A 144,179-nucleotide genomic window follows, 5' to 3' on the forward strand; every position below is an offset into this window, starting at 1 on the left:
GCTGCCGGTGAGCAAATTGTCGGAGAGATCGAGGAGCGTCAGCGGCGAATTCGTTCCCAAGTCGGGAGGAAGCGAGCCACTGAGGCGGTTGGCGAAAAGCCGGACCTCGACCAGGCTAGTGGACCGGGCGATTCCGGCGGGGATTCCGCCGGAGAGCCGGTTCGAGTAGATGTGGGCGCTCTCCAGCCGCGGGCCGTCGAAGATGTCGTCCGGAAGCGGCCCGTCGAGCTTGTTCATCGACGCATCGAACCGAACCAGAGAACGGAGCTTACCAAATCCTAGCGGAATGGAGCCTCTGAGCGAGTTGTTGTAGAGTTCGATCTGGACGGCGCTGGAGAGGTTAGCGAAGGTGGCAGGGATGCAGCCGGAGAGCGCGTTGCCGGAGAGATCGAGGTCGGTGAGGTTGGAGAGCAGGCCGAGAGAGGGCGGGATTTTGCCGACGAGACCGCAGCCGGCGAGCCAGAGCACCTCCAGCGACGCGAGATCGCCTAGCGCCGGCGGGATACGGCCGGCGGCGAAGGGGTTATACGAGAGGTTAAGCTGGCGGAGAGTGGTCAGGTGGCCGAGGAAGGCGGGGATGTTGTCGGTCAGCAGGTTGGCGACGAGGGACAGCGCTTGGATTCGCGGGAACCGGCCGAAAGACGGCGGAATTGGTCCGGAGAAATTGTTGCCGGAGAGGTCGAGGTAGGTGAGGTAAGGCAGCGCGGCGAGCGCGTCAGGGAGGCGGCCGACGAGCAGGTTCTGCGAGAGGTCGAGATGAGTGAGGACGGCGCAGGGGGCGAGGGCGGAGTCGGAGAGGGAGGAGTTGATGTAGTTGAAGGAGAGGGAGAGGAACGCGAGGTTGGGGAGGCGGCAGAGGGCGGCAGGAAAGGGTCCGGTGAGGCCCAAGTTGGTGAGGTCGACGGCGGTGACGGTGTCGCCGGAGCAGGTGACGCCGGTCCAGCTGCATGCAATGGCGTCGGTGGCGGCGTCCCAATCGGAGAGGGTATGGGAGGGGTCTTCCAATCCTGCTTTGGCATCTAACAGCAAGTCGCCTTCATGATTCAAGCAGAAGCAGAAGCAGAAGCAGAAACAGAGGTGCAACCAAACAACAACAACAATGGCAACTCCAAAATCTGCCATGGTCGCGAATCAAACAGGTTGAGTCCTCTACTGTAAGAAGACTACTGATGTATCTTTCATTTGAAGAATGATCAGTGACCGGAAGAACGAAGAATGTACGAGCGGTTCGTTCGTGCCATGATCTCTGTTTTTAAGGGCGCCGTCGCGGAGACAGGAAACATCACGCAACTCTTTAGACGCCGCCGCCGCCGCCGCCTCCGTTGCTGACGCCGCCAATATCGTTAGTAATCGTCCACGTGATCCATAAGATGATATTGTATACACAAAATAGTAGTCTATGCTGCTGCAATTTATTTTCATTTGAAAAATATAAATAGTTGATATTATAGTAAGAGGTTAGCTTTGCATGTAATCATGTCAAAAAAAAATTTGTTTCTATTCTCTACATACAAAATATTACTTGTTTCAATTTCCTTATGTAAATATTGTTACCTAAATTGCTCTTCAAATTTTTTAAGTACAAAAAGTCTAAAATTGAATACAAAAAGTCCAAAAATAAGTATAATTTTTCTTAAAGTCAGCACTTTATATTAAAATCAAGTATATTTTCTAGCAAAATTGTCCCTCTTATTTTTTTAGGTATAAAAAATCTAAAAACAAGTATAATTCCTGTTAAATTCAGCACTCTATACTAGGATCAAGTATATTTTCTATCAAAATTAACCCTCATAGTTTTCGGTACAAATAGTCTAAAAATGAGTATAATTCCTATTAAATTCAGCACATTAAACTAAAATCGAGTATATTTTGAGGTGAAAAAAGAATCATACTTAATTTGATAGAAAATATACTACATTCTAAGTTAATATACTCAATTTAAGAGGATTTATATTGATTTTTAAACTTTTTTTACCTAAAAATATCATGGGTAATTAGGTAAATATGTTTGACTGGGGAGTGAAAACAAAGATTTTCATGAATGAAAACTGCATGTAAAGATTTGTTTATCAATAGGGACTCCATGAAAAATTACCCTTATAGTAAATATAATAGTTATAATATTTTAACTACTATATAATTATAATAATTTAATTATTAGTTATACCATTGTAATAATTAATATTCTTTAATAAGTACATTATTATATTGATGATCATTATGATCAAAAAATTATTTATATTACTATAAATAAAATTTGGGTTCGAGTTCGATTTGAATAATTTTATAATTCGAACGTTTCCGAGTTTGGTTTGAATTAATCGGTTAAATTAAAATTATATAAAAATAATTTCGATTCGAGTTTAGTTCAAGTTGCAACGACCCGAACAATTAAATAAAATAGTTTGGGTTTGAATTTAGCTAAAAAAAGTTATCGAGCATGTTTAAGTTTGATTCAAATTTGATAATTTTAAATACGAATTAACTATTTTTCGAGTGCGACTTGAAAAATTTAGGAACCTACTCGATTCATTTGTACCTCTAATTGTTATGATTTCATAGTTATTATGATATAATATCAATCAATATTGACAAAAATAAACAGTTTATATTATAACAATGAATTATAATTACTATAATATAACATTATTAATATTGATCCGAATCAAAATGTCCATATTATTAATTATGATGATATAAGAACGTTTAAAAAAAATAACTTAAGCACATTTAAAAGTTGATTTTTAGAATATTCGTTTCTTCTGCTTCTCTTAATTATTTTCTCATGCACCACGCTCTGAGAAAAATTACTATCTCATTTTAGCTCATAATTGCCAACTCATTAACTAGCAGATCTAAGGTGGAACGGAAATATGTCACTGGATTTCTTGCATGGAATGCCAAACTCTTTCAGATCTGGAAAAGTTTGGAACAGTAAAATTTATTGTCAAACTCTAAATTTAAAATATAATTTAAATTATTTTTTCCTTCATCATTGATGCTACTTTGATTCCTCTGTGATCATAGTTGTACTGTCTCCCATATAGATTATTGAGCTGCAGAAGATTTGCTTAACAAACCTTACCAAAACCTGAAACATGTGGGGTACATCAAACTGTCTGGATTAGGGTTAGTATGTATTAGGTGTACTCATCAGAATTCAGATTCATAACTTTGTTTGTCTGTAAGCTCATCATTTCAAATCAGTAGAGTCGCAAGATAAACTTGCATGTTCCCCAGACCTGAGCAATCTCAGACACACAACTGTAAACACACTGAATCTAACCCATCTAGGTCAATACATTTCCTTTTTCAGTCAGTGCTACTCTTCCATGGCATTGTTTGACTGATATTTTTTGATAATACGTATCTAAATTTTTGAAAATTTCAAAAGGTGTATGATACTGACCCTCAAAACTTTCATCATCGTAAGGTGTCAGAGAATATCTAATATTTGGTCCTAGAATATGTCGAATAATAGAATATGTATAATCAAAATATATCAAATAACATCAGGCAATGGAAGTTGTACGACCATCCTCGGAGGAAGGTTTTGTTTTATGTATATGCTTTAGTGGAGGAATATTCCCTGATAAGTAGTTATTATTCATTAACTTATGATCTACTGATAATGTTGTCTTCGAATCAGTATATGGTGGGTGAATTTATGACTCGTCTCATTCTACCACTTGTTATAGTGCGATGTTTCGTGTGTTATAAGCTAGAATCATCGGAGGCATGAGTCTCTAGCTCTACCTACACATCATCTTTCTCTATGATGTTTCCTTTTCTTCTTCTTGAGTACGTTGTAGCATAACCTTCTCGTTAAACACCACAACTCTATTGATCATCATCTAATTTGCCTTAGAATCCCAAAGCGTGAAGCCTTTAACTCCTTTTTGATACCCTCGAAAAATGCACTGCTTTGACTTTACTTCTAGCTTTGATATTTCCTCACTAGATATATACACATAAGTTGGACATCTAAAAACTCGAAGATAAGAGTAATTAATCTACTTGATTTCTTGTCCATGCTTCATCGGGTATTTTGCCTTATAGTGTTGCCCTTAGTAATCTATTAATGAGATAACATGTCATATTAACTACTTTCGTCTAGAAATTCTTTACTAACCCTGTATTCAGCTTAAGACATCTTGCCTTCTCAATGATTGTTCTGTTTAACCTTTCCATTATCATGTTCTGCTAAGGTGTCTTGCGAACCGAGAAATATCTCATTATCCCATGCTGCTTACAAAATTCTTGAAACTTTGAATCTGTGTACTCAGTCCCATTGTCTGATCTAAGATATTTGATCTTCCTTCTGGTTTGGTTCTCCACTTCAGCTTTCCACAATTTAAACTTTGTAAAAATTTCTAACTTGTGACGCATAAAGTATACCCAGATATTTCATGAGTAATTATCAGTAAAACTCACAAAATACAAGTGTCCTCTACGTGATACTACACTGGTTGGTCCCCAGAAATCCATATGTACATAGTTCAGAATCTCGTTCGTCTTGTTTGTTGTCATCTTGAATTGCACTTTGCTCTGTTTCTCAAGAACACGGGATTTGCAGAATTCAAGCTTGTACTTCTTGACACCCTTCAACAAATCTTTTGGTGAAGCTCTAGCATCCCACGTTCACTCATATGCCCTAGCCACATATGCCACAAGATAGTATTGTCTGATTCAGACTCCATCGAGGTAATTCTACCTACTACTATAGTCCATATCAACTTATAGATGTTTCCTGCTAACTTTTATCCTTTCATTACCGTCAAAGCTCCCTTACTGACTTTTATCACCCCGCTTACTGATTTGTAACTACAACTAATACCATCTAGTGTGCCAGCGAGATCAAGTTCTTTCGTAACTCTGATATGTGTCTGACATCCCATAGGGTTTTGATCACACCATCAAACATCTTGATTTTGATGTTCCTTATGCCGATAACTTTGTATGACGTATCGTTTCCTATCAACACTGAATCAGAATCCACTGTCCTATAGGTGTCAAACCAATTCTTGTTTAGAGTCATGTGATATGAACATGTAGAGTCTAAAATCTATGTATCTGTCACCTGCTCCGAACTCGACATAATTGATAGCATATCTCCATCACCGCTTTCTGAATTTTCCTCTTCAACTATGTTTGCAGACTTTGTCGAACTACCTTTATCCTCTGCAGCATGTTTTTTTATCTCTGGACAATCTCTCTTGATATGACCTTTACTTCCACATTTGTAGCACGTGATCACCTTCTTCCTTCTCGACTTAGAACGAGTCTTGTCGTTGTTACTCGATCCATGCTGAGATTTGTTCTTACCACATTCTTGGTTGCTATTTACCATAAATCCTTTTCCATGAGAAACTTTATCGCTTGTTTTCTTCCTTTGGTGAATATCTAGCAACGCACCTGTGATCTCCTTCAATTTAAGAGTTTTCTTACCCAACATTAAAGTAGTAACCAAATTCTCATACGTATGAGACGAAGGTAGAGAATTCAACAACTTCAGTGCCTTGTCTTCATTTTCAATCTTCGCATCAACCCGCTTCAGATCACTCACAATATGGTTGAATACGTTGATGTACTGCTCAGATCGATTCCTTCTGTCATCTTCAGTCCGAACAATTTATGTTTGAGATACAACTTGTTTGTCAATGACTTTGACATATATCAGCTTTCTAACTTTTACCAAACTACCACCGGTGACTTCTCGTCCATGATATGGTACAGCACATCATTCGTAAGACAAAGTCCGATTGTTGTCACTGTCTTCGCCTGAAGTTCTTCCCAATATGATCTCTCTATGCTTGTCGGTTTCCTTTCTCATAGCTCCTTTATCATGTCTTGTTGTACTAGCAAGTCATTGACCCTTCTTTACCATAATCCTAAGTTCCTTGTTCCATCAAATTTCATCATATCAAACTTCGTAGGAGTCGTCCCGACATATTGAAGTCAAAACCTATAGTTCTGATATCAATTGTTGCGCAAAGAGGGGCCAACACCTCTCAACCTTTAATGCGGAAGAAGAGGAAGAGAGAGAAAGAGATAACGCGGAACAATGAGACAAAGACACACAAAAGGAGCAAATACGAGGAAGGAGAAGAAGAAGAGGAGGAGGAGGATGAAGAGTTACCATGATTCGGCCATGTGCCCACTCCAAAAAAATGGTCGAAGCTTTATTAGAATTCTCTCTATATAAGAGAATCATATTCCATGATTTTTGTCACTGTACAATAGGTTTACAATGATCCTTATAAATAGTGCATAAACCTTAGATATGATAAAATAATAACAGAATTTTGTTATAAGAAATCTTAACAGATTTTTTTTCTTCCATAACTCTCGCATCAGCTTCATCTAAATATAAGCCACCGATCAATACCTGCACTAGAAGTGCGTAGAGGTGAACATATGAAAGATCCAACTTAACCTGATTCCTTCATAGTAGGCCCTCGATGGGGTTGTTCGGGCCAAAGCTGGTCGTGCTCCCGCGGTTAGTTGGGTTTACTCGGGTAGCATCAAGTACTAAATATATTAAATACTGAGAGCCTTTCAAAATTTAAAATCAATTCAAAATCAAAGACACTCGATATTTTGTTGAAGGATGTTGGTAAAAATTTGCAGTTTCATTGGATCTCACTGACGATGCTTTCTGCATAAATTAATATTCGTTTTCCTTTTCGTAGTGATCTTTTATAAAGAATCAAGTTCTGAAACCTTAATAAGTTACTATACTAGCAAATTATGATTTGCGGCTTACTAATCGTGCACTGGAGAAATATTATTATCGGATGGTATCAAATGAGAAGAAATGCTTCATTCAGATTTTCTTTATGTTCGAGTGAAGTATGACAACGCATGCATAATGAAATGTCATGGAAGCGATGTGCCACCAAATCCACATGTCCATCCCATGCTAAGGTGGTAAAAAACGAATACATTCGTTCAATGTCTCAGTCAATCAATGTCAGGATCAACACGAAGAAAGTAAATCATGTTCATACTTAAGACAAAACTTTAGGTGTAGAGTGGTTTGGGGCTGGTAGCAATAGCACCAGCTCAGTGATCTGAAATCTGAATCTTTTGAGTTGGTTTCAGCTTTAACTTTCATGTTTGTTTTTTCTCTTAAACTTCTAATTAATGGTAGAGTGAAGATCAATTTAATTTAGTTAATTTAGAATTTTATTTTTTTTATTTTAAAAAAAAAATCTTAGTGTTTTTGATTTATTCGATTCCATCTCGATCTTAAATTGTGACCAACATTAATGAACATTAATTAGACGTAATTTGAATGCCGCTACATACCTGAAGCCTGAACCATGAAGGTGAGTGTCTTAATTGTCTCTTGGCGTATTGAAAGTTTTCTTGTTCTCTTAACAATATAATATATGCGTTGATTTCATCAAAATAAAAAAAATAAAAATATATGCATTGATGGATAGATAAATGGTTTGATTGAGAAAGTTATGAGATTAATAAATGAAGAATTCATGGCACGTCACTGTTAGTAAAATCAATTTCTTTTCTAATATCTCAAATTTATAATTAAATATATAGTTATAAAATCTTTGTTTTCTTTTATAATATCTGAATAAAAAAAAAGTAAAAATCCAGAAGGCCTTTTTATTTTTCTAAATAACATTCAATTTTTTTTTAATTAAAAGGACGTCCCACTCTACTATTCAATTGTGTATAAATATCTAACTACATTTTAGTATTATATTGTTAAGTACGGTTACGTCATGTCTAATTTTTTACCTAATTCTAAATTGATCGGGTGTATTATCGTAGCAACTATAAAATTGTAACTACTATAAATATGAATATTATGTGAAAAGTCGAATTTGCATAGTAAGGGGCTAGGTTTCTTAGCAGCTATGAAATCGTAACTTCTACCATATGAATTCATATAAATATTGAATAAATTAAGTATATGTATTGTAGCAATTACAAAATTATAACTATTACAATATGAGTTTCTACCAACGTTGAATAAATTATGCATTGTAATAATTATGAATTTCTACCAACGTTGAATAAATTATGCATTGTAATAGTTATAAAATCATAATTGCTACAACATGCCTCTCAAGATTTAGGTTGGAGATAATAATACTGAATACTATCAGAAGATAATTAGATAATTATACATCACTAAATAGTAGGATGAGATACTCTTTTGATAAAAAATTTAAGTGAGACGCACCTTTACTGATTTGTAAAAAAAAAATTGCCCTTTTGACTTGTGTTTAAAAACTCATTATAAGAATTAGGATACAAATGGTTATGCAAACCAAGATTTAGTTTTATAAACATTATGGCAAAATGTGGTTATTAGTTTTAGGTATAGTTCAATAACATATGGGAAAGAGCATGTCACACCTAGCTATTAGTATGGATTTAATTCTCAGATCTCATAATGACATTACCCTCATGTACTAACCAACTGTCGATCCAGAGGACTAATTTATAAAACATGAATTTAGAAGATATTGAAAAAAATATATATTATAGGATTTATGTATTTAGAATGTCCTTTCAGGCTTCACAGGAAAAATGTAGGTTGAATTATGGGCCTAGGCCAATGTAGAAACAATTCATTCAACATCAAGTAGGAGAACTATTACAATTAATTTCTTTGTAATCCTAATATTATCATTCAGAGCATCCACAATAAATACGTTATTGGGATGTTATAATACCCCTTTGGTGTTAACATCATTGTAAACGCTCTCAATCAACGTGGGGTGGGCCAGCCCCTGTGTTTGTATTTTTTTATATTTTTTTAAATTTTATTTATTAAAAGATTATAAATTTTAATATTTTAAAATATATTTATATAATTTTAAGATAATTGAGTGGATTGTGGGAGCTATAAATATGAATGTTAATGTTAAAAAGAATATGAATAAAAAAGATATGTTATTATAATGAGTATGTCACAATAAACTTCATGCTTTTTGATAAGATGGTAGGTATTATAATGGAAGTGGATGGTTGATATCTTCACAAATCATAAAGAATTAGATGCATAAAATAACTCTAGAACCCATATAAAACTCAACAAAAAATTATTTATTTGTAAAAAAATTACTTTTCTCCTCTTCCTAATCCAGTCGACATGTGGGCTCTAATGTCATTCGATAGCTCAAACAATTTTTTTACGATAATCAATGACTCTAGTGATAAAATTTCTCCACATCTAATGACAAAACTTTTATTTAAATTTATAACAAAATGTGATTGTACTAATCCAAGACATCTCTCACAGTCTGTCCTCAAATTATGTGAAGTAAAATAAAATATGAAGTTAATTTATATCCGACCGCTAAATAACCTAGAGATAGAAGGAGTAAACTTCTATATAAAAAAACTTCGTGTTAAAAAACATCTATAATATATTATCATAGATGGGTGGTCAAATTATAAAGTTTTCGATATTAGACATGATTCGACTTACTTAAAACTATGATTAATAGACACAAAATTTGCAAGTGAGATGGCAAACAAATAAATGGATTGACATTAAATAACTTATTTATAAAAAATAATTTATTTTAAAATATTATTAATTTTTAGATAATATAATTAGTTATTTTTAAACATTCTTTTTAAAAGCTAGCCGAAGATATGATTGTTGCCTTGGCTAATGACATTTATTAGAATTGATTACAATAGGTTTTTCAGCCGACTAAATAATCAGTCGTTAGCAAATAAGGTTTTAAGAAATATTATTATAATCCCCAGAAGAAAAAGAAGTGAGGATTGCTCTCAATCTTCTTCCTACCTGGTGAAGAGCTAAGGTCATGAAGTGAAGATAGTTGCAGTTCGTCCTAGTTCCTGGAGAAACATGGCGCAAGGATGTCAAAACTCCATAATGTTATAGGACATAACAAAATGTGTTCTAGCTAGGTTCTTAGTTATGGATTTTATTTCTTGAGTTTCTAGTTTTTGGTCTGTCGGTTATGGGTAATTTCACATTTGGGATTCCATCTTTCGGCTTCTAGATTTTGTGTTTCCGATTCTAGTAGTTTCTAGTTTGGATTTTCGATTCTTGAGTTTTTGATTTATGGTCTCTAGGTTCTGATTTGGAACATGGAACAAAAATTATAGTCTATGTTCTCACACCGATTGAATAAGAATTAAAAAATTATAAAAAAATTAATAGTCTAAAATTTAGAACATGTAATGTAGCTAGGAATCCTCATTGATAAAATAATAGAAATTGTAGATATAATGATTAGGAGAAAAATTAATATTTTATATGTACAACACACAAAATGGGTAGGCGAGAAGATAAATATAATAGAAAACTCGGGGTTTAAGTTATAGTATATAAAAAAGAGTAAAACAATAAATGAAGTGAGTATTTTTGTACATAGTTTGTTAAAAAAAATGAAAGTATACATAGAAGTAGTTAGAAAGGCAACAAAATTATCGTTCTCAAGATAGTAGTGGTGAAAGAAACTAGAAATGTAATTAGCATATATGTACCTCACGTAGTATTAGATGGAAATACCAAATTAAAATTTTGGGACAACCTAGATAAAGTATTATAAAATATTTCATCAAATTAAATGATTTTAATAGGAGGTGATCTAAATGTGCATGTTAGAGTAAAAAATGAATAATATGATAGGGTACATAGGGATTATGAGTTTAAAATAAGAAATGAAAAAAGAAAAATTATATTAAATTTTGTAATAACATGTGAACTTATATTAGCTAATATATTTTTTAAGAAAAAAGAACACTTGATCACATTCAAAAGTGAGAATTATAAATTACAATAGATTTTCTTATGGTTAGGAAGAGTGATAAAAATATTTATAAAGATTGCAAGGTCATCCTTACAGAAAGCTTAACTACCCAACATAAGTTAATAGTGTTGGATATATGTCTCAATCATAGTATCAATAGAAGAAAAATATACACGACTCTTAAAATTAAGTAGTGGAAGTTAAAGGATGGGAAACAAAATATACTTAAAGAGAAGATAGTAATACAAGATTAGATGAAATATACAGTGACTCTAATATGAAATAGGATAAGATGATATCAAAGTTAAAAATAGTAACCAAAAGTGTACTCGGTGAGTCAAAGGGTATGCACCACTAAGTAAAGAATCTTGATAGTGCAATGAAAAAAGTATAAAAAAAAGTGAAGGAAAAACGAACATCCTATAAGGAATTATATATTTATAAAACTAAGGAAAAACTTAAAAAAATATATATAAAAGCTAAAAAAGTGGTTAAAAAGCAATAATGAAACTTTTGAACGGTTATATTAAAAATTAGATACAAAAGAAGGGGAAAGAGACATTTATAGAATAACTAAAATGGGAGATAGGAAGATAAAAGATCTTATCCAATCAACTTAATTTAGGTAATTTAAGTAGGTCAAATGAGTATAAAAATTTAAATTTTTATTATAGAATTTAAATTTCAGAAGTAGAACAAGTATTAATGGGATGCAAAATAGAAAAGTTGTTAGATCAGATGATATTCTGATAGAAGTATGGAAATGCCTAGGGAAAAAGGTATTAAATGACTTACAAAATTATTTAATATGATATTAAAAATAAAAAAAAGGATCAATAGAGGCTAAGTATTTTAGTTCCCTTATATAAGAATAAGGGAGACATATAAAATTGTGTAAACTATAAAGGTATTAAACTAATGAGTCATACCATTAAACTTTGAAAAAGAGTAATAGAAAAAAAATTAAGAAATGAGACCACGATGATCGAAAATCAATTTGGGTTCATAATTGGAAGATCGATAATAGAAGTTATACATCTTAAGAAACTAATTGAAAAGTATTGGAAGCAAAAATAAGATCCACACATGATATTCATTGAATTAGAAAAGACTTATGGTAGAGCCCAAGAGAAATTGTATGAAGAATTCTAAAAAAGAGAGGTGTTGGCGTAACATTATTGACCTAATTAAGGATATGTATTAGCATGTAACGACTAGAGTGAAAACCTCAAGCAGATTAACTGAAACATTTCTAATACAGATAGAGTTAGCTTAAGGATCAACTCTAAGTCTTTATCTTCTTATACTAATCATGAATGAAATCATTGGACATATTCAAAGCATAGTATTGTGGTGCATGCTATTTGCAGATGATATTATTTTAGTAGATAAGACGCATAAACGAATAAATACTAAACTAGAAGTTTGGTGAGAAATACTAGAAGTGAAAGCTTTTAGGCTTAGTAGAGTAAAAATGGAATATATGAAATTTAAGTTTAGTAATATTAGACGTAATGAGATAATTATTAAGATAGGAGATGATGAGTTGTATGAAATTGAGTGCTTTAAATATTTAGGATTATTTTTTTTTTTAAATGATGAAGGAATTAAGAGAGATGTCTTATATAGAATACAAGCAGGATAGTTGAAATGGAAAAGAACGTCAAGTATTTTATGTGATTGTAAAGTACCTCTAAAACTTAAACGAAAGTTTTACAAAATGATGGTTAGACCTGTTATGTTATATGACACTGAATGTTGAGCTATAACTCATGCACATGAGCATAATATGAGAGTTACAGAGATGAGATGCTAAGGTGGATGTGTAGATATATAATGATGAACAAAAAAAAGATATGAGAGTATTAGAAAAAAAGTTAGAGTTGCATCTATTGAGGAAAACTCTGATAAATATGTTTAAGATGATACAGGCATATACTTTAGTAGCCAATAAATGCTTTGATTAAGAGATGCGAAACTATGATAAATATGCGCATCAAACGAGAAAGAAGAAGATAAAAAAAAAGACTTAGTTAACAATAATAAAATAAGATAAAATTTATTTTAGTATAGATGATAATATAATATATAGGGGATAGAGTCTAATGATATAGAATGATTCATATAGTCGATCTTACCTAATAAAATAAAATTTAATTATTGTTGGTCCCTAGATTCTGATTTCTATATTTTTATTTTTAGATTCTAATTCCGCTTTGGATTTTGGTTCTAGTTCTTTTCTAGATTATATTTTTATTCTATTCTATTCGATTATATTCTATTCTATTTTGGGTTTGGAGTTTTAATTTTGTTTTAGGTTTTGATTTTATTTTGAGTTCTGATTATGTTTAAGATTTTGCATATATTCTGGGATATAGTTCTATTTTTTTATGGTAAAAGGAAATAGGGGGAAAAAATTAAATGGAATGATTGATAATAAAAAATTAATGATAGTGTTTACTTTGGGCATGAAGAGTCATCATTCCACTTAATAGATGATTGTGTTTACTTTAGACCTAATAAATTTTATAAATTCTAATATTTTTATGTATTAATGATTTTTTAAAAAATAAATTTACAATTAAATTTTATATAAAATAAATTTATTTTGTTTATAGATTTTATTTAATTTATTTTTTTTCACTATTAAATGAATATAAATATGATGTATCAAATATATTGCATTCAAATGTTTTATTATTATATTATTTGTATAATCTTTTTAAATTTTAAATGATATAAATATCCTAAAGATGTTTTATGAAGACCGTAAAATATTGAAATCTGTTTCTAGTTTTGGGTCTCTCGATCGGTTATGGTTTATTTTGAATTTTGGATTCCATCTCTCGGCTTCTAGATTCTGTGTTTCGCTTTCTAGTTTCTAGTTTCTAGTTCGGATTTTCGATTCTTGTGTTTTTGATTTATGGTCTCTAGGTTCTGATTTCTATATTTTTATTTCTAGGTTCTAGTTCTGCTTTGGATTTTGGTTCTAGTTCTTTTCTAGGTTATATTTCTATTCTATTCTAGGTTCTGACTTCTAATTTCATTTTAGGTTTTGATTTTATTTTGAGTTCTGATTGTGTTTTAGATTTTGCCGTTATAGTTTTTTTTTCATGGAGAAAGGAAATAGTAAAAAATATGGAATGGGTGATAATAAAATATTAATGATAGTAGTGGAACAAACAAGATATATTTGGTTGAAGGTTATCTTTGATAATCTTAATTATCCATCTAAGATTATCAATGAAAATAATAAATTTTTATTATATTATTTAGGTTGAAAAAAAAATATTAGATTATATTTTATTTTTCATAGTCTTTGGTTATGTAATTATCTGATAATTATATAACTAAAGTTATACGTAATAATTTTAACCAAATATATCCTAAGCGGTGGAGAAGATAATTGATGTGCAAAATATATAATGGAGGAAATAATTTGTGATGATAAAACAAAAAAGGAGAAACAAAATATATTATAATGATAAAGCTAATTATTCCAATTTGGATAGTGATAGATTTCAACCAAACAAAGATAAACAATAATTTTTGTGTCTATAACAAATATGATAGAGGAATGCAAAATAAAAGAAAGGTGAATATAATTTTATTGCAGAAGAAGATAATCAATACTATGCCTAGAAATATCTACTTGGTAGAAGGTGAAATAGTAAAAAAAGATATGAAAAAAAGAACAAACTCTATAATTGGTGACATAAAAGATTATAGAGTAGAGAAAAAGAAATATTTGACAAGAATAAAAGTAGGGCAAGCAACTTTGAAGGCATTAATGACCATGATCTAGGGTTTATAAAGTAGTATGTCTATATACTAATTAATAGTCAAAATTCCTTTATTAATTTTTAAAATTTTGATATCTTAATACATGCCTTTATGTATCAATAATGGTATTTTCTTGTATATATGTTCACCTATCTAATTTTATAGGTGATGCATTTGAATGCAAATGCAAGTCTTAAGAGCATGAGATGATGCTCACGAGCAACGTAACCTTCTCCTTATTAACCACCCTCTCAAATCTAGCTTCTCTAAAGTTGTCGCTTCATATCCATCCCTAACTATGCACGCCTTTGTTAATCAGGCCCTTTCTCTAGCATAACTAAGTCACAAAAACCTAAGTAGGGCCTCCAAACAAAGATGCCTACACGTGCTATGATCGCGTATCCTATCATTTTTAAAAATATACTTTATTATTCAAATGCAATTATTACAATTATATTCTTCCTTAAAATCTTTTAGGATCAATATTAGCTTTTTCCTCATAAACCATGGGTTGTCCTTATCACTTGTCACTTCTTAGCATCTAGCTCCATTGAAGTAAAGGTGAAATCGTCACTTTAGTGGTAACATTTATCTTAGGGAGCATCTAGTTCCATTGAAGTAACATGTTGTTGTCCTGATATGGAGATGTTATTTTAGAAGTTTACTATAAGTAGGATCATTAATTTTATCAATTACTAGTAAAAGTAGTGATTAAATCTCAACTAGTATTTTTTTTCCAACACTTACCTTCAAGATGTATTTTAATGGAAGTTCATCCACCTAAAAGCAATTTTGCTAAGTAGTGCTCCATTCTCAAGAGCAAAAAAAACATGATAAGCTAAAGTCTCTCTTTATGTTGGATCATGACTTTTATGTCACATCATCTAACCTGGGTGTCTCTAGACATTTGAATCACACGTGATACGTAGAGGGTGTAAATCCAGGATCTGAATTAGACTGAATCAAGTTGACTCGTATGCAAGTACTACATATGTGTGTTGAATGTTGGATCAGTTGGAACAAAATTTACTCAAGTGGAACAATCAATATTTTATCACATAGATCTTTTTGTTGCTTATTTAAGGGGGTAACGGATGCATTAATTAGAAATTAATGCAGTTGAGTGAAACTTAATATTGTGCATTGGTCGGAGCTCCTATATAAGGAGACTACGACTACAAGTAAAATATACACACACGGAAAAGTATAAGCTCTCCATCTACGTTCCCCTCTTCCTCTGTTGTGCAACTCTTGCTCGGCGAAGTGCCCGTGATATTAGTTTGGTATCACTCAATTCGTCATGCCCATCAGTGCTGGGTGGGAATCACGGTTAACCGTTATATCCTGAGAAACAGACAACTCGAGTATACCTCAAAGCACAGCCGGAGGTGGGGCGAATCTGTTTCAAGAAAACTGCGTCTAGCACAGGCCTCGGTACGCTCACTCGGTTGGTCTCTCTGTCCTCCCGATCGACCTCTTGCACGACTGCTCATTCAGTCTGCTCGGCTGAACACTCGCTCGCTCGGCCTCTTTGCCCGCTTAGCTGCAAGTCTGTCTGGCTGCTCGCTTGGTCACTTGCTTAGCCGCTTGCTCGGTCCGCTCGACCGCTTGGCCCTCTGCCCGGTCGAACATTTGGCCGATCTGCTCACTTAGCTGCTTCGCTCGTTTGGCCGTATGCTCACTTGGTCGCCCGGCTCGCCCGCTTGACCACTCGGCTGCTCTGCCTCTCTGTTTGCCCAGTCGACCTCTCTGTCTGTCCAGTCGACCTCTCTGCCTGCCCGATCAGCCTCTTTCCCAACCAAACACTTGTCTGACCGGTCGCTCGACTCGAACAACTACTCTACCCACTGAGCTGATCTTCCTTCTTGGCCGATCTACCCGCTCGGCCTCTCTGTCCATTCGGTTGTCACTGTGCAGTCTGCCTTCAGCACTTGACAGAAAACCAACCTCTGCTGGCAGCCTGAGATTATCTGCTCAGATCATGTTGATAGATAAATAAATTTAATTATGTGTATTTAAATTCAATTAATTTTCTAATATCTCCAACAATAGATTATTGCGTCCAACATATATTTGGTATTCTATGTCCATTTTTACATGAACCAATATGCTCATTAATTTCTGCATGAATTGTGTATTATAATCTTGGGTTAAATTGTATTGATTTATAATTAATGGATTTGGCTATAATTTGATTATCTAAAATTAATTTACGTTCTAATTAGGTTCCCTTGTGGACTTGTATTGTAAATATATACTTTCAAGAATCGGCTAATGGAATAGTTGAGTGTTAATTAGTTCGACTTGAAAGAATTTCAGAGTGATGTTCCAAAAATTATGGCAACTTTCAAGCCTTGCAAATTGACTAAGGAAATTTGACTAGCATAAATTAGGGCGTTCAACGGATTAATCTAAGAATACAATGTTACTTCGGGATGTAAAGTCTGATCAAGAGTTCTGAAAATTGTGTTTACCGTAAGCATCACTTCTTTCTCAACCACTTGTTTGACATTCAGAAGCTGCTTATTGATCTTATTCCACCGTTCCATTCAATGCACCCAGAGGACAAAGATAAGTACTCTTTACTTTATTTATTTGGAGGTGCGGATAAAACAACCTTGTATAAAGATTATTCTTATTAGTTTATATTCGTCCAAAGTGGAACGGAACGATTTTTTTACTCTTTTCAACCGGTGGCCTCGCTAGAATTCCTTTGTTAAAATAATAATAATAATAATAATGTCAGTTAATTTTATTAACTATCTCTCTTTGTAACGATGCCGTAGGATTAATGCTCATAGCCACGAGCTGCCTCATTTACTCATGGCCTCGCTTATGGCCGGGAACAACCTTGCTTGTGATCACGGCTGTGAGGTTCTGGGCTCTTATATAGATTGATATAGTTACTATATGTATGAGTATTGTTCTGATAGATTTTAAAATTAATTATCAATCGGTATAAAATGATGTCTAACTTTTTTAATATTCCACGTAATTTATCCTCTCTCAACAAGTGTAAGACTCTTAAGGACCGCAACTTCATCTTTTATTCTACCGATTGAGATTCAGTGAGACGGCTACCAGCTCCCATCAAAATTTGTCAATTTTTTCCTTTTGTTTTTTCCTTTTCTTTTCTTTTGCATTTTCCATCCTTTTTCTTCTTTTTTTTCATTTACTTTTTCTCCCTGCATATTTTTTTTTCATAAGAATTTTTCCTACTTCAGTTCACACCTCGTCTTACAAGAGCATTCTTAGTTATTATTGTGCCCTACACTATAATATAGTGACTATTCATGTATTCATAGTTCAATTTCTAATTATGATATATTTAATTTATAAAAATGTTTCCTTCAAATGGGACGTACAATTAAAAGATGTTAGACTTCTTGGTTATTCATAGCGAACGCTTCTTGATTTACCCTGGTGACCGGTGGAAAAATTCCGTGGGGTCGGGCCAGTCATCCTCAAGGCTAGTCAATGAGACTAACTAGATTTATCATTTTTTTTCTTAGTTATTATTGTGCCCCGGGGCTATGGTGCAATGGTAATGGTAGTCAGTTGTCTCTCAAATATTCATGATTTGATTCCTAACTATAGCAAATTTATAAGATTTCTTTTTTCAAATGCGACTTGCAACTATAGGATGATAAACTTCTAGGTTAGTCACCACATGTTCGATATTACATATCCTGGTTAATCATTTTTTTTTGTTCTTAGTTATTATTGTACTTTTGCCCTCAGGCGCGGTTATGGTGCAGCGGTAAGGGTGCTCGGTTGTCTCTCAGTCACCCATGGTTCGAACAATTCAATTACCAGCTATGACGTATTTATAGTGATTTTCCTCTAAATGGAACTTGCAACTAAAAAATGCTAGACTTCTAGTCCTCCCGCCGCAAATATTTCCTAATTTACCATGATGATCAGTAGGAAATTTTTATATGGTCGGATTAATTATAGTTAGACTGGACGAAGGCCGAGCACCAATGTGCTTATATGCGCTCGGCCGGACAGAGCTCAACCGAGCTTAAAGGAACTTAGCCTTATACAACTTTTAGTATATTACCGGTCGAATGAAGCCCGAGTGAACAACAGTGTGCTTATATACACTCAGTCGGACAGTGCTCGACTGTGCTTAAAGACACTTAGCCTTATACAACTTTTAGTATATTACCGACCGAATGAAGACCAAGCGAGCACCAGTGTGCTTATATGCGCTCGGCCGGACAAAGCCCGAATGAGCTTAAAGACACTTAGCCTTATATAACTTTTAGTATATTACCGGTCGAAACATACTTAATAGAAGATATTCTCAATATATACACGATCGACTTGAATGACCAGACGAAACATGCTTAACAAAAGGTATTCTCAATATATACATGATCGACTTGAATGACATGCAGAAACATGCTTAACAGAAAGTATTCTCAATATATACACGAAATCTAAAGTGATACTTAATCTTCTAACAAATTTTAACAAATCGGGGATCACCTCAAAACTACGGAGGTTATATGAAGTAGCATAAAAGGGAGATCCTCTCCGTTGACAAGGTACACAACTCTGGCATCCAAAACTCTACTTATGAGTACTTTAATTATTGTACTTCTGCTTCTTCTTCCACCTTCGAGAGAGAAAAAATTGACTTGAGCGTCGGAGAGTCTAGCTAGGGATCCCCACCCCGATCTTAGATCACTAACGCTTTGTTGGCTCGTGTCACTGTGCATAGGATCGTTGAGGAGCTCTTCCGAATCTCTAGAAGTTCATCTTCCTTGAAATCATCATTCATTAAGACCATCACACATTCTCGTAGATTTCAGACAGGATCACCAGACTCGACGTTATTTGACATAATTAATTGTTTTTTTATTCTTAGTTATTATTGTATGGTGCAGTAATAAACTATTTTAAAGATTAAATAAAATAAGACTTTTGAATCCAATGAAATTTGAAGATCAATTTCTCCACATATGTATAAACAGTTAGTTTTATCCACAGCAATAAAAAGCTGACTCAATTTATCAGATATTTCAAAAACAGAGAACCCAACGAGTCGCTATCTAAAAAAGAGACCAAAACCTAAACCCCAAACCCACCCACCACGCATCTTATTCCTTCCTTCCTTCCTTCCTTCCTTCCCTTCCCTTCCCTTTCTCCTCAAGTCAGACTATAAATATTTCGAGATCTGAGGTTTTCTTCTCCGTCCCCAAACTCCCTTTTTGCCCCCATTAAATGCTCTCAAATCTCTCCCGTGGCGCACCGAGTCAGCGGAGGAGGCGCCTCCTTCTCTACGATCCTCCCCCAAATCCTTCCTCGTTTCTTTCCGATCTCCGCCGCATTAATTGCCCCTTTCCTCGCGATCATCGACTCCGCTAGCAATGATGCTGCGCTTGCCCTCTTCCGACAGTGTGATCTCCGCCCGATTCCCCCGCACTTCTCCTCGGCATCACGTCGGCGCCTGCCTTTTGCGAACGGAGAGGTCGCGGTTTTCGCTCTGGTTGATCATGCTCTGAAGGCTCGTCGTGAATCTGGAGCCGTTGGTCCAGATGGAGCACGACAACGGAGGCGTAGTAGATGGTGAGCAGACGCAAGATGAGGAGGTACTACTGTCTTCGGAGGGCAAAAAGCAGCGGAAGAACCCGTCTCAAGTCCAGATCCTTGAGAATGCGTATGTAGGTGGGTTGTTCTCTCGCTTGTCATGCTGTTTTCAGCTTCAAAATCTGTTTTCTTTCTTTTTAGTTTCCCTTTCAATTGGTGAAAAAGAAAGTCTGTTAATTCAGTCGAATTTTCTCTTCTTCTGATGCGTACTTTTTTGATCTGTTTAGTGGCTCAGAATCCACCTGCGACCGTGAAGGAAGAGTTGGCTAAGTTGACTGGGTTGGATTACAAGCAAGTCCAATATTGGTTCGGGAATCGGAGGTACATGGATAGACATGGCCCTCGGAGGTACAGATCTAGAAACGAGGGTGACGTGAGAGGGGTCAATATGGATGGTTTTTGCAGTCCCAGCTTCAGTTACAATTCAGTGTCGGTTGCTGACTCAATGGTTGGAACTGAATCTTCCACTTGTAGGAAATCTGAGATGATGCAACCGTTGGTGGCCACAGGTGCAATGTTGGTGCCTGTTGATTTTGGCATGCATTTGCCACAAGAGTTACAAAAGATAGTTCTTCATGTTGAGAAAAAGCTCGGACATCCTGTGAGAGCTGACGGACCAATTCTTGGCGTTGACTTTAAGCCTTTGCCACCTGGTGCTTTTGAGGCTCCGTCAGGTATCAATATTGTTCATGATCCTTTGTACTTGTTAATGGTTGTTTGACTCGTTCAAAAGTAACTAGGACCAAGGACTATAAAGCCCACGTTGATCATTATACTCTTGCCAATTCTTTTCATATTAATGATTCATATTTTATTTTACATGCTACTAGTTTAATTATCCTATTTGATACTCAAATAGATAATTTTGGCATATGCTAAGTATGCATGATAAGCCCTTAGAAGAGTGCATGCAATCCTTCTATGAACAGTTTGGAGTATATCTCACTTGTCTTTTGAGTTTCAAATGCCTACAAAGTACAAATGTAACTTATATTTCTGATTGGTTACACTGGTGGTTGGGTTTGATTGCATTATTAAAACTATATCCCTGACATAGGGTGGTTATAAAAAAGTGCAATCCACATTGTTTGTGGTTAATTGACTATAATGGCTTTTGAACAGGTTCTGAATTTGAAGTTTAATTCCTTCACGGAGTATATTGTGTAATTAACTTGGACTCTTGCTTGTGGTTCATTGTTTCCCATTTTGAAGTTAACACAAGCAAGGTATCATATGCACATTTAAACCCAAGTATACGTTATTAATTTGAAGTTTATATACGGAGGATCTAGTCACACTATATTACATACTGTAGATATGCCAACACTTAATAATGTTGATTTCTAACTTAGTAATCCTTTTAGTCTTTTTAGGCATAACCTTTATGGCATTACCTGATACATTTACACACATCATTTATTAAGTTACTTGCTAATTTCATTAATTGGTAACTGCAGCACAGCATAGGGCACAACTGCAGTCTTGTGATGGAAAAGTAACCGAAAGGCAAACTTTGAAATCGGTCAAGGTCTCTTGTCTCTCCATCAGTTTCATAGATTGCATTTGCAACTTAAATGTTATTTCCTGCCTTAAATTTGTTGATTGAGACTAAATAGATTATTCAGTCTGATATTAGCTACTAGAACTAGGTGGCAACATCCAAAATGCTTTTGCATCCAAAATGATTGTACAAGAAATTAATGGCAAAGCATTTAACTTTTTTCATTTTGCAGCCGTACACTTCCTTGCCCACTTCGGATTGTTGTTTAGTGACAAACTTGTCTAATGGTGCAACGCTGGTCAGTCAAGACGATGATGCACTTAATCCTGATGGTTCTCCCAAGGCTGTCCAGGAATATCAGTTTTTCCCAATGCAACCAAGCTGGTTAAATAGTTATGGAAGGTCCAAGAAGGATTGTCTGTTATCGTCAGTTAATGATTCATTCTGTGAGGTGCCACCACCATCTTCTGGAGGACAGAATTTCACTGAATATGGAAATGCTTCTTCAGCATCTCCTTGTCAAGGTCAGCAATTGAATGCCATCAACCAATGTCCAAAAGACAAGAGAACAAGTTTTTCTTCAGATTTAAGTGGCAAGCAGAAAGCCCCTAATTTGCTATATCCAAATACTGCTTCTGATCCCCTGTCCAGGAATCATCATTCTATGCAGGTGGACAATCAATTTCTATCATCTGACAAGATGATTCCCTACCACCTCAATTTGTGCACAAGTGAGAAGGTAACTTGGACCATAAATAAGGTTATTGGGGTAACTTGCCATATATCATAATTTTGATGGCGTATACCAGTAAACAGAGATCGTTTAAGAAAGTTGAACATGATACATTTAATAATTAGATGCCATTTAGTACAATAAAGATATATAGTTTAGCTCGAGCTTCTAATTTTCCTATGTATCCATTAGGCATCTGGCATTCTAGTATCTTTTGTTTTGGAAGCTATCATCATCATAAAGACATGTTAGTACCAACCATTTGGGTGGGTTACATAAATCTTATCCCTCCATTATACTCTATTTAAGGTTATATCACTAGTTTTTTGCTAAAATAATTAAATTGGTTTTTATTACCTAAAACTTATGTTTGTTTGTCTTCCCTTTACCTCGTACAATTTTCACTTTAATAGATTTTACTTGTTCAACTGTAGAATCTATTGCTCATTTTTGAACAATATCTATTCCTATAAAAACAACCAAAGCTTACTAGGCATTACTTACAAAGCATGACTCAGGCATATATTTAAACTTTTGCAAGTCATTGAAGTCTAAAATTTTGTGGTAGAATTTCCTAGGATTCACAAAATGAATTTTAGAGTATTTTCCGCAGTTCATTTGATGGTTGTGATGTTTCCTTCACATTGTCTCGCTTTTCTTTTAAATTGTTTATACTTGTTCTTAAATGTTTTCTGTAATTGCAGATACAAATGTCAGTGTCTACTGGCAGCAATGATAACCTGCAGCATGATTGTCCAGAAACTCATTCAATGATTTATGCTAAAGGCAGGCATTCAGGTCTTGCTGATGTTGGACATACCAATTTAAGACAAGCGGATCATGGTCAGAATGGAGATGCTACCAGTGACCTTCAGAAGGGATCAAGAAAGTATGAAAACTCCATGATAGTTTTCAAGGAAACTGACAACAAGAAACGTAAAAAGAGTATACAGGTTAATTGCAAACATGTATATGACCGTTATTTTGTGAGGCCGCGAGCAACACCAAAAAGTAGTTTAGTAATTGAAGGAGGCTCAGAGATTAGTTATTTCAGCAACATAGATAATTCTGTCAGAACTCTAATTGCTGAGTGGAATGAAAGAGAAAAAAAAGCAGTTTATATTGAACATGACAATGAGAGTGCTCTATCATGGTCCACTGGATCTGATTCAACTTGTGCTGGATTTGATGAACGGGTAACTGAAATTGGGAACAGTGATGCCCTGATTAAATCAGATGATCAATTTGTCATGTATACTAAAGGGGACGATGTACACAAGGATCAGAATGGACTGGAAGTCATGGATATTGATCATGATACTGAGGATGATGAGGATGACACTGATTATGAAGGCTATAATGAAATGAAAGAAGATACTGGGTTCAAGAATATTAACAGTGATATAGAGAGATTGACTTCACCCCTCTCTTCAGAGCAGACTGTCTAATATGCACATGGAAGTCTGTAAATATGGAAAAATCATGTTGCATCGGATTGCTATTCCTTTGGTCTTTTAATATATTCTTGTTGCTTGACAGTTATTGTGCTGTCTGCTTGGTTGAGCTGTTATATTTAAAGGAAGGAAACATAATTTGATCCAAGAGACATTTAGCAATTGCTTTGCTCTTGCAGCGGGATGGTATCTATTCTATTTGGAAGCTATTTCTGGCCCAAGTGTAAAGTGTCCAAATATATCATAGGATGTACAGATTCAGGTTCCATCGTGTGAAATTAGTCCACTATGTTGTTGAATAGCTTTCTTTATGGTGCTTATGGCAACAAGCACTAATAACTGCTGATATGTTGTCCGGTTCCTGAAGTTAAGGGACCACTAGAATAGAATATGGTAGCACAATAATTGAGCATATGCATTACCTTCTTTGGTCAAGGAAGACAGCAGCGTGTACACAAGAAAATGTATCATTATGCGTGGGGGAGGCATTATGACTGTATCAGACTGGCATTAAGAGCAAGGGAATTTTGACTAAGCAATCTCATAACTATTCATCAGCTAACTTTTGATATCAAGGAATTACTTCCCATGGTATTATGATTTAATTGTTTGGGAAGTGATATTCCATCCTTATGAAAGTTGAATTGATCCTGCAACTTGGATTCTAGCGAAGAAGCAATTCACTTCCTCCTCAAGATCTGTAAGCTCACTAAGAAGATGAGATTCCTCACGTTCTCCTTGAGACATGTAAGCCTAAAAGAAGATGAGATTCCAAAATGATATAGTGGTTCCACGAGATTGCTCAATATGTGGGTATGAAAGATTTTAGACATGATTAACTTTCACAAATGGCATGTCAACAATGTGTAATTAATTGGTTGATATGTGGTACTTATTATTTATGGTTGCTAACTTGACTTAGTCTCTTGACCACTTATTTCCATGTTTGTAACATCTTGGAGTTGACCATTTTACTTTTTTTTTTTATACTAATTAACCTGCTGCCCTAAGTTCAGGAAGGAGAAAGATAAAGAGCTTTGCATCTTGATATATTCAAAGAAACACAAATGGGGATTTGTTTATCCTACATTACAAACAATGATTAAGAATAAATTCTCTTATTATTTATTTTTCTCTTTCTTATATCCATGAACTTGTTCTTATTTCTTGTGACAATTATGCAATACTTGCTCTTTGAAATATTTCTTCTTCATATATATGAATTTTTTAAGTTTTTGCCACCATTTTAATCTGATTAGATTTAATTGCCTTGGTACGCGCCATATGAATTTGATTGTCACTTTCAAATATCAACTAGTATGTTTCCTTGACATTGCTTTTACCTCTTATATTTTCTGATATCTGCAAATTTCCTTCAAGTCGAACCACTTGTATAGTTAGATGTTTACCAGTGACAACCATGCAGTCTGTTGACTTAGAACATACACGTACCCAATTTTAAATAGTTGGAACAAACACCACTTATTATTATGATGCTTTTTCTTCTTCCTTTATATAATTTAGAGCAGTTCAATTGTGTCCTTACAAAGTTTGGAGCTAGACAAGCAGATGGCATCATGCTTTGATTAGCATAAATTTTAGTCCTATCTCACGTTTTGTTTTCCTCTTAGAGATAACTTATTGTCTGATTAATCTGGCTCTCTATTTATTCCATTCTTTAAAAAGTTCCCCGCTGAGATTTCATCAGCATTGAAGAGCTTTAATTTCAGTTATATTCAGAAAAAGGGTAGGAAAGAGATCAAGTGAAATAAAAATTTCAAGTTGCAAGCAAGTTCATCATGATTAGGAGATATTGTGCATCTTGGATATGTTCGAGTTCCGGTAAATTAAGGATGCTGAGCAACTTTACTGAGAATTCATGTTTGTTGGCCAAAGCTTAGCTGCATAGTTCATTTCAAATTTGGAGCTTTCAGTGACAACCCAGCTTCAGTAAAGAAGATTGTCCACTCTCTTGGAAAGAGAGGCAGTTACACTGGAGTCAGGTAGTTTCATCCAACTTACATTACAAGCTCAAATACTGATGAATGACCATTGATCTCAATCAACTTGTATAATTGATTGGCAAAGAAATGAACATGAATTTCTTGCATAGTAGCTAAACATATTGATGTAAATTTTTTCTATAGGTTATAAGGATCATGGAAGCAGCTTAGGACTCAACAACATGTGAACATCGTAGAGCACAATGAGAAGGTAGGTAACAACACCAACCAAGGCACATATCATAGCTCCCATTGCATGATCACAAAAGTTGGGAACTTGGTCACATACAGGCAGCCATCCTGCATGAGTGTTGCCGTTCTTCCCAAGCTGTGCCATGGCTCCGGCAGCAGCTATGGCAGCTGTCAGCAGCATTGCTATAATCTACATACAGATGTAGATGGTTTGGTAACAAAGAGTTTAAGGCAGTCGGTGCATAAAATAAAATAGTTAGATCAGTATGGAAATCATTGTGCTTACCACATCAAACATAATGACCAATCTTGATAGCAAACTTGATGGTATAAAGAGTGCTATTAAGCTGTAGCAAAACCCGATACCATTTGCAATGACAAGGAACCTACACAAATGAAGGTTGTGGAGTTAGGGGTAGATTGCGTTAATCGAAACTGGAACTTGTTTATAAATTTGAAGAATGAAGGAAAACACTGTTGCTTACTCGAAGGCAGGATTGTACTGGAACTTGGCTTCCAAGGTTATGCCTAACAAGGTGGTCGAGTCATGGCTTGTCGCCATGACGATGGCCGCAGAAAGAGCAGCTGCTGCAGCTAATAGCCTGAGAAGAAGATACAACACTCTGAAACTCTTCACCATTTTGGTGATACTGCAAGGTGCTGCTATGGGAACTCGGCATTTAAATAAGCGCATTTGGTGGTGGTAGCTTGGGGGGTTTAACTAGAGAAAGGGTTTAACTAAGCTGCTGTTCTTTAGATTGGTTGAATTATCTCACCTACCGACATCTTTCAGCACTTTGTTCTGTGGATATAAATTCTCTAGTTATCTAGGTAGCAAAATGGGATTATGAATCAAGGTTTCGAGGGAAGTCTAATGTCCTTTGGCATGTGGCTGGACAATGAATGCTATACCGAAGTGAGCAAGAATCGGTGACGAGAAGCAGATGGCCAAAATAGTTGCATGTGCCTAAACCGTGGTGAAAGGAAATCTGTTAGAGACTTAACTTTCTTCTCTGTTCTAGTGTTTCTGAAAAATCAGATCATTTAATGATGCCTTCAAATTTCTAAGTTTGCTAGACCGCTAAGGTCCAGGTGCGGTAATGTGACATTGTCCTGGAAGAATAGTCATTGCCGGCATCATTCAGTTGATTGTTTAACCAAAGCACCACGCTGATAGGCCATCCCGTTGAGCATCGTTATCTGCTGATGTCAACTGCAAGAGATAGGCCTAAGACACCCCTTGGGTCACGGTGTAATGGTAAAACGATAAGTAGTTTCTTAAACACTCATACTTCGAATTTTAACTAACTCTACTATGGTGTATTGTAAAATATTTTTCTCCAGTGAAATAAAAAATTTGAAAGGTTGGCTAGATTTCTGAATTTGAGAGAGATAGCCTAACTCAGTTCACAATAAGTGAAGTACTATAATATTATCACTCAAAGTTTTGTTTCCCTGCACATGTGGGTGTGTTAATTTACTTTTTTTTTTTTGTTATTTAAACACTAAATTTTAAATTTTAAATTATAAAAATAAAAAATTTAACACTAGTATTCGTGGCTTGTCCATACATGCAGGTAAACAAAACTATTAGAACACAGATATGCGTGTATATATAATTGATACAAAAGAAAAGTGTATAATAAGTGTAAATTGTCTTAAAATTCCTAATCACAATTTAAATTTTATATACCATCTTCACGGCTATTTTTTTTGTTTACTCCTTACATATAAAATTTTATTTACTATATAACTCGTACAAATATCCTTATTTTTTTATAAAAAATTTAAAATGAGATATAATTCTTTCTAACTTTAACAAAAATTGAGTATATTTTTATCAAATTGAGCACGATTTTTTTCCCGCTTAATATAATTTCTCTTAAATTTAGCATTATTTTTAAAAAATTTAGTATATTTTCCCTCTAATTGAGTATCATTTAAAGAGAATCTAGTATATTTCTCATTCAATTAAGGTGAAAAAATAGTTGTGCTCAATTTGATAGAAAATATACAAGATTCTAGTTTAATGTGCTGACTTTAAGATGAATTATACTTATTTTTGTAACTTTTGTATCAAAAAATATGAGGGACAATTAGGTAAATTGGCGTCCATTATGTTTGATTAGGAAGTCGAAACGAAGCTTTTTAGGCATGAGACTGCATATAAAATTTAAGTTGTGATGGGAGATTTTAAGACAGTTTCCCGTATAATAATAAAGTTTTTTTTACTAATTTAGTAATATTAATCTGTTCTTAAAATTAATTTTTTAATTTTTTTTATATAATTTCATCACTTCTCATGTTTTTCTTTATACTCTTTCATGTTTTGCTTATCTTCTTCCTCCTCTTCTCTTGGGCGAACCTCTAAAGGGGCTAACACTACGAAGGTGCTTCTTCTCCGAATATGAGTTCGCACGATGAATAGGAAATGTGTTCATATGGATACCGTAGAGGTTCGACCATTTTGATCGTGTCAAGATCTGTCGAATCAAAGTTGCTACCATGATTGTGTCGATCACACAACAAAGGTAACTATTCTAGGTGATATAGTAGCAAGAACGAGTATACTGTATTCACAAGGATCTTTGGAGGGATCCGATTTTCCGCTGCGTTTATGTATTATTTTATGCATAGGATCCCAACAATATATATGTAGTTATCAAGCTACTGATTGTACGTAACTTCAGCTACCACTACCCTGAGTGGTCAAGTGGACAGTCAAACATATTATGATCGTTGATAACTCTCTCAACCATAAATAGGAGACAATGATCGACATGATATACCAAAGATCGGTAATGACTCTCTCAACCACGAATGAGACACAATGGTCGATAGGATATACCAACGGTCACTGATGACTCTCTCAACCGTGAATGAGACACAATAGTCGACAGGATATACCAACGGTTACTAATGACTCTCTCAACCATGAATGGAAGACAATGGTTGACATGATGTACCAATTGTTGCTGACGACTCTCTTAACCATGAATGAGAGACAATGGTTGACAAGATATATCAACGTCGTTGATGACTCGCTTTATAACAAATGGGAATACTCACCCTATCATATATGGGAGACCGACATGGTCGACAAAATATATACAATTTAATGATAAGTAGAAATAAACAATCACATCCACAAGTATAATCATCTCTATACAACAACATAACATTAAAGTAAATAATTAATTATTATTATTTAAATCAAATCAAATTACAAGAAAAAAAATTAATTATTGCATTAACCATTTCATACAAAAACTATTAATGATTCTAGAAGGCTCATTTAAAAAAAGATTATGTCATTAAATTATGATGATCTCCTAAATTTATTATTTTTAAAAAATTATTTAATAATAAAAATTAAAAAATTTTAAAAATACAAAATATTAATAAACAATTATAAAATTAAAAGATTGTTAATAAAAGTAAAAGGAATAAACATTATTTTTAATTGTTTATTACAATCGAGAAAAAGTGAAACACAACTAAAAAAAGAAAAATAAAAATAATAATAATAAATATTTTGGTGATGTTTTGGTTAAAATATCACCATCTTTGTGTTGATTTTCTCAAAGCATTATCACCTTAGTGTTGATTTTGTCAAAATATCACCACTTTGGTCTTTGATTTCATGAAAGTATCACTATCTTAGTAATCCAAAGATTAAATATCAAGAGATCTAATTTAATAGGTTCCTTTTACTCTTATGAATCTCATCATATAAAAAACTCTTGATTCATAATTTTTATCAATTTGGAGAATATTATTTTAAAAAAATAACTTTTTTTTTTTTACTTTTGATATAGTATCATGTATACTATCATATCTAAATTTAACACATCTAATTTATTCTAGGACAACATTAATAGTTTCCTTGTACGTTTTTTTTGTCTATGGTAAAATTTTAAAATCTCAAAATTTTAAAAGCATTTAAACCATTAATGAGTTTTGATGAAAACTTATTGATGGAGTTATATAAGTCAATTTTAGTCCAAATTTTATTCAATAGGTTTTTTTCTCTCAAATAGGTTTTTTTCGATCTCTCAAATTTTATCGTGCTCAAAAACTCTTAATTCAGGATTCTTATTAGTTTATAAAAATTGTTAAAAAAAATTTAACTTTTTTTACGTTTGGCACAATGTCATAGTTAGATCTAAACATCTCTGATTCACTTTAGCACATCAATAATTTTTTTATAATTTTTTTTTTTATCTTGTTCGTGTTAAAATTTCAAAATTTTAGAAGCATCTAACCTTTGAATAATTTTGATCAAAACTTATGGTTAGACCTAGTTAAGTCAATTTTAATTTAAACTTTATTCAATAGATTCGTTTCACTCTCTTCAGTTTCACTATATAAAAAAACTCTGAATTCATAACCCCTAACCGTTTAGATAAAATTATTTAAAAAATTCAACTATATTTGGACTTAAACGTGTCTTTTTAATTATGTTACATGCATTTTAAAATGCTATTTGTTATTTAATATTTTAATTTATATTCTATATATTTTGTTTTTAAAAATATTTAATTAATAAAAGAAAGCTTAAAAAAACATAATACTCCTTCCATCTAAAATCCAATTTATACTCTATATTGCTAGGACAGTAAACGTGCCCAGGTGGATTGAGTTTTGCAGTATTCAAACTTATTTGATAAGATAATTGAATCAAGTTGAGTTGAGATTAAAATGAACTTAATTTTTAAAATGATTGATGCGGTGATGAGGGACCCACCCAGTGGAGGGTCATTTCCACGATGGAGGTCAAAGGTCAAAGTCAGGACGGTCAACGCCATGAACCAGTGGGCGGTCGGGCGGCCTACTTGCCCGATCGGGATAGAGGAGGTCCGACCCAACATCATCATAGCTCGACCACACACCGAGCTTCTGACGCTCAGAGAAGTGTGTCGGTAAGGCATGTGCCGAGCGGTCAGCCCCGCTCGACCAGAGAACAATAGCGCCCGGACGACTGATGCTTGGCCGAACGGCTCACACGCTCGACCTAGTAACGGACAAAAGGAGGATCTGCGATATCCTTCTGGGGACCTGTGCCATCGACAGACGACATGGTTGGCGGCATAGTCAGACAGTGGATCGTATGATAGAAGCTTCTACTGTCACGTCAGAGATATGCTTGGGTCGTTAAGGTATGATATTAGAGACACTTTTCTGATATGTCTTTTCAGGGGAGCTTTGAGAAGCGTGCCCGCCTCGAGGAGCATGCACGCTCGCCCCCGGAGCCCTATATAAAAGGTCCCCAAGCTTCAACGGAGGTATGCTAATCTTTACTGTAGCCACTGTTACGCTGTTACTCCGCTTCCTTGCTCCCACATCGTCGGTGATTGACTTGAGCGTCGGAGGACCATCGCCGGGGAACCCCTCCCTGGCTCGGCACTGACGTTGCTGTGATTACAGATCTCTCTAGCTCGAAGTCCACACACTGTCAACATGAGCGCCACGCCCCCTAACATCCGTTGCCCCCGCTCTCAAACAGGATCAATGATTATTCAAACTCGTCTTGATTTATTTTTTATAAGTTTGAGCTTGTTTGAAACTTAATTTAAGTTTGGTTCATTTATATATTATTAAATTTTCGATTCAAGTTTAATTTAAGATTAGTTCAAATTTAATTCGAGTTTGGTTTATTTAGACACAGTGGTGGATCTAGGGGGAGCGGGGGTATGCTTAAGCACCCCTTTACTCATGGAAAATTCTACTAGTATATTGTAATCCGAGGGATAACAAAAAAGAAGACAAACTCCAATTCTCTTGTTTGAAGACCTCTCTTTTTTTCCATCTAGAACTTATTCACCGATACTTACACTTAGTTCATCCCTACCTATTACAATTTTAAACACTTTTATATTATATTATTTATTTAAAAAGACCTTCAACTTCCTTTTGTTTTACCTTTCCAGACAGAGCGCAAGTGAAGTTGATGCCTACATCCCACCAAATCCACCTTCCGTTCATCTACCGGTTTTCCCTTTTACTCAATTTCCATTTAATCAAAATTTCAAACTGTGAAACCTCTCCTTTGTTTCCGACGACGACAACAACCAGATCAGCGAACGGAACGGAGGTGCGACGACTCCACCTCGATCTGATCTGATCTCCGATCTGACCTCTGCCGATGCCGGGAATCACAGCCCCGCTACGGGGGCCATCTTCCGGCGGCGGCGCATCCTCCTCCGTGAGCTTCGCGTCGCGAGTCATTCTTCTCCTGACGGTGCTGCCTCTGGCTCTGGCCTTCTTCGCCTTCGTTCTCCAGTGGCGCGGCGGTCTCAACGACCCTGCATCCGCCTGGCCCTCTGACACCCAGAAGTTCCCAGGCATGGAAAACAGCCCACTCGGATCTTCTTCTTCCTCCGTCTCCTCCTCTTTTTCTTCCTCCTCCTCTTCGGACTGCGCAGAGATCCTGAGCAGGAGCTCTTCTCCCTCCTTCCCTTACTACCACGGTTGGAAGTTCGATTTCGACTCCGATCCGCGATCAAAGGTTGGCATTTGCTCGATTGCAGTTTTGGTTCGTACCCTAGTTTGCGATGGGATCTTAATTCCGGCGTTTGAATGTAATTGTATGATTTGTGGATGTTAGCGTGTAGTACGGAATGATTTTTTGGTCCTTTCTTCTCCAACTGTTAATTATAACATGCAATTGGAACTTATCTCAGTTTTCCCAAAACAACTACTGTGCCTACTTTATTCTAATCAGTATCGGAATGTAGTTGTAAATAAGTAAAAAACCTTGTTTATTTTTATTTTGTAAATTTCTATTGAGTTGGATCTAGATCCCTTTTTTTTTTATTGATGGCATTATTTTAAAGAACTGGATTCATGCGAAGATGGGGTTCTACTGTTACAATTGAGAAACTGATTTATATTGAGAGCCAATAACTTCTGTCTATAATAGTGTTTTTTTTTAATGTGCAGATATGTATTACGTCAAGCACATCAGCTAGTCTAGAGCAGATTCTCCCATGGTTATTTTACCATAAAGTAATAGGGGTCACGACCTTCTTTTTGTTTGTAGAAGGGGAAGCTGCAAAGCCAGCTGTCTCTGCAGTCCTCGAGTCTATCCCTGTAAGTTATTTCAATTATTCCCATTTCTTTCCACCCAAATGTGCAAAGAGTTTAACATGACATTGGCATTTGTTTGTTAATTGTATCTCTTCTATTGCCATTTTTTGCACAGTCGTATTTTGTTCTAGGTCTTTTCTTTTCTTCTGTTTGCTGAGACAGTTAGTTTATGCAGGGAGTTAAAGTCATTTACAGGACAAGAGAACTCGAAGAGAAACAAGCTAAAAGGTCACTTATTTAATTTATGGATGTGGTGATTAAATAGTAGAAAAGTTATGTAGAGAATTTGACTATTTATTGAATATACAATGTTAACCGGAGATGATTGTTAAAATGTGTATCATCCCAGAGAACTAATGTCGTATGCTACTTCATAGTCTAGATTGATTGCTGATTGAGTTGGTATGCCGGCTTTTGTACCAAAAATTAGTATGACTATAGTGTCCATATTAATATTATATTTTTCATTGTATGCTAATGTTTGGTTTTCTTCTCCAGTCCCCCTGAAAATTAGTTTTGAGCTTAGTATCTGTATTAATACTATATTTCTTTATGTCCGCTAATGTTTGATTTTCATCTCTACAGCCGTGTTTGGAATGAGACTTGGCTAGCAGGCTTCTTTTACAAGCCATGCAATTATGAGCTTTTTGTGAAACAGTCACTTAATATGGAGATGGCTATTGTTATGGCAAGGGTGTGTATTTCCTCCGATTGTATGTACTTTTTAACTTCACTGTTCCCTCCATGGTGGAAAATTTCTTGATTTTGCTATTATTACCTTAAACTATGAGTCTATGACTGAGAAAGTTAATTTATCTGTTACTTTTTAAGTGTCTTCCATGACTATAACTCCTGTTGTTAGTTTATTTAGTTTGAAGTGTCTTCCATGACTATAACTCCTGTTAGTTTATTTAGTTTGAAGTGCCTTCCATAACTATACTCCTGGAAGCAGCTTCATATGATGTATCTAATAAACTTTTTTTTGTCAAAAGGATGCTGGTGTTGATTGGATTATTCATGTTGATACTGATGAACTGATATACCCAGCCGGTGCTCGAGAGTATTCATTGAGGCAATTGCTGTCAGATGTTTCGAGCAATGTTGACATGGTTATATTTCCAAATTATGTAAGTTGGATGAATGGCACTTTGATACTAACCTAATGAACATGGTCACCATTCACCTTTCTACAATTTCCAGGAAAGTAGCATTGAGCGAGATGACATTAAAGATCCTTTTACAGAGGTAAAGATATGCTTTATATCATCCATTGATGATCAAAAATAAATATGTTGCTTACTTTGTTGATTTGGTGAAGATAAGTTAATGGTTAAAGACAGCCTAGCTGGCCTAGTTATGTGTGAAAAACAAATTACTCATGGCTTTTTCGTCAAATTATAGCGAGGAGTTTGAGTGGAGTTATATACTGTGATCTTTAGTTTGTCAAGAGAAGGACCAAAGGTTGCATACAACAAAACCCAAAACATTCATTAAACTTTTAGTCTCACACCAGAGCATGGGTTCTGTCCAACTCCAAGATAAGGTAGTTGTAATATTTGGAGCTATTTATTTGACCAACAACTTCATCTTTAGAAAACTAAGCACCATAAATTTAGAACTCCAACAAAGAAATCTGATTCTCTTATTTATAAGAAACATGTCAGTTGATTTAGTTTTTTCACCAATTATGCGACAGACAACCATGATTTCAAATATCACGGTGACCTATACTCCTATTTAGCCTATGGTATAAGCATTCAATTAAATATTGTTGGGAAGGAGCGGTTGATATGGATGGCCATAACCAGTTAGGATGGATGGCTAGATAGCTAGAGGGAGAGGGAGGTGAATAGCGATTCTACCTGCAAAACTTTCCACTCTTGTTGATGACTTTAACAAGGCCACACAAATAAGGTTATGCAATGGAAATAAAGACACAAAAAATCAACATATACCATAATATGATTATGTAACATGATTTGTAATCCTCATTCTTCACTCCATGGCCTATGATTCATCGTTGAGTCACTTTAGAAAGTCCACTATCTTTCTTCTTCGCGGTTAACCTTACTCCCCTTTGATCCTCTTTATATAACCTTCAGCGCCTAATCATCCTAATGATTAAGTTTTCGTCTAAGTTGAGATCTACCCTCTCCTAAGGATACATATCTCTCAACTTTCATAGCTCAAGCTAGAGCTTATCTTCTGCAGCTTTACTTCGCCACCAAGGTCATCTCCACTAGGTTCCTCATCCCCCTAATGCACTGAGCTCTTGCTTCGCTCTTTATATAACCTTCAGCGCCTAATCATCCTAATGATTAAGTTTTCGTCTAAGTTGAGATCTACCCTCTCATAAGGATACATATCTCTCAACTTTCATAGCTCAAGCTAGAGCTTATCTTCTGCAGCTTATACTTCGCCACCAAGGTCGTCTCCACTAGGTTCCTCATCCCCCTAATGCACTGAGCACTTGCTTCGCTCCACATGCAATTTTTCATGCGTCACCTTAATAGTTCGTCTTTTTCTAACTATTGTCAACATTGCATGTGAATGCTTTTCCAACGAACCTCGAGCCATCAAACTAACCAACTTGGCTGTGCTAAATCATGCTTAGAGTTGCTTCAACACCACCTTTATGTTTCTTGTCTTGTGTTCCCTCGAATGCCTCATGCATCTTTCTACGAACTCAATCACTCAAGGCACCATTGCACTAACAACTGAAATAATGAAGTAAGACGGTGCTCACAACCATGACTATATACAATGATACAATGCTATAACTAATGCGAGATTCAACGCCATCGATGACATTGCTAGCCAATGTTTTTTTTAGCAAAAAGGTCTCCTTCCTTTCTTGTCCTTAAAAGTATTGTGGAGGATCTCCACTGAGGGGAGTAGAGTAAGGATTAGAGAAAAATGACATATGCACATGGTTATTATGTGTGCACATTCATGGTAATTACATCATAGGGAACCAAAAACTAATTATTATCCTTAGTTTACTGATTTTGATAACTTGTGCTCAAGTGATAAGGTAATTCAGTAGCAACTCCTTGTTTCACAATCTCACTAGATCACATAGTGGTGCTTATCGGGACAATAAGTTAAAGAATTGGCCTAATTGAGTGGAAATATGTTATGGACCATGGTCAAGTCCATGCAACAAAAGAGAATCTGGAGCCTATCAAATACAAGAGATACACACGATTTAGAAAGAAGGGTGCATATCAAGAGAATTGATTCAGCTATAGTAATTTTTTTTATTTAAGTTGAGTATCTTTTATTTTTAGTAGGATTGACTCTAGTATCTTAAGTACCAATAAAACCTTTCTTATTCAGTATTTGTTTCTTCCTTTGTCGGGAAGGAACGCCATTAGTTGTATTTAATGGTTGAAATAATGCAATAAAGATTACGATTGAGTTAAAAAAAATTAATCCCCCTAGATCGAGAAGTTCTCTAATCCCAACGAGCCTCAAATTATCCCAACCATCATAGGCCGTCAAGGTCATAAAATCAAGAAGATAGATTGATTCCACTGATTAGACGGTAAATCATGCCATCACGCTATCTATATCCAAGGGTCATAACAAATTGGTATAAGAGCTCAACAACGCTTTAATGCTTTTCTCAAAATTTACCAGGAGGACAAAGCTGCCAATGAAAAACAGCAACTCATCCACGCTCAACTAGAGGAATTGTCCAAAGGCTTCTCTAAGCTACATTCACACAACAGCCATGCAGGTGAAGAGGAGCAACCATCCTAACCCATAAGGACACCACTTGAAAGGGTACTATGGTCTTGAGGAGGGATCCTCATTTATACAACGATATTCGTTTTATGATGGTCAATCGGATCCTTTGGGATGACTCAATCGATGTGATCATTTTTTTACCATCAACACACTCAGGAGGAACAAAAAGTTGGCCTAGCCTCGTTCCATCTTGAGAGGGATGGCCAATTATGGTTCATCAAATTAGAATGTGATCGACCTCATATTTAATGGGAGGAATTTAAAGATCAGTGTAATTTGAGGTTTGGGCCACCTATTTGCAACAACAAATTGGGCGAGCTTGCCAACTTCAACAATCAGGATCCAAACAATTGGCGGCACGAACAAGTTCCTTAACATCATAACAAGAAGTTTAAATATTCATTAGTGGCCTCTAAGGTCACATCACTGTGAAAGTCGAGCTTTGTCACCCAAAAGATCTAACATCGGCTATGAGTTTTGCCCGTCTTTATGAACACCACTCTAAACGATTTGAATCTACCATCACATTGCGATGCACCCCCATCCAGCCACCGAAGCAACCATTTATCAAATGATTAAATCGGGAGGAAATGGAAGAATGACGTGCCAAAGGCCTTTGTTTTAATTGCGATGAACTTTACACTCTCAGTCACCATTGCAAATATTTTTTCTGGCTTGAGGGATTAGAAGTGTATGATGAACAAGACCACGTCGAGGATGTTGATATTTTCCTCAATGTGATCATAGGCACTCACACTCAAACCATGTGAATTCATAGGAGGATGCAGTAGTTATCATGGAATGTTATCCATCATTTGTGTTTGCCGATAAACACGTTTTTCAAAGGGAAGTAATGTTATGGACCGTGGGCAAGCCCATGTAACAAAAGAGAATCTAGAGCCCATCAAATACAAGAGATACACGCACGATATATTTAGAAAAAAGGGTGCATATCAAGATAATTGATTTAGTTATAGTATTTGATTTTTATTTAAGTCAAGTATCTTTTATATTAAGTAGGATTGAGTCTAGTATTTTTATTTTTAGTAAGAATAAAACCTTTCCTATTAAGTGCTTGTTTTCTTCCTTTGTCAGTAGTTGTATTTAAATGGTTGGAATAATGCAATAAAGATCATGATTGAGTTTACAAAAAAAAATTATACCTCCTAGATCAAGAGGTTCTCTAATCCCAATGAGCCTCAAATTATCCCTACCACCATAAGTCGTCAAGGTCGTAAAACCAAGAAAATAAAGATTGATTCACTGATCAGCTGATAAACCATCTCATTACACGATCCATATCCAAGGGTCATAACAAAAGACAGGATGGAGAGGAGGGGAAAGGAAAGCATCATAATTTTTTATACTAATCATGGATCACATTTATTAGCGTAGCTTTCCCTTCTCATCCCCTTACTCACCTAGTTATCCATCTAAGAAAACTAAACAATAATATTCTGTCCTTGTGACCTTTATCAAGTTGTTGATGGAGGTAACATCCTATATAGAGTACCTTGTGTTTTCTATTGATGATGAGATTATTGGGTCAATTTGTGCACTAAGAAATTCATGCTTCTATCATTTTAGTTTTATCTATTTGCCACGCTTTGTTTAGATTTTTTAATTTACAGTTTTATGTTAGGTATCCATGTTCAAGAAGAATTATGACCATCTCCCAAAAGATACATATTTTGGACTATACAAGGAAGCAACACGTGGTAACCCGAACTATTTCCTTACCTATGGGAATGGGAAATCAGCTGCAAGAGTTCGTGATTTTCTTCGTCCTAATGGTGCACATCGTTGGCACAACTACATGAAGACCCCAAAGTATGATATTTTACTATATCAAATGATGTTTTACTATGGTTTCTATTGAAACTATTTTGTATACCTGGAGAATTTCATGAAATTATTGTTATTTTTAGTGAGATTAAATTGGAGGAGGCTGCAATTCTACACTACACTTATGCAAAGTTCTCAGATTTAACTTCACGACGTGACCGGTGCAGCTGTAAGCCAACAAAGGATGATGTAAAGAGATGCTTTATATTAGACTTTGATAGAGATGTGAGTGTTTCTATCTCTCTTCTTCTCAGCTCTCTGTTCTTTAAGTGCAAATAGGAGGAAGTTAAGTTAAACAATATTAATAAAATTGCAAATCTAAAGCACTTATTAAATATGAACTACTGCTTCGATGTCTAACTCCGAAGATCCTTTGTTTGAGTCTTTCCAATTTAAATACGAGTAGCAAGGCCTTTTTGATCCTTGGTTTGGCTCTTTCCAATTTTCTTTGATATGCAATCAAAGGTGATAATGTTGCAATGAGGAAATTATTACAGTTTGATCCTTTGGTACTCCCCACTATCTTTGTTCATTATTCATCATTTTAAAATTTTAGTAGATCCCAAGTATTATATGATATTTGCATGTAGCTTCCTGGCACACCCCTTATGTTGGCCAAAGCTATTATGAAAACGTAGCTCGATATATATACTCAATTTTAATATACTCAAAAATAATATTTGTTGCATGACTTAGTGAATTAACAAACTGATCTTTGAAGCTAACAGGTGATTTGACAACTTCATTTCAATCTGTGTGTTTTGTCCTCTTGTGAAACATTGGATTGGATTAGAGATTATCTATCAGCAGCTCAATTGCCACTATACAATTTCATCAACTCCTTTAGAGCATGTTTCAACTTAGTTATCAACTCATCAACCCAGCTACGTTCATAGATAAGTAGAGTCATAGCTCTATATGTTGTCTCTGCGATTGATTTAGTTACGATAATTTAATTCTTGCTCTTGTAAGAAATTAGATTACATACTAGGACACAATACCTTAATGTCAATTTCTGTGTTTTGGAACATGCCTAGTCAACATCACTGCACTCTTCTGTATACCGCAATCTATAATTTGCTGAAATGCTAATACAAAAAACCTTACTTTGGAGCATTCTTTAGATACTATAGAATTCTTGAGAGTTAAGACTACCCTATATAATTCTTAAGAGTTAAGACTACCTCTAATCATGGTGTGAAGCCTCAAGAAACTACAGATTACTGTAAATGGTATGCCTAGTCCTAAGATAGCCTAATTTCCTAACTAGATGGATCTTCCACGATCAGTTAATGAATCACTCTATCCAGACATTAAATTCTGACTATCTCGACATCAGTTTGACATTTAGATATAGGGTTTCTACTGACTTTTCTTCTAAGATCACAGTTTTCTCAAGCATATCAAGCATAAATTTTTGTTAGGGATGAAAATAATCATTTAACATTGAGGTGATCACAGTTTTCTCAAGCATATCAAGCATAAATTTTTTGTTAGGGATGAAAATGATCATTTAACATTGAGGTCCCTACATAATAATCAACAAATATAATGTTATCAACCACATAGACAGTAAGGAGAATATATGCTTCACATATAGAGAGGTAAAGTTAAATATTGAGTTTCTGAGATGTTTCAAATCATCCTGAACTAAAAGAGAGAAAATTGCATTCATCAATTCATTCTATACAAGTGTGCTTCGCACAATACAAGCACTTCTTCAATTTACTAATAAGACCACTCTCTCCCTCAAGCAACAAATTTTGGATGAAAGAGCCCAAGAGTAGGGTAATTCAGAGGTTGAGAGGTATTCAAGGAAGTGGACAGTAAGGAGAATATATGCTTCACATATAGAGAGGTAACGTTAAATATTGAGTTTCTGAGATGTTTCAAATCATCCTGAACTAAAAGAGAGAAAATTGCATTCATCAATTCATTCTATTCAAGTGTGCTTCGCACAATACAAGCACTTCTTCAGTTTACTAATAAGACCACTCTCTCCCTCAAGCAACAAATTTTGGATGAAAGAGCCCAAGAGTAGGGTAATTCAGAGGTTGAGAGGTACTCAACGAAGTGGAAAGTTGATTGACTATCCACGTCTTGGAGTAAGGAAGAAAGGGTTATGACATTAGATTTTAGAGAAGCCTCAAATTCTGGGGTTAAAGAAGATGAGCCATCCACCTTTTTAGATCAAGTGGAAGAGGAAGCATCCACCTTTCGATCAAGGGGGGTGGGGGGTTCCTACTTTGAGTATTGGGCCCCACCATATGAATGTATACAAGTTTCAATTATTAAAATAAAAAGATTATGTTATATGCTTTGAGTATAGAAAACAGGGCACTAAAAGATTAAGTGTCCTACCTTGAGGAAGAAGACTTTAGCTTTACTCAAGGTGAAGGAGGTGCCTAAGGGATCCACATTTGTGATACGGAAAGGAAAGGAGTACATAATATGTTTCTTTTGTGTCAAGAAGAAGCACTATCACAATCAATGGTCAAATGAGGGGCAACCTAAGGTGCATAACAGAGGAGGCTCAATTAGAGGAAGAGCTTCTACCATAAATACAAAGGTATCATTTGCATGTAATGTTCCATTTTATAATGATGCATGATAAACAACATGCTAAAATTGATTTAAGTGCTCGACATTAGGAAAATAAGAAAGTTGGTACTCCTAGGTTAATTTTAGAAAATTTTATGTTGACAATAAAAAAATCTAAATTATTTTGTTCAATTGGATAGGAGCTTTAAGAAAATGAAAAATGTGCCTAAGGGATCGAAGTGGTTTAAGAAGCAAAACTCAAATTCAGGAAGGCAAGAGCTATCGAAGAACAAGAAAGGTTTGAGGCAGGGTATTAAATATTGTAAGAAGTTTGAAATATTACAGTTTAAGAAAATTGGCACATAGGATGAGTAGAATGCTTATCATAGCATTTTGGCAAGCAAGAAACATGAAATTGGACTTAAATATATATGACTTAAACAAACTTGTCCGTATAATTTAAGATTTTTGGAGTTTTATATATTTTTTGTTTTTTTAGAAAATGGCATAGCTGAAATTTTTAGAAAAACTGTCTAACTGTTTCACTAACAGTTATATCGTGATTAGTCGACTAATACTATATTTAGTCGACTATGGGATCACACAAAATAGATTGTCTTTGGAGAACAATCAATTATTATAAGGTAGAAAAGTTGAATTGGGATTTTTAGCTTGGAAAACACTCTAAAGGAATTTGTCATTCTAACATGTTAGAGTTCATTGGGAACTTTAAATGCAAGTTAAGGATCATGAAGGATACATAAGACCATAATTGTGACATACTGACATTATTGGTGCATCTTTTGTCTCTAATTATTAGAGTTCAGTAAGTTGTACCAAATTTGAAGATTTAACATATTTGAGGAAGTTAACATAATGTGTCCAATTTGATATTTAACACATTATTAGAAATTGATGCATTTATATGATCCTATATCTCCATATGCTTCATGTTTACCATGATTTATAAATCCTCGAACCCTGTGCAACTCACCCCACCACCACTTGTCCTCTCGATTGTCGTGATTTACCTCCCTCATGATGGCCTGGGGTCGGGTGAGGCGGGGGCGCTGGGCGCGAACGATTTCGCCTTTTGCCACATGTTTACCATGATTTATAAGCTTTTGACTGCTACACATGTTCCATGTTACTAAGACTCACATGCTTTTGACTTATGTCAAGCTAGTTATAAAGTTACTTTGATTTATACCATATAATATTCAACAAGTATTTTCCTAAATCATCACTAAATCATGACAGACTTTATGTCTTTGGTTTCTCGCCATGCTAATTATATATATTTTTTTCATTGCATGCAGTTAGGGATCATAGTATTAATTGACATCTAAGGTTGGAAGCTGAATTGGGATTGTTTAGGTAGAATTGTATGATAACCCTAGTGTAGAGTAGAACATTGAGTACATCTCACATGAACCATAGTGTTAAGTTGTAGTGTTTATCGAGGCATATAGATACTAGTGAGATGTTAGGATAAGGATCATAGTTTAAGGTGTTGACGAGGTGCATCGAAATGAATTAAGTTTCATCAATACATATGAACCGGTGTGAACCAATCATGGTGAAAGTTCATGTTTAAGCTATGTAGATGTAGCCCAAGGATCATAGTTTGAAAAACCATTTTAAGAATAGTTTTCAAAAACAACTAATGGTTGAAGTACCATTGATGGTTTTAATACAAAGTTTGGGTAAAACATGGAAGGGTTTAATGGTTTTCAATTTTGTGCCAATTTTTTCAATAAATAAAGTATATTTTTTATAGAAAATTCTATTTCTCTATAAAGATTTTGACATAAATAATGTTTATATGAAATTTCAAAAGTTTTTGATTTTGAACTACTAGAATTAGGAAGCAATGTGAAGTTTCAAATACAACTAAAAATTATTTCAATTGTTTATCATCATCTCGTTGATATGTAGTCACCCATTTGCCTATGGAATACTTAGGTATATATTCAACGGGAGTTTCTTGATGCAAATGAAGGGAAGAAGTATTGAAGATGGGAGATTGAAGACATTAAGGAGACTTTAATGTTCAAGGTTGGATTTTAGACCTCATGAGCCCAAAATTGAATTTTCTTAAGTTACAGGAATATTGGTGTAATAACTAAGGGAGGAGGAACTTTGTGTTGGAGAAGAAGTATTGCTTGAGGGGGGCACTCATTTTAAAGATACATGAATGACCTAAGTTGGGGGAGATGTGTCCTCAAGAGGGAGAGGATGTTCCTTAGATTAAGGAAAGCTGAGAAAAATATTAGAACAAGAGGGAGGTACCCATCTTGATGAAGTGATTAGCTCAAGGTTAAGCTTTGAACAAATTGCCAAATGAGGTGGAAGAAAGGATAGGGAACTTTGGACCAAGATAGTTACAAAGGAACCTTTTTGATGTATGTTGAATGGGAGAACGAAGGGTTTAAATTAGAACATCTTCATTTAGGTTTTAGGATAGGATGTAAGAAGTTGGCTAATGGATAACTTTTAACTTAAACATATTATCAAATATCAAAAAGGGAGATTGTTGGTATAATTGTTCCTTGGTCAAGGCTGACAATGATTTATGTTTTAATATTTGAGCAATATGTTTGATGTTTGATTTGGCCAAATAGGTCAAGGTTGACGATGGATACTTGACAAAGGAAGAAGTCCAAATAGGTTGAGATTGACTAGACATTTGATATTGGTTGAAACCCAATAGTCGTTGACGAATATAGAGAGTCCAACGTAGAATTGATAAAGGAAAAGACCAAGTAGGTCAAGGTATACTAGACACTTGACAAGGGTAAAGTAGAATAGGGATTGGTAGAGGAAGTCCTAACATGTTTTGGGTGCTTGGTAAGTAGGTCGTAGAGGATAAAATCCTTAACAATGATGAAGTCCTTGCAGGTTAAGGGTATTTGGATGTCAAGCAAAGTTAAAGTCCCAAAGGAGTAAACTCTAGGAATGTTAGACTGTGATGAATGTTTTGGTAGTTCACGAAGGACTGAATACTTGACAAGTCTTAGAGGTCGTGGAACATTGAATACTTGATAGTGATGAAGCCTTTGCAGGTCAAAAGTAACTAAATATCAAGTAAGGTTGAAGTCTCATATGAATAAACTTTATGTATTGCCAGTATTGGAAATCCTAGTGGATCAAAGGCAAGGTTTAAAATTTTGACTGGACCGGAATGATACGGTTTTGGTACCGTATCATGCCGTGCTAATATAGTTTTGGTATTTTTTTAATATAAAATATATTAATTAAAAAATAAAATATTTAACATCAATATTTGTAAAATAAACAATATAAAAATAATCTTATAAAAAGGGAAAAGATATGAAAATAGATAAATAAATAAATAAAAATTTTATTATAATTTTTAAATTAAAATAAATGAAATATAAAATTAATTAGATAATTTTATTAGGGTTTAATAAAGCTTCTTTAGATTATCTCTATCATAGCTAGGAGTTGAATAAAATAATTAACCTAAATTTAATTTAAAAAATCCAAAATCTGACACCACTCGCAAGCTAGCGCGACTTCGGCGTTGCCACGGGGTTGTGTGACCCCTCAGCCATGGTTGCAGGGATCGCGTGACTCCTCCAACGCGATCGCGATGGTCGTGCGACCCCTCTGCAACGGCCGCAGGGTCGTGCGACACCTCCGTAACAGCAGCGAAGGGGTTGCATTGCCGCAGGGTCGCGCGACACCTCGGTAGCGACAGCAGAAGGATTATGTAACCCCTTCGCTGCTGTTACGGGGTTGCAACCCCTCCGCTGCGGCCAGGGATCGCGCAACACGTCGTAGTTGACATGGGTCTGGTGCCGAGGTCGTGCCGGTGCCAGTTGCCAAGCAAAACGAGATGTTTCGTCTGTTTCGATTGTCTCAACACGACACTTTAAACCATGATCAAGGGTGATCGGACTATGCAAGCGGAAGTCTTGATAGGTCAAGATTGGTTGAATATTGTACAATGAATGAAGTCCTCGAGGTGGGAATTCTTTAGGCAAGGAAATTCCTAGTAGATTGAGGTTAATTGGGTACTAGACAAAAATGAAGTCCAGGTAAGTCAAGATCTGTTACTACTATATAAATGAGGAAATCCTGAAGATATGAAATTTCTTGGCACGATATAGATTCAACTTTGAAGTGGATGGAATTTGAGTGCTAATGAACCTCAAAAACCACGAAATCGTGATTTGATTGAATTTGGGATTCACAACAATTGATGGATGTGAATTGCAATTGATTAGTGGTGCAATCGATTTTTGAGTTTAGGAACTCAACTGAAGAACTAGAAACCACAAAATGTTATTCAAGGATTTATGGTTTAGAGCAGTCAATTGAGTAGTCGGCTTAGGCAGAAATGCCAATAAACAGAAGTTCTATTTAAATGAATGAACAGACCACTAGCCTATCAACTCATGATTGAGAACAGAATGAACAGAAAAGTTCATCTCGAGTAAGCAATTGACTGAGATGGTTATAATTTGAGCTGTCACAATAAGCAATTGACAAAGTAGTTTACCAGTCACAAACAGAAACCCTATAAAAGAGGGCTTGTGGAGTTCAAATCATCCTTTCTTGGGGTTTTGGGCGGGTGTTGTTGCATTCCAAATCCTTCAATGAACATATCAAAGTAATCTAAACCGAGCAAAGCAAGATCTCAAATTAGTGTGAAGTTTTATTTGTATTATTTTCATTCTTGCATTGTATTTTTTATTCCTTGTATTTGCTATAAGAACAAGATCTGCAAGATGTTTCTCTGACTCTGAAATGTATCTGTAGGGTTATCTATTGGCGGATCATAGGTTATGGGGTAGAAATTGGTATCCAAAACCACATAAAGATTGACTTGTTTTTGCTTGATTATATCTTTGTATTTGCTATACTATTTATTTTTGCAGATTCATCAGATTCATCAAATATATAATCAAAGAAAAAACTAAAGATAAACTGTGTGGGTTAGAATGCAACACAAGATAAGAAACAAATGAGATAAAAAGTAGAACAACTACAAGTTCAGTGAGTAATAGAAGCATCCAAAATAGAGGATAGATCTTTTGCAAGATGGGATGTTGGGTAGGGTGGGCACGTTCAGGTGAATTCATTTTTTTTTTTTTTTCAAAAAATCAATTCTATCGAGTGCAGTTCAGGTTATTAAAATATCATCTTACCTGGATCCATATTTGAAGAAAAATAAATAAATAATGCAAGCTTAAATTTTTAGAATCAGTTTGGTTTGGGTTTAAGGGATTTTATTTTATATATTTTTAAAGGATTTCTGAGATTTTAGATCTTTTATACGGTTCCCACTGCAATTGAATATAAGATCTGGAATTCACAAAGCTACTTACAAGAATTATAGAACTGCCAATTATGGATTAAAAAGAAAATATCATAGCATATGTCCTCATGTTTCAATTGCAAGCCACTACTATCAACTGGAAAAAATATGACCAATAATTCTTTTTACTAAATATCAAGAATTCTATGTTGCTAAATAGAAGTGTCCACAATGAGAAAGGGGATGATAAAGGTTGGGATAGAGGCAACTCAGGCAAGTAATGATCTCATGAAATCATGGAAGATAGAAATTGGGCATGTGAATAGATGCTAGAAGGGACAGATAAACAACAATGTTGTAAAATTGTGCGAAGAAGGAATGCTTGAGGGATATTTTGATGAAGGAACACAATGTTGCTGACATGGAAAGAGTGGTAACAGCGGATGTAAGGGCAGACATTGGAGACAAATCAACTAATCTTGTAATATAATGGAATTATGGAAGACAAAACAAGAATTTGAAAGCTAGAAGGGGACAAAAAAAGAACTATGCAGTTCCTCTAGAATTAACTAGGTTCTTTACTAATAAGATATACGGTTGATAACATATATTTATATAAAATATGTAACTATTAATTAATTATATGAGATATAATATAATGAATATAAAATATAATACAAGATGTAATTTAATTATTATGGCGTATAATTTATATTACATAAAAGTAGTTTTGTTTGGTTTTTTCAGGTTTTATATAACAACCTAAAATATCAACTCTAACCTAAAACGTAAAATATTGATATCTAAATCCAACCTGAAACTTGAAAAATGAAATAAAATTTCTAGAGTCAATTTGATTGGATATTCAGTTTGGATTCTAGATATATTGGTGTTTTTGCCCAACGCCACTGTTGGATGAGCGGAGTCTTGTAGTTTTCTACTTTCCTCAATGATGGAGACTTCAGCACTTCAGTGTTAACAAGTTTGTCAGCAATGAGATTCTATGTAGGAATGAGTGGTCAACAGTTTCAAATGAAAGGGCTCCATCTCTTGGTAGTCTTTCTACCTATATTTATCATTTATCATTTATCAATGTAAAATTACAAGTGGATCCCGAGTATCATATGGAAAATTACAAGTTTCTTTCTCTCATTGTTAATGAGAGACAATAATTTTATACATCAAAAACACATCACTTGAAAGACTGTTGAAAGTTGCTTTGATGTTTGTGAGCCCATCATTGAAACAAATGAGCCTTTGTTATACAATTTGTTCATTTGCCATTGCCATTTGAACTTAACGCTTATTTCATTGTAGTTCACTTAAATGCTTAAAGCTCTTAATATAATGCTAGTTGAGTGGATCACACTGTTTTGTATTTATCCTATTGGGAAGAATTACTTGCCAACGTGTATTTGTGTGGAGATGATAGGCTAGGATGTAGGAACTCAAAATGTGCTGTGCTCCTTAAATTGATGAAAACTTTGATATCAATTACCTGCTGACAAACCATCTGGTACTTGACAATGGAAAATGTATTGATTGTTAGTTCCCTCAAAAAACTGATGTAAGATATTGTACCTTTCTGTTGATGCTGTAAATCTATTTTTATTTTTATTTTTTTCACATTTTTCATGTAGGCTTTTATTATTGCTTCCACTGCCACTGAGGAAGAAATGCATCGCTGGTAAGTTCCGATGACCAATCAATCTGTTCCTATAATTTCAGTGGTCAATGCATAATGTTTCTCTAACACTTAGAGTTGTGAAAGATACAATAGTGTGCTTAGCTCTTCTTTCAAATAACCAACTGCTACAGCTCTACTGTGGTTTTTTGGTTTTGCATGCTCCTTTGGTTTTGTTGTAGAGAATAGGATTCTTGTGAAAATACATAGGGGTGTAAACGAGTCAAACTGCTCGTGAGCTATTCAGATCTCAGTTTGAAAAAAAGTTCGACTAAGTTAACGAGCCGAGCTTGAGTCAGATTTCAAGCTCAAAAACATTATTAGTATTTGGTTCATGAGCTCACAAACATGTTCGTTTAGAGGCTTACAAACATGTTCGTTAAGAGGCTTATTTATCTCAGACAGGAGTGATATGCTCTTGGACCGCTTGTCCGTGTCAATTGTCCGTGACTAAGTGGTCGGGGCACTCGGAAGTGATCTGGACACCCCGAGTGCATTAACTTTGAGGCGGTCGGATCACTTCCCCCGGATCACTCAATCGCGGATGAGCGGTGAGGAAGCATATCAAATCTCATATATATTACATGAATTATAAATATTATATATTAATGAGCCGAGTTCTCGTTTAACTTTTAAGAGAGCCATTTTCGAATTGAGCTCGAGCCGTTCGCGAACTATTTAATTTCATTATGAGCCCAGCTCGATCTTAAGAATTAAAACTCGAATTGAACTCGAGCCGAGCTTGAGCTTAGTTAAAACGAACTGAGCTGGAGCCTCAAACTCGAGCCGAGCTTGAGCTTAGGTAAAATGAACCGAGTTGGAGCCTCTTAGTGTTTGGCTCGTCTCAGTTCGATTATACCTCTAAAAATACACATGCTGCTATAATTTTTTGAAATCATTTAAAATAATCTCTACATAAATCTCCTTGAACACTTCCTTAACAAGCTTGAATTTCTCCCCTAGAAGTGTGCTTGTTGGTATTAACTTCTTAATGTAGCCATGTTATCAATTATATTGCAGGTTCCTTGATCGTGTTGTTTGGACAGACAAGCAAGTCAACTTGAAACTTTTAAGGAAGGGTATCTTGACTCGAATATATACTCCCATGGTGAGTTTTAATCTTCAGATAACAAGAGAATTGGCTAAGCCCTTCAATAAAAGATACTTGCAACTTGTTCTGATCTTAAGCTAATTCCTACGTTCAGGCTATTATTCGTGGTCTCAAGGAATCGGCTGTTTTCACTGATGCAATTGCTTCTGCAAAATCTCTCTCTAAGGAGAAATTCCTATCTTCTATGGAGAAACTTCAAAATAAAAATTCTTCTGTAGTTGCTGGAAAAAGGTCCCTTTATCCCAACAGGAAAATGGGCAATCTTGCTGAATCTCAAGTGGCAGTGAGAAAGGTTTTGGAATTTCATGTTATACAGCCGCAAGCAATTCTTCCCATGTCACCCCCAAAGCCTGATGATTTCCAGACCGAGTTTACCGAACATCTTGTAGTTTAGTCGGAATGCAAGGATACTATAAGCTGAAGAATGATTACCAAGTTCACATGGGTATTTGACAATCAGAATCTCACTTGTTGGTCTAGCTCGATGCTGTTTTGTTGATTTTGGACCTCAATTCTCACAATTTAACTGGTAATTTATTACTAAAATTAAATAACACTCTTCTTCAGTATATTTGTATACCCATTTTGATGTATATTGTTGAAGCCTATAGGAGAAACTTGAGGTTTTCTAGATTCTGGTGCTAAACCTGTCAAGTAAAAGTAATGGTTGTATTGCCTTCACGGGTGTGATAGAATTTTTGAATTTTAACAGGGATGAATATTTTGAAGCGTGCATAAGCTATGCTTCATATGTATCTGATAGACAAATTAGGGAGAAGACCAGATTCGTCGGACAAAGTATTATCAAAAAACGTAATGGCTGTATTCAATTAATTTGAATCCTGGGTATGGTATGATATGTTTCTAAACACACTTAAGCTAGGGATTACAATAGGTATTGATCCGGCGGTAAAAAGCCGGAACCCCATAAGGAGTCAACGCTGAGGGGAGGTCAAAGGGTCCAGTGGCTCATCCGAAAGGGGCGAGCCGACCGGACTCGGAAAAAAGGGAAATCTGATAGTAAAAAGACACCCTGGTAGAGACCAGGGTTCCGACGCTCAAATGAAGCAGTGCACAATGACCGAGCGGAAGGAAGCACCCCCCGGACGGCGCAAAGAATCAGGGCCGTCCGGACGACTTTCACCGCGTCCGGACTTTCACCGCCCGCCCGGTGGGCCGGGCTCCCCAGACAGGTGGTGGGTAAAAGATGGGAACATTTTCTGACAGCCGTCAAGTCGTATGGCTATGCCATACGACTAGCCTGACAACGGGGGTCCTGCCGTCCCATCAAAGAACATTCTCTCACTGTAGCAGTATGGGATCAGGTAAGCTCTCTGACAAGTGCATACCGTGGTATGGGTTGCTGACACGTACGCATCTCGATGGGCGTGCATCAATTCTTTCTCCGTCCTATATAAAGAGGCTATTACTTCGCCAAAGGTACGCATGATATAGATTTGGCAGCCACTTTCTCCATAGCCTACCGACTTGAAGCGTCGGAGGACCGTCACGGAACCCTCCGGCCGGTTTGTTGCAGTTCGCCGAGCACTCAAGATCCAGCAGAGCGTCACGTGCCGTCCGTGACTCTTGGTTCGGACAGATCAAATTGGCGCCGTCTGGGAACGCTCCTGCATCCGAGCAGACAATGGGCGAGGCGGACGACGGCACACGGTGACGCTTTCAAGGGAGGAACTCGACGCCCTGGTCGAGATAAGGGCCGCCAAACTCGTGGAGCAAAACAAAAGCATCCGTCGAGCGGGCGGAGCAGCAAGCAACATCGGCGTCGGTGGCCGAGCGGAAGCACCTCCACCACCGTCGCATTCCATCGGGCCTTATTTCGCACCCCCGCCAGCCCGAAGAGATATAGGATCTTCCTCGATGAAATGCCAAGGCGGGATGACAGAAGGGGAAAGCTCCCCGGCGGACTCCTCCCGAGCGGATCAATCGCTAATTCTCGGAGGCTATACTACGGGACCCTCTGCCCAAGCACTACGTGCCTCCGACAATCGGCGAGTACAATGGAACAACGGACCCGGATGATCATCTGGGTAAGTTTGATAACACAGCCACGCTCCATCAATACACCGATGGAGTGAAGTGCCGAGTCTTTCTTACCACTCTCTCGGGATCTGCTCAACGGTGGTTCCGGAGGTTGCCGGACGGATCCATCACGAGCTTCAAGGAATTCCGAACGGCCTTCCTCCACCACTTCGCCAGTAGTCGGCGTTATCAAAAGACAAGTGTCAGCTTGTTCGCCATCAAGCAAGAGCCGAGAGAATCGCTTCGAGCTTACATTCAGCGGTTCAACCAAGTGGCGATGGACATCCCAACGGCCACCTCGGAGACGATGATGAACGCCTTCACGCAAGGCCTAGCGGATGGAGACTTCTTCCGGTCGCTCATCTGAAAGCTGCCCCGAGATTATGATCACATGCTACATCGAGCCAACGAATATATAAATGTGGAAGAAGCGCAAGCCGCTCGGAAAAAGGAAGCTCCTGCCGAGCGGGCACATACTCACGCCGAGCGGAAACAGCAAGCCGCTCAGCAGCCGCCCAGAGGACCGAGGGCCGATGCAATCCGACCCCCCCATGCCAGATCTCACGTACAAGAGGTGGCTGCCGCTCGGCCCAAGCCAAAGAGGAGGTGGACCCCTATGTTCTGCACCTTCCACCAGACGGATACACACAACACGAGGGATTGCCGAAGCATTCCCTTGTTGTCCAATCCCGTTCCCAGGAAAGCCGAACGACGGTCTCCTCCCATCGACAGGAGACATAGGACTCATGAAGCTGACCGGACCCACACCGAGAGGCGACATCAGCAGACACCCGATCGGCACCGATCTCCGAGGCAGGAGAATCGCCGGGCGTCCAGAGAACGGTCACGACCGTCTGCTCGGGAGGAGGAAAACCGGAACAATACTTCCCGGGGCGAGATCAACGTTATTGCCGGCGGACCGACCGGAGGAGACTCCAATCGAGCCAGAAAGGCGGGCGTCCGACAGCTGCAGATCCACGCGGTCGGCTGTAGTCAAGAACGGGCAAGTGGACCGGAAATCACTTTCGGACCCGGGGACTTAGAAGGAGTAGAAGTGCCCCACGACGACGCGCTGCTCGTTAAAGCGGTAATAGCAAATTACACCATTCACCGCATATTTGTTGACACAGGGAGCTCGGTCAACATCATATTCAAGAAGGCGTTCGACCAGCTGCAAATTGATCGAGCCGAGCTGCTGCCCATGACGACCCCGCTCTACGGGTTTACGGGCAACGAAGTTCAGCCGGTCGGACAAATCCGGCTGGCCACCTCGCTGGGAGAAGAGCCGCTCAGGAGGACCAGGACAATAAACTTCGTGGTGGTCGACTCTCCATCCTCCTACAATGTCATTTTGGGATGACCGGCGCTCGGCGAATTCCGAGCGGTTGTCTCAACCTTCCACCAGAAGATAAAGTGGAAGACAAAGTAGGAGAAGTGCGGGAGATCAGCTCGGCGGTGCTATATAGAGATGATCCGAGCGGAGGCTTGTTCCGAAGGCACCCCGAATCGAGGTACACGCCATAACTGAGAAACCTCCTGCTTTAATTTATGATGAAAAGGAGGAAGTCCAGATCCATCCAACCCGATCGGAGGCCACGACTTTTATCGCCTCTGATCTGGGGAAAGAACAGAAGGAGAAGCTGATCCAGTGCCTCCAACGAAATTATGATGTCTTCGTCTGGTCGACACATGAGTTACCTGGAATTTCGCCGAGCCTGGCGCAGCATGAATTGCATGTCCGACCGGACGCTCGGCCGGTGAAGCAGAGAAAAAGGGATTTCAGCGCCGAGCAGAATACTATTATCCGGGCAGAAGTAGAAAAACTTCTGAAGGCCGGCCACATACGCGAGGTGCAGTTCCCAAGCTGGCTGGCCAACGTAGTCTTGGTCTCCAAGCCGGGCGGCAAGTGGAGGGTCTGCATCGACTTTCGAGACTTAAACAAAGCATGCCCCAAGGATTTTTATCCTCTGCCCCGGATAGATCAGCTGGTGGACTCTACGGCCGGCTGCGAATTAATTTGCATGCTTGACGCCTACCAAGGATATCATCAAGTCCCGCTCGCCCGGGAAGATCAAGAAAAAGTAAGCTTCGTAACGGCCGACGGCACATATTGCTACAATGTGATGCCGTTCGGATTGAAGAATGCCGGGGCCACCTATCAACGCTTGATGAACAAAGTGTTCAAGGAGCAGATCGGGCGGAATCTGGAAGTTTATGTGGACGACATTCTTATCAAATCCGTCCGAGCGGCCGATCTTTTCAAGGATATGGAAGAAACCTTCCGCACACTGCGCAAATATGGAGTCAAGCTAAATCCCCAGAAGTGCTTGTTCGGAGCTAAAGGAGGGCGTTTCTTGGGGTACATAGTGACCGAGCGGGGAATCGAAGCAAATCCCAGCAAGGTAAAAGCACTGCAAGACATGCCGCCCCCAAGAAATACAAGAGAAGTGCAAAGGTTGACCGGATAATTGCTTTATCGATTCATCTCCGTAATCACGATCGGAGCTGCCATTCTTCAAAATCCTGCACAAGACTACTAAGTTCCAATGGGATGAAGAGTGTGACCGAGCATTTGAAGAATTGAAGACATATCTAAATTCTCTCCCGGTGCCAAGCCGATCGGGGTGAGTCATCAGATATGTATCGTGTCAACTAAGCATCTTGTAGGCTCAAGACTTGTGAGGGCGAGCGAAGAGCGCCGTGTATTTTCTAAGCCACATTTAAAAGATGCTGAATTTCGTTACACTGGCTCAGAAGTTGGCTTTAGCTTTGGTTTTAGCCGCTCGGCGACCGTATTTCTTGGCTCACACCATCATTGTCCGGACGAACAGTCGAAGAGTGCTGTTGAATCCCGAAGCGTCCGGACGGCTTATCAAGTGGACGACAATTAAGTGAATTTGACATCCAATATCAGCCCGCCGGCGATTAAAGCCCAATCTTTGGCTGATTTTGTGACCAAGTGCAAGGCCGAGGCGGAAGCTATGTGGAGAATATATGGATGGATCCTCCACTCGGCTCGGAAGTGGGATCGAATATTACTACTCTCACCTCGGGAAGAAAAGATGCACCTATCCGTCCGTGCTAGACTACAAAGCTACTAACAATGAAGGAGTATGAGGCCCTCATAGCCGGATTGCAGGCAAGACGGCATGTGGGAGCCACGGGTGGCACTCTATTACGATTCACGGTTGGCCAGAACTTTCCCACCTTTGAAATCAACAAGTTGGCTCAAACTCTGCGAGGCTTTTGAAAACTCAAAGTCGCTTTCCGAGAGGTGCTTATTCGTAAGATTCCCGAACGGAGAACCAGGAGGCCGATGAGTTAGCCAAACTCGCGAGCTCAATAACGCCGGCCGCCATTCATTGAAAACGCTGCTGGTGGCGCATGTCGACCGGATGCAAGGCCTCGCGTTTTCAAATGACTGGAGGACACCTATTATAGAATTCCTCCGTTCGGGCACCACACCATCAGATGAATATGCAGCCCGGCTCCTCAGAAGAAGAGCCGGTCGGTTTACACTAATCGGAGATCAACTTTACAAGAAAGCTTTCTCGCGCCCTTTGCTGAAATGTGTAAGCTCGGAGGACTCAGCTTACATCCTCCGGGAAGTACATCAAGGATCATGCGGAGGTCATCCGGGCGGACGCTCGTTGGCCAAGAAGATTCTCTTGGCCGGATACTTTTGGCCAACTTTACAAACAGATGCCGCTCGGACAGTATCTACATGCCTTTCGTGCCAGAAGTATCACAACTTCTCCCACCGACCGGCAGAGGAGATGAAGGCATCAACCATCTCATGTCCGTTCGATCAATGGGGAATGGATATTGTGGGTCCATTTCCGATGGCGACCGGGCAGAGGAAATTTTTACTAGTAGCGGTAGACTATTTCTCCAAGTGGGTGGAGGCCGAGCCGCTGGCAAAGATCACTGAACAAATGGTTAAAAAATTCATCTGGCAACACATCATTTGTCGGTTCGGCATCCCTCGCCGACTAGTGTCCGACAACGGACGGCAGTTCATAGGGAAGATGTTAGAGGATTGGTGCAAAAGCTACGGCATTGAGCAACATTTCACGTCCGTGGCCTATCCTCAGAGCAACGGTCAAGCTGAAGTTTCTTCGTATTTTGCGCGCTCGGCTCGACCATATGGGAGGAAGTTGGCCGGATGAAGTGCCGAGCGTCTTGTGGGCCATCCGAACGACGCCAAAAGAAGGGACAGGAGTCACACCGTTCCATTTGGTATATGGCGGTGAGGCTGTCATTCCGGTCGAAGTCGGCATTGAGTCAGCCCGGATCCAGAGCTATGGTGATGGCAATGCCGAACGAAGAAACATGGAGCTGGACTTGGTAGAAGAGGAGAGGGCAAAGGCGTCCGTTCGGCTGATGGCATACCGTCAGCGGATGAGGCAAAACTACAACCGGCGCGTCATTCCCAGATCGTTCCAGGTCGGCGATCTTGTCTGGAAGAAAGTGAAGCCGGTCGGCGATGTCGGCAAGCTTGAAGCTCCATGGGCAGGTCCCTTCAAAGTCATCGAAAAGCTCCGCTCGGGCGCGTATTATTTGGAAGACGAGGACGGTAGGCAGCTAGATAGACCGTGGAGCGCGAACCACCTCCAACCTTATCGGTCGGGGTGAAAGGTGTATCACTGTAAATCACCCTGTGTACTTCATTTTTCGACTAAATACTTGAAATGCAGAGATGAAAAGTCAAAAGAGCGAATATAAGGCATTATCATCGTGACCCGAAGGCCCCCGAGCCGATCGGCCGGGAGGTTTATGTCCGAACCGGGAGCTCGAGCTCGAAGACCCCGAGCTGTTCAGCCGGGCTGCATACTAGTGTGGCAGGAAGGAAACCAAAACCCTGCGCTGATCAGGATGATAGAGGGAGATTATTGCCAGAGCGAAGGCCTGAGCCGTTCGGCTAGGTACATTTTAGCCGAGAATACCTCAGGGATGATTATATACAAGCCAAGCGCTCGACGACGAAGGCCGCGCCGTTCGGCCGGGTGTGCAGTCTCACTGGACGCGCCGACGAGCTCCGTCGTTAAAAATCAAGAGCCGCGCCGACCGGCTATAAAAACCGCGCCGTCGAGCTCCGACGATAAATAATCCGAGCGGACGCGCCGACGAGCTCCGTCGTTAAAAATCGAGAGCCGCGCCGACCGGCTATAAAAACCGCGCCGTCGAGCTCCGACGATAAATATCGAGAGACGAGCCGGCGTCTTTAAATAATCCGAGCGGACGCGCCGACGAGCTCCGTCGTTAAAAATCAAGAGCCGCGCCGACCGGCTATAAAAACCGCGCCGTCGAGCTCCGACGATAAATATCGAGAGACGAGCCGGCGTCTTTAAATAATCCGAGCGGACGCGCCGACGAGCTCCGTCGTTAAAAATCAAGAGCCGCGCCGACCGGCTATAAAAACCGCGCCGTCGAGCTCCGCCGCTAAATACCCAGAGGCGGGCCGGCGTCTTTAAATAATCCGAGCGGCCGCGCCGACGAGCTCCGTCGTTAAAAATCAAGAGCCGCGCCGACCGGCTATAAAAACTGCGCCGTCGAGCTCCGACGATAAATATCGAGAGACGAGCCGGCGTTTTTAAATAATCCGAGCGGACGCGCCGACGAGCTCCGTCGTTAAAAATCAAGAGCCGCGCCGACCGGCTATAAAAACCGCGCCGTCGAGCTCCGCGTCTATAAACGCCTGAGCTGGAGGTCTTGCGAAAATCCAGCGAAAACCCCTTTGGAGACGAGGATTTCTAGCTAAAATAGAAGCTAAAATAGAGAGGAACAGAAGATTATCTAATATGCAAGTCAAAAAAGTCATTACATAAGCCGGGCCGAACGGCGGGAATTCAAAAAAGCTTACAAAAACGCTCTTCACACATCAAAATCAAAAAGAGCGTCGGGAATGGCATCCATCACGCTCGCTAAGTCCTCGGGGGGGATGGTCAGCTCGGCAGACAGGTGACCTTTGGTCTTCAAGTAGCCCACCGCCGCCTTGATTGCCTCCTCGAACGTGAGGGATATCTTGTCGGTAAACTTCTCTCCGAAGCCTTCCGAGCGGAGGAACGCCTTCCTCACTTCCTCCGAGCGGGCCGACTCTCCCTCTTGATATTCCTTGAGCGCGGCATGGGCAGCGTCGCTAGCGGCTTGGAGATCCTTCAAGTCTCCATCGAATCTTTGGAGATCAGCCGAGCGGCTCTCTTTTTCGGTGGCCAGCAGAGCATCCAGGTCCTTAATGCGTTGCTCCAGCCCCCGGATCTCCACCTTCATGTGGTCCATATCATTGATGGCCTGTTGCTTCCGAGTGGTCGCCGTCTGGATCTCCTTGTCTCGTTGTTTAATCATTGTTTCAAGCCGGAACGTGGACCTGATCAGAGTGAGCTCGGCACCTTGATAGCTTCTCAAGCGCCCCAACATCGTCCGCCTGTACAGGTTTGTTTCTTCGATTCCTCCTCCTCGATCGCTAATGGCGATCTGCTCCACCCAGTTCTGCTAGCAAACACGAGCAGGTTAAAAACTTCAAATAGGAGAGAAAAGAAGGGAAGGGGCCATACCCCGGTAGCTGATTGAAGGTTGCTGTCGCCGAGCTGCCCGGGAGTCAATTTGGCTATACGACTCCGAGGACCCGTCAGGGTGATCATCTGCTCGGGAAATACCGGCCGATCGGCGGCAGCCATGTACGCCTCCGAAGGGAGGCGCAGGACGGTTTTAAGTAGATTCTGGCCGCTCGGCCCGCTCTGAGATGGCCCACCAGCAGAAGAGGAGGGTAGCTCGCCTAAACGCTTGAGACGTCGTCGAGTCCTCGAAGGGCTGGACGGCGGAACTTCCGAGCTGGCCCTCGGAGAATCCTGAGGGGTAGGGGTACTCTCGACGGAAACTGTTCCGAAGTGTAGAGGCAGGTGCGGATTCCGGTCGCCGGCGTTTCCGAGTGCGCAGCGGCGCATCATCGGCCGAACGGGCCTCCACTTCAGCTTCACTTCCATGTTCTATATTGCCCGTGGCCTCATCAGGAGGGGCAGGGGCGTCCGGGGCTTCTGGGACCGTTGGCGTCCCCTCACCTTCTTCGCCGGCCGGGTCAGCCGGAGCCAGGCCCCGTTCGGCGGCCTCCTTGCTCGTCACCGCCTCAATCTGAGCGGCTTTCAGTTTGAGCTTCTCGGTAGCTCTGGCTCTCCACATGACCTCAGCTGCAGAAGCAGAGAATAAATCAGTTAGAACAAAATAAAGGAGGAGATAGGGAAGCTTACTCATGCTACAAGGCAGATCGGCTGGTGCAGAAGACAAGCCGAATATATGCATTACTCCTGGGAGAAGCATCTTGTCAATGTGATAGCGCTGACCTACTAGCCGTTCGGCTGCATGGAGATAGTCTGCGTCACCTCTAAACTTGCCGAGTTCCGGTTGCGCAGGCATAGCTGTCTGCCACTTAGTGCGGAAAGTAGGCCGCTCGGGAAAACGAATATAGAAAAAATGCTCCTTCCAGTGTTTGTTGGAGCTCGGCATATTATCGAAAAGGACGAAGCCTATCCTAGATTGGAAAACAAAGGTACCCCACTCGGCTTGCTTGGGATAGTAGAAGTAGTGGAAGATTTTCGGGTTTAAGGGAATGCCGTTCAGTTTGAACAAAACTATCACTCCGCTCAGCAATCTAATAGAATTGGGAACTACTTGGCCGAGCGGAATGCGGAAATAGTTGCAAACTTCTAAGAAAAACTTGTGAGGAGGAAAACGTAGGCCGGCCAGGAATTGATCACGGAAGAAGACAACAGTGCCGGACGGAGGATCGTTAGGCCGATCGGAAGGCGTGGCTAACACTATTTCGTGGTCGGTCGGTAGGTCATATGCTCGAATAAGGCGCATGGCGTCTTCCTCGTCGAACCGACTTTCCATGTTCGAGTACCAAAGACCCGGAGCACCGCCGGTTGACTGCGAGGTACTGGTCATGATCGAAAGGCCAGAATGCGGGATAGAAGAGGATGGTTCAAGCAAAGGAAGAAAACCGACTGACGAGGATGATTAACAGAAAGAAGAACGCGTCTCGAGCGAGAAAAAGGATCTTACAAGCGAGGGAGATGATCGGAAATTGCCGTGTGATCGTCGGGAAGTCTGAGCACAAGGTCGCCGGCGAAAGGAGGAGCGACAGGAATCTGGAAATGAAGAAGATGAAAGGCGGCGGAAACGGAGTCAAGGGCTTTATATCGCCGCCCGGAAGCGATCTCCACCGTCCGATCCAGGTCGTCGATATCGAGGTTGTCATCTGATCGTCCGTTTCAAACGGCGGCTGTCCCATCGGAAGTGACGCAACCGCCATACTCTGACAAATGCACGATCGCCACGTGTCAGCCGGTTACTAGCCGCATTTAATGAACTCCCCTTACCGTGCGCAGAGCACGTGATGGGAGGTGTGGGAGAACAACGGACGTCGATTCCAAGAAAATACAAGGCATGGACAAAGTATCGCCGAACGGACAGATATCGCCGCATGGATGAGCAGCCGTATGTCGCGCCGAGCGGCCTAATGCAATAATCATTGTTCGGCAGATCGGCAGTCCAGTCAGTCGGACTTTGCCTCCTTCGACTAGACTCGAGAGGAAGGCAAGTGATCCGGCGGTAAAAAGCCGGAACCCCACAAGGAGTCAACGCTGAGGGGAGGTCAAAGGGTCCAGTGGCTCACCCGAAAGGGGCGAGCCGACCGGACTTGGAAAAAAGGGAAATCTGATAGTAAAAAGACACCCTGGTAGAGACCAGGGTTCCGACGCTCAAATGAAGCAGTGCACAATGACCGAGCGGAAGGAAGCACCCCCCGGACGGCGCAAAGAATCAGGGCCGTCCGGACGACTTTCACCGCGTCCGGACTTTCACCGCCCGCCCGGTGGGCCGGGCTCCCCAGACAGGTGGTGGGTAAAAGATGGGAACATTTTCTGACAGCCGTCAAGTCGTATGGCTATGCCATACGACTAGCCTGACAACGGGGGTCCTGCCGTCCCATCAAAGAACATTCTCTCACTGTAGCAGTATGGGATCAGGTAAGCTCTCTGACAAGTGCATACCGTGGTATGGGTTGCTGACACGTACGCATCTCGATGGGCGTGCATCAATTCTTTCTCCGTCCTATATAAAGAGGCTATTACTTCGCCAAAGGTACGCATGATATAGATTTGGCAGCCACTTTCTCCATAGCCTACCTGACTTGAGCGTCGGAGGACCGTCGCCGGGAACCCCTCCCGGCCCGGTTTGTTGCAGGTTCGCCGGAGCACTCGAAGATCCAGCAGAGAGCGCCACGTGCCCAGCGTCCGCTGACTCTTGGTTCGGACAGGATCAGGTATGATTTGGATAGGATCTTATATCCTTCGTACCCATCTTTATTTATTATATCTATACTCATACCTATCCCCATATTTATTGGGTATTTAACTTTCATACCCATCGGAGTTTCGGGTATACATAACCTATCCATTATCTTATTACTCTCATTTTTTTAAAAAAATTGTTTCAATGTACTTGTCAGCTCTTATTTGTCTTGTGCTCCTTCGACTGAGTGAACATTTCCTATGGAAAAGAAGATGAGATACGTGTTGATGACCAAATAAAGAGAATATATAAAATTGATATGCTAAGAGACGCTTCGTGCACGACCGTGAGCGAAATTCAACATGAGCTATCTGACGTGACCAAAATTTATTTATTTTTTAATTCTTCTCTCATTTGCATGCAATAATTTTTTTCTCTTTTCTCTTAAATTAAGAGAAACAAAGTTTTTTTCTCATATGATTGTATGCAATAATAATTGTAGTGTTGATTTTAAAAAGTGTTGTAGCTGCTATAACGTTGTATCAGATACTACACAATAACTGCTGTACGTTGTAGCAGCTACTATATAGTAGTTACTACAATGTGTAATAGTTATTGTATAACTACTGCATTGTAGCAACTATTATGTTGTAATTGCAACAATGTGTACCAGTTATTGTGTAGATACTATGTTGTAGCAACTACTGCACCGTTGTAGCAGTTAGTGTACAGTTGTAGCGACTACTATACTGTTGTAGCAGCTACTGTACAGTTGTATCAACTACTGCACAATTGTAGCAGTTACTGTATAGTAACTGCTACAAGTTGTAGCAACTACTGCATAGTTATAGTGCTAATGCATAGTTGTAGCAACCACTGCACAGTTGTAGTAGTTACTGTATAATAACTGCTATAAGTTGTAGCAACTACTGCACAATTATAGTTACTGCATTGTAGCAGCTATTATGTTGTAATTGCAACAATGTGTACCAGTTATTGTGTAGATACTATGTTGTAGCAACTACTGCACCGTTGTAGCAGTTACTGCACAGTTGTAGCGACTACTAAACTGTTGTAGCAGCTACTGTACAGTTGTATCAACTACTGCACAATTGTAGCAGCTACTGTATAGTAACTGCTACAAGTTGTAGCAACTATTGTATAGTTATAGTACTAATACATAGTTGTAGCAACCACTATAAGTTGTAGCAACTACTGCACAATTATAGTTACTGCATTGTAGCAGCTATTATGTTGTAATTGCAACAATGTGTACCAGTTATTGTGTAGATACTATGTTGTAGCAACTACTGTACCGTTGTAACAGCTATTGTACAGTTGTAGCGGCTACTACACCGTTGTATCAACTACTGCACAATTGTAGCAGCTATTGCATAGTTGTAGTAGCTACTGTATAGTAATTGCTACAAGTTGTAGTAACTACTGCATAGTTATAGAGCTAATGCATAGTTGTAGCAACCACTGCACAGTTGTAGCAGTTACTGTATAGTAACTGCTATAAGTTGTAGCAGCTACTGCACAATTATAGCAACCACTGTACAACAACTGCTATAAGTTGTAGCAGTTACTATATAATTATAGTTGTAGCAGTTACTGTATGGTGACTGCTACAAGATGTAGCAGCTACTGTACAATTGTAACAGCTACCGCATAGTAACTGCTACAAGTTGTAGCAGCTACTATAGTATCTGCTGCTACAACGTTGTAACATCATAATCATAATAATTGTTGCATGTAATAGGAGACAGAAGATAAAAATATATTTTAATTTAAGAAGAAAGAGAGAAAAATTATTGGATGCAGATGAGAGAGGGATATTAAAAAAAATTAGATTTTGACCACATCAGATCACCCACATTGAATGTCACTCACGATTATGTACGAAACGTCACTTAGCATATAAAATATATATATATATTGGATATTGGGTAAGGTATGGATATGATTTTACCATATTCGTCTCCATACTCATATCTGAAATACCCATATGCAAATATCCATTTATTATAATCAGATATAAAATTTTCTCCATATCCTTCTCTATTTAAATTAAATATTAAATTATCCATCCGATTTGAATGAAATTATCATCACTAACTTAAGCTGATAAAATGATTCAATCAATAATTAACAGTGTACAACTCCATTCTGTATATATAAAATATAAAAATTCGGTCTATATGTATTTTTTTTTTAGGGTTTTGTAATAGCATTGAATTACAATAATCCGACCTTCATTCTTCTAGTGGTAGCCACGTGGTTCTTATTTATTCTACTAATTAGCGTATTATGTGCTAAGTCTCGAATTAGTTAATTAGATGATGATGATGATGGATGGATGGATGGATGGTTCATTAATTGTTAATCAAAGGGACATGGGCAGTCTGTAGATGTGCTCCTCTCCGTGCTCGTCGATCTCCCTCACCCACTTGCTCTTGCGCCTCTGGTGCTTCGCCGGCACCTTCCTCTGCTGCTTGCTACTGCCGGTGCCGGAATCGTCGATCTTGCCTATCACGGTGACCTCCATGCCCTCGCCGATGGGGCGCTTGAGGGAGCGGATGACGTGGCCCTTGTGCGAGCTGAGGCCGCGGACGTCGCCGCGCAGCCCCTCCTTGCCGTCCTCCAGCCGGTTGGCCACCACCACCGCCCGCTGGGGGTTGACGTCCAGCAGCTTGAGCAGGTCGGTGTAGGAGTCGGCCTTACAGTCGACGAGGGAGAAGTCGATGTTCTCGTACTCCGGCAGCAGCTGGTAGGGGTCGCCCACCTTGTACTCCACCCGGTCCTCCAGCCCCGACTCCTCGATCACCTCCTTCGCCGACGTCCCCGCCGCTTCCTCCGGCAGGATGCAGATCAGCCGCCCCCCCGTCTGCCGCGCCGCCGCCGCCAGCGCCACCGTCGACTGCGACGGCTCCGGCGAAACCTCCACGATCAGCTTCGCGCCCATGCCGGCCGCCAGCGCCGAGATGAACTCGTTGCCTTCCGGCTCCACTGATTTCTGCGATTCCAGGCTCTTACTCTTCTTCCCCATTTCCCGACTTCTCTGGACAAATTAAATTAAATTAAATTAAATTAAACACAAATGAATCGCAATTAATTATCTTACCAGCTTGAGAGTATCCAAGTATGCATTCGCCGCGTTCTCTCTAGACCAACCCATTTTGGTTCCCATGCCTGCAATTAATTAAACCGCCTGTAAATAATTAATTCCTCTTCCTCACGCAGAGCAGAGGAGAGCAACAAACAGGAAGGAAGGAAGGAAGAAGAGAAAGTTACGCCTAAATAACGTAGAGGAAGATCGACAGTTTCTCTATTTATTTATTGGACGGTAGCTGAGAGAGGAGGAGGAGGAAGACAAGTACTATATATGGTTGATTGGTTGATCAAGGTGGTGGCTGTTCTTGGCGTGCGCCATGGACGTCGATCCCATGCCTAAACAAGGTAAATCGAACAACAAACAGTTTCTTTTTCTTCCAACAACAAATAAACTACAATGTTATGTAACGTTTATAATTAATATCGTGATTGTCCACACGGGTAGCGTGTGTAATACAATACATTAAAATCATATTGACCATTTATAATGAAATTATATTAATTAAAGTATTTTAGTATTAAAATACTAAAGTAGAGTCATTAGGATAAAGTACCTGACCTTTGAAAATCTGAATTATTTGGGTCTTTGAAAATCCGAATTGTTTGGATTTTCGAGTGTCACCTACGGTTTCACTATGAAAAAAATTAATTTAATTTAATATTATACTTATCTTAATAAAAAAACTAAGAAAAGTATATTTTTTTAATATTGTCGACCTAAAATATTTATAGAAGATTTTTTAATCATAGTGTTGTCAATTTTAAGATGTGAGATTAAAGAGAACTATATATTTTCATATAAAGTAACAAGAGAAAATTAATTATGAGAAAAATTCATAATAATATGCCGTAGCTGAATCTCGAACTCTAGATCACTGATTGTTTCATTTGTGGAATTACTAAAAAATCTTGGAATTATTTTTAGTGTGAATAAAAAAAAAGATATTAACGTAAATTCATTTTAAGCTTCACCAAAGTTAGTTAGTAAAGGAGAGAGATTTTTAATAAAATAGTAAGATGAAATAGGCGGATAAAAAAATAGTATAAAAAATCAAAAGAGCTTATCCCCTTTTGTAAAAATTGTCACATGAGTGCCTCATATTATGTTTTATTTCGACAATATATTTATTTTTAGCAACTACTCCGGCAGCTTTCAAGATCTGTCTACAGCTTTGGTTGGAAGCTTCTCTACTTGCTGATGGACTGGCAGTGGAAGACCAGGTAAGCGTTCAATCCTCATTTATAATTTGCTTCACTCATGATTTTTCAATTTGTTCTGGATCTCCATAATCATATGAACTTTCTTGCCGTGAGTAAAACTTGACCTTTTGTAGGCAATAATCTCTGTGTCGTTTTCCAAAGGGGAAAATGCTGAGGTTGTTTCTGCTATAGGTCGAGTGTTGCAGGTACCATCCATGCATTAACTTTTTCTCTCTTTAGTTTTTAATTCCTTCATATGGAAGAAATAAAAAGAAAACAAAAAATTGCATGCCTTGTAGTTCAACATTCTTCTTGGAGTAGTTCATTTTGGGTCTTACATATTCACCAAGGACATCCATGTCCAAAAGATGATACACAAAGGCCTCCTGCTATGTCATCTTTTATGTCTTAACAACACAATCTGCATAATAAGTTATTTTGCATTGAGTTTTAAACTTCTATTAATGAATAAGTTTGGAACATCAATCAAGAATTGACATTACAATCAATTTCAGTATAATGAACTAAGAAGTGAATGGTGCAAGTTCGTCTATCCCTATGTGGATGCCTAAGGATAGTGTATATTGTGATATAAATTACGAGGGAGTTGTTAAATTCATGCTCTATTCCTATGTGGATGCCTAAGGATAGTGTATATTGTGATATAAATTACGAGGGAGTTGTTAAATTCATTCACTTCTTAGTTCATTATATTGAGATAGATTGTAATGTCAATTCTTGATTGATGTTCCGGGAGTTGTTAAATTCATGCTCTATTCCTATGTGGATGCCTAAGGATAGTGTATATTGTGATATAAATTACGAGGGAGTTGTTAAATTCATGCTCAGATTGGTTTTTTGAGATACTGAAAATGGACCTTCTTTTAATTTTATTTACGCTGTGACGTACGCTGTGACGTCCAGCAAAGGAAGACCACATATATCCATAGAGGGAGACCACGTAGATCCATAGAGTTCGACAAGTCCCATCAATTGAATCTCTCACGCAACACACATCCACAAATGAAGTTCGTGGGGAGTGAACAGCAACCACAAGAAGATGATCGTCGCCAGCTCCCCAATTCCACCATTATTAATCCTTCCTCACCTCTTAATTCCCACCACCACAACAATCATATCTATCTCTCTTTCCATTTCCCCTTCGAGGCGAGAGAGCAGAGAGAGAACAGAGAAGATCGATCGGATATGGGCTGCGCCAGCTCCAAGAGAGTTGAGGTTAGTGTGGCCGCCGGCGTCTACCGGCCACCGCCCACCAGCTTCGCCGTCTTCGACATCAACAAGATCCAGGAGCCATGGCTCATAACCAAGTCCCAGCTGGACGACGAAGAAGAGTGTGCCGACGAAAAAGAGCTGACGAAGGCCACGGCCTTGCCCGTGGTGCTCCCTCTGCTCGAGAAGCTCGAATCCTACGAGTCCGCTCCCAAATCCTGGTCCGAGGTCAGCAAAGCACTCGAGGAACTCAAGCCCACGCTCACTTCTCCTCTTCCGACCAATCAAATTGATCCCAAAGCCAAATCCGAAGAGCTCGTTCCACCGCCGGAGTCGAAGATTAAACCAGCTGCTGATACCAACAACTCAGAGGTCGGAGGCCAGGTGAAGAAGCCGCCGCCTCCTCCTCTGCTTCCGCGGCCGTCGTCGTCGCCTCCGCGTTCCCGGCCGCCCGAGCTCTCCGGCTTTCGCTCCGTCAGGGAGAACAGCTTCCTGGTCCGCGACCGGGAGGAGCGAGAGCGGCAGAGTACTGCCGGCAAGGTAATCCCATGGTGGCGGCGCGACCCGCTGGAGGGGTACCCCGAGCGGCGGCCGCCGGGCAACCATGAGGGCGTGGTGCTGTACACGACGACGCTGCGGGGCGTGCGGCGGACGTTCGAGGACTGCGAGACAGCGCGGCGGGTGGTGGAGGGACATGCGCTGGATGCGGGTGTTACGGTGGACGAACGGGACGTGTCGTTGCACGGGGAATTCCTGCGGGAGGTGAGGGAGCTGGTAGGGGAGGAGGAGGAGGCGGCGGTGCCAAGGCTCTTCGTGAGGGGGCGGTACGTAGGCGGCGTGGAAAAGGTGGTGGAGCTGAGCGAGACGGGGAAGCTGAGGGAAATGATGCGATGGGTGGCCAGGAGATCAGCCGCTGGCAAAACTGATGATCAGAAGGGAGGTAGTAGTGGGGGGCGGAGGGAGTGCGAGGGGTGCGGCGGCGCTCGATTCCTGCCCTGCCTGGAGTGCAACGGCAGCCGCAAGGTGGTGGGGGACGACGGCAAGACCGTGGAGAGGTGCGACGAGTGCAACGAGAATGGCTTGATGCTCTGCCCTCTCTGCCATTAATAATATATACAATCACTGCCTCAAACAAGAAGATGATCCTACAAGTAATTATATAAATATGTTTGTGTGCAAAATAATTAAACACTCTATTAATTATCAGTTGTAATTCACAGATATATTTGCATGATAAACTGTTTCTTATGATCCCCTTGTTGGAGACGATCGATGATGCGTTTTTGTTTGCAGCGTGCGCTCTGTTCTGTCTCATGCAATCGACGCTAACTTCCATGAGACTAGATAGACAACCGCCTCAGGAGTCGGGCCCAACTTAGTGAAGAACTCATTTTTTTTATTTATACTAACAAATTTAATCATCGACCTTAAATGGTCTTTAAACTTATTCTCATGACTCCGAGAAATGTATCGACACATGACTCTTCTTTGTACATAATTTCTTTTCCGGTGTTGTTCTTCTTTGCACGTAGGGCTGTAAACGAGTCGAGTCGAGCTTTGGGATGTTCAAGCTTGTTTGATAAGATAATTGAGCCGAGCCGAGCTTAAAATGAACCAAGCTTTTGAAATGAGTATTCAAGCTTGGCTTGGTTTATTTTTTATGAGCTTGAGCTTGTTTGAAGCTTGACTTGAGTTTGGTTCGTTTAGATGTTATCAAGCTCTCAATTCAAACTTGGCTGGAGCTTGGCTTGGGCTTGGTTCGAGCTTGGCTTGAGCTTGTTTGATCTTAGTTCGTTTAGATGTTATCAAGCTCTCGATTCAAGCTTGTTTGATTGTTTGAAACTTTTAATTGTTTGATTAGTTATTAAGATTCATAATTTAAATTTATTTATTTTATTTTATTATTTATTTATCATATTGAAAGAGTTTTATTAATAAATATGGTTCGTGAACATTGTTCACGAACGTTGTTCACGAACATTGTTCACGAACGTTAACGAGCTGAACACATATGTGTTCAAGCTTGTTTGTTTAGCTTAACGAGCTGTTCAAGCTTGTTTGTTTAATTAATCTTATGTATATTGAACGAATATAAACAAGCTCTTACCAAGCCGAACACCAAGCTTGTTCACGAACGCTTGGTTCATTTACAGCCCTATTTGCACGTGATTTCTTCTCCGGCGTTCTTTCTACCAAGGCATGGATCCACAGAACAAGTGGTAATCATAATTTTCTTCTTTGACCATCTTTTTCATCTTGCAACACGTGACATTAATTGTAACTTAATCGTGCAACAAGGATCATTTGTGCGATCTAATTACGTCGATTTTCGCAGTGCCTATCTCACTCGGCGCGGGCTAGCAGTTGACCTTTGCTCGCATGATCTAATTGCGTAGCACAGGGTTATCGCATGTTATCTCAGTCACTTGTGCAAACTGCGACCTAATTACATAGTGGTTACTATTTGTCATCTTGTTATTGTCTGTGGCCATCGTATTGGTCTCAGTGTTACATGATATACTAAATGAGCTATCAATGTTATCGATTGAGAAAGAAAGAGTCCGACGAATAGTATTTATATAATTATTTTAAATATTATTAACTTTTTATTGATGTAATCTATTTATTTCTAGCTTATTTATATATTTAATATATATGTTATTTATAAATTAAACTTTATTATTATTTATCATAGTAAAGAGTCATTTTTTAATATGCGCTTCATGTTCCACCAAACATAAGTGCAATACATCAATAAGTCTAGAATATTTGTATATAATGCAAGGCATATAATCGAGCTAAATTAAATTAAATCTGAATTTTTTTTTTATAAGCTTGACCTGGTTTAAAGTTAGTTTAGCTTGATTCATTTAAGTTTATTTAATTGGTTGAATAGTTTTTATTTAAATTTATTTGTTAGTTATTGAACTTATGATATAAATTTAGTATGTTAATAAAATTTTTATTAATGAAGGTAGTTGATGAATAACTTAAACACATATGTGTTAATTTAACAAATTATTTAAATTAATTTTTTGTATTAAATAAATAGAAATAAAGTTTTATGAAGTTGGATATTAAATTTATTTACAATTAGTAAGCTGGGGTTGTTTTACTAGTTTAATTGATTTGTCGAATTTTCGTCCACAAACTAGGAGAGGAGAGGAGAGGAGACAGAGAACTCAGAACCATAAAGTTTTTGTGTGATGGGAGTTCGGTGAACTTTTGTCCCGTTCACTTCAAGAATGGGCATATAGTTGAACAAAAAATATGAGGCCAATGACAGGGTTCAATTTATTTTTATTTTTTTTGAGCTAGTGGTTCATTCAAGTACATGACAAAACAAATAGATATAAATTTTGGAGTTTTTTCTGGTTTAGACTCTATGATATAAGTGATGCCGTGGAGGAGGATTGTATCATACAAATATTAATTTTAAAATATCTAGCCTCGGGGTATGATGCGATGATAAATGATGAGACAGAATTCTTAGATAATGAGTTAGGATTTGAATCTCATCCAAGATACATTACATTCAAAGAATTTAAATTACTTATGATGTTGGGTTGTCCGCCAAGAGTCATCCATGTTTTCCGATTTATTTTGATGGTTGGTAGAAAATTTTTATGGGATCAGGCCGATCACTTTCAGAATTAATTGGATTGTAAAAACTGGATAATTGGATTATAAAAAAATAGGTTGTCAGCTAATGTTAAAATTATGACAAATGTTCAATTAATGAATCTATTAAATTATTGTGCTAATGTGAGATTGTTTCTCGGAAGGAACGTGTTGCAGGATCTGATTGTAATGTCTCGACAAGGACTGTTATATCTCCAGAATTGGGGTATAGTGCTAAATATGTAAGAGTTCACATTGCAATGCCTGCTTGTAACGTATCGGTAAGGACCGCTACATCTCCATGAGAATTTAGGTGTAGTGTTAAATATGCAAGAGTTGTCATACCATAAGTTGGATAAGAATACATATGATAGGAAAACAAATAGTCTAAAATTTGGAACATGAAATATAGGAACTCTCACTGATAAATCAATGAAGGTAGTAGATACGATGATTAGAAGAAGAATTAGTATTTTGTGTGTACAAGAAACAACATGGGTAGGCGCGAAAGTAAAGATGATAGAGAACTCAGGTTTTATATTATGATATAGATAGTTTTTTATATGCACTACAAGTAGGATTAGATAAAGTTACCAAATCAAGATTTTGGGACAACTTAGATGAAGTATTGATTTTAATATGAGGTGATCTAAATGAGTACGTCGGAATAAAAAATAAGGAATATGAGCGGATACATGGAGGTTATGAATTTGGAACGAAAAATGAATAAGGGAAAATGATATTAGATTTTGCGATAGCATATGACCTTATATTAGATAATACATTTTTTTAAGAAAAAAAAGAAACACTTAGTAACGTTCAAAAGTGAAAATAATAAATCATAAATTGACTTTCTTATGTTAGGAAGAAGGATAAAAAGATTTATAAAGATTATAAGGTTATCTCTGGAGAAAACTTAACTACCCAACATAAATTAGTAGTATTGATATATGCCTCAAGCATAATATCAATAAAAAGAAAATATATACAACTCCTGAAATTATGTGGTAGAAGTTAAAGAATGGAAAGTAAAATATATTTAAGGAGAAGTTAGAAATATAAATATTAAGTGAAATATATGGTAACTCTAATATGATATGAGATAAGATTGTTGGGACCGAAAAGTAGCTAGGGGGGGGTGAATAGCTCGTCGTTCGCTTCGTGGTTGACGTTGCTTGTTTCTTCGAAGATGTGCAGCGGAAAATACAGAAACAAAAGCATACAACGATAACACGGTTGGTTTATTTGGTATCCACCTCATAAGAGGTGACTAATCCAAGGATCCACACCTACTCACGCACCCTCCACTAATAAAACTCTCATTTATGGTAACTACCAAAGGCGGAGAAGTCCTACAAGACTCTTAATACAAGAAGAAAGGGAAAGGTAATGAAATACAAGCTTACAAGCTTACAATGTGTGCAGAAACCCTAACCCTAGCTTTCTTCCTTCGCCTCTTGACTTGGACGTGTCTCCAAGATCCTTCAAGAACTGGCGTTGAGAGCTTAGAGAGAGTTGTGGAGTTGCTGGTCAAGAAGCGTGTGAGCTCTGAGATAAATCGGTGAAGGTCTACCGCAGCCATTGTACGCCTGCAGCTCAAATACGATGCAACGGTCGGATCCCGATCAATTCGAAAGCTCCCAATCGATCGGGGAGACTTTGGATCGATCCACGGATCGATCCAGAGCGCCTCTGTGCTCTGGGAAAGCGCTTGGATCGATCCACGGATCGATCCAGCGCTTATCACGCGAACCAGCAGCGTCCCAATCGATCGGCTGATCGATTGGGACCTCTGGATCGATCCACTGATCGATCCAGAGGCTCTCTGTTCGCTGGGAAAGGCCTGGATCGATCCACTGATCGATCCAGAGACTTTCTGTTCGCTGGAGAAAAGCCTGGATCGATCGATTGATCGATCCAGCTCTTGATTTTTGCCCAAAACCAAGTCCCAAGCCTCTCAAACCAACATTCGGTTAACCTTGATCTGTTGGTTCATTATGCCTAGCATCTGGTCACTCCCTTGACCTGCCAGGTCTCCCCACCAAGTGTCCGGTCAATCCCTTTGACCCACTTGGACTTTTTTCTTCATGCCAAGTATCCAGTCAATCCTTTGACCTACTTGGACTTCCAAACACCAGATATCCGATCATTCTTGATCCATCTGGATTTTCCCTGTGCCTGGCTTCACTCACCAGGACTTCCAATCTGCCTAGCTTCACTCACTAGGACTTCTCTTCTGCCTGGCTTCACTCACCAGGTCTTTCACCTAACTTCACTCACTAGGATTTCTCTTCTGCCTAGCTTCACTCACCAGGGCTTTCTTCTGCCTGGCTTCACTCACCAGGTCTTTCCTCCTGCCTAACATCCCAGTTAGGACTTCCCAGTCAAGTATCCGGTCATCCTTGACCTACTTGACTCTTCTTCAATCAACCTTGCATTGTCAAACATCGAAACCCAAACCAAGACTCAAGCTTGGTCAACCAGGTCAACCTTGACCTGAGGGATGTTGCACCAACAAAGATGATATTAAAGTTAAAAATAAAGCTAAAAGTGTACTCGGTGAGTCAAAGGGATAAGCACCACTAAGAAATCTTGATGGTGGACGGAGAAAGTACAAGAAAAAGTGAAGGAAAAACTAATATCTTATAAGAAATTATATATTTGTAAAAAAGAGAGAAAAATTAAAAAATATACAATAATCAAGAAAGAGACTAAGAAAATAGCGAATGAATGAAGCAAAGAATAAATTTTTTAAATGATTATATCAAAAATTGGATACAAAAGAAGGGGAAGAGACATTTATAGAATATCAAAAGTGAGAAAAAGGAAGATAGGAGATTTTATCTAGATAAAATAGATTTAAAATGAATATAATAAGATACTAGTTAACGATAGAGAAATAAAAGTGCGGTGGAAGAATTATTTTTATCAATTTTTTAATGAAAATTTAGGTGACCAACTTAACTTAGGTAATTTAAGTAGGTTAAATGAGTATAGAAATTTAAATTTTTATCATAAAATTCAAATTTTAGGAGTAGAACAAACTTTAAATGGAATGCACAAAAGAAAAGTCATTGGACTAGATGATATTCTGATAGAGCTATAGAAGTACCTAGGGTAACAGGGTATTTCATGACTTATAAAATTATTTAACATGATATTGAAAATGAAAAAATTTCTAATTAATAGATGGTAAGTACTCTAGTTCCCTTATATAAGAATAAGGGAGACGTACAAACAAACTATATGGTATTAAACTAATGAGTCATACCATGAAATTTTGGAAAAAAGTAATAAAAAATGATTAAGGAGACTATGGTGACAGAAAATAAATTTAGGTTCATGTCTGGAAGGTTGACAATAGAAGTTATATATCTTTTTAGACAATTAATTGAAAAATATCGGGAGTAAAAATAAGATCTACATATGATATTCATTGACTTAGAAAAAGTTTATGATAGACTTCCAAGAAAAATTATATGAAAAATTCTAAAAAATAGAGGTATTAACATAACATATATTAAACTAATTAAGGAGTCATCCGTGATTTAGGAAAGGACTAGAAAGATATATATGTTGTTTGTAAATGATATTATTTTGGTAGATGAAATACGTGAAAGAGTACATATTAAATAAGAATTTTAGGGAAAGGCTAGAAGAAAAAAAAAAAAAGGTTTATTCATCTCTAATTAGACAATGCTCGGAGATATGAATGCTTGGAAATTGGCTATGAGGGTGCTCAAGAATTAGATAGGACGACATTGAGAATTGGAGTCGAAGTTAAAAGATATCGGGTGTCGGAGTTTGAAGGTGCGCTTGGGAAATTAACTAAAAGTCAAACGGTCTATGGTATCACAATTGATGAAGGTGTGGTAGAACATCAGTCATAATAATAACAACCAATAATGGCATAAGATTAATTACCGATCATGTGTTATTACTTATTAGGAAATGGGATCATTAGTCTGAGACGGTGTTATATAAGATTTTGGGATTAAAATTTGGCCCGTGTATATCTTTTCTCATATTCTGTCATCTGTATTAATAATTAGTAGTCATCCATGATTTATCTCTTTCGTGTTGACGTAAGGATAAACTGATAGAATAACTGGGGCGAACAAATAACCTTTTGCCGTATAGTAAACGGGATCACGAGGCCATTGTGGAATTCTAACAGAACAGAACTTTAGTAAGGAATAATAGCAACCGTTGCAACCAGAGAATTAAGACATAAAAGATGTCGTTACACGAAAAAACTACAAAAGAAGTGCAGTAAGCAAAAAGACTTGGCATCCTTACTCTCATTTATTCTTCTCATTTCTGCTACAGCTTGACTATTTTCTGCTGTGATCAAGGATCAGAGGGACTTTGTATTGATTTTGAATAAGAACTCTTCTAAGCGATAGGGAAATGATGCGGAACGCTTGGCCATCAATCAATAATATCTATGAAGCACTGGCTTCTATCTTTCACATTTAGAGGTATCGATCAAATAAAAAAAAATCTTTAAAACAATCAATCAAAAAACTTCTTGAATCAATCTACAGCCAACCCAAACTCATTAAACAGGGAAGGTAGAGACAGCGTGAGGGATGAGACAACGGAGTCAATCTACAGCTGTTTGTCTCTCCGAGTGCAAGGAAAAAGGCAGCGCCACGCTCTCAAAATGCATAGGCACTTGGCAACACTCCAAACTGCCCTCTCCCACCCAATGGCTCTGCTCGCAGTCCAAATATAGTATAGTAGATTATACAAGTTAAGCTAAGGATGTGCAGACAAGTGGATCCCTTCCTCAGTCTCTCTGTTTCTCTGTCTCTCTGTGATGTGATTCGAGAGTATAAATAAAATTGAATGTCGATGTTTGTTGCCGTAATAAACTCGGATTCCATCCATGAACTCGAATGAGTCCATCTTCACGGCAGTGTGGCCCCGCCAGCTCCGCCGACTCCGCCGCGAGCTCCGCCTCGGAAGGGCGTCGGCCGACCGCGCCCTCATCGACCGGGCCGTTCTCCAGTACGAATCTTTCTTCGTGGCTCGGTCGGCCGTGGCCCGCGCCGACCCGGTGCTGGCCTTCGCGGCCCCGTGGGCCACCGCGCTGGAGCGCGCAGCCCACTGGGTGGCCGGGTGGCGCCCCAACTCGCTGATCCACCTCCTCTACTCCGAGTCGAGCCTGCGGTTCGAGTCGCAGCTGGCGGACATCCTGATGGGCGTGCACTCGGGAGACCTGGGCGACCTCAGCGCCGCGCAGCTCGCCCGCATCGACGAGCTCCAGCGGCGGACGGTGCGGGAGGAGGTGGAGATCGGGGCGGAGATGGCGTCGGTGCAGGAGGGCGTGGCGGAGCCGTTCCCGCTGTCGGACGCGGAGATGGAGGAGAAGGTGGCGGCGCTAGGGCGCGTCATAGGCCGGGCCGACGAGCTTCGCCTGCGGACGCTGCGAGAGCTACTTTCCATCCTCGAGCCGCTGCAGGCGGTCGATCTCCTCGTCGCTGCGGCAGACTTGGAGATCGGCATGCGGGAAATCGGACTGGAGCACGACGGCGAACGAGTGTAGGTAGGCAAAGGGGCCTGATCTAATTGTGCATCATAGTACGTAACGTAAGACGAGGCAATTGAATTCTGCCGCTGCTGTTCGTCTCGCCGAATTGGCATTTACTTTAATCGCAATCTGTAGACTGTAGTGAAAAACCAGTTGTGTGAATGGGCGGACGTATCGGTGAAGTTCGTATCCAGTGCATGAGCATGGCAATGGCAATGGCAATGGCAATGGCATTGGAAGCGGAGCAGAGCATAGCATAGCAGGTTCAAACTCCCTAAAATTCTGAATTCAGAATCTTAGAATAATTCTAGACCCGAAATCTTAAAATCCAATGAATCCTAATGCGGCATTTGACGAAGACACAGCACAGCATTGAATGAACAGAACCTTTAATTTTTTCTTGATTCCTTTCATAATTTATACGTCGGATCACGATCAAAATCTAGTTAAAATTAACTGTCATCTTCTATGTGTTCATATAAGTGGAGGTAACCATGAAAGGTCAACCTATCTTGATTCTCTTTGCTCTTTTCTCTCTTGGCCGAAATTCATTCTCTAGGTTGCTAGCACAACCTATCTGGCTATCTCCATTTGTGAGTTTGTGAGACAAACGAACGCTTGTTCGTGTGGATACCGTAGAGGTACGAACATGAGATCGTGCTGTGATCTGAGCTGTCGGGAGTTCATGAGCACGTTACAAAGGTATAATCTCTCATATTCTTATGTAAACTTAGTATATTTTTCTTTTCCTTTCGCATGGATTTTTTGGAGGAACTAGTGTTTTCCGTTGTGCGTTTGCGTGTTTAGCGCATCTAGTTCCTTACATAATAAATACATAGTGAGATTTCCACCCTTTATGGGAGGAAGACATCTCATCTATAAATCTAAACCGCTTTCGGCCTTGGAAAAAGAAGACTCATCCATCTTCTTTGGATAAAAGAGGTAACAGAAAACATGAGGCATGAGGGGGATTCGGTATAAACGAAAGATAATGACTACTCCACAGACAATCGAAAGGAGTTGGGGACTAATTATTTGAGAGGAATGTGAAAATATTGAGAGATCTCTGAGAAGAAGCTCGGGATGGGAAATCCGATGTCAACTAATAGTTGATCCTTAAAGAAAGTGACATACCCTACAAGAGAAAGGTGTGGTCAATCAAGGGTGTTTAAGATTATTATCTAGTTGTTGGTAGGGATCTCGAAGGTTAACTTAATGTCTAGTTCTCCTCCATTGATATTCGACCACACAGAGGTGTACTACAGAGTAGAGATGTCAATAGCCATGGGGAGGAAGTTTAAAGGATAAAGCGAAGAAGGGGTGAAGCGGTAGGGTGCAAGAGAGATGAAGTGAGAAGAACAAAGAGGGCGATGCAAGAAAGATAGAAACTTATGTTGGATCAAGACGCGCTAGAGGGGGGGGTGAATAGCGCTCGCGGCTATTTCGTTTTTCGGAAAACTATCGGAGTAAAATACGCAGCGGAAAATGTAAATAAACACAAACACAGAGACACGGTCGTTTACTTCGTTCGGAGCCTAAGGCGACTCCTACTCGAAGGCCCGCGATCCTTGATCGCTTCCGGTGGGCAACAACTATAAGCTCGATAAAGATTACAAGTTGAAGTACAATAAACAACAGTAAATAATTATACCAACGACAAAGAAATGAAGATTCGGAGCTCCTGGTCGTCGGGCACAAGTAGCAGCACTTCGGAACGTCGTTTGGAGCAGCACGTAGCACTTGAATCACTTAGAAGAAGATCTTTGAAGCTGCTGGTCGAGATCCCTTATAAAGGGGGTTCAAGGCGCCTTATACTGTTCACCAAGGCGCCTTGAACGAGCCGAGTCACCCGCGTGAATCAGCACTGACCTGGTCGAACTCTATCTGGTTCAAGGCACCTTCAGCCTATCCAAGGCGCCTTCAACCTCCGGTCCAAGGCGCCTTGAACTCCATTCAAGGAGCCTCCAGTCTGCTGCGCTGGCCTTTTCCTGGCTTGCACCCGAGGCGCCTCCAAGCTCCATGGAGGCGCCTCGGCACTGTTCATCCGAGGTCTTTTTTGTACTTTGGTCCCTGCAAGATATGTTAATCCCAAAAATACCCTGCAGCACAAAGTTAGCACAAAACAATGATATAACTATTGAAATATTTAACAGTCTCTTGACTGTCCGAGTCTGACTTCAGGTTTCCTACCGGAAACCCTAGGTCGACCCGACGCCTACTGTTCCCTCTACGGGGAACGCGTCCTCACCTACTCCACTCAGGAGATTTACCTGTCGCCAGTACGATCCTCCAGATCGACTGGACTTTTGCTCGGCACTCGATGCTTCCGGACTTTCTGCTGAACATCCGCTTCACCGGCCAGTTCAGACTTTCACCTGGTTCGCGACACCAGGACTTTCCACCTAGGGTTACCACCCCCTAGGACTTTTGCCTGAAGCCATCGACCTGCCAAGACTTTCCGCATAGGGTTACCACCCCTATGACCTAGGGTTACCACCCCTTAGGGTTTTACCTTGCCTAACCGCAATTAGGACTTTCCTGAAACACTCAGCAAAAGCTGTCAGATAACAAAGCACCTTAACTTTGAATCCTTTGCCATTATCAAAACTTAGGTTCGATCGTCGGATGCTTCCCGCACCAACAACTTATAGTAGGAAAGTTTGAAAATTCACTAGAGAGGTTGTCGCTAAAACTTGGAGATAAGGGTGAAGAATGTGTTCACATTTTCTCCTTGTTAGCCCTAATAAACCCTGAGTCTTCAAATCCCAACCGTCTGATCCGAAAATAAAAAAAGACAAGCTAATCATCATAGTCATTTGATTAGACAGCCAAATTGATAGAATCCCAATAGTCTCTTTGAAATGATAAACCTTGGCATGATGGTGACACATTTCGTCTTCACATAAGTCAAACATTTATAATGGATTTGATAGGTCAATCATCATTCAGATACGCCATCATGCATATCGCCAACATTTATGATGCCTAACTCAAGTATTTTTGAGGTGCACGACTATACAACAGTAAGGTTTCCTGCACACGTCAACCCTAGGAGTTGAGTTGGTGGTAGACTAAGTCACGCTATTATCTAGTCAGTCGGGCTTAAGCTTCTTTTAATTAGACTCGAGGGGAAAACATACAATATGGGGAATATAGAAAGCCTCCACATAAGCTAAGAAATGGAGGTTAATATTCTCGCAGAGATGGAGGTCAAAGCCAAGAAAGCTCAATTTGATTGATTCCTAGTCAAATTGCTTGAAACAAGACGATGGATTGGGATATCCGATACAACTCTTTGGACATTCTCAAGCGGGCTCACTACTAGGACAGGTAACTATGGTTTCTCCAAAAATCTTATGCTCTCCGAGTCTTCGGCCAGTCAGTACTAAGGTTGCCGATCAGCACGACCGACTCCAAAGTCTTAGCTCCCCCGACTGAGGGGCTTAATGTTGGAACACTTTGGAGCTAGAGGGGGGTGAATAGCTCGCTCACTTGCTTCAATGATGATGTTGCAGTAGAAAACACTCAAAGCAAACCTCTCAATGCTAACACAAAGGATTTACTTGGTATCCACCTCAAATTAGATGACTAATCTAAGGATCCGACCCTCTCTCATACATCGACTATGAAAGAACTCCTTCTGGAAACACTCTGGAAGTGGAGAAACCTCGTACAACACTCTCAACAAGAATTCAATCCAAGAAGTAAGTGCAAGATTACAAGTGAAAAACATCTTCTTCCTTTGTCTCTTGTTGATGTAGAAGCCTTTTGTAAGCTTGAAAATGCAGCAGCACTTCAACCCTAAGCTCCTAAGAACTTTTGAACCCCGTGGTTATTTTGATGTGATCAACTAAGTTAGGTTAGGTCCTGGTTTGTTTTAATCCCCGTGTCTAAGTGTGCAGAAACTTAGGAGCGCAGGAAGTCGAACGGAAGACACAGCTAGCGAGAAGTATGACACGGGAAGGGAGCCAACGGGCTCGATGCGTCCGAAGGACGAAAGAGCTGTGGAAGAGTACTCCAATGGATGAGAAGAACATGCACGACGTTCGAGGGATGAGAAGCCAGGACAGAAACCTGCTCGAGGAGAAGACCGAAAATTGGGTTCGGGTGAGCCCTATTTCGATTGGTCGAAATCACCCAAGCGATCAGAGCTTCAGAAGAAGAAGGAAAAAATAAGCTGGAAGTCATTTATACCATGCAGGTTGAAGACACCCTCAACAGCATTGAGGGCGCCCTCAACATTGAAGGCGCCTTCGACCCGGTCTACTTGACCGTTTCGACTTTGGATAAAGTTTTATCCATTGCCTCGGCTGGAGGCGCCCTCAACCCCTTTGGAGGCGCCCTCAAGACTCGAGATTGAGTTTCCAGGAGCTATATAAAAGCTCCTAGAGCTAGAAATTAAGAAATCAAATCGGTAATCAATTCCTAACAACTTGTGAGCTTTCTTAGTGTGTAAAAAGGCTTCTCCGCCTACAGTGAAGGAGATTCGTAGTGCACTTTTTCAACTGTCATGGATTAACAATCATCTAGATTGTAACCAAGTAAAACCCTAAGTTTTCTCTTCTCTGCTTTACTTTTATTTCTGTTTTATTTTATTATTGTTGTTATTCTTGAGTTGAAAGAACGAGGAGAGTTTTGTTTTATTTGCAGGCAATTCACCCCTCCCCTCTTGCCGGTCCCGCTGCACCAACAAATGGTATCAGTGCCAGACCACCTCAGAAGGACTAATCGTCGTCTGAAGTAAAAAAAAGATCAATATGATGTCCGGAACAAGTATTCATCCCTCGAAATTCGACGGAGACTTCGCGACATGGAAGCGCCGAATGGAGATATTCTTCAAAACGGATTTTGATATTTTATTAACTATGAAATATGGTTTTTCAGTCCCAAAAGATAAGAAAGAATTCCAATGGACAAAGAAGGAGCAAGCCGATTTCGTGGCTAACGAAAAGGCAGAATTCCATCTGCTCAGCGTCCTGCCGCCCTAAGAGGTAAGTCAGATTGGAAGCTACGACTCCGCCAAAGACCTCTGGGAAAAATTCCTGGAGCTCCACGAAGGCACCTCAGAAGCGAAATTAGCAAGGCGCGATATCCTCCGGACTCAACTGACAAATCTCCGGATGAACAATGGTGAAAAGGTGGCGCAACTCCAAGTGAGAATTAAGGAGTTGATAACTCAACTGACCAATCTCGGAGAATCAGTAACGAGCCGAGATTCAATCCGGTATGCACTCAACGCCTTTCCAAGAATTCCAGAGTAGGTGTCCTTAGTAGATGCTTACTACATCTTTAAGCACTTTGAGGTAAGTACGCTCGAAAACTTGTTTTCTACTTTTGAACTTCACGAGTCTCGAATTGCAAAACCCAAAGAGAAATCAAATCACAATGTCGCCCTACAAGCCAAGATGGATGATCTCGACTCCGAAGCATCGATCGATGAAAATGAAACGGCGCTATTGGTAAGGAAATTAAATAAGTTTATTAAAACTAATACATCTAGATCGCAATCGAGAAAGCATCAACGTAACAGAAGGACAGTTCGATGCTACAACTGCAACGAGGAAGGGCACATCAAGGATGACTACCCAAAGTTAAAGAAAAAGTACAAAGAGAAGTCCCAAAGACCGACGACCACTAAACGCAAGAGTCTGAAGGCTATATGGGATGAATCATCTTCGAATCTGAAGTCGAAGCCTTCTCAGGATTAGCACTGATGGCCAACCATCAAGTAGAAGAAGATGAGACCAGCTCAGAAATGAGCATAGATGAAGGGGGAGGATTATTAGAAGAAGAAAACTGCGATGAAGGGGGAGCATAAGAAATAGAGGTAAGTCAGGTACGTGCGCTAACCCCTAAACAGTCTTTTTGCTTTATCGAAGTATTTACTAAAGACTTAGTCAAATCAGAAAAAGAAATTACTGATTTAAAAATACTATTAGATAATATGAACTCAAAAAATGAAAAATTGAAAATTGGAATTGAAAAATTGAAAAATAGTTATGCATGCTTAAATAAATTTCAAGAATCAAAAGTTAGCATTTATGGTAAATTAAATTGGTATATCAAACATCACCAAGGTCAACTTAGAAAAATACCTAAAGGATATATACCCCCTAAGTTTTTAACTAACACAGTAGGAAGGAATCTCCATTGGGTTCCAAAATCATATCTAGAGTAAAACTTTTGTTAATCAAGGCTTTCAAAAGAAATTAAATATTGAAATTCCTTAAAAGACTTTATTTAGAAGTGGTTGATGATCCAATAATCAAGAAGGCCTAGTGCCTCACCACAGCCTGAAAGTCGATTATCGAATTAAATATTTAATTGGCAATATGATAAAGCATAAAATATCAGTTAATGCTTTAAAAATTCTTGTCAATTATTTGATTTTTAAAAAAAACTTAAAAAATTGTGTTAACTTAAATAGTTTCTTTACTTCATTAACTTGGAAATTAACCCACTATTTTTTGATGTGATCAAAGGGGGAGAGTTAGTACTGTTGGACCCCGTGGTAGTTTTAATGTGATCAACCAAGTTGGTTAGGTCATGGTTTGTGTTTGATCCCTGTGTCTAAGTGTGCAGGAGCTTAGGAGTGTAGGAAGTTGAGCGGAAGACGCAGCTAGCGAGAAGGACGGCACAGGAAGGGAACCGACGGGCTCGGTGCGTCCGAAGGACGAGAGAGCTGCGGAAGAGTATTACGGTGGGCATGAAGAACGTGCGCGGCGTTCGAGGGATGTTAAGCCAAGACGAAAGGCTGCTTGAGGAGAAGGTCGAAAATTGGGTTCGGGTGAGCCCTATTTCGGTAGGCCGAAATCACCCAAAAGAACGGAGCGTCGGAAGCTGAAGAAAGCAAGCTGGAATTTGAGCTGCCAGCTTGGAGGCGCCTTCATCAGGCTTGGAGGTGCCTCCAGCTTAAAGGTGCCTTCAAGCTTGTTGAAGGCGCCTTCAAGCTTGTTGAAGGAGCCTTCAACAGGTCAAACTGACTGTTTCGAGTTGCGGATAAAGTTTTATCCGCTCACTCCTTGCAGGCGCCTTGGACCCCTATTGGAGGCGCCTTGGACCTTCGAGATCAGATTTCCAGAGGCTATTTAAAGGTCCCTGGAGCTAGGAATTGATAACAACTCAAGCAATCAATTGTGTAGCTATTCCTAGCAATAGTTCTAAGCTTCCAAAGTGTAAAAGACTTCTCCGCCTTCAGTAAAGGAGATTCTTTTGAGTGCGCTTCTCATTGTCCTAGATTAACAACCTCGTTGGTTGTAACCAGGTTAAATTCCTGTTTCTTTTTTTATTTACTGCTTTATTACTTTACTGCTTTATTTATTATTGCACTAATTGAGTTGAAAGCACGAAGAGGGTATAGTTTATTTTTGTTTTTAGCAATTCACCCCCTCTTGCCGGCCTCCGCTGCACCTACAATTGGTATCAGAGCCTGATCGCCTCAAAAGGACTAACCGCCAACTGAAGCACTACGATCAAGGCGATGGCCGGAGCGAACATCCATCCCCCGAAGTTCGACGGAGACTTCGCCACATGGAAGTGTAAAATGGAGGTATTTTTTAAAACTGAATTTGACATTCTTTTAATAATGAAATATGACTATGCAGTTCCGAAAGATAAGGAGGAAAACACCTGGACGAAAAAGGAGCAAGCAGATTTCGTCGCCAACGGAAAGGCTGAGTTCCACCTACTCAGCGTTCTGCCGCCTCAGGAGGTAAATCGGATCGGAAGTTATGACTCCGTGAAAGATCTCTGGGAAAAATTCCTGGAGCTTCACGAATGTACCTCCGAAGCGAAGCTAGCGAGGCGCGACATCCTCCGGAACCAGTTGACGAACCTCCGAATGAACCAAGGCGAGAAGATAGCGCAACTCCAATCAAGGATCAAAGAGCTGATCACACAACTAACCAATCTTGGAGAAGAGGTAACGAACCGGGACTCTATCCGGTACGCGCTCAACGCCTTTCCCAGAACTCCAAAGTGGGCCTCCTTAGTAGATCCGTACTACATCTCTAAGGACCTCGAGGTAAGTACTTTAGAACAATTATTTTCCACTTTTGAACTTCACGAATTTCGAGTTTTAGAGTCTAATGGAGTAAGGAAGACCAGTCAGAACATTGCCTTAAAGGCAAAAATGAACAATTCTGACTCCGAAGCCTCGGTCGACGAGTCAGAAGCGACACAACTGGTAAGACGTTTCAATAAATTTTTTAATACTAATAAGTTTAGATCGCAAAGGAATCAACGAAAGAAAAGGATGATTCGTTGCTACAACTACAATGAAGAAGGGCACATCAAGGAGGACTGCCCAAAATTGAGGAGCAAACAGAAGGATAAGGAAAGGAGCAAGAATCCAGCTCGAAACAAACACAATCTAAAGGCCACGTGGGATGATTCGTCGTCCTCCGAATCAGAAGTCGGAGAATTCTTGGGAATAGCACTGATGGCCAACAATCAGCTAGAAGAAACGTCTAGCTCAGAGATGAGCATCGATGAAGGGGGAGGAACATCAGAAGAAGAAAGCAGCAGTGAAGGGGGAGCGTCACCAGATCAGGTAAGTAAGGTACGCAATCTGACCCCGACTCAGTCTTTTAAATTTATCAAGTCTCTCTCCAAAGAATTAGATCAATTAGAAAAAGAAAATACTGAATTAAATAATATCTTAGATAAATTTAAATCAGAAAATGAAAGTTTAAAATTAGAAATTGAAAAATTGAAATCTGCTGCATGCTTAAATCATTTTCCAAAATCAAGGATTTATGGTAGATTAAATTGGTACATTAGAAATCATCAGGGTCAACTTAGAAAAGTGCCCAAGTATTATATACCCCCTAAGTTTTTGACCAACCCTGTAGGAAAGAACCTTTATTGGGTTCCAAAATCTTTACTAGTTTAAATTTCTCTTTTAGTTAAAAGCTTACAGTGAGAAAATTAAATATTGAAATTCTTTATGGAAGCTTTGTCTAAGGAAGTGGTTGTTGCTCCAATAACCAAGAAGGCCTAGTGCTTCGCCACGACCTGGAAGCTAAAATATTGAAAGAAAATGTTTAATTAACTTTCTGAAAAAACATTAAACAAGAATTAAATAATTCTTTGAAAGTTTTTTCAAATATTTTTGAAAAATTCTAAAAAATCGATTTTGACTTAGAAATTATTGTGAAAAAGTCATAGATTTTTTTTTCTTAGAATTTTCTTTAAATCTCAGTTATTTTTACTAAGAATTATTTTTAAAAATTAATTTTTCTTTGGAAAGTTATTGAAAAATTCAAAAATTCACTTGACTTGAATTTTTTTAAAAAAAAATCAAAAATTTATTTAACTTAGAAAAGTTTTTCAAAAACCACCTTCTTACTTAGAATTTTTTTTGAAAAATTCAATTTTCTAAAATATCATTTTTATTAATTTTATCTAAAGTTAAATTTTTTTTCTAAAATATTTTTTTAGTTATCACCCCGTTTTTACTGTGATCAAAAGGGGAGAGAAAAGTTACAAGTTAAGGAGATAGGGACAAGTTAAGGAGATAGAAAGTTTAAAATTTTAATATTTTTCTAAACTGTAGTTGCAATTTTATTTATTGCAAACCTTATGCTTAATATGCTAGTTTAGTAATTTTTCTTTAAAATTACTTTTTGTATATGTTTTTACCCTAACTTGAACTTGGGTTGATGCACATCAAAAATGGGGAGATTGTTGGATCCCGTAGTAGTTTTGATGTGATCAACTAAGTTGGTTAGGTCCTGCTTTGTGTTTGATCCCTATGTCTAAGTGTGCAGGAGCTTAGGAGCGCAGGAAGTCGAGTGGAAGACGCAGCTAGCGAGAAGGACGACACGGGAAGGGAGCCAACAGGCTCGGTTCGTCCGAAGGACGAGAGAGTTGCGGAAGAGTACTCCGGTGGGCGTGAAGAACGTGCGCGGCGTTCGAGGGACGTTAAGCCAGGAAGGAAGGCTGCTCGAGGAGAAGGCCAAAAATTGGGTTCGGGTGAGCCCTATTTCGGTAGGCCGAAATCACCCAAAAGAACGGAGCGTCGGAAGCTGAAGAAAGCAAGCTGGAATTTGAGCTGCCAGCTTGGAGGCGCCTCCATCAGGCTTGGAGGCGCCTCCAGCTTGAAGGCGCCTTCAAGCTTGTTGAAGGCGCCTTCAACAGGTCAAAATGACCGTTTCAAGCTGCGGATAAAGTTTTATCCGCTCACCCCTTGGAGGCACCTTGGACCCCTAGTGGTGGCGCCTTGGACCTTCGAGATCAGATTTCCATAGGCTATTTAAAGGCCCCTGGAGCTAGGAATTGATAACAACTCAAGCAATCAATTGTGTAGCCATTCCTAGCAATAGTTCTAAGCTTCCAAAGTGTAAAAAGCTTCTCATTGCCCTGGATTAATAACCTCCTTGGTTGTAACCAGGTTAAATTCCTGTTTCTTTTCTGTTTATTGCTTTATTACTTTACTACTTTATTTACTATTGCACTAATTGAGTTGAAAGCACGAGGAGGGTATAATTTAATTTTGTTTTCAGCAATTCACCCTCCTCTTGCCGGCCTCCGCTGCACCTACAAGTACAAGTTCAGGGGGAGTTAAAAAAAAAATTTAAAATCATTTTTTTGTTATTTTTTTTTCTAAATTTTGATAGATAAATTCATTCTATACTTAGTATTGCAATTTATTTTTAATTGCAAAATTTATGCTTGAAATGTTAGTTTTGTAATTTCTTTAAATTACTTGTTTGGTTTACCCTAACTTGAACTTGGGTTGATGTACATCAAAAAAGGGGAGATTGTTGAATCCCGTGGTTGTTTTGATGTGATCAACTAAGTTAGATTAGATCCTGGTTTGTTTTAATCCATGTGTATAAGTGTGCAGGAACTTAGGAGCGCAGGAAGTCGAGCGGAAGACGCAGCTAGCGAGAAGGACGACATGGGAAGGGAGACGATGGGGTCGGTGCGTCCGAAGGATGAAAGAGCTGCGGAAGAGTACTCCGGTAGACGAGAAGAACATGCGCGACGTTCGAGGGACGAGAAGCTAGGACGGAAGCCTGCTCTGTTAGGACCAAAAGTAGCTAGAGGGGGGGGGGTGAATAGCTCGTCGCGTGCTCGTTGCTCGGTGTTGCTTGTTTCTTCTTGGATGTGCAGCGGAAAATACAGAAACAAACACAAAACGCTAACACTAGGATTTTACTTGGTATCCACCTCACAAGAGGTGACTAATCCAAGGATCCACACCAACGCACACACCCTCCACTATGAATAACACTCCTTCATGGTAACTACCAAAGGCGGAGAAGCCCTACAACACTCTCAATACAAGAAGAAGAAAGGGAAATACAAGTTAAGCAAAAGCTTACAAGATGTGCAGTAAAAACCCTAACCCTAACTTCTTCCTCTTGCAATAGATCCGCCTCTTGACTTGGAAAGCCTCCAAGAACCTTCAAGAACTGGCGATCACGTGCTTGTAGAGTGGAGGAGCTGGAATGAATCGAGAAGAGCTCGTAAAGAGATGCCGAAGACCACGCTCGCTGCGGCTTTAACGCCAACGGTCGGATCCCGATCGATCGAATTTGAATCGATCGGGGCTGAATCGATCCACGGATCGATTCGAGCGCTCCATGCTCGAGAAGCGCTGGATCGATCCACGGATCGATCCGGCGCTATCACGCGGCATCGTCCGATCGATCGGTGATCGATCGGGACCTCGATCGATCACGGATCGATCCGGAAGCTTCGTCATTGGGAAGAATCGGATCGATCGCGATCGATCCACGATCGATCGATCCACGGATCGATCCGGCGATTTTGCCCAAAACCAAGTCCCAAACCTCTAACCAACATCCGGTCAACCTTGACTGTTGGTACATCATGCCTCGCATCCGGTCACTCCCTTGACTGCCAGACTCCCCACCCAGTGTCCGGTCAATCCTTTGACCCACTTGGACTTTTACTCGTGCCAAGTATCCGGTCACTCCATTGACCTACTTGGACTTCCACCAGATGTCTGGTCAACCTTGACCCATCTGGACTTCCTTCCTTGCCAAGTATCCAGTCAATCCTTTGACCTACTTGGACTTCCCAACACCAGATGTCCGATCATCCTTGATCCATCTGGATTTCCTTCCTTGCCAAGTATCCAGTCAATCCTTTGACCTACTTGGACTTCCCAACACCAGATGTCCGATCATCCTTGATCCATCTGGATTTCCTTCCTTGCCTGGCTTCACTCACCAGGACTTTCACCTAGCTTCACTCACTAGGGTTTTCCATCTGCCTAGCTTCACTCACTAGGACTTTCCATCTGCCTAGCTTCACTCACTAGGACTTTCACCTGGCTTCACTCACCAGGATTTCCATCTGCCTAGCTTCACTCACTAGGACTTCCTTCTGCCTGGCTTCACTCACCAGGACTTTTCTTCTGCCTGGCTTCACTCACCAGGACTTTTCTTCTGCCTGGCTTCACTTACCAGGACTTTCATTTTGCCTAACATCCCAGTTAGGACTTCCCAGTTAAGTATCCAGTCAACCTTGACCTACTTGACTTTTCTTCAATCAATATCTTATTGTCAAACATCTAAACCCAAACCAAGACTCAGCTTGGTTACCCAGGTCAACCTTGACCTGAGGGATATTGCACCAACAATCTCCCCCTTTTTGATGTTTGACAATACCACAATAACACTTACAATCCCATATGTAAGTTAGGCTAATCCCATAGCCTCCTTCTTCATGCCACTAGGTAATGAAAGTATAAATTAAGCTCTTCATTCTCCTCCTAAGAGGGCAAACTCCCTCTTTGGTAATGAAAGCCTAACTTACTCCCTTTCATGAGTCCTTTCATTCTCCCCCTATGACCTTCCCATAGGTAATGAAGGACTAAGCTTAACCATACATTCTCCCCCTATTGGCACACATCAACCCATCGTTGGACACACATCAACCTATGCTCCAATTCTGGGCACTCTTCAACAAATCCATTTGTTGAAGACTCTCCCCCTGAAGAGTTGCTCATCGTTGTTCACAACATCACTCGTTGTGATCAACACGATAATGAAGGTCCCATACCCTTCATTTATCCTTAACTTCTCCCTCAATGTAGACAACTACCCAACCTTGAGCATTATCTACCACTTGAGTGTCCACTTGAAATAATGAGGATATCCACTCCCCATTTCTCCCCATTTCAAGTTTAAATGCTCAACCTTGAGCAAGTTCGCAACAGAAGGTTAACCACCTTCCAAGGTTCATGAAAAGTAATTTTTATGTCTTTAAAGAGTCCCTCCCCCTAAAGACATGGTGGTAACTTCTGTCATTGCACCAACAATGACTTGGAATCCCTAAACCTTTAGGAAACCCAAATATAGAAGTTTTGAGGTTCAAATATTCAAAATTTGAAACAACCTCAACCTAAACTTCTACTTAGTCTTCGTTAACCAATCCATCCTTGTTTTCAACATGAAAACACCCTTTGTATGTATACAAATGTATTTAAGGGGTTTGGAATGGTTACCTAGACTCGAAGAGGTTCAAAAATGCTGAAATCAGGCCTTCCCACCAAAATCAGCAACTTGGATCGATTGGAGTTGGGTTCCAATCGATTGAACCTTTACGAATCGATCCACCGATCGATTCAGACTCCTGATCGATCGGCTGATCGATCCAGACTGACTCTCGCGGGAATTTCCGTTTGAATCGATCCATGGATCGATTCATGGAACTCAATCGATCCATGGATCGATCAGACCTGATAGTTGCTGAAATTCCTTTTCGAACTTCAGAAACCCTAGAAAATTCTACAAAATCCAAAAATTATGAAATTTCGTGTAGACATTATTTAGGGCATACTTAATCATGGAAAATAGTTTTCTATGAAAATACATCATATTTTCAAAGATTGACACAAACTTGAAAACTTGCAAAACTTTAGTGTTTTCTTCAAGTTTGTGTTTAACTATTCAATGGTGATTACTATCAAAAGATAGCCTTCACCAAGGTTTTCCAAAATCATTTTAAAAACATTTTCAAAACCAATATCCCATCATGTTCCTTGGGCATAATGCACATGACTTGTACATTAGCTTTCCCAATGATGGGAAAACACATAACTATGTGTTTTGCTGAACTTAAAACTCAAAAGAATGCACTAAATCAACATCTTGAGTTTTGTTCATCATCCTAACATCTCACTTGTATCTAATGTGCACTGAAACACATACAAGTCATCTTATAGGTCTTTGTGAGATGTAAGATTTTGGTTTTGCCCTATTCTAGGGATCATGCATATCTATCTAGGCATTTTGAGAGGTAGACATCCACAAAGGATGTTACTTGTTGATTTACTTGTTTAACAAATGTCACTTATTTAACTAATGCCATATGTCCTTAATTTTTAAGGAAATAAACATAATGCATGATAATGTTATGGCATACATCAAAATAAAATAGCTTTCAAAAGAAAGATTCCTATAACTACATGATGTATGTATGGCATGACATGGTATTTTTGTATTTTTCATGATAAGTCATGAATGCAAAATACAAATAAGATAAAATATGATGTCATGGCATATTATGAGCAAACAATCATGGCAAGGTTTAGCATAAATAAAATATACCTAGATTACCTATCTAAGTATCGTTAATCTTAGCTAATCCTAAAACTTAAACCCTAGATTGCCCAAAGTGCTTCAAGAGAGTGCCAAAACCTAAATGGGCATTTCTAATTCTCTTGATTAATTTATGCTAATTGAAATTAAGCTTATCCTCAAATGTTGGCATATTCCATTTTTCCACAAGAGTAGCACTTTAAAGTTAAGGCCCGGATTGCCTTAAATTTCCTAAGAACATACTAAAATCCCAACTTGGTAGCTCTTATGAATTTCCCAATATGTGCCTTTTAAGATTAAAATCAAATTTTCACCACTAGGCACATTTTACTCTTTCAAGGAGTAAATAATAGTTCCATTTCATTTTCAAAGGTTAACCAAACCTTGAAAATGCTCCTTGAGTGTCAATTTCCTCAAAGTTGGGTTAACTACCCTTCTAATTGGAGTTGACACTCTCTACCCATTTATGGGGTAGAGAAGATGCTCCTAGGAACCCAACACCTATTGGTGCTCCTTGGATGCTCTAGGTACTCACTAGGGATAACTTCCCTAGATACCTTCCTAGTGACCTTGTTGGGCTTCTTAGAAGCCTTGGTCACATTTTCTAGGTCAACCCTAGGGATAGCCTCCCTTGTGACCTTGTTAGTGACTTTCTTAGACTTCTTAGAAGTCTTAGTCACTTTGGTTGCAAAAATACTCTTAGGGATGACTTCCCTAGTATTCTTGACTTGACCATTAAACCTAGGGTTTGTTCCATAACTATATGGAACCCTATGATAACTAGGCACATCCTTCTTAGCCTTTGGTTTGTATCCCAAACCTCTACGGCTATTTGATGGCTTTGACTTTCCTAGCCCTAGGTTTTGCTCATTTTGCCCTTTTAGGATATTTTCCATCCTTTTTAGGGTCTTTTCCATTTTATCAAGTCTTGATCTCAAGACTTGATTTTCTATCATTAAGTCCTTAGTTTTTGGTTTTCCATTAAGTTCATGAGCATTTATGTTTCTAGGCTTGTAGCTACAATCCTTAGAGTTCTTGCCTAGACTTTTACCTACATTCCTAGCCTTAGGGATAGTAGTTTTGGCATGTAGGGCCACATGCTTTTCCTTAAAGCCCTCATGCTTCCTATTCTTATGGTAAATCGCATTAAAATGATAAAAATTTGACCTAGCATGCTTTTTACCATTTTGCAAGGGAATAGGCTCAATGAAAGTTACCTTCCTTTTTACCTTGGAGGCTCCCCCTTGACTAGTGCCTCCTTGAGCCTTGACCACCTTTTTCCCCTTGGGGCATTGACTTCGGTAATGCCCTTTTTGTTGACACAAGAAGCACACAATGTGCTCCTTGCTCTTCTTTGTCCCGGGGGTGGTCACCTTGGGCTTCTCCTTGCCCTTTTGTGCCACTTGGCCCTTCTTCTTGGCCAAGTTGGGACACTTGCTCTTATAGTGCCCATGTTCCCTACACTCAAAACATATTATGTGATTTTTATTATTAATTGAAACATTTATACCTTTGCTTGTAGGGGTGGCATCTTTTTCTTTGGATCCGGAGGTAGAAGCTTCCTCTTGATCGGACCTTGATTCTCCTCCATTTGATTTTTCTTGACTTGTGGAGGTAGAAGCTTCTTCCTCCTCTTCTTCTCTTGACCCGGATGTAGAAGCTTCTTCTTCTTCTTGATCCGGTGTCACCAAGGATTGCTCCCCCTCAATCCTAGAGGTGGAGGTTTCATCATCTTGAATGTGAAACAAGGAGTATGCTCCCTCCTTGTTCCCTTCGTTGCATTCCCTTGAGGATGAAGCTTCTTGGATTTCCTCTTCTTCGGAGGTTGAGTATCTCTCAACCTCGGAGTCCTCCTCTTGGTCTTGCTCCAAAGAGTCACCCTCTTTGGATTCTTCATGATCTTGTACAGTGGAGGGGATCTCTTCATGAAGCTTGGCCAACTTGCTCCAAAACTCCTTGGCATCTTCGAACTCTCCAACTCGAGCCAAGATGTGGCTAGGCAATAAGTTGACCAGAAGCTTGGTCACTTTGTCATTTGCCTCGCCCCTTTGAATTTGCTCTGAGCTCCATCTGCTTTTCTTTAGAAGCTTGCCCTTGGAGTTTGTTGGAGCTTTGAAGCCTTCCATTAGAGCAAACCATTGCTCTATCTCCATCATAAGAAAATTTTCGATTCTTGATTTCCAAGAATCGAAACTTGTAGAAGTGTATGGTGGAGCCACCCTTGTATCAAATCCAAGTCCATCTTGGAATTGCATCTTGAAGTTGAGCTTCTTGAATTCTTTGACTTTGATGAATTTGCTCCAACTTCTTCACCCTCTAGCTTTTCTTGATATGCTTGACCCTTCCGGCGATGATTCCGGTGAAGAGCAACCTCGCTCTGATACCACTTGTTAGGACCAAAAGTAGCTAGAGGGGGGGGGGTGAATAGCTCGTCGCGTGCTCGTTGCTCGGTGTTGCTTGTTTCTTCTTGGATGTGCAGCGGAAAATACAGAAACAAACACAAAACGCTAACACTAGGATTTTACTTGGTATCCACCTCACAAGAGGTGACTAATCCAAGGATCCACACCAACGCACACACCCTCCACTATGAATAACACTCCTTCATGGTAACTACCAAAGGCGGAGAAGCCCTACAACACTCTCAATACAAGAAGAAGAAAGGGAAATACAAGTTAAGCAAAAGCTTACAAGATGTGCAGTAAAAACCCTAACCCTAACTTCTTCCTCTTGCAATAGATCCGCCTCTTGACTTGGAAAGCCTCCAAGAACCTTCAAGAACTGGCGATCACGTGCTTGTAGAGAGCCGTGGAGGAGCTGGAATGAATCGAGAAGAGCTCGTAAAGAGATGCCGAAGACCACGCTCGCTGCGGCTTTAAACGCCGACGGTCGGATCCCGATCGATTCGAATGTTCGAATCGATCGGCTGAATCGATCCACGGATCGATTGCAGCGCTGGTGCGAGAAGCGCTGGATCGATCCACGGATCGATCCGGCGCTATCACGCGAGCGACATCGTCCGATCGATCGGCCGATCGATCGGGACCTCTGATCGATCCACGGATCGATCCGACCGCTTGACTGGAAGAATCGGATCGATCCAGCGATCGATCCGGATCGATCCACGGATCGATCCGACGGTTTTGCCCAAACCAAGTCCCAAACCTCTAACCAACATCCGGTCAACCTTGACTGTTGGTACATCATGCCTCGCATCCGGTCACTCCCTTGACTGCCAGACTCCCCACCAAGTGTCCGGTCAATCCTTTGACCCACTTGGACTTTTACTCGTCGTGCCAAGTATCCGGTCACTCCATTGACCTACTTGGACTTCCACCGGATGTCGGTCAACCTTGACCCATCTGGACTTCCTTCCTTGCCAAGTATCCGGTCAATCCCTTTGACCTACTTGGACTTTCTCCCCAATGTCCGATCATCCTTGATCCATCTGGATTTTTCTCCTTGCCAAGTATCCGATCAATCCTTTGACCTACTTGGACTTCCCAACACCGGATGTCCGATCATCCTTGATCCATCTGGATTTCTTCCTTGCTTGGCTTCACTCACCGGGACTTTCACCTAGCTTCACTCACTAGGGTTTCCTCACCGCCTAGCTTCACTCACTAGGACTTTCCATCTGCCTAGCTTCACTCACTAGGACTTTCACCTGGCTTCACTCACCAGGATTTCCATCTGCCTAGCTTCACTCACTAGGACTTTTCTTCTGCCTGGCTTCACTCACCAGGACTTTTCTTCTGCCTGGCTTCACTCACCAGGACTTTTCTTCTGCCTGGCTTCACTTACCAGGACTTTCATTTTGCCTAACATCCCAGTTAGGACTTCCCAGTCAAGTATCCAGTCAACCTTGACCTACTTGACTTTTCTTCAATCAATATCTTATTGTCAAACATCTAAACCCAAACCAAGACTCAGCTTGGTTACCCAGGTCAACCTTGACCTGAGGGATATTGCACCAACATGCTCGAGGAGAAGGCTGGAAATTGGGTTCGGGTGAGCCCTATTCGGTTGACCGAAATCACCCAAGCGATCAGAGCTTCGAAAGAAGAAGAAAAAGAGAAGCTGGAAGCTATTTATACCATGTAGATTGAAGGTGCCCTCAACAACATTGAGGGCGCCCTCAACAACATTGAGGGCGCCCTCAATGCCATTGAAGGCGCCTTCGACCCAATCTACTTGACCGTTTCGACTTTGGATAAAGTTTTATCCGTTGCCTCGGCTGGAGGCGCCCTCAAGACTCGAGATTGAGTTTCCAGGAGCTATATAAAGGCTCCTGGAGCTAGAAATTAAGAAATCAACTCGGTAATCAATTCCTAGCAACTTGTGAGCTTTCTTAGTGTGTAAAAAGGCTTCTCCGCCTACAGCGAAGGAGATTCGTAGTGTACTTTTTCAACTGTCTTGGATTAACAATCGTCTAGATTGTAACCAAGTAAAACCCTGAGTTTTCTCTTCTCTGCTTTACTTTTATTTTTTTTATTTTATTATTATTTCTATTCTTGAGTTGAAAGAACGAGGAGGGTTTTGTTTTATTTGCAGACAATTCACCCCTCCTTTTTTGTCGGTCCCGCTGCACCAACAAGAACTGACAATGAGTATTATAGAAGAAGGTGGAGAGTTCTACTCTTTAAATAGCAACGAAATCCCTTTTCTAGGGTTCTTTGAAATCTCTCAATCGATTCAACTTTTTCCTAATTGATTATCACGTCATTCGACCATTTGCGTACCAGTAGAATGACACTTTTTGAACATTAATCAATTGGTGAGTCATCCTAATCGATTCATAGAGCCTTAATTGATTACCCAATCAATTCCTCAACTCTCTATTCACTCATGAAAAGGCCTTAATCGATTAGCCCAAACGATTAAGCTTTCTTAATTGATTGCCTCAATCGATTCACTTTCTCGCGACAAAACACATGCCTAATCACTGACCCAATCGATTAGCATGACCTAAATCTATTAGCCAATCGATTTTGTCACCTTCTGTTCTTGCGACAACTTGCCATAATCGATTAGGCCAAGCCTAATCGATTGAACCAATCGATTCAGACCCTTATTGTATTCTCATAAGAACCTCCTAATTGATTACCTAATTGACTAGCTTAGGAACAATTGATTGCCTCAATCAATTTCTCTAACCTTGACTTACTTAATCCAAGTCTAGGATTCTCTTATCCAACATCCGATCAATTGTAACTTGTTGGAACTTTATCACCAAGTGTCCGATCAATTATTTGATCTACTTGGACTTTTCTCCTCGTGCCAAGTGTCTGGTCAACTTTGACCCACTTGGAATTACCGTCTCGTGCTAAGTTTTCATCCGTCCATGGGTCACTTGGATTTCCAGAAACTAGGTGTCCAACCAACCTTGACCTACCTGGATTTTCAAATGCATGGCTTCACTCACCAGGGCTTTTCACCACTTAACTTCACTCACTAGGATTTTTCCACCTTACTTCACTCACTAAGATTTTCATCTTCCTAGCTTCACTCACTAGGACTTTTCACCTGAATTCACTCATTAGGACTTTTCACTGTCCAACTTCACTTATCAGGATTTTCTCACACCAAGTGTCCGATCAAAACTGATCTATTTGGATTTTCTTCTTCTTTCAACCTTCATGTTGGTCTTACCCTTGCTTAACTTCCAATTAGGACTTCCCAGTTAAGTATTCGGTCAACCTTGACCTACTTAACTGTTCTGGTTAACTTTTGACCGTTAATATCCTATATGGACAATTATACCAACAATTTTCATATCTTGTCAAATATTTGGTCAACTGTGACGTATTGACTTCTTTCTCTCATATTGTCGAATATCGAAACTCAAACTCAGGTCAACTCAAGCTTAGTCAACTTGGAACTTTGACCTAGGAAAAATTACACCAATACTCAACTCCCCCGACTCTAGGGGCTTAGCTCCCCCTACCCAATGCTCTACTCAGGTAGTTTAGATACTTCCAATCGGTGGTCCTCTCTGACTCCAAAGGCTCAACTACCCAGACTTTAGGTGCTCAGCTCCCCTTGACCCATTGCTTCACTTGGTCAGAAGCTCCATCTACTCCTTAAAGATGAACAGGTCTTCAGTCAAACTAGGTTGTCCTACTCCAGGAGCTCTATGCCTCTAGCTTGCTCTTCTCTCTTAGCTTTGCTAGTCCAATTCAATATCTCTTAAATGAACCAGACCCCTAAGGCCTAACAGACTCTATGTTTCGCGGGCTAACACCGTATATGGATGATGGGACTATTTGATATAGCGGAGATACAGTGATGACATTTTTTTTACTATAATATGACACCTAATTAATAAAAAAAAAGAATATTACTCACGGGCACATATATGAAAAATTATATGTACGCGCTATATCTCATTACTGTTCATAATCCTTATTTTTTCCTATTGACTTGAATGTCGGAGTGGTTAAGCTGAGATACCTCCAGTCCATCCTTGTAATTCTCCCTTTCCCCTCTCTTTTCCTATTGTCTTGCAGGCCCGCCCAATTGACCCAAAGATCTTTCATCTTAGGCTCCCTTCTCCTAGCTTTTCTAGCTCCTTCTTTGGCGATCTCTCATTCTTGCATATCAGAGATTTTACATTTTAGAGATTGTTTGATACTGACTTTGATTTTATTGTCTTTATATTAGGAAATTGACTTCTAGTTATGTTTTTATGATGACCAACGAAGCTATATCATGGCAGAGTGTGAAATAACTACTCGTAGCTTCTTCTACCAGGCTTTGATGAATCGAATCAAGTAATATGATTGTGAAACTTTATCACTACGCTGCATTATTTTGATTGTGTTGAAAAATCACTAAAAATTAATATGATAATTCTAAGATGGAATTGAAGGATGGACTTTTCAGTCGTAACGTTATTCACAGGCTTTGGTTTGTCCTCCCTGATAAATTTCTGTCTTGCTCATCTGGAGCATCTCCTCCAAACCAGATGGGCTTGGCCTTCCGGTGCTGAGGCTTCATCTGATTTGGCGAATACATACATCCTTTTACTGTAACCTATTTAACCATTATCAGCGACCATGCGAAAAAGACTCACTGACACTAATTATTTACTAGTTCTGCTGCAGTGCAGACATGCAAAACCTTGTCCCCATCTCATTTAAGACGCTGCCTCAGCCGGTGGGGCACAAATAATGAAAAAACAATTATAAGATATTTTTTTTTTCAACATTTTGCTCGATCACTCATCTAAATTTTAAAATTATAAAAAATATATAATATTTTCCTACTATATCTCCTTATTCTTTTTTATGTTGATTAGTCCGGATAAAATTAACTATTAAATTTACAAAAATTTAAATCATTTTAAATTAAAATAGCTTAAGTTATTTATGCTCTCAAATTTAAATTCAACAATAAAAATTTAAAACAATAAATTTTTAAACTACTTGATAAAATTTATTACAGGCTTATGATAATTGTATCATTAACTAACACCACTAATAGATTCCTAAGACTTCATTAATTTTAAAAATGTTAAATTTTTAAATAATATAGGTCTATTTTAACGAGGTCAGATCAGATTCTCTAGTCCAAAAAATTCTGAATCAGAAAAGGTCCTGTTCATTCATTGGTTGGATGAATTGAACCTCAGGTAGAATCTAATTCATCCAACAAATAAATGAACAAAGAATCAGGGATGATCCAAAGATTCTGGACCAGAAGGTCCCTGTCCTACTTTGATATTTTACTAAATCACAAGTAAAATGTCGTATTATCTATTTTACATGATTTTTTTTTAAAAAAAATAGATACTGTTTTTTCATTATATCCCTTTTGACGAAACAAATGATAGATATAGAGAACTTCGAATTATTTTAAATCAAAATTAATATATTTAAAAAAAATTATTTCTTTAATATATTAAGAATAATAAATTTTTAAATTAAAAAAACTTTTATTAAAATGGTAAGCATCAGCTAATTATTAATTAATGGTATTTGACGCAAACTCACCACCCTCCCTCTCCTAATGGAGCCCTCCACCATCTTCATCGCAAAGCTGCAGAGTACCTAATGCGAAAACAACAGCTCCCAATCCATCAGGCTTTGCATTTGCGTGTGGGAAACCCCCCACTGAGGAGGATTAATCTCACGTCCCTTTCTTTGGATTCCTACATGGCAGATTGAGGTTGGAAATCCAAGTGATGAAAAATAATTAATTTTGATATTAAATGCTGGAAAAGCTTGCTCAGAAATGGCAGCAATCCCCATGACTGAGCTTCCCTGCTCCTCCTCTTAATGAGACACGACCTCAGATTAACAGCAATGGAGATTTACAGAGTTCATTCGACTACACCTCCCAAAACTGAGATACATCAATTCAGTCGGACGGATACACAACACAATTTAATCATAATATTACACAGCTTCATGCATCACCTTCTTCACAAAAAACCAAAAAAGAAGAAAGAGAGAAAACAGAGGTACGTACAGGACAAAGAAAGAAAGAAAGAAAGAAAGACGGGATATGACATAACAAATCGGGCAATTGTAACGGCGCCGGCATGACTACATGATCTGTACTGATCTCAAGCCTTGGCGGGTTCAGCCGCCGGCTCTGCCGCCGGTGCCGGATCGGCGGCGGGGGGCGGCGGGGGAGCTTCTGCAGCTGGGGTCGCCGCCGCCTCCTTCTCGGCGGCCTCCTTCTTGATCTCCTCCGCCGCCTCCGGCGTGATCTCCTTGTCTTCAGTCTCGACCGCGGCCGCTGGCTCTGCGGGAGCAGGAGGTTCTTCGGCGGGGAGCAAGGTCGTGACCTTCTCGAAGATGAAGATCACCGGATCGGAGACGAGGCCGGCGCCGTACTTACTGGCGGCCTCGCTCACCGGCTTCGAGCCAGGGAACTCTGTTCGTTACAAAATGAATTATATACAGAATTCTCAAGGCGAGAAATTTAGTAAAAAATTTTGTTTACCGATCTTTACTAGTTCTTCGATGAAGCTTACGACGCCGGTGGATTTCTTCTTCAGTCCTTGCTTTGTAGGTTCCTTGACTAAAGTCTGTGATCCCAGAAACCAACCAGTTACTCCTTAATGCGCGCGCGCGCGCACAAACACAAAAGAGAAAAAATACAAGCCAAAACATGATCATGAACCTTGATCTCAACAGCAGAAGCTTCGTAGATCTCCACGACTTTGGGTTGCAGCTCGCCCTTCTTCTCCTCGAACTCCTTTGAGATATCCTCCTGCATGAACCCAGAAGAACAAGCACATAATTTCCATGGATAATAACTTTAAAACTCTGTTTTTTTTTGCCTTTGAGATCTCCACTACCTTTGATTGATCGAAGGACTTGGACGCCTCTGCAGCGGCGGCTTTCTTGCCGTTGGTGTCGAAGACTTTCTTGATGGTCGGAAGGACCTTAGCTTTCCAGTAATTGACCATCTCGAGATCTTAAGATCTTGTCCTGTAACTGAAATTCAAATCGGACAGAGTGAGGATCTCAAAGAAATGGATCCGGAAATTTGTTTGAGCAAACGATCGAAGAAGAAATCAAGCAAGTACCTGATCAGCCAACGCCTACGGCACAGAACAGGGGCGCACGAAGCGCGCTTGGGAATTATAGGAGCGAAAAAAGGCCACACGTTCCGCGAAATTACGGGAATGCCCTACCAATGCCGGTGAGGCTGAGGGGTAGGTTAGTCTTTTCGGGAGCGGGGATCGGCTTCCGCGGCTGAGTCGGCGACAGCTGGCGGTGGCTCGTCCCACCGTGGCCTGTCGACGAGAAACGAGAAGAAACGGGGTGGGAAACGAGTCCGGCACCCATTGGAGAACGTGGCCGGGTGGGCCCGGTGCCGTATTTGTGTCGCCGCCTGCCCACGTGGCCTCGCTGGCTTCGGGGACACATTTTTTTAGGACGATAAAATCTAAAAGAAAATTAGCGAATCTAAGCCGGAAGCCAACGGATCCAATGGAAATGCGTTGGCACTCGAAGATTTTTAGAATTTTCCAGGAAGTATTTTCTTTTATGTATTTTTCTTATTTGTTATTATTATTTTAATTCCCAATGTCATCGTTCTTATGATGGTGGAAAGGAAGGAAGGAATACTCTGAGATAATTAATGATGATTATCGGATATGTTTTTGTTAGTAATCTTTATTATTATCGGCTATAAAAATCCAAAGAATCAAACATCTCGATCAATCAATCAATCCACAAAGATTCCCGTCAATTTAGCTTGCAATCGATAGCACGTAATGTGCAAGAGAAGAGATTTAATTGAGAGTTCTTTGAGGGTTTTTTATTTTGGTGCGACCCGGTTGGGAGTGATGAGCTGGATTGTTGTGGTTGGCTGTAGTTTCGTGCCTGGGTAGATGAGAGCATAAGCTGTTTCGGGTGGGGGGAGAATCAGTCGTTCAAATATTTTAAGTTAAATTAATATTAGGTTAACTTGAAGTTTACTTATAAATAAAATCGTCAATTTATTTTGGATCTATCAAGTTGATGGATGCTATTGAATAATTTAAATAGATTGAATTAGAAATTTATTAATTTAAGTCTATCACGAGTCGATTCATCTAGGCTAATGATCTGCACGGATTGATCTGTGATGGACTTGGATTGATCCGCAGATTGAGAAATATATATAAGTTAAGTTTTATATCAATTTATTATCTTTATTTGTTATACTTTTAAAATAAAAATTATACTTTTCTTCCAACACGAGTACTCGTTTGTGTCCATTTATATTTAAAATATATGCTTATGGATACATTTGATTGATGAAATCTTTTCGAATTAAAACATTAAAGATATGAAATATTTTTTAAATTTTTTAAAAGAATTTTGATGGGCCCGCGGGTTGGCCCGCCAAATTCACAACCTGCCTTGGATTGGATTGGATTGGATTGGAAATTTCTCAACTCGCAAAGTTGACGAGTTGGCCCGCCCCGCCCCGCCAAAAGGTTGGCCCACCATGGGTCGACCCACCTCATCACGGATTGACCCGTCTGATAGCTCTACTTGTAAATGAATCATATTGCATTTTTTTTATGCCTAGCTAATAATGATTCAAATTTCACTAAGTCACATTACACCTAAAAAATTTAAAAAACTTCTTACACTGGGACTTCCGTCAAAACCCATCTATATTTTAAATTTATCTTAGTGATCGATAAAAAATTTATTGGGACTCTTATGAGCTAGAGAGTGTGTGAATAACTTTATTTGGTTCTTCGATTATGATTTACAGTGGAAAACTTGAAGTAATACTAGCACCTTCATTTTAATTGGTATTGACCTCCTTAATGTAGCTAATCTAAGAGTCCACTCCTCACTATCACAGATGGAAACCTCATTCACAGAGGTAAAAAATCTTTGTACAAACTCAAGCACGAGAAATACATTAAGCACAACAAAAATACAAGCGAAAAATTAAAGTAAATACTTTTAAATGAGATCTTGCTTAGCTTGCTATCTTGTTGTTTGGAAATGTCTCTTGATCGATTGGAAATGTAACAACATTTCTTCCTCAACATCCCAAGAATTGATGACGAAAACCATAGACAAACTACCCTTTATATGGATGTTATTCAAACTATTTTTTGTCTCCTAATCGATTAGGCTTACTCTTAATCGATTGTCACATTAGACGATCATTCAAAAACCTGTAGAACATCTCTTTTTTGTCTATCTAATCAATTGGTGAGTCATACCAATCGATTCGATAACTTCTAATCAATTGCTCCAATCGATTCAAAAGCTTTATGTGTTAGAACCCCAAGGTTATTTTGGTGTGATCAACAAGTTAAGTTAGGTCATGTTGGTTTTTAACCTTGTGTTTAAGTGTGCAGGAACTTAGGAGCACAGGTAGTCGAGCGGAAGACGCAGCTAACGAGAAGGGCGGCACGCGGTGCGTCCGAGTGATGAGAAGCTGCGGAAGAGTACACCGGCGGACGAGAAGGAAGCGTGCGGTGGTTCCGAGGGACAGGAAGCCGGAGCGGAAGAATGCTCGGGGAGCAAGAGACGCAGCTAGCGAGAAGGTCGACACGGGGTGCGACCGAGGGATGAAAACTGCAGATGAGTACGCTAGTGTACGAGAAGGAAGCACGTGACGATTCCGAGGGACGAGAAGCCGGAGCGGAAGCCTGCTCGAGAAGACCGGAAGTTGGGTTCGGGTGAGCCCTATTCCGGATGGCAGAGATCACTCAAGCAAGTGCAGCTGGAGCGGAAGGCCCGGACCGTCCGAGCGCCCGGACCGTCCGAGCGCCCGAACCGTCCGAGCGCCCAGAAGTGGCTTTTTGATCGGATCTTGTCAAGCGTGATCCGTTTCGTTGGGGATAAAGTTTTATCCCCCTGAGGGCGCCCGAAATCCCTTCGGGGCGCCCCGACCAAGGCTATAAATATAGCCTTGGTCCAGAAGCTTTTCAACAACTCAAGCAATTCATTTCCAACACTTGTGAGATTTTATTTAGAGTTTAGCTTCTTTCTTTGTGTGCTTCATTGTTGTAAGAGGCTTCTCCACCTGAAGGAGATAGTTAGTGCGACACTTTCCTTGGATTAACAACCTCCCCGGTTGTAACCAAGTAAATCCTTGTGTGCCTCTTTCTTTTCTGTTTTATTTGTTCAATTATTTTATGCAAGTGTTATTTTGTTGAAAAGTCGAGAAGGGTTTTCGTGTTTTTATTTTGTAGGCTATTCAACCCCCCTTCTAGTCGGCCCAGTGGACCAACAATTATGTTTGTGAGAGAAAGTTGCCAAGTCGATTCCCAACCTTTCTGTCCTCTAGTGAAAAAGGTCTCAATTGATTAGCCTAATCGATTAGTGAACGCTGAATCGATTACTAGACTGCCTCAATCGATTCATCAAGCTTTTATTCTTTCACGAATCTCAGGCCAATTGAATGCCCAATCTTCTGTTCACTAGAAACCTTGTCTAATCGATTGCCCCAATTGATTGAACTAAGCTCTATCAATTGACTAATTGATTCCAACCCTCACTATACTTTCGTAAAATACCTTAATCGATTACCTTGGCCAATCAATTACAATAATCGATTGTCCAACCCTAACAATTGGAATCCAAGTTTAGGATTCTTTTGCCCAACATCCGGTCAACCTTGACCTATCATGATTTCTTCATCAAGTGTTCAGTCAACCTTTGACCTACTTGGGCTTTCCTTTGTCTAGCCTCGATAGAATTTCTGTTGCCTAGTTCCCAACTAAGTCTTCCATTGTCTAGTCTTGTCAAGACTTTCATTGCCTAGTTCTTAATTAGGTCTTCCATCACCTAGCCTCGTTAGGACTTTCATTGCTTAGTTCCTAACTAGGTCCTCACTGCTTAGCCCTACTAGGACTTCCACTGCCTAGGTTCCAACTAGGTCTTCTCCATTACCTAACCTCTAGTTAAGACTTTCTCAAACAAGTATCTGGTTACCCCTTGACCTACTGAACTTCTCTCTCACATATTGTCAAATATCCTGTCACCTTAACTTTTTCTTACATATTGTCTAAATATCGAAACTTAAACTCGAGCCAACCCAAGTTTAGTCAAACTAATCAACTTTGACCCGAGGACTATTGCACCAACAATCTCTTTCATTTTGATGTTTGGCAATATGTTTAAGTTGGGGTAACCCATATTAGCCCAATTCCCTTCTTTATCCCTTGCCAAAGCATAAATGAAAGTTTCTTAACTTAAACTCTACATTTTTCTCCCCAAGATCCATCATTTTATCTTTCAAACTTCACAATGAAGGTCTCATACCCTTCTATTGTCTCTAATGCTCAACTTTGAGTATTCATCCATCATCATTCCTTTAAGGAGAACCTCTCCGTCAAAGTATGCTCCAACTTCTATCATTGCACCAACAATGATTCAGAGTTTCTAAACCTTTATAAAATTTTAAAATTGAAGTTATGAGGTTAAAAATTTAACCTTGAATCTAAACCTCCTCCTTAACTTCATATTAGTCCTCTTTAATCATTCCTTTCTTATTTTCATCAAGAAAATTACCCTTAAATACTTACCTAAATACTTCAAAGGGCTAAAAATAGTTAAATTGACTAAACATGGCTTAATGGACTAAAATCAGACCATTTCAACTAGAAATAGCACAACTAATTGATTAGTTTCAGCTACCAATCGATTCCGCCAAGTGTTAATCAATTGCCATTTACTGCCAATCAATTACACTACATCCCAATCGATTGGCAATATTGCTGAATCGATTAGAGTTTATGATTTCTGAATTTAAATTCAGATTCAATTTCCCAAACTCATAAATAATTCTACGATTATCAAAAATCATGAAAATTTACGGAGACATTACTTATGTCATATGCTATCAGGGAAAAAAATAGATTTCTATGAGACTACATCTCATTTTTAAAGAATAATACAAAATTAGAAGCCATTGAAAACTTTAATGTTTTACTCTAACTTTGTATTCAACTAATCAATGGTGATTTCTATCGATCAATAAACTTCACCAAGGTTTTCTAAAATAATTTTGAAATGATTTTCAAAAATAATTTCCAACCACGATCTTTGGGGTGAATGCACATGACTTGTACATTAGTTTTCCCCATGATTGGACTTCACAAAATCCATGTATTTTGATGAAACTAAAACACAAATAGATGCACTAAATTAGCATCTTAAGTCTTATTCATCCTTCTAACATCTCACTTGTATCTAATGTATCACAATACATATACAAGTCAACTCTATAGTCTTTATGAAATATAAAATAAATTTTTCCTAAACTAAGGGATTATACATCTCTAGCTAGGCATTTTAACTTTGATCATCCTACCTAGGATGTCAATTTATGTCATTGTCCATAATTATACGAAATTGCAACAATGCATAATAATGATTATGGTATACATCAAAAGAGTTTGTTTTTTAAAGAAAAATTATCATAGCTAAATGATGTATTTATGACATGACATATAATATTTTTCATAATAATATGAATGCAAAGTGTGATGTCATGACACATGATAGGGCACACAAAATATGACAATCATAGAACAAAAGTTATCTAGATTTTCATCTAAGTGCTATTCTTTAACTCTTATGCCAAAAATAAAAATAAGTTGCCCCCATCTCCTTAGAAAATATTAAAGTCCCAACTTGATATTTCTTTAAATTCTATCTTATTTGTGTCAACTTAATCAAGCTCAAAACTTCAAGAATTTTAATTGGCACACTTTTACTCTCCAAGAGTAAAAAGATTCAACTTCTTATTTTCAAGGTATCACAATACCTTGAAAATGTCCTAAAGTATCACCTTTACTATGATTGAGTTAACTATCTTGCCAATTAGAATTGACATACTCTAAAGTTACCTAGTGTGTTGAGAACATACTCTTAGGAATCTAAAATCTATTGATGCTCCTTGGGTGTTCTATGTACTCACTAGGGATAACTTTCCTAAAAACCTTCCTTATAACTTTCTTAGGATTCATAGAAGTCTTAGTTACACTAGTCTCCTCAAGGTCAACTCTAGGGATGACTTTCCTTGTAATCTTGACTTGACTCTTAGACCTAGCGTTAGTTCCATAGTCATATGAAACTTTATGGTATGAGAATACATTTTCCTTGGGCTTTTGTTTGTATCCCAAGCCTCTCTTGCCCTTAGATGACTCTAGCTTGTCTTTTTTGACATAGGTTTTGCTTCTTTGACCTTTTAACTTTGTTTGTCATTTTCTCTAGGGTCTTCTCTAATTTCTCAAGTCTTGACATCAAGACTTGATTTTTTATCCTTAAATCTTAAAATTTGAATTTTTCATTTTTTCTTCATTATTTCCTTAAGTATTTTTCCTTTTAGGCATATATCTAGCATCCTCAGAACTCTTGCCTAAATTATTTTCTACCTTTCAATACTTAAGTAAGATAGTTCTAGCATGATATAACTTATAATTTTCTTTAGAAGTATCATGCTTCTTATTCTCATGATAAATGACACTAAATCATAATAATTATTTCTAGTATGCATTTTATCATGACTTAAATAAGTATTATTAACTAATGGTACCTTAATTTTGCCCTTGGAAGCTCCCCCCTTAACTTGAACTTTCTCCTTTGTTCTTGGTCTGATTCCTCCCCCTTAGACATTGGATTTGATAATGCCCCTTTTAATTGCAAGAGAAACACACAATGTGCTTCTTACCCTTTTGTATCATGGCGCCGACCTCCTTTGACTTCTCTTTCATCTTGTATGCCATTAGGATATTCTTCTTAGCTAATTTTGGACACTTTCTCTTATAATGTCCCTTTTCCCACAGTCAAAGCATATGCTATGATTTTTATTTTACAACTTAAAATTTTTATACCTTCTTTACTTGTAGGGGTTGCATATAATCCTTCATTTTATCTGGATGCCAAGGCTTCTTCTCATTCCGGTGTGAATGAACTATGCTTCCCCTCAATCCTTGAGATGAATGCCTCTTCAACTCCATCCTCAGATGTTGAGTATCTCTCAAACTCTGAAACTTTTTCTTCTTGATCCAATGAGTCTTTCTCTTTGGATTTTACTTCACTTTGCACTGAAGTTGATCTTCATGAAGTTTTCCCAACTTGCTCTATAGCTCCTTGGCAACTTGATATTCTCCAATTTTGCACAAGAGGGTACTTGACAATAAATTAACTAACAATTTGATTACCTTGTCATTAGTCTTACATCTCTTGATTTGCTCCTCTATTCATTTCTTTTTCTTAAGGAGAATCTCTTTGCTATCCGTTGGAGCTTGAACTCCTTCTATTAGAGAAAACCATTGCTCTATGTCAATCATGAAGAAATGTTTGACCCTTGATCTCCAAATATTGAAGCTTACCATTTTGAATGGTGGAGATGTTCAGATGTGATATCTGAATCCATCTCATAAATTCATTTTGAAGTTGACCTCATTTGATGATGAGTCTTTGACTTGTTGAAATCTAGGGCTTCAACTCTTCAATTTTTTCTTCTTCCTCTAGTTCTTGCTTCTTTTGATAGTTAGTCCAATGAAGAGCGACCTCACTCTGATATCACTTGTTGGAAGTGATATGAGCTACAGGAGGAGGTGAATAACTTCGTTCGCTTCTTCGATGATGGTTTGTAGTGGAAAACTTGAAACAATGTTAACACCTTCATTTTACTTGATATCCACTTTCTTGAGGTAACTAATCCAAGGGTCTACTCCTTACTCTTATAGATGCACTATGAAAACCTCTTTCTTGGAGGCGGAGAAGCCTCTTATAAGCTCAAGCATGAGAAATACCCCAAGCACAACATAAATACAAGCAAAAATGAAAGTAAAGACTTTATAATAAGGTCTTAATTAGCTTGTTATCTTGTTGCTTGGAAATGCCTATTGATCAGTTGAAAATGCAACATCACTTCTTCCTCAACATCCCAAGAACCGACAACTAAAACCTTAGATGTACTCCCCTTTACATGAGTGTTGTTTGAACTACTTTTCACTTCATAATCAATTAGGCTTATCCTTAATTGATTGACACATCAAACGACCATTCAAAAACCTACAGAATGGCTCGCGTCACTAATCTAATATATTGGTGAGTCATACCAATTAATTCAGTAACTTCTAATCGATTGCCCCAGTTGATTCAGAAACTTTTTGTTCATAAGAGAAAGTTTCTTAATCGATTATCAAATCAATTCCCAACCTTTATTTTCTCTTGCGAAATAGGCCCCAATCGATTGGGGAAGGATGGATTGATTATCTCAATTGATTCACCAAGCTTCTATTCTCTCATGAATCTTAGGCTAATTGATTCCTCAATCAATTGTCCAACATTCTATTTGTGAGAAACCTTCTCCAATCGATTAGACTAAGCTCAATCGATTGACCAATCGATTCCGACCTCACTGTGCTTTCACAAAATAATTCCAATCGATTATTCGATTGTCTTAGGACAATCAATTACCCTAATCGATTGCTCAATCCTAACACCCGGAATCTAAGTTTAAGGTTCCTTTGCCTAACATGGTCAATCTTGACCTACTAGAACTTTTTCACCAAGTGTTTCGTCAACTTTTGATCCATTTGGGCTTTCCGTTATCTATCCTCGCTAGGACTTCTATTGCCTAGTTCCCAACTAGGTCTTCCATTGCCTAGCTCCGCTAGGAATTCCATTACCTAGTTTCCAACTAGATCTTCCATTTCCTAACCCCACTAGGACTTTCAGTGTCTATTTCCCAACTCTTAGCCCCGTTAAGACTTTCAGTGTCTAGTTCCCAATTAGGTCTTTACCACCTAGTCCCGTTAGGACTTCCACTGCTTAGTTTCTAACTAGGTATTCTCCATTACCTAATCTCTAGTTAGGACTTTTCCAAATAAGTATCCTATTATCTCTTGACCTACTTGATTTCTCTTTGACATATTGTCAAATATCTGGTCAACCTTGATCTCTTCTCACATATTGTCTAAATATCGAAACTCAAACTTGAGTCAATCCGAGCTTAGTCAAACTAGTCAACCTTATTAAAAAATAATTACTTCAATAAAATTTTTATAAGGTCAAACCAATCACAGTCGGATTGCCCACTCCATATTTACTAACAAAAAAAAGTTTAAAAAATATTTTAAATATACATCAAACTTTTATATCTATAAAAACATATCTATCTTTTAAAATATTATTTCGAAAAAAAGTTATATATATATATATATATATATATATATATATATAATTGAATACTTTAACTGTCAATTTTGAGACCGTGAATATTTTTACAACTATATATGAGTTCATGGCGGGAACGCTGGGGGCGAGCGTATTCGTCTTTTTGCCACCATGAATGTAGTCTTATTTGTTTTTTTAAAATTTTTTTATTGGGAAGAGAAGAAAAACAAAAAGGAAGAGAAGGATATATTAGAAAATAAATATGATAATTTTAGGTTTTTTAGAAGTTAGATAGATAACATGCTAAATTGCCCTTAATAATGTAGAACTTGTAAAATTGTAATTTGTGACAACATAATAGATAGTTCGATCTATTATGTAATTTGATTGCAATGGGTATGAAATTAAAATTGACAATGATAAAATAGTTATGTGTAGTAAAAAATAGATAAATGACAGATATTTGAGTAGTTTTTCTTTTATAATTGTGTTCATCCAATAAGATAAAGTAGAATAACAATTATAATGCTTAATTAGAAGGAATAGTATTTTTTAAAAAATAAATAAAGAAGAGTAAGCTTTACCAGAAAATACATATTAATCACCTTGACCCAATTAACTTGATAGATCTAATTATCTCAATTAGATTATTCAAACTCTTTGACCTAACTAGTTTAACTAATTTGTCCAACTTAATTACTTGGCCTTGCTAACTCACTCAACTGGTTGACACAAATTGACTAATCCAAACGACCAAGCGATTAGAAGGCTTGACCTACTCTGCCAACTTGATCACCTAGTCCACCAAGCCTGAATGTTCCTAATTGACCCTCAGACATATTTATTTGTCTTGACCAACCCTCTAAACACAATCATTTGTGTCAACTAACCCTCTTAGCACAATCACTTGTTTGGACAAACCCTCTTAGCACAACTGTGTATTTCAACAACTCATTCAATCCAATTAGATTGACAAATCCACCCAACTAGATTAAATTAATTGGTTCATGTAACACAATCTAGAGATGGATTAACAAGGACGCTGAAGACGAACAAATCACCTTTAGTTTGAATCCTAATCCTCTTATTTGTAGAGGTGTATGTTTTGAGACTCTTTAGCGTCGTTTCTAATAACTTAGAAAGGAGTCCTAATTTGCAAAAAAAAAAAAAAAACTATAAATGCTCTCAATCAAGTGGAACAACATAGGAAAAAACCTCTAGAGGATTGTCCTTGCTCCAAATAAAAAATAATTTATACATTTTCATTCATCCCTTAACCCAAATAAATAACTTTTTTTTTCTTCTCTCCAACTCATCTCCTTCTCCTTTCCCCTTCCACCCCTCCTCATGCATTGTCCTTGCTCTGAAATAAACAAGTCTAAATGACATTGCAAATCTAATCAATTGTCACACACACAAAAATATATAAAAAAAAAACATTGAGGATTGTTATATGGCTTGCTTTGCAACTCTATCACCAATGATGTCCTTTCAAAAAATAATAAAGAAAACCTTTTAAGAAAGGGCTGTTTCTTAATTCCTAATCATATTCTTATTCCTCTCTTCTACCTACCCTTCCTTGGCCTTTTGCCTTTGACATTTAATTCGACAATCCTCACCATGAATTAATTCATCAAGAAACTCATAATTTAATTTATAGAATCTCTTCATTTCATATTTAGTTAAACAGGATCAGATATAGGTTTTGTAGCAAGACTTATTAATTTTCAATAACACCAAATTAACATATGGATACCTATTTCTTTTAAGAGGTAGTGCAATATGTTAGCAATCTTCTAAAAAGAATTCCATTATTACTAGAAGCATTATGGAAGCAAGAATAGTTGCCCAAATTTATTTTTCTTATGAGAACATTCTACTCTTCAAATGCGTAATACCATATCATTTTTTTCATACAAGAACATTATAAAATGTTGTTGGAAAAAAAATTAATGGAAAAGGATGGAAGAGACCTCAATATAAGAGTTTTTAGTCCTTCATTGAGAGTTTTATAACTATGAGACTAGTGTATATTGAATCATAATAATTGAAATTGTGAACATGTATGGGGAGAGATTCTATCTCACTCGCTCGGTCATAGGGGGTGCAAATTCTGGGCTTCAATTGTAGGTGACTCATGTGCAAGTGTGACTTATGTGCGTTAAATGTCAAACTAGTTAGGATAAAATTTGTCCAAACGGATTAACTTAGGATGGGTAAAGGCAATAAATGGTATTTATTTGGTCATTTAGTGTTACCAAAGGTCAATGTAAAAGCATTTTGATACATCAAAAGAAAATCATACGATGCATCTATAGGATCTAGTAATCATCAAGGTTACGACTAAAACTAAAATTGAATACAACAATGGTAATCTGAATGGCTAACCTGAATTGAGAGTCAATGGCATTGCTTCTTATTTGTAACCAAAAGAGGACCTACAAGCACATCGGAGTCTTATGTAGGGATCAGGTAACAATCGGATTCCTCATGTCAATGGGATAGAAGAGAGGAAGAAGAAGAGTCAACAGTTCAAAACATGTCCCAAATGAATTTTGACTTCTTCCTTCTATACTCAACCCATCCTGTAGGGATCATCCACACAAAGCCCATAACCCGTTAACAACCCATTGATGTTAGAGCATCTACATCAGTTACCCTATCTAAAAATTTTACCCTAAATTTTAGATAAGATAACTAAAAATTCTCTGCATCAGTTACCCTATCCATTCCCTAAATTTAGATTTGATGAATAGTAATTCTCTAAATTTAGGGAATGAAACCTCTACCCTAAAAATAAAATAATATTTCTTTTTAATCTCTCTCCTTCCACTCAATCTCTCTCCTTCCACTCATTCCATAAATATAATAATAAAAAAATAGAAGAAAGAGAATAAAATAATAAAAAAATAAGGATCATGAAAATTTTAAGGTATTTGATGTAGTGTGTAGTGAAAAGTGATTATCTAAATTTAATAAAGTGGGTCATTTACCCTAAATTTTAGATATAGTAATAGAGAAACTGATGTGGATGCTCTTAACAAACCTAATTATTGGATCTACACATCTAATTCGTATCCAAAACTTAAACCCCCCTTAATGCACCATGCATTAAATCACTTAATTAGGGTTTAATCTTATGGTAATTATTGTGTGTTGTTGATTCAAGTCATATAGCCCATCAAATGGAGACTTAATCCTTCAATCTTCCACTTGGGCTATATACTTGATACTATATACATCACACAACACCTTAGCTTAGTTGAGCTCAACATCCCAATACATTATAGGTTAATACCCCTTAAACGATCTGATTCATTAATTTCATTAGTACAAGACTAAATAAGTCAGAGTTACCATAATTATAACAAGATCCAACAATAATCACAATACTGATTTCATTAACGACATAAATTAAATGTGGATGTGTAGTATGAAAATGACATGAAATGTGATCTCTACATGCTCATTCTCAATAGTCCTCTTTATAACACAAACCGATTCCAAATTATATTTATTGATACTTTATGCTAAACCACAGTATTAAACCATGCTTCAATCTTATGACTCAAAAATAGTTCTACATCATATTTATAAATATTGTATGCAAAATCGTTATAGTAAATCGTAATGTCTTTATGTCAGACAATCAAAACCTTATACACATATAAAAATTTAGTACATACAATAAGTCAAAAGAATACATGTGTTCATTAATATAGAGCATTACACCAAAATACATATTCCTACCAAATAGGTACTTCATCAAAAGCAAGAACTCCCATATTCAACACATACTGATTAAGCACCTTGGGTGACAAGTCCCTTGTGAACAGATCCGCTAACATGAAATCTATCCTTATATGCTCTATTATTATTTGACTACTCTGAACTATTTTTTTAACTGCCAAAAACTTTATGTCTATGCGTTTAGATTTTGACAAACTACGATAATTCTTAGAATATAATTCTATAGTTTTATTATCATAACTGATTATCAATGGTTTGTTAATGTCTCCAATGATCTGTAATCCTATGATAAGATTTTACATTCATATTACAATTCTGCCTCTATTATGGAAATGACTATTAGCATCTATTTGATGCAAGATTTCGGTATGTACATATTTGAACATACATTAAATTCCCTACTGTCGATGCATAAGGGAATTATTGCATTTCCTTTATTTCAAGTTCATGGCAAAGATATTGTTGCAAGCTAAGTCTTTCATTCTTTAGCACAGGTGTGTCGCCAGGAGTATAATTTTGTATATCATACCGAATGAGTACCTTTTCTATATAGGCCTTTTTATGATAGTCCAAGCATGTACCTTAAATAATCATGAATAATATGTATGCCTAAGACAAAGGATACATCATCAAAGATCATTTCAAATTCACTTGATAAAAATGACTCGATTTCTAGCAGTAGACCATTATTATTGTTTGCCAACAAAATATCGTTCATATACAAAATAAGTATAATAAACTTGCTTCCATTGAATTTAATATATAAACATTGATCAACTAGATTCTTTTTAAAATCATATAAAGAAACCACTTGATCAAATTTCATATGCCATTGATGAGATGTCTACTTTAACTCATAAATGGATTTTTTTTTAATCTACATACTAGGTGCTTTAAGTCTCTCAATTCAAAGTTCTCTCGATGCACCATGTATATAGTTTCTTTGATATTTCTATTGAGAAATATAGTCTTAACATCTATTTGGTGTAGTTGTAGGTCATAATGAGTTACAAGTGTCATGATTACCCTAAAGAAATTTTTTGTCGAAATCGACAAAAAATTCTCCTCGTAATTAATATCCTCCTTTTGAGTGAATTTTCTCGGTGATTAGGTGAGCCTTATATTTTTTTTCAACATTGCTCTACAAATCCCATTTGATTTTAAATATTTATTTACAATCAATAGATTTTACCCCTTCAGGAAATTCAACAAATTCCTAAATGTCATTATCAGCCATAGACTTAATCTCTTCATTCATGGCTTCAATCCATTTTCTTGATGAGGGTACTATTTGACTTCTTAGAAAGATATGGTATCATCTTCCAACCTAATGTCAAACTCATGCTCTTAGAGATATACATAATTATGAGACATTGTAGATCTCTTTTCTCTAATGGATCTCCTTAGTGACACTTATTCTTGAGGTGGTTAGAAGTCATGCTCAACATAGGAGGGAATATGTCTATTTGAGTTGACATGCCCTCCATTTGAATTAGAGGTGATATGAGAATATCATGTGATTCACTACCCTTATCAATTGTGTAACTTCAACTATATGTGGAATGACCATCATTCTACTATCAATTGCATTAGTAATTACCATAGTAGGATCGCCAATGCTCTCCTTAAATGATATTTCCCTAACTTTAGTACTCTCACTATTCTCAATGAATTTTACATTATCCATCTCAAAAAAGGTTTACTCGAGGAATTAAAAAACTTGAAGCCACTTGACTTTTCAGAGTATCTTACAAAATAACAACTAATGGTTCTTGAATCTAATTTTCTTTCATTAAACATATAAGGTGTGGCCTCAACTGGACAACCCAGACATGTAAAAGTCTAATACTAAGCAATCTACCTATCCACAGCTCGTATAGGATTTTGTTACAGCCTTACTTGGTACTATGTGAATAAGTACCATAGTCTTAAGTGTCTCATCCCATAAAAATTCTAGTAGAGAAGAAAATGTTATCATATTTCTCACCATAACTTTTAGGGTTTGATTTCATTGCTTTACAACTCCATTCTATTAAGGGGTACTAGACATGGTGTATTGCACCATAATTCCACACTAAGCAAGGTATTCTGCAAATGACCCATTCTTTAGCACTCTCGCCATCTTCTCCTAATCTCTTACCAAGTTGATTTTCAACTTCGGCTTTGAAGAGCTTGAATATGTCTAGAGATTGTAACTTATCATGAATAAAGTATAAGTATCTGTATCGGGAATAATAGTCTATGAAAATGATATAGTATGCTTGGTCATTCCAAGAAGCCTTACGGAATGACCCATATATATTAATATGTATTAGCTCTAAGACCTATGAGCTATTTCAGTCGAGAATACCTATGAGCTTTATAAGGCTGAATGCCTCTACGCTCAGTCAGGCTTTCCTCGGCCGAGCACATATATGCACATTGGTACTTGCTCAGCCTTCAATTGGCTGATAATATGCTAAAATCTTTTATAAGGCTAAGTATCTTTACGATCGGTTGAGCTTTGCCTGACCAAACGCGTGTAGACACATTGGTGCTCGCTCGGCCTTCACTCGACCGGTGATATACTACGAACTGTACAAGGCTTAATGTTTTTACCCTCAGTCGGGCTTTGCTTAACCGAGCACGTGTAGGCACATTAGTGCTCGCTTGGCCTTCACTTAGCCGGTAATATACTACAAGCTTCTATAAGGCTAAGTACCTTTGCTCGACCGAGCGCGTGTAGGCACATTGATACTTGCTCAACCTTTGCTCGGCCGGTAATATACTACGAGCTTCTATAAGGCTAAGTACCTTTACACTCGATCGGGCTTTGCCTATCTGAGCGCGTAAAGGCACTTTGGTACTCGCTCAGCCTTAGCTCGGTCGGTAATATACTATGAGCTTATATGAGGCTAAGTACCTTTACGCTCGGTCAGATTTTGCCTGACCGAGCGCGTGTAGGCACATTGGTACTTTGTCGGCCTTCGCTCGATTGGTAATAGACTATGAGCTTCTATAAGGTTAAGTACCTTTACGCTCAGTCGAGCTTTGCTTAACTTAGCACGTGTAGGCACATTGGTACTTGCTCAGCCTTAGTTCAGCCGGTAATATACTACGAGCTTCTATAAAGCTAAGTACTTTTACGCTCGGTCGGGCTTTGCCTGATCGAGCCCGTATAGACACATTGGCTATATACCTCTCCTATCCTTCTCGATCATGACTCCTTCATTCGACAGACCGACCTATCATAACCCGTATCATGCTTACTACTCAAGAGTGTAACGCAAACATTAACATATGTTAATGATGATTTTGTTATCTTCTGGATAGTAATAGTCGACCATTAATGGATAACCACTATTATTAATCCTTGAGCATTGAATAGTCTTTATTAGTCCATTTAGTGCAAGTGATGGATGAAGCTCCTATATAAGGAAGTCATGATCTTGAGCAAAGAAGGTAGACACAACATCCGCCTTCGTTCCCCAAAAATTCTTTCTCTTTGCCGTGCATTTCATTAGACAGAATCTTCATGATATCATTCGGGTACATGCTCGGTTCACCACTATCAATCAGTGTTTGGTTATATACATGATTTTTTCCCATTGTATCATGAAAAATAAACGTTCAACATAACCTCAAAGTACAACTGGAGGGGACGAATTTATTTTAACAAAATTGTGTCAACCATAGGCCTCGACAAGTTCCTTTCCTAATTTGGTGCTCAGGTAGTCAAACGACTCTTCCTACTCAACAGTTGAGCAATTCGGTTTCCCACTGGCTACCCACTCGAACTCAGTCGACTCTTTAGTCTGGCAAGATTGTGACTTGGAAGCTCAGCACTCGGTTGATTTGGCACTTAGTGATTCGACAGTTCGATAGCTCATCCAACTCAGCAACTCGGCCGAATCAGACTTGACTTCCCACTTGACTTAAGAAGCACTCGAGCTAATCGGACCTAGTAGAACTCAGGCCACTTATGTTGGTGCAATATCCCTCAGGTCAAGGTTGACCTGGGTAACCAAGCTGAGTCTTGGTTTGGGTTTAGATGTTTGACAATAAGATATTGATTGAAGAAGAGTCAAGTAGGTCAAGGTTGACTGGATACTTGACTGGGAAGTCCTAACTGGGATGTTAGGCAAAATGAAAGTCCTAGTGAGTGAAGCCAGGCAGAAGGAAGTCCTAGTGAGTGAAGCTAGGCAGATGGAAATCCTGGTGAGTGAAGCCAGGTGAAAGTCCTAGTGAGTGAAGCTAGGCAGATGGAAAACCCTAGTGAGTGAAGCTAGGTGAAAGCCCTGGTGAGTGAAGCCAGGCAAGGGAAAATCCAGATGGATCAAGGATGATCGGACATCTGGTGCTGGGAAGTCCAAGTAGGTCAAAGGATTGACTGGATACTTGGCATGAAAGAAAAGTCCAAGTAGGTCAAAGGAATTGACCGGATACTTGGCACAGAGAAAAGTCCAAGTGGGTCAAAGGGATTGACCGGACACTTGGTAAGGGAGTCCTAGCAGGTCAAGGGAGTGACTAGATGCTAGGCATGACGCACCAACAGGTCAAGGTTGACCGAATGTTGGTTAGGGATGTTTGGGACTTGGTTTTGGACAAAAATCAAGTGCTGGATCGATCCGTGGATCGATCCAGACCTGTTCCAGCGAACAGAAAGCTTCTGGATCGATCCGTGGATCGATCCAGAGGTCCCAATCGATCCATGGATCGATTGGGACGCGGCTGCTTCGCGCGATAAGCGCTGGATCGATCCAGAGCACAGAGGCGCTCTGGATCGATCCGTGGATCGATCCAAAGCCTCCCCGATCGATTGGGAACATTCGAATCGATCGGGATCCGACCGTTGACATCGTTTATAGCTGCAGGCGTTCGATGGCTGCGGCATCCTTTTCTCCGATTCACTCCAGAGCTCTCGACAGCTCCTCCCCAGCACTCTCTAAGCTCCTCACCGCCAGTTCTTGAAGGTTCTTGGAGGTTCATCCAAGTCAAGAGGCGAGTTGCAACGAGAAGAAGAAGAAGCTAGGGTTTTTACTGCATTTCTTGTAAGCTTTTGCTTATTCTTTACTACCCTTTCTTCTTCTTGTACTGAGAGTCTTGTAGGGCTTCTCCGCCCTCGGTAGTTACCGAAAAGGAGTGTTTTTATAGTGGAGGGTGCGTGCGTGGTGTGGATCCTTGGATTAGTCATCTCCGTTGGAGGTGGATACCAAGTAAACTCCTAGTGTTAGCGTGTTTGTGTTTGTTTATGTATTTTCCGCTGCGCATTCTTGAAGAAACAAGCAACACCGAGCAACGAGCACGCGACGAGCTATTCACCCCCCCTCTAGCTACTTTTGGTCCTAACAAGTGGTATCAGAGCAAGGTCGCTCTTCACCGGAATCATCGCCGGAAGGGTCAAGCATAACAAGAAAAGCTAGAGGGTGAAGAAGTTGAAGCAAATTCTTCAAGTTCAAGACTTTATCAAGCTCAACTTCAAGATGCAATTCCAAGATGGACTTGGATTTGACACAAGGGTGGCTCCACCATATTCATCTACAAGCTTCGATTCTTGGAAATCAAGAATCGAAAATTTTCTTATGATGGAGATAGAGCAATGGTTTGCTCTCATGGAAGGTTTTGAAGCTCCAACAAACTCCAAGGGCAAGCTTCTAAAGAAAAGCAGATGGAGCTCAGAGCAAATTCAAAGGGGCGAGGCAAATGACAAAGTGACCAAGCTTCTGGTCAACTTATTGCCTAGCCACATCTTGGCTCGAGTTGGAGAATTCGAAGATGCCAAGGAGCTTTGGAGCAAATTGGCCAAGCTTCATGAAGAGATCCCCTCCACTGTACAAGATCATGAAGAATCCAAAGAGGGTGACTCTTTGGAGCAAGACCAAGAGGAGGACCCCGAGGTTGAGAGATACTCAACCTCCGAAGAAGAGGAAATCCAAGAAGCTTCATCCTCAAGGGAATGCACCAAAGGGAACAAGGAGGGAGCATACTCCTTGTTTCACATTCAAAATGATGAAGTCTCCACCTCTAGGATTGAGGGGGAGCAATTCTTGGTGACGCCGGATCAAGAAGAAGGAGAAGCTTCTACATCCGGGTCAAGTGAAGAAGAAGAAGATTGTGCCACCTCCGAAATTCAAGAAATATCAAATGGAGGAGCAAGTGCCATCCCTATACAAGAAGGTATAAATGTTTCAATTAATAATAAAAATCATATAATATGTTTTGAGTGTAGGAAACATGGGCACTACAAGAGCAAGTGCCCTAAATTGGCCAAGAAGAAGGGCCAAGTGGCACAAAAGGGCAAGGCGAAGCCCAAGGAGATCATTCCCAACACAAAGAAGAGCAAGGAGCATATTATATGCTTCTCTTGCAATCAAAAGGGGCATTACCGAAGTCAATGCCCCAAGGGGAAGAAGGTGGTCAAGGCTCAAGGAGGCACTAGGTAAGGGGGAGCCTCCAAGGTAAAGAAGAAGGTAACATTTATTGAGCCTACCCCTTTACATTATGGTAAAAAGCATGATGGTTCTAACTTTTATCATTTTAATGCGATTTACCATAAGAATAGGAAGCATGAGGGCTTTAAGGAAAAGCATGTGGCCCTACATGCCAAAACTACTATCCCTAAGGCTAGGAATGTAGGTAAAAACCTAAGCGATAACTCTAAGGATGTAAGATACAAGCCTAGAAACAAAAATGCTCATGGATCAAATGAAAAACCAAAAACTAAGGACTTAGTGATAGAAAATCAAGTCTTGAGATCAAGGCTTGATAAAATTGAAAAGACCCTAAAAAGGATGGAAAATATCCTATTAGGGCAAAATGAGCATAACCTAGGTTTAGGGGTACAAAAGTCATCCAATGGCCATAGAGGTTTGGGATACAAACCAAAGGCTAAGAAGGATGTGCCCTCTTACCATAGAGTTCCATATAGTTATGGAACAAACCCTAGGTCTAGTGGTCAAGCCAAAAATACTAGGGAAGTCATCCCTAAGAGTATTTTTGCAATAAATGTGACTAAGACTTCTAAGAAGTCTAAGAAAGTCACAAACAAGGTCACAAGGGAGGTTATCCCTAGAGTTGACCTAGAAAATGTGACCAAGGCTTCTAAGAGGCCCAACAAGGTCACTAGGAAGGTATCTAGGGAAGTTATCCCTAGTGAGTACCTAGAGCATCCAAGGAGCACCAATAGGTGTTGGGTTCCTAGGAGCATCTTCTCTACCCCATAGATGGGTTAGAGAGTGTCAACTCCGATTAGAAGGGTAGTTAACCCAACTTTGAGGAAATTGACACTCAAGGAGCATTTTCAAGGTTTTTGTTAACCTTTGAAAATAAAATGGAATTATTGATTACTCCTTGAAAGAGTAAAATGTGCCTAATGGTGGAAGAATTGATTTTAATTTTAAATGGCACATATTGGAAAATTAATAAGAACTATCAAGTTGGGTTTTTGGTATGTTCTTAGGCAATTTAAGGCAATCCGGGCCTTAAATTTAAAAGTGCTACTCTTGAGGAAAAATGGAATATGCCAACATTTGAGGACATGTTTATTTTAATTGGCATAAATTAATCAAGGGAATAAGAAATGCAAACTTAGGCTTTGGCATTTTCTTGAAGCACTTTAGGGCAATCTAGGTTTAAGGTGTAAGTTTAGCTAAGACTTTAAGGATACTTAGATAGTTAATCTAGGTATATTTTATTTATGCTAAATCTTGCCATGATTGTTTGCCCATAATATGCCATGACATTATATTTTATCTTATTTGGATTTTGCATTCATGACTTATCATGAAAAATACAAAAATACCATGTCATGTCATACATACATCATGTAGTTATAGAAATCTTTCTTTTGAAAGCTATTTTATTTTGATGTATGCCATAACATAATCATGCATTAAGGTTAATTCCTTGTAATTAAGGACGAATGACATTTAACGACACTTATTGACAAGTGACATCCTAGGTGGATGTCTAACATTTCTAAAATGCCTAGATAGATATGCATGATCCCTAGAATAGGGCAAAACCAAATTTTACATCTCACAAAGACCTCTAAGGTGACTTGTATGTGTTTTAGTGCATATTATATACAAGTGAGATGTTAGGATGATGAACAAAGCTCAAGATGTTGATTTAGTGCATTCCTTTGAGTTTTAAATTCATCAAAACACATAGTTATGTGTTTTCCCATCATTGGGAAAGCTAATGTACAAGTCATGTGCATTATGCCCAAGGAACATGATGGGATATTGGTTTTGAAAATGTTTTAAAAATGTTTTTGGAAAACCTTGGTGAAGGCTATCTTTTGATAGTAATCACCATTGAATAGTTAGACACAAACTTGAAGAAAAACACTAAAGTTTTTGCAAGTTTTCAAGTTTGTGTCAATCTTTGAAAATATGATGTATTTTCATAGAAAACTATTTTTCCATGATTAAGTATGCCCTAAATAATGTCTACACGAAATTTCATAATTTTGGATTTTGTAGAATTTTCTAGGGTTTCGTTGACTGAAATGGAATTTCAGCAACTATCGAGTCTCGATTGATCCATGGATCGATTGAGTTCCATGAATCGATCCATGGATCGATTCAAGCGACAATTCCCGGGAGAAGCTCGCTGGATCGATCACCGATCGATCAGGAGTCTGAATCGATCCGTGGATCGATTCGAAAAGGTTCAATCGATTGGAACCCAACTCCAATCGATCCAAGATTGCTGATTTTGGCTGGGAAGGCCTGATTTCAGCATCTTTGAACCTCCTTGAGTCTAGGTAACCATTCCAAACCCCTTAAATACATTTGTATACATACAAAGGGTGTTTTCATGTTGAAAACAAGGATGGATTGGTTAACGAAGACTAAGTAGAAGTTTAGGTTGAGGTTGTTTCAAATTTTGAATATTTGAACCTCAAAACTTCCAAATTTGGGTTTCCTAATGTTTTAGGGATTCCAAGTCATTGTTGGTGCAATGACAGAAGTTACCACCATGTCTTTAGGGGGAGGGACTCTTTAAAGACATGAAAATTATTTTTCATGAACCTTGGAAGGTGGTTAACCTTCTGTTGTAAACTTGCTCAAGGTTGAGCATTTACACTTGAAATGGGGAGAAATGGGGAGTGGATATCCTCATTATTTCAAGTGGACACTCAAGTAGTAGATAATGCTCAAGGGTGGGTAGTTGTCTACATTGAGAGAGAAGTTAAGGATAAATGAAGGGTATGGGACCTTCATTATCGTGTTGATCACAACGAGTGATGTTGTGAACAACGATGAGCAACTCTTCAGGGGGAGAGTCTTCAACAAATGGATTTGTTGAAGTGTGCCCAGAATTGGAGCATAGGTTGATGTGTGTCCAACGATGGGTTGATGTGTGCCAATAGGGGGAGAATGTATGGTTAAGCTTAGTCCTTCATTACCTATGGGAAGGTCATAGGGGGAGAATGAAAGGACTCATGAAAGGGAGTAAGTTAGGCTTTCATTACCTAGAGGGAGTTTGCCCTCTTAGGGGGAGAATGAAGAGCTTAATTTATGCTTTCATTACCTAGTGGCATGAAGAAGGAGGCTATGGGATTAGCCTAACTTACATATGGGATTGTAAGTGTCACGCCCCAGGTAGTCCCTGTCCGAAGAAATTTCGGCAGCATCTCCCCTGTACGGCGGACAATATGAAGCTCAGTATACATATATCTCTATACCTCGGCCACACACGGCCGGAATAATACAATACAAATAAGAAATAAACCACGCAGTTTATGTCAACATTCCACACAGATATAATATATGATCAATCCACGCAGTTTAATAAAGAAAGACGATATAGAACCTCGAAGATATATGTAAACAGCCTACTCCACTACAACGAAGAAACAAATCCACGAAGTAATGGAAATACAACCGCAGCGGAAAACAAAAGTAGCAAACCCGAATGTGCAATGTAAAGTCCACAATACAAACCCACAATACAAGTATATAAGATGCAAAAGCAAAATATAATCCGACAAAGAAAATCCTCGCGATAATGGGGCAAGCGACTGGAATCTCTCCTGACGGCCTCAACCTGAAAAATAGTAACAACGGGGTGAGTTCAAGAACTCAGTAGGTAATCTGATAGATATATATGCTAACATTGAATATTAAGATGCCATCGGTCTACAAAATGGACTTAAGGTCTGTAATCTTCCTCTAGTATGAATTTAATAAACTGTGAGAACGTCATATTCCTTTAGTATGAATTAATAAGAAACGATAATCGAAATATTGACTGAACAGTTAACGCTCCTGACCTACATGGATAAAAATAGTCAGAACAAATAAGTATGTATCCTGTATGAATGTCAATCATATGCAGTCACCAAAATGCATCATCCAATATGCAACAATCACAATAAATGCAATCTGTGCATATGATGCAATATGACATGGTCACTCCTGACGCCAGTCAGCCATCTCACACGCGATGGTGAGACCGAGTGGGTAGGGCTGTGACACCGTGCACTCTGCCATCACTATCCCTGAAGAGTGACCGAGTGGACGAGATGCTGTCGGAGTACACCTATCCTCCTACCTCAAACATAGTGAGAGAGCGCAATGCTCTCATCTCCCGGTACGAGATGACGAGGAGGGATCCCTGTCTGCTACCACGCTGCAGTCACACTACCCATGAGCGGACCAGCGGAGCACTACAGAGCAACTGCCATACACACCCTGGGTGCTGTGCCACTACCCATGCAGTGGTCACGTTGTGTGCAGGCCCGTGTAGCCGGCCGACGAGCTCAACAATAATGGAGTCGTCAATCGCCCAGCATGCAATCATGCAGGATGGTGCATGATGCTACAGTATGTCATACCTGAACATAGCCTCCTCCATATATGTGTGTGCCAAAAAGGTAAACGCATATATATAACCATGATATAAACAGCATAAACTCAAAGATATCACATATAACAATGATGTAAGTATCATGAATCCAAGAGCATGTATCCCACATGTAAAGCAACTAATCCGGTAGAGTAGAGCACTATAGACATGCACCTCTATGAACATATATACACATGGCAAGAGATAAAATATCCAATCCTGAAGTAAAGCAACTAGCAGATGAAGCATGTGATAGGTATCAACTAAACCTAAATCCAGGGGAAGTGTTGAACTACCAATCACTAGTAACCGTCTACAAGTATCGGATAACCTATAACCAGGGAAGTGCTAAATCTACCAATCACTAGCAAGTATATATAAACTGCACATATCAAAAGACAATATCAACAAGATAAGTCAAAGGGTACCCGCCTCGAATAGAAGGTACAATCCGGTCCTAATCCAATATCGAGATGCTCGTCTCGAATCAGAGTCCTGTGTAAATACATTTACCTTTTATTTAGCTAGAATACTAACAAATAGCTAAATAAAGCTTAAGTAGAACTTTAGGAACAACCCTAAACCATATCCCACAACCTTTCTAACGGTTGACTAAGGATAGTTTCCTAATCCCTAATCGACCACTAGATTAGCAAATCAAACCTAAATCCATATAACCTAATTAATCTACACAACCTAATGATAATTAATTATCAATAGGTATCAAGATCATACCTAATCATCTAACACATAATCTATAACATGTTCCAACCACAATTCATTTCAAACCTAACCCTAAATCAACACTACACATGTATCAAAATCCCTACACATACCTCAATTCCCAGCTGAACTAGGTGCTGTATCAAGTACACTGAGGTATGGATGACTGCCGATCCAAACTGAGCTGGCTGGATGAGGTGTCTGCCGAAACCAAAAACACCACAGCAAGAACCAAAACAAATCTTCACCTTGCTGGATCAGAAAACTCACAGCAACCTCTGCTGGAGTTCTTTCCCAATTCACCCGAGACCTCAATCAGCAGCGACACAGAGGGAATCCAAGATCGCCTTCACAGAACAGGACCTCGCCTCCTGATCGGATCAAGAAGGGTTCAATCAATGGAGATCACAGATCACACAACACCAGAATAGAGCGCTAACCCATGAATCAACAAGAACCCAACCATGAATCAAGAGGAAAGAAGAGTTTCGATGGCTTACCTTTGAAGCCCTAATTACTCTTCCACGCCGGCGATTGGGCGGCACGACTCAATCCAGTGATGTCGATCAGGGAAGAAAAGGATCGGCAGACTCGGCTGAGAAGAAAGAAATCGGAGATTGAAGGAAACCAGAGGAGGAGAGAATCGGAACCCTTATGCTCCGAGCTCCGATCTGCGCCGACGACGCCGAGAGAAGATCAGCGCTCTCACCTAGGGCTAGAGAAAATCACCCACGTCCGGATCTGCGCTAGCGACTGCTCCCCTGGGTCGAGATCGACGATCGCCGGAGCTGGACCCTTGCTCCCGTCGCCGTCGCTTGTCCGCGAGAGAGAACAGAGAAGGAAGGGAGGTTCGCGTCGGCAGAGAGGGGAAAGGTCGGGTCGGGATCGGCGATTTGGGGGAGGAAATAAAGGGAAAAGGATTTATATAATAAAAACATTTTCTCACTTAAATTGGTATCCCAAACAGGCTTTATCCGAACTTATCGATCTATCCCCTCAAAATCCTCCGTACAAGCTCCGAAAAATTTCCAGAAAATTTCTAAAAATTCCGGAAAAATTCTATAAGGCTATTTCTGAAATAACCCTATTTATTTAAATTTTCCGAGATCTCACATCCTCCCCTACTAATAAAAAATTTGGTCCCCAAATTTCGCTATAACCAACAGCAAACACTAGAATATAACCAAACGGTATAAATACTGAAAGGAACTCTAACCCACATACCTCAAGCAAAAAGATGAGGGTATCGAGCTCGGATCGTATCCTCGTGCTCCCATGTAGCCTCCTCGTCAGAATGATGCTGCCATCCGACTTTAACCAGTCGGACAGTCTTGTTCCGTAGCTGACGCTCCCTGTGGTCCAGAATCCGCACCGGAACCTCCTCGTAAGTAACATCAGGCTGAATAGGAACAGATACATCTGACAGAACATGTGCTGGATCGGATACGTATCTCCTCAGCATAGATACATGGAATACATCATGAATGCCAGCCAGAGATGGTGGTAGCGCTAGACGATAAGCTACTGCTCCAATCCTCTCCAAGATCTGGAAAGGCCCGATATATCGCGGAGCTAACTTACCTCGCACCCCTTTCTTTGAAACTCTAAGAAATACATGATCACCAATGGAGAACTCCAGGGGTCTCCGTCTCTGATCAGCATAACTCTTCTGACGGTCCTGAGCCTCTGACATCCTCCGTCTGATAGTACGAACTAGCTCTGCATCCTGCTGAGCTCTCTGAGGTCCTACCAACTGAGCCTCCCCAACCTCTTCCCAGAGGATGGGTGTCCGACAAGGCCTACCATACAACGCCTCAAACGGTGCCATCTGGATAGCCGAATGATAGCTGTTGTTGTAGGCGAACTCCACTAATGGCAGGTGGTCCTCCCAACTGCCTCCGAAGTCCATGACACAAGACCTCAGCAAGTCCTCCAATGTCTGAATAGTCCACTCTGACTGCCCATCTGTCTGCGGATGGAATGCCGTACTGAAACGAAGCTGTGTGCCCAAGGCCTGCTGCAGACTCTGCCAGAATCGGGACGTGAAACGTGGGTCTCTATCAGATATAATGCTCAACGGAACTCCATGCAATCTGATAATCTCTCGACAATATAACTCTGCTAATCGATCCAGAGAATCAGTCTTCCGGATCGCTATAAAATGTGCGGATTTGGTTAATCGGTCAACGATTACCCAAATCGCATCATGGCCTCGACGAGTCCTAGGCAAACCAACCACGAAATCCATAGTAATGTGCTCCCACTTCCACTCTGGAATAGGGATCCTCTGAAGTAAACCAGCAGGTCTCTGGTGCTCAGCCTTCACCTACTGACAAAAAAGACATCTAGCTACAAAATCTGCGATGTCTTTCTTCATGCCGTTCCACCAATAGGAACGTCTCAAATCGCGATACATACGAGTCCCACCTGGGTGGATAGCAAATCTAGAACGATGAGCCTCCTAAAGTAACTCCTCCATGACCGGGTGAGACTGAGGTACATAATCGCCTCGAAATAATACTACCTCAAGATCTCGTAAACTCTCACGTCCGAAGCTATCCGCCGCCAATGAATCAGAATGCTGATCTCCTACCGGCCTCTCGAATCCTCATCCCGATCGACGATCGAGCAACCATAGTAACAAGAATACCCTGCCTGTCTGCCCCTCGCCTCAAGGCCCAACTCGAGAATCCACAATCAAGTCCGTGATCAGAACTCTGACAAGCTAAAGTCCCTCCGGACTTCCTGTATCAACAACCACATTAGCTTTACCCGGATGGTAGCTAATAGTACAATCATAATCCTTCAGGAACTCCATCCATCTCCTCTGTCGGAGATTGAGTTCCTTCTGTGTGAAAATATATTTGAGACTCTTATGATCAGTAAGAATCTCAAAAGTAATACCATAAAGATGATGTCGCCAAATCTTCAAAGTAAAGATAATAGCGGCTAACTCTAAATCATGTACTGGGTAGTTCTTCTCATGCTCCTTCAACTGACAAGAAACATAAGAGACTACCCTATCGTGCTGCATCAATACAGCGCCCAAGCCCTGAAGAGATGCATCTGTGTAAAGTACGAATCCGTCATCACCAGAAGGAAAAACCAAAATTGGTGCCGATACTAATCTCCGCTTCAGCTCTTGGAAGCTAGTCTCGCAAGCCTCCGACCACATGAACTTCACGCCTTTCCGGGTCAGACGTGTCAACGACATAACAATGCTGGAGAAACCCTCAACGAATCGTCGGTAATATCCAACCAAGCCCAAGAAACTGCGGATCTCCTGGACTGACTAAACTGTCCTCTCGGAACAGAAACTCCGGACGCTACATGCTGAGCCTTCAGCGAATAGTTTCGGCTCAAGTGCCCAGGCAGTTTGCAATAATAGCAAACTGACTGTCCCAGGGTGCATGCAGAGGTGATGTGATCTAGGGATCCTTATCAAGTGCATTAAGAGTCACCAGTAGACTGTTTCCGGTTCTGCTGAGAAGACCGGGAACATCCTGATGAACAGCATCCTGACTTCTGGGGTCGGCCAGATGACCTAGAAGTACTCTGACCCATCTGAGGGTGATTTCTCTGCTGCTGCCCAGTAGTCTGTGGCTGCTGGATCCGTCCGGAAGTCCGATCAGTCTACTTTCTTTTCTTATCTGTATTTGCTCTCTACTGAGCTGCCTAAATCATAAGAGATCCAGAGCCTCTGTATATGATGACTGACCAAAATCGGCAATATACACCTGAAGATGCTCGTCCAGTCCCTGGACAAACTAAAGCATACGAGATCTGTCATCGCCAACCAACTCAGGACAGAATCCGACCAACCGGTTAAATTCGGCATTATACTCCATCACTGAGCGGTTATTCTGTCGAAGACTCAGGAAATCCCGCCGACGTGTCATCTGATACGCCCGGGGAAAACACTGACTCTCGAATGCCTCTCTAAATCTCGTATATATAACAGGCTGCTCGCCTATAATCGAGCGCTGTGTGTCCCACCAGATCTCTGCCCCGTCTCGTAAGTGGTAAGCAGCCAGCTCAACCTTCTCCCACTCGGAGCAGGCCATGTAAAAGAATGTCCGCTCCATAGACTCTATCCAAGATTGCCACGCTCGGATCAGTCTCCCCGCGAAATGGCGTGAATTGGCTTTTCACCAACTCCGCCAAGGCTGGGATCCATGCTCGTGCCACAACCATATCCGTAGATATCGCTGCGGTACTGGGCAGAATCACTGGAGTTGATCTTATGGGTGGTACTGATGGATAGGTTGAAAGAGGTACCACTGGTGCTGCCACATAAACAGGGTAGGAACCACTAGTGGAACTACAGAGCAGGCATAAGTAGGAACGACTAAAGGTACGATGGGCGGTACCGGGTAAGATGTAACCGGTACTGCTGGTGCAGGTACCGAGTATGTAGTAACCAGCACAGATGTCTGTGGTGGTACCGAGTACGCAGTAGGTACGGCTAGAGAAGGTGCCGAGTACCCTGTAGGTACTACTGGCGGTACAGGCGAGGTAAGTACCTCTGAAGTCGGAACCGTCAGGATCTGACAGTCTAACGTGGTCACAATACCCTGAGGAGTCTATCCCTGACGGACAGGCTCAACCCTAACAGAACTCTCTGGAGACTCTGTCTCTAGAGAATCGATCGCCCTCATACATGTGCGACCACGTTTAAGTACTAGAACACGTATCATATATGTAAAAAAATGTTATACAGATATCACTACAGGTATGAAAACTATAAAATTACCTGATTTACCTATTGTCGTCTGGAGATATCCTGTCGCTGCATAGCCCCCAAATAGATCCAATAAAATCTCGTCAAAATACCTCGGAATTCCGAAATGAGTAAGTCGACGAAAATCCGTACAAATCCAAAATACCGAGAAATGCTCACGAAAATAAGTATCGTAAATCCGAATCCCGACAAGTAGGTATCGCAAAATTTTGCTCTGATACCAAAAATTGTCACGCCCCAGGTAGTCCCTGTCCGAAGAAATTTCGGCAGCATCTCCCCTGTACGGCGGACAATATGAAGCTCAGTATACATATATCTCTATACCTCGGCCACACACGGCCGGAATAATACAATACAAATAAGAAATAAACCACGCAGTTTATGTCAACATTCCACACAGATATAATATATGATCAATCCACGCAGTTTAATAAAGAAAGACGATATAGAACCTCGAAGATATATGTAAACAGCCTACTCCACTACAACGAAGAAACAAATCCACGAAGTAATGGAAATACAACCGCAGCGGAAAACAAAAGTAGCAAACCCGAATGTGCAATGTAAAGTCCACAATACAAACCCACAATACAAGTATATAAGATGCAAAAGCAAAATATAATCCGACAAAGAAAATCCTCGCGATAATGGGGCAAGCGACTGGAATCTCTCCTGACGGCCTCAACCTGAAAAATAGTAACAACGGGGTGAGTTCAAGAACTCAGCAGGTAATCCAATAGATATGTACAGCAACATATAACTACCAGTAATATCCTAAGGTACAGTCTCCTAAACCATAGGACCTACAGTACAGTCTCCTAACAATATAACAGGTATGCATAGCTGAATAAAGTAATCAGTAATAGCATAAAGTACAGTTTATAGCAAGAATAATAAGAAACGATAATGAAATAAATCAGACTCACCGCGAGGCTTGGGCGAATGATGGACATACATGATAAAGATAGTCGAACAAATACGCATGTATCCTGTATGCATGTCAATCATATGCAATCACCCAAGTGCATCATCCAATATGCAACAATCACAATAAATGCAACTGTGCATATGATGCGATATGACATGGTCACCCCGACGCTAGTCAGCCGTCTCACACGCTGATGGCGAGACCGAGTAGGTAGGGTTGTGACAACTGTACTCACTACCCCCGATGAGTGACCGAGTGGACGGGATGCTGTCGGAGTACACCTATCCTCCTACCTCAAATCATAGTGAGGGAGCTCAAAACTCTCAACTCCTTGTGTCATAATGAAGGGGAGGGATCCTGTCCGCTACCACGCTGCAATCACACTACCCATGAGCGGACCAGCGGAATCCTAACAGAGCAACCTGCTGCAACACACCCTGCCTGTTGTACCACTAACCCATGTGCCTGATATATCACTAACCCATGAGTGGTTGTGTATGCAGATCCATGTAACTGGCGATGTGCTCAACAATAATGGAGCCAACAATAGCCTCCTCCATATATGTGTGTGCCAAAAAGGTAAACGCATATATATAACCATGATATAAACAGCATAAACTCAAAGATATCACATATAACAATGATGTAAGTATCATGAATCCAAGAGCATGTATCCCACATGTAAAGCAACTAATCCGGTAGAGTAGAGCACTATAGACATGCACCTCTATGAACATATATACACATGGCAAGAGATAAAATATCCAATCCTGAAGTAAAGCAACTAGCAGATGAAGCATGTGATAGGTATCAACTAAACCTAAATCCAGGGGAAGTGTTGAACTACCAATCACTAGTAACCGTCTACAAGTATCGGATAACCTATAACCAGGGAAGTGCTAAATCTACCAATCACTAGCAAGTATATATAAACTGCACATATCAAAAGACAATATCAACAAGATAAGTCAAAGGGTACCCGCCTCGAATAGAAGGTACAATCCGGTCCTAATCCAATATCGAGATGCTCGTCTCGAATCAGAGTCCTGTGTAAATACATTTACCTTTTATTTAGCTAGAATACTAACAAATAGCTAAATAAAGCTTAAGTAGAACTTTAGGAACAACCCTAAACCATATCCCACAACCTTTCTAACGGTTGACTAAGGATAGTTTCCTAATCCCTAATCGACCACTAGATTAGCAAATCAAACCTAAATCCATATAACCTAATTAATCTACACAACCTAATGATAATTAATTATCAATAGGTATCAAGTGTTAGGATCTTTCGTACGGCTAGAGAGGGGGGTGTGAATAGCCGCCCCAAATTCTCGCGTTTCTTCCTACGATTAGGGTTAGCGCAGCGGAAAATACAATGTAGAAACGACAAAGAAAGAGATCAAACCTCAACGCATCGATGTAACGAGGTTCGGAGATGAAACTCCTACTCCTCGGCGTGTCCGTAAGGTGGACGAGCCCTATCAATCCGTCGGTGGATGAGTCCCCGGAAAACCGACTAAATCAAACACTCCTTCTGGGTGGAGAAACCTCGCCACAAAGTCTCTTGCAACAGCAAGATAAGTGTACAAGAAATACAACAAGAAGCAAGAACAATAAGAATGTAAAAACACACACTATCTTGCCTTCGACTGGTTCCCGTTGACGAAGCAGCAACTTCACGGAACGATAGCAGCAGCTGACCAGCCGGGGAAGCTCACACGAAGCTTCACGAAGTAGAGAGCTCAGCAAAGCTCAAGCACAGCAAGAAGCAGGGGCAAAGAGAAGAAGAAGAAGAAGTTCAACAGTAGCTTCTCAACCTCTTTTATAACCTGCGAAGAAGATGAAGAAACTAGTCGATTAGACCTGATCGGTCCGTGGACCGATCGTGAAGAGGCCTTGCTTGCTTTCGCCCCGATTGGTCCATGCATCGATCAGGAACTCTCGATCGGTCCGGGACCGATCGGGAAGAAGCTTTGCTTTCGCCCTCGATCGGTCCATGGACCGATCAGAACCTCCCGATCGGTCCATAGACCGATCAGGAATCCGGTCTTGGGGACCGATCAGGCTTTAGGCTGATCGGTCCCCGACCGATCAGCCCCTCGCGCCCGCCTCTCGCTTCGATCGACTCGATCGGTCACCGACCTATCGCTTATCACACAAGATGCTATCGATAGCACGATCGGTCACCGCATCGATCGAATATTCATGATCACCGGATCGATCACCGATCGATCCATCATGGTTTTCGCCAAACCAAGTTCAAACCAACATCCGGTCAATCTTGACTGTTGGTACATCATGCTTAGCATCCGGTCAGTCCCTTGACCCGCTAAGACTCTCCACCAAGTGTCCGGTCAACCTTTGACCCACTTGACTTTCCTCTTCGTGCCAAGTATCCGATCACTCCCTTGATCTACTGGACTTCCCAACACCGGATGTCCGATCACCCTTGATCCATCCGGATTTTCCCTGCCCGGCTTCACTCACGGGACTTTCACCTAGCTTCACTCACTAGGGTTTTCACCGGCTTCACTCACTAGGCACCTGGCTTCACTCACCAGACTTCCAAACCGCCCGGCTTCACTCACCGTGACTTTCCCGAATGCCCGGCTTCACTCACCGTGACTTCCACTTTCACCTAGCTTCACTCACTAGGATTTTCACCGCTTCACTCACCAGATTTCCAATCTGCCTGGGACTTCTCCGACCGCCTGGCTTCACTCACCAGACTTTCCGACCGCCTGCTTCACTCACCGTGACTTCTCCATCGCCTCGGCTTCACTCACCAGACTTTCCACACCGCCTAACATCCCAGCTAGGACTTTTCCACTGCCTCCACTCACCGGGACTTCTCCATCGCCCGGCTTCACTCACGGGACTTTCCACACCGCCTAACATCCCAGCTAGGACTTTCCCTTGCCCGGCTTCACTCACCGGACTTTTCCTGCCAAGCCTGCTTGGACTTCTCCCCGCCAAGTCTCCATACTTGGACTTTTCCGGCAAGTCTCCATACTTGGACTTTTCCTGTGCGTCTCCATATTTGACTTTTCAGATTTTCGTGCTTCTCTATAATCACTTCATGGAAGCAAGTCCAACACCAGGTCAACCTTGACCTACGGTTACACCAATAATCTCCCAAACATCTATTCTTGTCCCATATCAAGAATAGAACTCCCTCACGAGTGTCAAACATCAACATGCAACTCAACTAGGTCAACCTTGACCTAAAGTTGCATCAACAATCTTCCCAAGTCAAACATCAAAATACAACTCGAGTCAAGTCAACTTGAGTCGGGTCAACCAGTCAACCTCGACCTAAGGTTGCACCAACAATCTCCCTTTGATGTTTGACAAAATCATAATCAAGTTAGGTTAACCCGATAACCCAACTTAGGTTTTCCAACCATCTTCCAATGTCCAATGTTCTTTCCTTGAACATTCTCCGGACATTCTCCCTTAGGTTAACCCGATAACCTAACTTGGGTTCTCCAATAATTCTTTTTGACACACATCAAAAGAATTCCAATGTTCTTCCTCGAACATTCCTTGACATTCTTCCCTAGCTTAGGTTAAACCGATAACCTAACTTGGGTTCTCCAATAACTCTCCAATGAGCACTCTCCCCTTTTTGACACACATCAAAAGAAAAGGAGAGTATCAAGGTCAAGAGTTTCTTCCTAATGAAAGTCCCATACCTTTCATTGAAACTCTTAATTTCCCCTTGATACTAAACTCAACAATCAACTTAGTGATAATCCCATATCACTAATCCTTAAAAATCTTAAGGAGTAAAACTCCCCCTAAAAGCCAACTCCCTGACCATTGCACCAACAATGTCTTTGGGAGTTCCAAACCTTAGAAATCTACAAAACCCAACTTCCAAATTGAAATTTCAGACCAACAAATTGAAATCGAATCAGACGCCCGATCGGTCCCGCACCGATCGAACCCCATGGATCGGTCCCCGCACCGATCAGTTTCACCGATCGCACCTGCCATCGAATTTATCGACGGTCCGCATCCGATCCATGCTTCACCGGATCGGTCCGCAGACCGATCAGATCTTCCCTGGATCGGTCCCCGGACCGATCCAGCACTGAAATAGAATTTCAAATTTCCTCCCGAAATTCAGAAACTCCTAGAAAATTCCAGAAAATTCGAAAAATGTGAAATTTTGAGGATACATTCCTCATAACATATACTACCATGGAAAAATAGTTTTCTATGAAAGTAGTTTCCATTTTTCAATCTTGATACAAAGTTCAAAAACTTTGAAAAAGTTCAAGTTTAACTCAACTTTGTATCACAATGTTCAATGATGAATGCTATCACTAGGAAAGCTTCATCAAGGTTTTTCAAATCAATTTTAAAATGCTTTTAAAACCATTTGAATTTAGGACCATAATCTTAGGGCTATATGCACATAACTTGTACACAAGCTTTCCCTATGATCCTCCATATCTTGAATTAGGCTCATCTAGGTACAAGAACTATGCACCTTGATCCTAATTCATGATCCTAATATCTCACACACATCTAAAGTGTATCAAGCACATCCATGTCAATTTTGATGTGAGATATGGGTTTAGGTATCTTAGGCTAAGGTCTCATGCATTTTCTAAACACAAATTTGATCTCAATATCAAAATATGTTTTTCATCCTTAAATCAATTCAATTGATTATTAATGCAAGAGATGATGACATGGCATAAAATGGTATCATAAATGAAAACATGTGCCAATGTCATGATGTCATGGCATAAAGTTTGAAACTAAACTAACACATGACATATAAACTAGCCTAAGTATTATCATGACATTTCAAATGATAATAAAATAAATATGATGTCATGGCATGGCATATGGCAACCAATCATGGCAAGTTAGCTCAAATAAAATACCTAAATTCCCTATCTAAGTATCCTTAGCCTTAGCTAACTTAAAATCTAACCCTAGATTGCCCATATATCCCTAAGAGAAAACCAAAATCCCAATTATGGTATTTCTCTAGGTTTTCTCAAATTGTGCCAATTAAAATCATTCTTTTCCATAATGGCACATTTTACTCTTCTAAGGAGTAAATAATAATTCTTTTTCATTTCCAAAGGTTATCAAGACCTTGAAAATGCTCCTTGAGTGTCAATTTCCTCAAAGTTGGGTTAACTACCCTTCTAATTGGAGTTGACACTCTCTAACCCATCTATGGGGTAGAGAAGATGCTCCTAGGAACCCAATACCTATTAGAGCTCATTGGGTTCACTAAATATTCACTAGGGATGACTTCCCTAGCAACTCTCCTAATGACCCTCTTAGGCTTTAAAGCCTTGGTCATTTGGTCTCATCAAGGTCAACTATAGGGATGACTCCCCTTGTGACCTTGGTAATGGTCTTTCTAGCCCTAGGTTTTGTTCCATAATCAAATGGAACATTGTGGTAAGTGGGCTTGACCACTTGGGACTTAGATTTGTGACCCAAACCCTTTTTGTCCTTGGACATTGGTTTTTGACCCCTAGACTCTAGAGTCAAATCCTTAAGAGCCTTTTCTAAGGAGTCAAGTCTTGACCTCAAGACTTGATTTTCCTTTTCTAATACCTCAAGTTTTGATTTGTCATTCTTTCTTGAGGTATTTCTAGGCATATGTCTAGATGATTTGGGATTTCTATCTAGATTTTCCTTAGCCTTAGATGGGTTGATCCTAGGGTTAGCCTTTCTAGAATTATCCTTATCTAGACTCACATGTTTAGCTCCTAAGCACATGTATTGATTCCTAAGATTATCATGCTTGTTATTGTTGACTAGTGCAATAAAATTTCTAGCATGTATCTTACTAGTATTGCACGAATGAGACTTAAATGATACCTTAGGGTTTGCCTTAGCTCCCCCTATCGATGTGCCCGGTCTCTTGCCCTTGTGAGGTTGCCTCCCCCTTGGACATTGACTCCGATAGTGTCCCCGTTGCTTGCATTGAAAGCACACGATGTGCTCCTTGCCCTTGCGTTTCGGGACTCCGGCTTCCTTGACCTTTGGCGCCGGTGGAGTCTTTCTTACCCTCTTTGGACACTTACTCTTGTAATGTCCATGTTCCCTACACTCAAAGCACATAATATGTAATTTAATTGAACTTAAATTGCTTGAGTTACCTAGGGTTGAGGGTGGATGCGAGCTCTCTTCTTCATCCCTCCCGGAGGTAGAAGCTTCTTCTTCTTGCTCCGAACTTGAAGAAGAACTCTCCTCCTCTTCTTCCTTGGATGTTGAGTAGCCCTCAACTCCCAATTCGCTTCTTCCATGATGTGAGCTACTTGACTCACTAGGCTCCTCTTCATGGCTTGAAGTGGAGCTCTCCTCATGGAGTTTGTCCAAGTTGTTCCACAACTCCTTGGCATTGTTGTACCTATCTATCTTGCACAAAACATTATTAGGTAAAGCAAATTCAATAATTTTTGTTACCTCGTCATTGATTTCGGATTGTCGGATTTGCTCTTTCGTCCACTCCTTCTTCTTGATAGGTTTTCCTTCCTCATCCATCGGAGGGGAAAACCCTTCTTGTACACAAAACCAATTTAACATATTAGTTCTAAGAAAATACATCATCCTTACCTTCCAATATGTGAAGTTGTCGTGAGACTCGTAGAAGGGTTGAATGGTGATGTCTTCTCCATAGAGATCCATCTCTAGCCCGTGCTCCCCCGGGTGTTGATCCGTCGAAGAGCGGCCTCGCTCTGATACCACTTGTTAGGATCCTTCGTACGGCTAGAGAGGGGGGTGTGAATAGCCGACCCCAAATTCTCGCGTTTCTTCCTACGATTAGGGTTAGCGCAGTGGAAATACAATGTAGAAACGACAAAGAAAGAGATCAAACCTCAACGCATCGATGTAACGAGGTTCGGAGATGAAACTCCTACTCCTCGGCGTGTCCGTAAGGTGGACGAGCCCTATCAATCCGTCGGTGGATGAGTCCCCGGAAAACCGGCTAAATCAAACACTCCTTCTGGGTGGAGAAACCTCGCCACAAAGTCTCTTGCAACAGCAAGATAAGTGTACAAGAAATACAACAAGAAGCAAGAACAATAAGAATGTAAAAACACACACTATCTTGCCTTCGACTGGTTCCCGTTGACGAAGCAGCAACTTCACGGAACGATAGCAGCAGCTGACCAGCCGGGGAAGCTCACACGAAGCTTCACGAAGTAGAGAGCTCAGCAAAGCTCAAGCACAGCAAGAAGCAGGGGCAAAGAGAAGAAGAAGAAGAAGTTCAACAGTAGCTTCTCAACCTCTTTTATAACCTGCGAAGAAGACAGAAGAAACTAGCCGTTGCGTCGCAACGGCTAGAACCCTGATCGGTCTGTGGACCGATCAGGGAAGAGGCCTTTGCTTGCCCCCGATTGGTCCACGCATCGATCAGGAATCTCCTGATCGGTCCGGGACCGATCGTGGAAGAAGCTTTGCTTTCCCCCTCGATCGGTCCATGGACCGATCAGGAACTCCTGATCGGTCCATAGACCGATCAGAACTTCCTGATCGGTCCGGGACCGATCAGGTTTCCTGATCGGTCCCCGACCGATCAGCTTCGCGCCCTGTTCGGCTCCTGATCGACTCCCGATCGGTCACCGGACCTATCAGTTATCACACAATATGCTACTGATGTGTTACGGCAACTCTCGCGATCAGTAGCTCACTGGATCGATCACCGATCGATCCACATGGTTTGCCCAAACCAAGTTCAAACCAACATCCGGTCAATCTTGACCGTTGGTACATCATGCTTAGCATCCGGTCAGTCCCTTGACCGCTAAGACTCTCCACCAAGTGTCCGGTCAACCTTTGACCCACTTGGACTTTCCTCTTCGTGCCAAGTATCCGATCACCCCTTGATCTACTTGGATTCCCAACCCCGATGTCCGATCACCCTTGATCCATCCGGATTTTCCTCGCCCGGCTTCACTCACCGTGACTTTCACCTAGCTTCACTCACTAGGTTTTCACCGCTTCACTCACCAGGATTTCCAACCGCCTGGCTTCACTCACCAGACTTCCAGCCCGGCTTCACTCACTGTGACTTTCCCAATGCCCGGCTTCACTCACCAGACTTCCACTTTCACCTAGCTTCACTCACTAGGATTTTCACCGCTTCACTCACCAGATTTCCACCCGCTTCACTCACCAGACTTCTCCACCGCCTGGCTTCACTCACCAGACTTTCCCACCTGGCTTCACTCACCGAGACTTCTCCTCACCGCCCGGCTTCACTCACGGGACTTTCCACACCGCCTAACATCCAGTTAGACTTTTCCACCGCTCGGCTTCACTCACTGTGACTTCTCCATTGCCTGGCTTCACTCACCAGACTTTCCACACCGCCTAACATCCCAGCTAGGACTTTCCCCGGCTTCACTCACGGGACTTTCCTCGTGCCAAGCTCCCTGCTTGGACTGCCAAGTCTCCATACTTGACTTTTCCAGCCAAGTCTCCATACTTGACTTTTCCTGCCAAGTCTCCATACTTGACTTTTCAGATGCCAAGCTCCCTGCTTGGACCTTTCCAGTGCCAAGTCTCCATACTTGGACTTTTCAGGTCAACCAGGTCAACCTTGACCTACGGTTACACCAATAATCTCCCAAACATCTATTCTTGTCCCATATCAAGAATAGAACTCCCTCACGAGTGTCAAACATCAACATGCAACTCAACTAGGTCAACCTTGACCTAAAGTTGCATCAACAATCTTCCCAAGTCAAACATCAAAATACAACTCGAGTCAAGTCAACTTGAGTCGGGTCAACCAGGTCAACCTTGACCTAAGGTTGCACCAACATCAAGATCATACCTAATCATCTAACACATAATCTATAACATGTTCCAACCACAATTCATTTCAAACCTAACCCTAAATCAACACTACACATGTATCAAAATCCCTACACATACCTCAATTCCCAGCTGAACTAGGTGCTGTATCAAGTACACTGAGGTATGGATGACTGCCGATCCAAACTGAGCTGGCTGGATGAGGTGTCTGCCGAAACCAAAAACACCACAGCAAGAACCAAAACAAATCTTCACCTTGCTGGATCAGAAAACTCACAGCAACCTCTGCTGGAGTTCTTTCCCAATTCACCCGAGACCTCAATCAGCTGCGACACAGAGGGAATCCAAGATCGCCTTCACAGAACAGGACCTCGCCTCCTGATCGGATCAAGAAGGGTTCAATCAATGGAGATCACAGATCACACAACACCAGAATAGAGCGCTAACCCATGAATCAACAAGAACCCAACCATGAATCAAGAGGAAAGAAGAGTTTCGATGGCTTACCTTTGAAGCCCTAATTACTCTTCCACGCCGGCGATTGGGCGGCACGACTCAATCCAGTGATGTCGATCAGGGAAGAAAAGGATCGGCAGACTCGGCTGAGAAGAAAGAAATCGGAGATTGAAGGAAACCAGAGGAGGAGAGAATCGGAACCCTTATGCTCCGAGCTCCGATCTGCGCCGACGACGCCGAGAGAAGATCAGCGCTCTCACCTAGGGCTAGAGAAAATCACCCACGTCCGGATCTGCGCTAGCGACTGCTCCCCTGGGTCGAGATCGACGATCGCCGGAGCTGGACCCTTGCTCCCGTCGCCGTCGCTTGTCCGCGAGAGAGAACAGAGAAGGAAGGGAGGTTCGCGTCGGCAGAGAGGGGAAAGGTCGGGTCGGGATCGGCGATTTGGGGGAGGAAATAAAGGGAAAAGGATTTATATAATAAAAACATTTTCTCACTTAAATTGGTATCCCAAACAGGCTTTATCCGAACTTATCGATCTATCCCCTCAAAATCCTCCGTACAAGCTCCGAAAAATTTCCAGAAAATTTCTAAAAATTCCGGAAAAATTCTATAAGGCTATTTCTGAAATAACCCTATTTATTTAAATTTTCCGAGATCTCACATCCTCCCCTACTAATAAAAAATTTGGTCCCCAAATTTCGCTATAACCAACAGCAAACACTAGAATATAACCAAACGGTATAATTACTGAAAGGAACTCTAACCCACATACCTCAAGCAAAAAGATGAGGGTATCGAGCTCGGATCGTATCCTCGTGCTCCCATGTAGCCTCCTCGTCAGAATGATGCTGCCATCCGACTTTAACCAGTCGGACAGTCTTGTTCCGTAGCTGACGCTCCCTGTGGTCCAGAATCCGCACCGGAACCTCCTCGTAAGTAACATCAGGCTGAATAGGAACAGATACATCTGACAGAACATGTGCTGGATCGGATACGTATCTCCTCAGCATAGATACATGGAATACATCATGAATGCCAGCCAGAGATGGTGGTAGCGCTAGACGATAAGCTACTGCTCCAATCCTCTCCAAGATCTGGAAAGGCCCGATATATCGCGGAGCTAACTTACCTCGAAGACCAAATCTCTTCACCCCTGACGCCTCTAAGAAATACATGATCACCAATGGAGAACTCCAGGGGTCTCCGTCTCTGATCAGCATAACTTTTCTGACGGTCCTGGGCCTCTGACATCCTCCGTCTGATAGTGCGAACCAGCTCCGCATCCTGCTGAGCTCTCTGAGGTCCTACCAACTGAGCCTCCCCAACCTCTTCCCAGAGGACGGGTGTCCGACAAGGCCTACCATACAACGCCTCAAACGGTGCCATCTGGATAGCCGAATGATAGCTGTTGTTGTAGGCGAACTCCACTAATGGCAGGTGGTCCTCCCAACTGCCTCCGAAATCCATAACGCAAGACCTCAGTAAGTCCTCCAATGTCTGAATAGTCCGCTCTGACTGCCCATCTGTCTGCGGATGGAATGCCGTACTGAAACGAAGCTGTGTGCCCAAGGCCTGCTGCAGACTCTGCCAGAATCGGGTCTCTATCGGATATAATGCTCAACGGAACTCCATGCAATCTGATAATCTCTCGACAATATAACTCTGCTAATCGATCCAGAGAATCAGTCTTCCGGATCGCTATAAAATGTGCGGATTTGGTTAATCGGTCAACGATTACCCAAATCGCATCATGGCCTCGACGAGTCCTAGGCAAACCAACCACGAAATCCATAGTAATGTGCTCCCACTTCCACTCTGGAATAGGGATCCTCTGAAGTAAACCAGCAGGTCTCTGGTGCTCAGCCTTCACCTGCTGACAAACAAGACACCTAGCTACAAAATCTGCGATGTCTTTCTTCATGCCGTTCCACCAATAGGAACGTCTCAAATCGCGATACATACGAGTCCCACCTGGGTGGATAGCAAATCTAGAACGATGAGCCTCCTGAAGTAACTCCTCCATGACCGGGTGAGACTGAGGTACACATAATCTGCCTCGGAAATAAATACTACCCTCAGCATCTCGTGTAAACTCGGTCCGGAAGCTATCTGCTGCCAATGAATCAGTAAATGCTGATCTCCGGCCTGGGCCTCTCGAATCCTCATCCTGATCGACGATCGGCAACCATAGTAACAAGAATACCCTGCCTGTCTGTCCCTGCTCCTCAAGGCCCAACTCGGAGAATCCCTGAATCAAGTCCGTGATCATAACTCGGTGACAAGCTAAAGTCCCTCTGGACTTCCTGCTAAGTGCATCAGCAACCACATTAGCTTTACCCGGATGGTAGCTAATAGTACAATCATAATCCTTCAGGAACTCCATCCATCTCCTCTGTCGGAGATTGAGTTCCTTCTGGGTGAAAATATATTTGAGACTCTTATGATCAGTAAGAATCTCAAAAGTAATACCATAAAGATGATGTCGCCAAATCTTCAAAGCAAAGATAATAGCGGCTAGCTCTAAATCATGTACTGGGTAGTTCTTCTCATGCTCCTTCAACTGACGAGAAGCATAGGAGACTACCCTACCATGCTGCATCAAGACAGCGCCCAAGCCCTGAAGAGATGCGTCTGTGTAAAGTATGAATCCGTCATCACCAGAAGGTAAAACCAGAACTGGTGCTGATACTAATCTCCGCTTCAGCTCCTGGAAGCTGGTCTCACAAGCCTCTGACCACATGAACTTCACGCCTTTCCGGGTCAGACGTGTCAACGACATAACAATGCTGGAGAAACCCTCAACGAATCGTCGGTAATATCCAACCAAACCCAAGAAACTGCGGATCTCCTGGACTGACTAAACTGTCCTCTCGGAACAGAAACTCCGGACGCTACATGCTGAGCCTTCAGCGAATAGTTTCGGCTCAAGTGCCCAGGCAGTTTGCAATAATAGCAAACTGACTGTCCCAGGGTGCATGCAGAGGTGATGTGATCTAGGGATCCTTATCAAGTGCATTAAGAGTCACCAGTAGACTGTTTCCGGTTCTGCTGAGAAGACCGGGAACATCCTGATGAACAGCATCCTGACTTCTGGGGTCGGCCAGATGACCTAGAAGTACTCTGACCCATCTGAGGGTGATTTCTCTGCTGCTGCCCAGTAGTCTGTGGCTGCTGGATCCGTCCGGAAGTCCGATCAGTCTACTTTCTTTTCTTATCTGTATTTGCTCTCTACTGAGCTGCCTAAATCATAAGAGATCCAGAGCCTCTGTATATGATGACTGACCAAAATCAGCAATATACACCTGAAGATGCTCGTCCAGTCCCTGGACAAACTAAAGCATACGAGATCTGTCATCGCCAACCAACTCAGGACAGAATCCGGCCAACCGGTTAAATTCGGCATTATACTCCATCACTGAGCGGTTATTCTGTCGAAGACTCAGGAAATCCCGCCGACGTGTCATCTGATACGCCCGGGGAAAACACTGACTCTCGAATGCCTCTCTAAATCTCGTATATATAACAGGCTGCTCGCCTATAATCGAGCGCTGTGTGTCCCACCAGATCTCTGCCCCGTCTCGTAAGTGGTAAGCAGCCAGCTCAACCTTCTCCCACTCGGAGCAGGCCATGTAAAAGAATGTCCGCTCCATAGACTCTATCCGTGGATCGATCCAAAGCCTCCCCGATCGATTGGGAACATTCGAATCGATCGGGATCCGACCGTTGACATCGTTTATAGCTGCAGGCGTTCGATGGCTGCGGCATCCTTTTCTCCGATTCACTCCAGAGCTCTCGACAGCTCCTCCCCAGCACTCTCTAAGCTCCTCACCGCCAGTTCTTGAAGGTTCTTGGAGGTTCATCCAAGTCAAGAGGCGAGTTGCAACGAGAAGAAGAAGAAGCTAGGGTTTTTACTGCATTTCTTGTAAGCTTTTGCTTATTCTTTACTACCCTTTCTTCTTCTTGTACTGAGAGTCTTGTAGGGCTTCTCCGCCCTCGGTAGTTACCGAAAAGGAGTGTTTTCATAGTGGAGGGTGCGTGCGTGGTGTGGATCCTTGGATTAGTCATCTCCGTTGGAGGTGGATACCAAGTAAACTCCTAGTGTTAGCGTGTTTGTGTTTGTTTATGTATTTTCCGCTGCGCATTCTTGAAGAAACAAGCAACACCGAGCAACGAGCACGCGACGAGCTATTCACCCCCCCCCCCCTCTAGCTACTTTTGGTCCTAACAACTTAGACATGTTGGTGTAATCGACCTTCAAGGTTTTGATGTTTGACAATGTACCTAAGTTTGGTCAATTTGACCAAGGGTTGGTTTAAATATGATTTGATGTTTGGAAGAGAGAAGTATATTCAGAACTAGATAATTAGAAAGGATAAGTCCTAACTATAAGTTAGGTAGATGAGAAGTCTACTGAGTGATTAGTCCTAACTGGAAGTTAGGCAAGGAAAAGTCTTGGTGAGTGAAGTTAAGCGGTAAAAGTCCTTGTGAGTAAAATTAGGCCCTAGTGAATGAAACTAGATAGTGGAAGTCCTGATGAGTGAAGCCAAACAGTGAAAATCCCAGTGAATGAAGATAGGTGGTGACGGTTGACAGGACCAGCGAATATTGAAAGCTGCTTTACCTTACTATTTTATATCTATTGTGTTAACTCAATATTGCAAGTAAGTCTTAGGCGATCAGGTTGATCAGACACTAAATAAGACCAGAGAAAGTTCAAACAGGTGTGGAGGACCAGATATTTGATAGGTAAGGTCAGATAAATAACTAGAGGAGAGAGATCCAATAAGGACAAATCCTAATGGAATTGTAGATGCTTGCCCAACTTAGATCTATTTTAAAAATCTAAGTTGATATCAAAACAAGATTCTAATCATATTAGATAGGATCTAATTCATAATTTTATTGTGTGTTCTAATTATGTTTTGTAGATGTTTTTGATATATTGGACTAACATGTTTTTTAGGAGTTTTAGACCAAAAATAAAATTCGGATAAACAGTTATCGAGGTGCTTCAGCTGATTGGAGGTGCCCTAAGTGAAGCGTTGGAGGTGCCCTAGAAGAGAAACTTCGAGGATGAAATTTCAACGATTGGAGGTGCCCTAGGTTGATTGGAGGCGCACTCAGCCAAACGGAGATGCCCTCAGCCAAATGGAGGTGCCCCCGAGTGGATAGTAGCTACAGAGTTCAAATCGGATTGGCTTGATTTGAGGCGCCTTGGGTCAATGGAGGCACCTTTAATGTAGTTTAAAAGAGGGGTTTAGCCAGTGCATTCTATAAAACTTACTAATAAGCTTTTTTTAATCATTCTGTTGCATAGTTTCTCTACTACTTCTCTGCTACGATCCTACTATGCCCAATTGCTACAGTTAGAG

General features: G+C 40.0%; 8 protein-coding genes and 1 long non-coding RNA gene across 9 annotated transcripts in view; 5 read left to right on the forward strand and 4 right to left on the reverse strand.

Annotated features, from left to right (window-relative positions):
• Positions 1-1,312, reverse strand: part of LOC122018761 (receptor-like protein kinase HSL1) — a 3,574-nt gene extending 2,262 nt beyond the window's left edge. The window contains exon 1 of the mRNA XM_042576175.1: positions 1-1,312. This exon is cut by the window's left edge and continues 1,468 nt beyond it. Within this exon, the coding sequence (XP_042432109.1) occupies positions 1-1,122 (1,122 nt within the window). The 5' untranslated portion in view covers positions 1,123-1,312.
• An 18,366-nt stretch (positions 1,313-19,678) lies between these two features.
• On the forward strand, positions 19,679-24,370 carry LOC122018889. The gene is made up of 5 exons (XM_042576349.1): positions 19,679-20,225; positions 20,375-20,821; positions 21,605-21,675; positions 21,881-22,387; positions 23,086-24,370. Exons 1-5 carry the CDS (start codon positions 20,096-20,098, stop codon positions 23,827-23,829), a joined length of 1,899 nt encoding a protein of 632 aa, XP_042432283.1. The 5' UTR covers positions 19,679-20,095; the 3' UTR covers positions 23,830-24,370.
• A 1,411-nt stretch (positions 24,371-25,781) lies between these two features.
• LOC122018890 (CASP-like protein 1C1) lies at positions 25,782-27,413 on the reverse strand. The gene is made up of 3 exons (XM_042576350.1): positions 26,516-27,413; positions 26,317-26,416; positions 25,782-26,220 (listed from the first exon to the last, which is right to left on the reverse strand). The coding sequence occupies exons 1-3, from the start codon at positions 26,722-26,724 to the stop codon at positions 25,993-25,995; spliced, it is 537 nt and encodes a 178-aa protein (XP_042432284.1). The 5' UTR covers positions 26,725-27,413; the 3' UTR covers positions 25,782-25,992.
• A 4,549-nt stretch (positions 27,414-31,962) lies between these two features.
• LOC122018999 (glycosyltransferase-like At2g41451) lies at positions 31,963-50,021 on the forward strand. Its single transcript, XM_042576510.1, has 11 exons — positions 31,963-32,538; positions 32,973-33,122; positions 33,295-33,347; positions 33,705-33,813; positions 34,112-34,246; positions 34,320-34,364; positions 38,515-38,702; positions 38,801-38,942; positions 48,186-48,232; positions 49,250-49,337; positions 49,435-50,021. The coding sequence occupies exons 1-11, from the start codon at positions 32,176-32,178 to the stop codon at positions 49,732-49,734; spliced, it is 1,620 nt and encodes a 539-aa protein (XP_042432444.1). The 5' UTR covers positions 31,963-32,175; the 3' UTR covers positions 49,735-50,021.
• A 12,872-nt stretch (positions 50,022-62,893) lies between these two features.
• Positions 62,894-63,923, reverse strand: LOC122021332. Its single transcript, XM_042579455.1, has 2 exons — positions 63,793-63,923; positions 62,894-63,729 (listed from the first exon to the last, which is right to left on the reverse strand). The coding sequence occupies exons 1-2, from the start codon at positions 63,856-63,858 to the stop codon at positions 63,055-63,057; spliced, it is 741 nt and encodes a 246-aa protein (XP_042435389.1). The 5' UTR covers positions 63,859-63,923; the 3' UTR covers positions 62,894-63,054.
• An 8-nt stretch (positions 63,924-63,931) lies between these two features.
• On the forward strand, positions 63,932-65,245 carry LOC122021333. The gene is made up of 3 exons (XR_006122506.1): positions 63,932-64,127; positions 64,933-65,003; positions 65,117-65,245. It is a non-coding gene; the product is annotated as an uncharacterized LOC122021333 (long non-coding RNA).
• Positions 65,246-65,950: 705 nt separating this feature from the next.
• Positions 65,951-67,460, forward strand: LOC122018646. The gene has a single exon (XM_042576022.1). It carries the CDS (start codon positions 66,006-66,008, stop codon positions 67,317-67,319), a length of 1,314 nt encoding a protein of 437 aa, XP_042431956.1. The 5' UTR covers positions 65,951-66,005; the 3' UTR covers positions 67,320-67,460.
• A 7,023-nt stretch (positions 67,461-74,483) lies between these two features.
• LOC122021124 (protein ZW2-like) lies at positions 74,484-75,562 on the forward strand. Its single transcript, XM_042579212.1, has one exon. It carries the CDS (start codon positions 74,725-74,727, stop codon positions 75,382-75,384), a length of 660 nt encoding a protein of 219 aa, XP_042435146.1. The 5' UTR covers positions 74,484-74,724; the 3' UTR covers positions 75,385-75,562.
• Positions 75,563-98,224: 22,662 nt separating this feature from the next.
• LOC122021173 (plasma membrane-associated cation-binding protein 1-like) lies at positions 98,225-99,645 on the reverse strand. Its single transcript, XM_042579252.1, has 5 exons — positions 99,490-99,645; positions 99,259-99,397; positions 99,081-99,170; positions 98,901-98,985; positions 98,225-98,831 (listed from the first exon to the last, which is right to left on the reverse strand). Exons 2-5 carry the CDS (start codon positions 99,367-99,369, stop codon positions 98,518-98,520), a joined length of 600 nt encoding a protein of 199 aa, XP_042435186.1. The 5' UTR covers positions 99,370-99,397; positions 99,490-99,645; the 3' UTR covers positions 98,225-98,517.
• Between the last annotated feature and the right edge of the window lie 44,534 nt (positions 99,646-144,179).

The sequence above is a fragment of the Zingiber officinale genome, chromosome 9A, assembly GCF_018446385.1.
Source record: "Zingiber officinale cultivar Zhangliang chromosome 9A, Zo_v1.1, whole genome shotgun sequence".
In the NCBI taxonomy this organism is placed as follows: Eukaryota; Viridiplantae; Streptophyta; class Magnoliopsida; order Zingiberales; family Zingiberaceae; genus Zingiber; species Zingiber officinale.

Bases quoted from the DNA above. Each gene is read 5' to 3' on its own strand.
- LOC122018646 (XM_042576022.1), top strand. From the start codon at position 66,006: ATGAAGTTCGTGGGGAGTGAACAGCAACCACAAGAAGATGATCGTCGC.
- LOC122021332 (XM_042579455.1), bottom strand. From the start codon at position 63,858: ATGGGAACCAAAATGGGTTGGTCTAGAGAGAACGCGGCGAATGCATAC. The intron at 63,730-63,792 runs GTAAGATAATTA...TAATTTGTCCAG, and splicing joins ACTTGGATACTCTCAAGCTG to AGAAGTCGGGAAATGGGGAA.
- LOC122018999 (XM_042576510.1), top strand. From the start codon at position 32,176: ATGCCGGGAATCACAGCCCCGCTACGGGGGCCATCTTCCGGCGGCGGC. The intron at 32,539-32,972 runs GTTGGCATTTGC...TTTAATGTGCAG, and splicing joins ACTCCGATCCGCGATCAAAG to ATATGTATTACGTCAAGCAC. The intron at 34,365-38,514 runs GTAAAGATATGC...GTTTTATGTTAG, and splicing joins TTAAAGATCCTTTTACAGAG to GTATCCATGTTCAAGAAGAA.
- LOC122021124 (XM_042579212.1), top strand. From the start codon at position 74,725: ATGAACTCGAATGAGTCCATCTTCACGGCAGTGTGGCCCCGCCAGCTC.
- LOC122018889 (XM_042576349.1), top strand. From the start codon at position 20,096: ATGGAGCACGACAACGGAGGCGTAGTAGATGGTGAGCAGACGCAAGAT. The intron at 20,226-20,374 runs GTGGGTTGTTCT...TGATCTGTTTAG, and splicing joins CCTTGAGAATGCGTATGTAG to TGGCTCAGAATCCACCTGCG. The intron at 20,822-21,604 runs GTATCAATATTG...TGGTAACTGCAG, and splicing joins TGCTTTTGAGGCTCCGTCAG to CACAGCATAGGGCACAACTG.
- LOC122021173 (XM_042579252.1), bottom strand. From the start codon at position 99,369: ATGGTCAATTACTGGAAAGCTAAGGTCCTTCCGACCATCAAGAAAGTC. The intron at 99,171-99,258 runs GTAGTGGAGATC...GGGTTCATGCAG, and splicing joins AGTCCTTCGATCAATCAAAG to GAGGATATCTCAAAGGAGTT. The intron at 98,832-98,900 runs GTAAACAAAATT...TGTAACGAACAG, and splicing joins CGAAGAACTAGTAAAGATCG to AGTTCCCTGGCTCGAAGCCG.
- LOC122018890 (XM_042576350.1), bottom strand. From the start codon at position 26,724: ATGCGCTTATTTAAATGCCGAGTTCCCATAGCAGCACCTTGCAGTATC. The intron at 26,417-26,515 runs GTAAGCAACAGT...TCATTTGTGTAG, and splicing joins CAGTACAATCCTGCCTTCGA to GTTCCTTGTCATTGCAAATG. The intron at 26,221-26,316 runs GTAAGCACAATG...ATCTGTATGTAG, and splicing joins TGGTCATTATGTTTGATGTG to ATTATAGCAATGCTGCTGAC.